Consider the following 127,345-nt stretch of genomic DNA (forward strand, 5'->3'; position numbering starts at 1 on the left):
CTCTCTCCCACTTCCCCTCACATATCTAAACCCTTCAAAATTTCTTCCCCCTTCCAAAATCTTAAACCCTAACAATTCCCCAATGGCTGGCAGAACACGCTAATTAAAATCAAAGGGTATTGGAAGTCCAACATCGACTAGAGATAAGGCCAAATCATAATATATAAGTGAGGTGCAAACCTCACATTACAAGCCGACTTTGTGGGGTTCAGTTAGGCAAAAACCCACTTTCTAATAAAGGGCTTCCTCTTCCACAGCGACACGTCGTTGTCACGACAACCCATACTTTATATTGTTTTCCCATACTTTATATTGTTTTCCTTATTCGTTTTTATTTTTGGAAGGATCAGAAGTTGTCTAACCGGCTCTGCCAGATTCAACTTCTTATTTCCTCAGACCTGTTATTATTCTTACTATTTAATTACATTGTATTCCTGGAAGGATGAGAAGTTGTCTAACCGGCTCTGCCAGATTCAACTTCTTGTTTCCCCAGAACTTTTATTGTTTTCCTTATTCGTTTTTATTTTTGGAAGGATCAGAAGTTGTCTAACCAGCTCTGCCAGATTCAACTTCTTATTTCCTCAGACCTGTTATTATTCTTACTATTTAATTACATTGTATTCCTGGAAGGATGAGAAGTTGTCTAACCGGCTCTGCCAGATTCAACTTCTTGTTTCCCCAGAACTTTTATTGTTTTCCTTATTCGTTTTTATTTTTGGAAGGATCAGAAGTTGTCTAACCGGCTCTGCCAGATTCAACTTCTTATTTCCTCAGACCTGTTATTATTCTTACTATTTAATTACATTGTATTCTTGGAAGGATGAGAAGTTGTCTAACCGGCTCTGCCAGATTCAACTTCTTGTTTCCCCAGAACTTTTATTGTTTTCCTTATTCGTTTTTATTTTTGGAAGGATCAGAAGTTGTCTAACCGGCTCTGCCAGATTCAACTTCTTATTTCCTCAGACCTGTTATTATTCTTACTATTTAATTACATTGTATTCCTGGAAGGATGAGAAGTTGTCTAACCGGCTCTGCCAGATTCAACTTCTTGTTTCCCCATAACTTTTATTGTTCTATTTAATTTTTTGCATCTTCCTGAAAGGATGAGAAGTTGTCTAACCGGCTCTGCCAGATTCAACTTCTTGTTTCCCCAAGAAATTTTATTAAGATTATTTTAATGATTTTCAAACATTTGATTCTTCTTCGGTGACCATTTATAGTAATATTTTATTATTGTTAATTTGTTTGTAATATATTTATCTTGTATGATTTCTGTGATGAATGTATTTTATGATGTTGATATGAAATTATACATCTGAACATGATATGAGTAGTATGGGAAGATTTTGTAATGGTATGGTATGAGTTGATAAATATGAACATGATATGAGTCTCGCGGAGAGATTTTGTAGTAGCATGGTATTGTGTACACGTTGATGTTGAGGGTCCTGTATAAAAGGTCATCCTGGATACTCTAATAACTCTCCAATCTCAAGTAAGAAGGATGAGTTATGTGGTGAGAGGGGCAGGAGGTCCTTGTCTATGTCCCAATTTTGGACATAGTATTAACGGACTAACCTTGTGGTTGACAAGTTGTATCTGGCCATGATTTTTAGTATGAGGAGTGGAGGTCATCACAAGTGCACGACCATCCGAGACTTCCATCAATGTTAGATCCGGATAATTGAGTCTAGCAAAAAAAATCATTTTCATAAATATGAGTTAGGTGTAGTAGTAGTATCATGCATTATTTTAATAGTTTGTTGCATGGTAGCTCACTCTTACTTATTTGTGCATATACCGCAAAAACCATATTTTTGCGATGATCGTATAATGTTTTTGTTATACGGGAGCAGATGAGGGAGTGTCGTCTAATCCAGTACAAGTGAAGATGGAGGAGGAAGGATAGTTAAGAAAAACTCAGATTATCTTTAAGTTGAAATCTGAGTTTAAAATATGTAATTAATGTGAAATATTTTATATTTCCAAATGAATGACTGTATAAATGTTATAGATTTCATATTAATTATGAAATATCAAAGTGTGAGAATTTGGGATGTTAAAAATAACATTTTAACACATATGTTCGTTGTAAAAATGTTATCAAAACTTAACCTTATATCGGCATCCTTTTGAAAATTGTGCCTATATTGAATGGAATTTCAGAAATTCTTCAAGAACTGAGTGAACTGATGTTAGTCCAATTACGCGGGGTATAATTACTCTTTTAGATGAATTTTTATCATTTAGAAAAAGAAACATAAAAGCCCCAAAATATATTACGACACCCAAATATATTTACACAAAGAATTGTCCATATAACTTTACTCTTCAAATTCTGCTTTTTGTTTGTATCTTTTGTTGGTTTTCCTTTTTTTTTAAATAATTAATCCAAAGTAATAAATGTTAAAGGAATATGAATTTGAAGGTTAAGAGACTTTCGCTTTTAATACTTTCTTTGATTTTATTATAATTTATTTTGAAATTTCAGGTAGTTTAGGTAAAGCTTAATATGCTTTAAAACTTAAATAGAGCTGCTAATTGTAGATTATCATAGGTAATAAGATTGTGACTTTTATCACAAGTATAGAATGCCAAAATCGAAGCATATAGATCTAAAGCACCAAAATGAATTATTAATTCAGATAAATTGTATGGAAGCATGGGATAAAAAAAATAGCTCACTCACTCATGAATATTTACATCTCCGTGTTGATATTTTTTTTTTCTTTTTTTGTGTTTACATACATAACTTGAAATTTTGTTTATTATGTTAGAACACTGGTATTTTGATAACATAATTTTTTTATTACTATTTGATTTTATTCCTCGCTATTGTTCAGTTTTTTTTAGTAAAATAAAAATGAATTTTCATTAAGAATTTTTATTCTTATAAAAATAGTCAAAATGATAATCAGCGTGAAATAACCTTTTTCATTCTTTTAATAAAACAATGCTTGCTTTTTTTAATAAGGGAAAAAAAATGAAAGTTTTACTCAATAAAAAAGAAAAAAGAAAATTGGACCGCTTCTAACAAGCTCCATAAAGACCTGTTCTAAAGCAAAATTCCCAAATAAATGGGAAATTCTGTTTAAAGACTCAAACCTAACAATCTTATCATGGCGGAAAAACCAGTACAAGTCGATGAAGGCGATTCAGCGTCGTCTCCTACCTCTGCTTCTGTCACGGTGTCTGCATTATTAAAGTTGTTGTTATATGTAAAAATTCATTATTAAAGTTTCCTTAATTAGTTAAATAACTATTTGTTCTTTGTGATAGGTCGCACTGACAGCTGATGGTCATCATTTCCAAACAATGTAAAATTATATGGTTTTGTTCGATGTATAGGAAGATAAAAAATGACTTGAGAACAATGCTTCAAAGGTAAGTGTTTCTCCAAAAATGACTTTGAATTTGATGTTCACCTTAAACTTTTATGATAAATATAGTTACATTAATTTTACTTTGTGTTTTCAATCTGTACAGAGTTATTGGTAAATCTCGAGGTCAACTCGTTCAATATCCAAAGGTTGTAAGTCATTTATAGTTCTAATTCATTTCCTATGTTATTGAATGATCTAAATTCTTAACTATTTAGTTTGTCATTTTAGTGTAACCAGCAGCTAGATTCATGGTAATGTGACTTCTATGTTATGTGTTGGATTAAGACCATCATTCGAGCTGTCATTATAGATGACTGGAATGAGGTAATGATGTATATCTTGAATACATTACAAATCAAATTTATCTTGAAACATATATGAAAACCATAATGAATCTTTCTTCAATTTTGCAGCGCTTCAAGAGTACATCTCCTATACCAGAGGACACAATTAGACAGATAAGGTAGGAGTAGACAACTTATCTTCTGCAAAGATGGAGTTACGAATAGTTTTATTTGTTGTTGAACATTGCTTAGTTTTAGTTTAAGTTTATATCTTGATAGTTTTGGTAGTGGATTATTTTTTACATTAATTAGAACTTTCTTTATATGAAACGCATATATATATTATACTATATTGTTCTGGGACAAATTTCTGCTTTTCAGGTGTGGTTTTATTGTAAAAATAAATTAATTTTTTTTAAAAAAATACCCAGTAGTCGTCGGTTAGTGTACTAACGGACGTCTATAGACGTCTGGCAGTGCACAAACCGACGTCCAACCCCTATCCCTAGTACAAAACCGTTCAGTCATATGGCCGTCGGGGGATACACCTCGGACGTCTGTGTAGACGTCGGGGCTGATACAGCGGACGTCTACATAGCCGTCGGGGCTGACACATCGGACGTCTATGTAGACGTCCGATGTGTACCCCTCGGACGTCCACATGGACGTCGGGGCTGACACATCGGACGTCTATATAGACGTCCGATGTGTACCCCCGACGTTTGACTAACGTCACCCACAAAGACGTCGGGGGGAAGTCGGACGTCAAAAAGCCAAAAGAACAGACATCTAAAGCCCTTTCTACACTAGTGAGTGAAATATTTTTGATTTTGAATCATAATATCTAGATCTAGTTTTCCTGGTTGAACAGGGTAATTTTTCTTAAATTTGTCAATCTAATCAGGACACAATATACTTTTACATTGTTATAGATTTTTTTGACCTAAGAAATTTTTTCAATTTAAATGTAAATTCAAAAAGTTTAAGGCGAGTCTAACAATACACAATACATGAGTTTATCCATATATTAATTAGACGAGTATAAGAAAAAACATTAGATGAATGGTTAGATGACTCTAAGCATACACGAATTCCAAGTATAAAAAAAATTAAACGAGTTTGTCAATGTACTGATTAGACAAATTTAACAATATACATTAGATGAATTTGTCCACACAATTACTAAACAAGTATATAAAAAAATGTTAGATAAATTATTCCACACATTGATTATACGGGTTGATGAGTTTGTCCATACAATAATTAAACAAGTCTAGCAAGAAACATTAGATGAGTGTCCATACATTGATAAGAAAGTTTATTTCTCCATACGCAAATTATACGATTCTATTAATACACATTAAGCAAGTTTGTTCATTCATTGGTTAAACAAGTTTTGCAATTGAATTAAATGAATTTGCATATACATTAATTGGACGACCATGTTCATACACTAATTAAACAATTTTAACAACAAATCCTAGACAAGTATGTCCATACATTGATTTCATATGTTGATTAGACAAGTAGAACACAAATTATTAGAAAAATTTGAAAATAAATTGATCAAACGAGTCTAACAATACACATTAGACGAGTCATTCATATATTTATTAAACGACCATAACAATTTATACTAGACAAGTCTTTCAACACATAAATTAGACGAGTCTATTAATAAATATTATACAAGTATGTTCATTTACTACTTAAATGAATATTGCAACACATGTTAGACAAGTCTATTAATACATTGATTAGATAAGTATAAGTATAACAAAAAATACACAGGTTTAGCAATATAAATTACACGAGTTTATCCATATACTAATTAGATGTGTATAGCAAAAAAAATACTATACATTTATTAGATGAGTATAAGAATATTCACTAGACGAGTATGTCCATATATTGATCATATGAGTCTTGTAACACACATTAGACGACTTTATTCATTCTATGATTATGCAAGTCTTGCAATATACATTATACAAGTTTATCTATATACTAATTAGACGAGTCTAATAATACACATTAGACGAATGTGTTCATATACTGATTAAACGAGTCTAAGAAGACATACTAAATGAGTTTGTATTTGATGAGTCTAACAATTCACATTATTTCAGTCTATTCATATACTAATTTATATTTTTAGTGAGTCAACTCTACATATTTTTGGATATCTTTCATACTTTTAAAGAGTCTATTATACTTTTGCATATGTTTTATTTTTTATATTTTTACAAACCCTACTATTTATATTTTTATAGATATAACATTCTAATTAAAAACATATAAATTATTTTTAAAGTTGATTATATTCAAAAACTTAATTACAAACTTAAAAATAATTATTATTATTTCCTCAATCTCTAATTTTCTTTTAATAAACACATATACCAACATCAACCCGAGTTTAAAATTAGTCATATAATAAAAAAATTACTTATAATAAAAATAAAAAAGTATTAACTTATATAATTAGTTTTTTATAATTATTTATTTTATGATTTTTTTTTATAATTCTCCTTTTTACTTTCCAAATTTGTTTTTCAATTTTACTCTCTAAATAAATTTTTAAATTAGAATAATTTTCTTATTAATTTTATCTTTTAAGTAACTGTTTTTTAAATTTAATCTTTATTTTTTTTTCAATTGACACTTTTTTTTTTAATTTGACCAGTTTTTTAAACCTAATTATTTTTTTAATTATAAACTTACCTACAAAATAAATAAAAAATGATTTACAATAAGATTATAACAATTATTTACATTTAATTTTATAATTATAATAATAATATTAATTTTATCATTTTATATGAATGTGTATTTAAATTTGGCTATTTTTCAAAACAAAAATAATTGCTTGATAAAGAAAATGTAGCAAATATAATAATAATAATAATAATAAGTAATATTCCAATTTTGAATACACTTTTAAATTAATATACGAAATTTTATAAAATATTGCATCTGTTAATATTAAAATTAATTTGAAACTCCACGTTGTTGTATTATTGTACGAGTTAAACTTTGTGTTCATCGAAGCCTTGATACTTTATAATATAAATATTTGTTCACAATTTTATTCTTACTATAATAATGTTTTATTTAACTATTTTTATTGTTACTGTTTTATGGTAACTAATGGGAAGTAAAGTGCTTTCAGCCATCTATCACTTTTTTTTCTTTTTAAAACTTAAACAATACAATTTTAAACTATTTTACATCATTATAATATGAGAAACACCATTTAATAATTTTGCTTGGTATAATTTTACTCAACACAATATACTGAGTCGTTTCCTCTGCATTCTTATGGCGCCAAAAAGACGGCAACAACACGGCAAAAGAAAAGGAAAACCGTCTACGGCCTCAGCGTCAGCTTCGGCACCGGCACAAGCACCGGTAACAGCACCGGCATCAGCACCGGCACCGGCACAAGCACTGGTATCAGCACCGGCACCCGAACCAACATTTACTCCTGCACCGGCACCAGTGTCGGCACAGACATCTTCCCCGCCGTGGCCAGTGTTACTCCTAAATTTGTTTCCGACTAAACTGAAGGGAGTGGTAAATTATCGTTTGTGGAAAGAACTAGTTCGGAGTACCATCATCTCGTACAATTTGGAGCGGTTCGTTGTAAAGTTTCTGATTCCTGACGAATACGCGAGCGAAAGCGATCGGAAAAATGATATCTTAAGCAAAGAGTATCAAGAATGGCTTATTCAAGATCAGATACTGTACAGTTGGCTTTTATCGTCTCTATCCGAAGACCTTTTTCCCATAATAACGCGATGCATACACTCATGGGAGGTTTGGAACACAGTCAACGAATACATGGGTTCTGAACTGCAATCGAGGGTTAAAGAACTCAGAGCAGAGCTCAATACGGTAAAGAAAACTGGCTTTCTTGGAGATTATCTTGAGAGAATCCAAGTCATTGTTAACTCTTTAGCTGAAGCTGGTGATCCGGTCTCTGAAAAAGAACACATTCAAGCCATCTTGGAAGGATTGCCGGAGCAGTATAACGATTGTGCCACCGTCATAAGAGGACGTTGCAACCCTCCACCGCTTATTAATGTTGTGTCCTTGTTGTCCATTCAAGAAGCGCAAATTGAACAGTTCAACATTCTTGTTCCTGTTGAATGTCTAATGCCCTTTAAATCTCCAACTGCTGCTGATTCTACCGATCATGATAGTGAGAGACCTCCTGGCCCTCCAGCTGATGACAACGCTCCATCTTCTTCCCCTAATTGTCCCAGTGACCCCCGTCGCCGTAGTGGCCGTCGTTGATATGTGGATTAGGTATTTTTCATTCAAGCTCTATGCGAGTTTCAACCTCGATTACTGTTAAAGGCTGAGGTTAAAGAAATGAGTGTTTTAGATTCTGTTTAACAAATGCTGTGATGTGCCATTCAAATTTGGTGGTATCAATTTTTAGGTTATGCAGAATAAATGGTTTTGTTGATCAGTGCTGTTGAATGCTATGGAGTTTTATTGAATTTTTAGGTGTTGTTGTATGCAGAATAAATGGTTTTGTTGAATGTCTAAATTGCCTGGGTGGTTGATGTGTGGGAGTTATGCTATACGTTAATTGATAGATTAATCTTCATTCACCAAACTTTTCCAATTAAATTGGAAGTCATTCTACGCGTTTTTCAATTAATCAGCTTTTTCATTCAATTTCTACAAGCAAGTCGTTCTAACCCTTGTCGTTTTTCAATTGCATACAACATCTACCATTGAACTCCAACAACAAGTTCAAAAATCCTGAGTTGGTCATTAACATGATGCTAAATTTACTAACCTTTTTTTAACAAATATTGTCAATTTTTTTAACTTTATCTTATTTAATTTATTATATTGTGACTTCAGATCAGGTGAAACAACCTATTTTGCACAAAGAAAACTATTCATAATGAGAGTTCAATTTATTACATTGTCAAAATGGGTGAGGTGAATGGAATGAATTTAGTGTTAAAGAAAAACACATTCTTTACTCATCTGTTCTATATTAAGACAACCTTTGATAGGACAAAATCATGATTTCTTGAATGGGACTTCTAGGCAAACCATCCGTATCCAAAACATATAATTGTAATCTTTTCAAAATAATCAACAACAAATAATCAGTATTTTGTCATGTGCATTCGTAATATTGTAAAATTTTAGAATTTGAGGTTCAAGAGATATCATTCCTCTACCATCATGGCAAACCAATGTCATACAATGTTAGATTAAATAATTAGTGGTGTGATTGCGATCATTTTCAAACACTTTGACTCTCTTCTAATCACATGATAGCAGCCAGTAGGGCTGGGCAAAAATAACTGATCTTAATAACATGGTTTAGTTTTTAAAAACTGAACTTATAACAGTTTCGGTTCAGTTAACTGTGAGAACTGTATCTACCCTCTTCTCTTCTCTAGTTCCGTTCAATTGCTCCAACTTGCTAAAAAAACGTTAATATTAATAAAAGAAACCGTTCAAATAAAAAATTAATAATGAATTTTTTAAGACAAAATTTTTTTACCACAAATTTTTATATTCTTTTATCAATAAACATATATTATTTTTTAAATAATATTATTTTAAGTAATAAAAGTAAAATATATTTTTTTAAATTTAATTTTATTAAATGATTAAGTAATAAAAATCATAAAAAAAAGACTATATAAAAAAAATAATACTTTAAATATATTATATTCTTTAACATATTATTAAATATGTAAAAATATGTTAAAAAAACTTTTAATGATATTAAAATGTGTGTAAGCGCACACACTAAAATAACTATTTATTTTAAAAATCAACTTACTTTAAAATAAATATCAATATTATTATTTTTAAATGATAGTATTTTACATACTAAAACTAAAATATATTTTTTAACGTTAAATTTTATTAAATGAATATATAATAAAATATCATAAAAAAATAGTAATGTAGCAAAAATAATTAATATTATAGAAATATCAAATGACAAAAAAATAACAAAGAGTAATTTTTCTAGTATCATCTTTTATCATATTATAATAATTAATAAATATTAGTTTAATTTTTACATAATAAAATATAAATAATAAATAATTGATTAATAAAAAAATTTTACGAGGGAACAAAATAAATATAAATAAAAAATTATTTTAAAATAAAATAAGTAGATAAAAAGATAAAATAAATTATATACACATATAAAACAAAAAAAATATAAATAAAAAATTAAAAAATAAATATAAAATTAAAATAATATTCATGACAAAATAAATATAAGTAAAAAAATACAAAAAAAAAATAAATAAATAATAAAATAATTTTCATACACATATAATAATAAAAGAAATATAAATAAAATAGAAAATAATAATATCAAATAATTAAAAAGTTAATTTGTAAGATAACTTATGAATAAAATAAAATAAATATTAAAATAAATTTCAATTAAAAAGAACAAGTATTGTTATACTATTCAGTTTAAAAATTAGTACAATTCAGTTTATAAAGTAGTACAATTCAGTTTAAAATTAGTATAGTTAGTAGTTCAGTTTAGTTTAGATGTAGTTTAGTATAATTTAGTATAGTTCAGTTCAGTCTAGTTTGATAAAACAAAAAACAGTTCAGTTCAGTTATTTTTACCCAGCTCTTCTTAAGATATAATTCAGAAACTTTCAAAAGTCCAATATTAAACTTTTATCGTTATATTTTTTTAAGTATATCTTATTTCATTTTTTGTTAATCAGGTAATGTGATGTGTCTATTGATTATTTATGTTTTTAAGTATAATTTTATGATTTTATATTTTATTTTATAATTTAAAATAAAAATAACTTTTTCTTGATACTTGGTATGTGGGTGTTTGAGTATCATCATCTTAAGAAGTAATGTAACTTTAATATAGTTTTATAAAAATAGGTAAAATTTAAAAAATCATGAACATAGATAAATTATAATTTTTTTTAATAAAAAGCTTGGTTTTTTAAACAAGAGGTGGAAAATGAAAGCATATGACTTTAATAAAAAAAATATTAGAAAGAAACCTGGCTTAAAAATAAATGCCCGTGCAAAATAACTTTTCCGTTGAATAACATAACAGTTAATAGTTTTCTTGATAACAGATATATATCATTTGGCTTGTCCAATCTATATATCAATTCAAAATAGAACCTTTCTCTGTATTTTCATGGCAGACAAACCAGTCCAAGTCGACGAAGGAGCATCGACATCAGCGTTGAGTTGATATCGGGATTAGCATCGTGGAATCCAGGCACAGTGAGAGACGAGATGTTGCCGATAAAACTGGAAGGAGTGAGCAATATATTTCCATGGAGAGAACAAATCAAGGGTGAGTTGATCTCAGAAAATTTAATAAGCTTCGTTACAAACTCCGAACCCCCTAAAAAATATGCAAACGATCTCTGTCGTTCTGCTAATGTCACAACGGAGGAGTATAAGCGGTGGTTATCTAAAGATCAAATGGTGCGCATGTGGCTGTTAACATCTTTATCTGATTTCATGCGTTCTTTTGTCGTTGGATGGGATCACTCATGGGAGATTTGGAGTGGGGTGCACGAAATCTGTCGTACTGAGTTGGTAAGCAAGATCAAAATTGCCCTTTGGAATGAGATGAAGAACACAAAGAAAGGAAATCGTAATGTCATAGATTATCTTAGCAGCATCGGTTATTTCGTTGATATGTTGGTTGAAATGGGAGATGATGTGACTGAACGAGAACATATTGACGCCATCTTGGAAGGGTTGCCGGAGGAAGGGTATGAATCTGTGCGAACGATCATTCGTTCACGTGTAGATGCTACTTCTTCTGATCTTGAAAGGTTGATGATAATTCAAGAAATGGTAGTTAGTGGGGCTCAACCTCCCATTGATGATCTTCATCGTACCAACGACAATGTTGATGCAGCGGGAAGAGGCGGAGACGGTGGTGAACGTGGTGCCAGAGGCGGTGATGAACGTGGTGGCAGAGGTCGCCGGCGCAGCGGTCGTCTCGGTCGTCAAGGAAGTGGTGGCCGTAGCGGTAGCGGCTAGGTCTTGCTTCTTCTTTTTTTGTGTACTTTGACTCATTGTTACTGTGTTGACTCATGAATTCAGTCATGCAGTTTGATAAACAGCTTGTTTTGAATTACAAATTATGCTTGTTTTGAATTACAAATTATGCTTGTTTTTCCTTTTTTTATTTTGAAAATTGTCTTTCCTTATTCTATTCAAATATTTTATTTGTAAAAAGAATTTGAAGTTTTATGTTATTTCTAGTTTGAATCGATGGATTGACTTAAACATAAGAAATCAAATGTTCATTTCTTATTTGAATCATATAGAAATATTGTATCTAAGTTTTAGAATCCAAAAACATATGATGGAAAAGCAGAAAATATATGATATAATTAAACTCACTTAAATTAAAATAATAAGATAATATGAACACTTGCATGCATTACTCACATCATAATGAATTAAATAATAGTGACACGTAAATTATAAACAGCATTCAATAAGTATTAGAAACTAGATAAATGATAATAAAAAACTATTTGCTTAAGATATAGTTTTTATAAGTCTATTGCTTCCACTCCCCTGAAGAAAATATTACTAAAATTTAAAATAATGTAATTTTTACACAATTTTATAAAAATGGGTAAAAATTATGAACATAGATAAATATGTATGGAAGGATGATTTCTAATACCAAAGATGAACTCGAGGTGTTAATCTTTTCTTTTACGCACATCATTATAATTTTTTTATTCTTTTAAAGGGATTTTTTTTTCAATAAAGGGAGAAAGCATGCCTTTTATTAGAACAAAGTTAGAAAGAAACCTGCCTGAAAAAATAAATGTTGGTGTCAAAATAACTTTTCCAATAATATAAAAAATAATAAAATGATTCCTATCTTATTTAATCGTATGATCTATTAAATAAAATATTAAAAATTATGACAATGCATAGGACATAGATAAGAATCATACTGATTATAATGATCCAAGGAAAAAATTTTGATGGTTGTTTCAAGTAGCTTATTATTTTAGGAGCTTAGTCTTAGGGATTATCTTGACACTCTAATGGTCATTTTTCTCAAGTAGAGAGGGGTGAGGCATGTGGTGAGAGTAATAAGAAGTCCTAGTCTAGGGGCTTTATCTTGGGCTAAGGCGTTGTTTAACGGACCATTACAAGTGTACAACCTGTCATAACTCGAAAATAACGCATGTATCCAAGTGTTTGAGTCTAGACATTATAATATGTTTAGGTGTTGTGCTTAAGTTTGAAAGTGAAATATAATATATAATAGTTTGTGAATTCCATGTTTATTCCTTTGATAGCTTACATTTTTTTCTTTGTTTGTTTGTGTGTGCTTGTTTTCTCTTTTGCAAATCACCTTAAATAGTGTGAGTTTAAGGGATGTCCTTCCGGTTGATCTAATGCGGGATAAGGGTGAAGCAACAACATAATTAGGTTTTCGTTAATCAGATGTAAATATTCTTAAAAGATCTTTAGGTTTTTTTGTTAGTTATTATCATTGTAACATTTTATTTAATATTTTTACACTATTAAAATGAGATGTTAATACAAATTATATTATAATATTAAAAATAAGAAATATTGTTATAATATTATTTCTTGATTTTTTATTTTAATAAAAATTACTTTTCGTTAAAACATTATAAAAATATCTTAAGGGTCGCGTTTTGTATATATATTATCACGCTCTTGTCTTCCTTGCATACGTGGATTGTTTAAATCACTAGTTCGAAAAGAACATGTGCATGCAACATTTGATCACATAGTCAACGTAAAAAATAACGGTGATAATTTTGTAAATAAAATTCAGAATGAAAGAAATTTTATTAATAATTATACTAATTTAATTAAAATATTAATACAGTCATTGTTGTGGGAAATTTTAACACATAGTCACCGTAATAATTAGATAAGAACATAAATATTGGTAATACCGTTCAATATTTTTAATTATATATATTTATTTATTCTCATTTGCACCCTTTACTGAAATTACTAACATATTTAGAAGATTATCTGAAAGACTTATATATAGGAGTATCATAGGAAACAACAATGCAATTTCTTTTTGGTACATGTGTGACATCTTAAATGGAGGCAATTGCAGAATAATATGCATTTTGTAACTCAAACTCCTCAGTCAAATAATGTTATTTTTAAGTGATGCTGGTTGTTATTGCCAAAGCTGAGGCCTTCATTGGGAACTTCTACAAACAGTTAAAGATGTAGAAATCTGATTTTAGGCTAGAACCAAGGAATGTTTGTCAATTATCATCTGATATTTCTGTTGATAGAATTTTATAGTGTAAATTTTCATGCTCCCAAAACTAAAGCAGTCCAAATCTGATTGGCAATATGATAAGTAACAACAAATATAGAACTTGTAATGGAAATGAAAATTTCCCAGTATTATTTCTGAATCAAAACAAAAGAAGGTAATGACGATCCTCTTCCCAACTCCTAGCCCAGAGTTCTAGTTGGACTTGTAACTCAAACTCCTCAGTAACATACGGTGGTAATGGTTCGACAATTTCAACTGTCATAGTAGGCTTCAATAGAGACACATGAGAGACTCCATACACCTTCCTATCCTCAGGAAATTTCAATCTATAAGCCACTTCTCCAATCTTCTCAATAATTTCATACGGACCGTAAGTTCAGGTGCAGGATTGAAGAGTAAGATGCCTCAAGCATCTGGTTCTTGTTTGGCAAAATGGGTTCCTTATTCATCAGAGACTACATTAGACCACATAGAAACAAATTCCCCCTCACAGTGAATGACGAAAATGACGGTGAGACAATGAAGGTGGAATATCTGGTTCTTCAAAAGAATGATCTCTTCTATTCATCAAATCACCAAGAAACAAACTCTTCCCAGAGAAAACGTCGATGGATAGAGACAATGAATAGTGAACAACAATGAAAGACACTGGTAAAGAATTAAAATTAGGTGAGCAAACTGATATACTTATGTGTTGAAAGACAAAATTCTTTAAATGATCAACCAAAACGATAAAAAATCGCGTTGCCACCGGTCAAAATTGAAACTCGGACTGTGACCACGGTGACGACTACGGTAGATTGCTGCGCTTGGAAAAATAATGTAATCCTTATATACAGAACTTAAAATTCCTTTTATTCTTTTAATAAAAAGTGTTGCTTTTTTTTTAATAAAGGGAAAAAAATGAAAACCTTTACTTTTAATAAAAAAAAAGAACGATAAAAAAAGGAAATTGAAGAGTACACTTCTAACAAACTCCAATAAAAACCTATTCTAAAGCAAAGAATCCCAAATAAATGGGAAATTTTATTTAAAGACAGAAACCTAACAATCTTCTCTGTATTCTCATGGCTGATAAACCGGTCCAAATCGATGAAGGTGCTTCAGCCTCGTCTTCCACCTCATCTTCAACCTCTGCTTCTGTTTCGTTACCTGCGTCGTCTTCCACTTCATCTTCCACCTCTGCTTCGGTTTCAGTTGCTGCATCAGCTTCGGCTTATGCTTCCGCTTTAGCATTGGCGTCAGCATCGACAACAGCCAAAACAGTAGTATCATCATCGGCGTTGTCTTCGCTGTCGGAATTAGCATCAGCGGCGTGGGCAACGGACTCAGCACCCAAAACATCCACATCATGGGCACCACAACCAGTATCCAACTCATCTTCGGTACCATGGAGACTCACAGACGAGTTACCCATAAAACTGGAAGGAGCGAACAATATAGTTGCATGGAAAAAACAGGTTGTGCGTGTATTGATCACAGAAAACATGCTAGGGTTGGTTACAAGCCCTGTTATCCCTAAAAAATATGCAAGTGAAATGGATCGTTCTCGTGATAACGTAAGGGAAGAGTATCGGAAATGGGTTATTCAAGATCAAAGGGTGCGCACTTGGCTGTTATCATCTTTATCTGAATCCGTATGTTCTTTTGTGAGGGGAAAGGAACACGCATGGGAGGTTTGGAGTGGAGTGCTGGAAATCTGCCGTAATGAGTTGATAAGAAATATGAAGACAGGCTTAAGGGAAGAGATTAAGAATACAAAGAAAGGAAATCAAAGTGTGAGAGATTACGTTAGCAGGATCACTGCTCTCATTGGTACGTTGGTTGCTTTGGGAGATGATGTGTCTGAACAAGATCATGTTGACGCCATTTTGGAAGGGTTGCCGGACGAGTATGAATCTCTGCGAGCGATCATTCGTGCGCGTCGTGAACGTGCCACGGTTTCTCATCTTGAATCCTTGATGACAATACAAGAAACCTTGGTTAACAATTTAGAGAGTGAAGTTCCCCTCGAAACTCTACTTCCCCTTGGATCTCTTCATGTTGTTACTCCGGGACATTCTAGCAACGACAATGTTGATGGAGCCGGAAGAGGCCGTGGCGGTGGTCAGCGTGGTGGCAGAGGTGGCCGTTACAGTGGTCGTCGCCGTTAAGGGGTGAAGGAAGTGGTGCCCGTGGAGGTAGTAACTAGGTCTTCTGCTTCTCTTTTTTTTCTTTGTTTACTTTGACTCATTGTTACTGAATTTGGTCGACTCAATAACTCAGTCATGGAGTTTGCTACTGAAAGTGTTTGTTGGAATGACAAATTATGCTTACTGTTTAAGAAATTAGATGTCAATAATATGGCCATTTCTTTTGTTACAAATACGGTGATTGTTATCATATGTAGCGCTGCGCACCACCGATTTCTCTTCCATCGAGTCGCCCTGTTACAATTATAGGTAGATTTTTTAATATTAAAAATTAAAATGTATAATAATAATTTTATAGTTGTTAGCAAAATAATTAAAAAAATTAATATATGTTTCAATTATGGACCAACTGTTTTTATAGTTTGTCAATTAATATTTTTAAATGTATAATTTTAAATGTATTTGTAAACTGTATAAATAATAATAATAATTAATAATAATAATAATAATAATAATGAAATTGGTGTATGTTTAAGATTGTAGGAAGTTATTAGCTCTAAGATCTCGAAAATTTAAACAACCTCCACCTGTTAAATCACGTCATTATTGCTCTAAAATTCTGTCCAGAAATTTTATTAAGAAACGCATCCACACCCTCTTGTTCTGAGCACCATTTAATGCACCCTCGCCACACGTGCAGTGCCATTAAAACGCACTCACACTCATTCTGCGCGCAACTGCCAAGTGTCACTTTGGAACATTCTAAAACGTTAGTGGAATCCAAGTGGCAGCGGGTGAATGGACGTTCGTCCTACGTGGGGAGAGAAAATTACTTTTCTGAAAAACCCTTTCCCATTTTTCTGCATGCTTCGTCTTCTTCCCCAAACTCTTGATTTCCAAATTCTCTGCCTTCTCTCTAGAACCTCCATCTTCTCTCTATCATAACTTACTTTCTTCTTCTCCGATCCAATTTCAGAGACCGTAGAAGCAATCCAGACGTCATAAGCTTTCCACCAAACCGAACAAGTTCAAGTTTTGAATCTGGTAAGTTTGTCCCTTAGCTGTTCATTATTAGGGTTCATGCAAAACCAAATCTGGTTACATGCATTCTCTTTATCTGAATCAAATTTTGATTCTGGAATTTGTTTTAGTTCGCAAGAGTTGAGTGGTCTGAGGATAGAAGTGATAGTTGGGTGAATTCAGGATTTCGCGTTAGGACGTTCGTTCACTACTGATCCAGGTAAGGGAAGCTTATTAAGTTTAATTCATGTGTATGTGTTGTGCTGTATGAAGTATGTGAAATTATGAAGTATGAAATCTGTATGATTAATCTTTGATGTATGATCTGGATGATGAGATGATATGTGAAATTTATGAAATGGCTATGATATGAGTAATTAAATGCATGAAGGTTTATACTGAAAAATGAGTTTATTGTAAGTGAAATTTGAAATATGAAATGCTATGAAAATGAACGTCCGTTATTGAACGGTCTTTGACCGTTCGGTATTTTGTATTTTCCTTGAAAACAGGATTCTTTCATTTGGAAAGAATACTGAGTTAGGACGAACGATCTCTTATATTAGTCTTACGTTTGAGCGTTCGGCCAAACGTAGGTGCTCTGAGTGTTATGCGAGAAAGTGAGAAGCTTAGAAAAATACAACCCTATATACTTAGTCATTCCTAAATAATTCTCTTCACTATGATTACCTTATAAAATTTCTCTTTCTATTAATATCCCGCCTCAGCGATGGGTCTCGACCCAAAGCGTTCGTCATGAGTAGCGCTCGGTCTTATACCGAACGCTCGTCCTTACACTTGCTTACCAAACGTATGAAAATAGCGTTCGTCCAAACAGTAAATAAATATCTGTTACCGCGTTCGGTCATTGCCTGGCGGTTAACATCTTTTATAAATTCGTATCCGTTATCAATATCTAAACGCCTTGCGATGTCTTTACTCATTTGGATTCGATCTAAAGTCCTTGAATTTAAATTCTTCTAAGTATCAGTTGAATCGTTCTAGAATCAGTTCATTTAACTGATTCAAATGGTCATGATGTCCGTCCTTGGAAAGACGTTCGTTTTTCTTTCTTTCAGAAACGAGTATCTCTCGGTATCATGATAACGTTCGTCCTCATTATGAAGGGGGCTGAACGCTCGTCTTTTTATGAAAGTGGAACTAAGAATGAAAATGTGATTTAGAGGAAATGATATAATGTGCGAACAGTATAAGAGATGAATCTATGATTATGGAATTTGAACGAGCGTTCCAAGGAGGAACGTCTCTATGTTTGGAATATGAGAAGTTGTGTAGTATGACCATGGTAAATCTGCTGATGGCAGTTCATCCTGATGTTCCGTGAGTGCTCGTCCTCAAGTAGAGGGGAGTAGGTCATGTGTGGGAACGGCAGGAGGTCCTAGTCCTAATGAGTACTTTGGACTGATAGGGCTAACCTCGGGTGGCAGCTGTTGAGTGTTTTCAGTTATCACATCACCCGGGTGCACGAACGCCTGTAGATACATGGATCCATACAGTCCAGACGGTCTGTCTTATGAGAGTTCGAACTGATTATATGTGTTGTGATATTTTATGAATGTTAATATGCTATTTGTATGAATTACTTGTGAATTAAATTCAATAAGCTTACCCTGTGTTATTTCCTTGTGTTGTCGTTCGTCCGTGTACGTCCGTCTTGTCTATGCAATGATCATCCGTGTGGATGTGAGCAGAAGGAGAGGCGTTGCTTGAAGAAACTCTGGAAGAAGAAAATTTGGAGGACGCCAATCTGGTCGAAGTAGAGGTTAAAGCCGAGCCCTAGAGCGTTCGTTTAGTTGTAGTCTTTAGTGTTTCTGTTTAGCTGTTTGGACGTTCGGTTAAAGTTTGTAAAACCGTTCGTCTTTAGAATTTGAAATACTGCTGTATGATATTTTATCTTTGTACTTAAGCGTTCGTTTTGGAAATTTTTATTATTAGTGTAAGACTGTATGTTTTAACCGTTAATTGTAATTAATTCTAAATTATGGTGATTACTGTATTTTGGGATGTTACATTAACTAACATAGAAATAAATAGTTAAATGAAATTGTTATTAATTATAATTATTCATTATATATTATTAATATTTAATTAGTTGTTACTAATGCTTTGGATTTGAGGATACATTTGAGAAAGATAAAACAATTAGTTTAATAGATGAAACTGTAAGATGACTAAATTATCCATGTAATAAAAGCTACTATTATAATAATAATAATAATTATTATTATTATTATTATTATTATTATTATTATTATTATTATTATTATTGTTATTATTATTATTATTGTTGTTAATATTATAAACTAATGTATTTAGTATAAATGTATTTATATTATTATTATATTTTATTATTATTATTATTATTATTTATTATTATTATTATTATTATTATTATTATTATTATTATTATTATGTAAATTTATTTTTTATTATTATCAGCGGTAGTTTTTTTTATTAATATGTTGTAAATTAATTTAAATGTATATTTCTCAAATTCTTTTTTATACTTAATTTTAGTTAATATACTATTTTTATATATTTATTTAAAACATCAAGTTACAATTTGCATGTAATATAACTCTTCTAAATAACTTTATGTAATTAAAGTATAAATAAAACACAATTTACAAGAAATTATGTCGGACCTCACTAAAAACGCACCCAAAACCCTCCTCATTAAAAACACACCCAAAACCCTCTGCGCGGCCGCCAGGTGTCAAGCAGCAAGGATCCGAAAATCAGATAGTGGAATGCAGGTGTCAGCAGAGGAGCGGACGTTCGGTTTTAACAAAACTAAATTTTCTGAAAAACCGCGTCACACTCTCTGCATGCATCTTCCTCTCCAAAATCTGATTTTTCTCAAATTCTCCTCCTTCTCTCTAAAAACCCTCCCTTCTCTCTACTAAAACTCACCATTTCTCTTCTCCGATCACCGTTCAGGCACCAGTTCTACTCTTCCAGCGTAGAGGACGATCGTTTGAACTTATCAGTTTCGGATTCTGGACTGGTAAGTTCATCCCTCCTCCATTCGCGTGTTTTCTGTAACATGCAAACCCAGATTCTTGGTTGCCTGAGTTGATCTTATCATTCTAAGTATTTTTCTGGTCTTGTGTTTGTTATAGTTCGTAAAAACATACCGTAGAACGTTAAGGCCTCTGTTAGAGAAGAACCCTAGTCCGTATCTGTGAACATTCGACTACCTTTAAAGGTAAGGGAAGCTTATTTAATTTGATTGTATGTTCGTTGTACGTTCGTTGGTAATTAATGAATGTTGTTGAGTGGTTGAATGTATATAAAGTATGAATATGATTAATTACTGAGTTATGGATTGTATGAAGTATGCAAATTAATTTTTATATGAATGTATAAAGTTATGAAACTATATGTTAAGAAATGAGTTGGAAAATAAATGATCCTGGTATGAAATTCCCCTAAGAAAGTGTACGTACGTTACCAAACGGTCCTTGACCGTTCGGTTTTCTAGTGAATTTGGTTAGTAGTGGATTCTTTCATTTGGGAAGAATCCTAGTTGAGGACGAGCGTCTGCACCTCAAAATATTGTGCTTGAGTGTTCGGCCAAGCATAGTTCTGTCTTGATATCCTGTTATAAACTTAAGTATGTATGTGTATATATATATATATATATATATATATATATATATATATATATATATATATATATATATATATATATATATAATTGTATATTTTAGTTATTCTTAAATACTACTCCAATAGTATCTTAGTATAATTATCAATCCTCTTTTCTTTAAGTTTAGTAGCACCTGGTCTTATACCAAGTGTTCGTCCTAAGCAAGTGTTTGGTCTTACACCAGGCACTCGTTCTATCTCCTTAAGCTAAATTTTTTAATACGAGCGTTCGTTCAAGCCCTCTAGGGTTCGCTCACTATAGTGTTCAGTCTTTGACTGACAATTGGATTTCTTGATACTAAACTCAATTAAACTAAGTATTCACAAGTGTTCGGTTTCTTCATGTGAATTATTCTAAGGATTAATTTTGAATGCCTTGAAATATTCTTATTCATTGGTTTCACTCTGGAGTCCTTGTTCTTGGTCTGGTCTTTTTGATGTTCAGATGGAGTTCTTAAGAGTCAGTTCATCTAATTGGTTTAGCATTGTAATTGACATTCGTTCCATTCGTTTCTTGGAATATATGATTGTGCTCGTTATCTTTCTCAACCCGATATCAACCCCTTGTTCTTAATCTATCCCAAAGTTTGAGATCTCGCGATTTCGCTCTACGTGTTTGGTCTCGTTTTGAGTTCGGGTTGAACGTTCGTTATTTGGAATTCGTATGAATCATTGTACGAGGTGGTTAAATGAGATACTTATTAATGAAAGATGAAAAAAATGTGATATGGAAATGTTGTGGATTATGGACGAGCATTCCGGGGAGGAACAACTCATGTATGAATATTGGAATTTGTAAGGTATGACTGTGGGCATGCTAAGCTGGTTGTTCATCCTGATGTTCCGTGAGTATTCATCTTCACGTAGAGGAGGGTAGGTCATGTGTGGGAACGGCAGGAGGTCCTAGTCCTTAGGGGTACTTTGGACAGATAGGACTAACCTCGGGTGGCAGCTGTTGAGGGCATCCCAGTTACTACATCACCCGGGTGCACGAACGCCTGTAGCTACACAGATTTCATACAGTCCGGACAGTCAGTCTAGTAATAGGTTTTGTATGATACGTATGATGAAATTTATCTTGTGTGTTGGATTGTTTGAAATGTATATTTATGCATGAATTAAATTACATAAGCTTACCCTATGTTTTCTGTCGTGTCTTGTTTTGTACGTTCGTCTTGTCGTTGCAATGATCATCTGTGTGGATGTGAGCAGAAGGGAACGAGCGGTTGGAAGATGCGCTGGAAGAAGAAAATTTGGTCGAGGTTGAAGTTAAGACCGAATAGTAGAACGTTCGGTCAGCAATTTAGTTTTGTAGTGAGGTGGTCGTTCGATCACCTTTGCCTTTTTGTTATGTATGACCGATCGATGTATATTATTTTGTAAATCGTTCGGTTAGTTTTGTACCGCTGTACAGTTTAAGTTTGTAACTCTGTTTGTAAGACCGTTCGGCCATAACCGTACGATATTTTAAATGTAAGACTGATCTGAATTATTATTAATTGTAATTATTCTATTATATAGTTTATACTGTATTTTTGGGATGTTACAAATTATTAAGACAAAAAATGTTCATTGATAATTCAAAGTATTGTTAGAAAACAAAAACTACTTATATACAAATCACATATATTAAAGGGTTTACATCATCGCTTTCATCCAAGAAATTATTACTTGGCAGTTCAACTTTTTTTCATCTCCTTGATCTTGCTGGTTCATATTCACTAGTGCAGAAACGGCTTTTTACGTCCGATATTTTGGCCTTTTGACGTCCGGCGTACGCCGGACGTCTATGCGGTAGACGTCCCTCAGACGTCCGTCGTGCCAGGACGGACGTCTATATGAACGTCCGCTGCCTGAGGACGGACGTCTATATGAACGTCCGCTCTGCCTGAGGACGGACGTTTATATAAACGTCTGCTGCATCAGGACGGACGTTTATATGAACGTCCGTTCCTGAGGACGGACGTTTATTATAAACGTCCGCTGCCTCAGGACGGACGTTTATAATAAACGTCCGCTGCCTAACCACGGACGTTTATAATAAACGTCCGCTGTCTGAGGACGGACGTCCATATAAACGTCCGCTGCTGTCTGAGGACGGACGTCTACCTTGCTGAGTTCTTTTGGTGTAGGGCTGGGGTGGGACGTCCGTATGTGCACAGACGGACGTCTATAGACGTCCGACTATACACTAACGGACGTCTAGTGGGCGTTTTTTTTTAAAAAATTTGTTTGTTTTTTCAATAGAACCACACCTGAAAAACAGAAAAATGTCCCAGAACAATTCTCCAATAACATAAATATGCGTTTTATATAAACAAATTTCTACTTAATGTTCAATCCACTACCAAACTATTAACATAAAAATAAAACTAAAACCAAACAATGTTCAATCAAGAAGAAATATAACTATTCCTAACTCCATCTTTGTAGAAGATAAGCGGTCCACTCCTGCCTTATCTGGTTAATTGTGTCCTCTGTAATAGGCGATGTAGTCTTGAAGCGCTGCAAAATTCAAGAAAGATTCATTATTGTTTCATATATAGTTGAAGATGATTTTGATTTGTAATGTATTGAAGGTATACATCATTACCTCATTCCAGTCATCTGTAATGACAGCTCGAATGATGGTCTTAATCCAACACATCACATAGAAGCCACATTCCCATGAATCTACTTGCTGGTTACACTAAAATAACAAACTAAATAGTTAAAAATTTAGATCATTCAATAACATAAATGAATTAGAAACTATAAATGACTTACAACCTTTGGATACAAAATTTGAACCAATTGACCACGAGATTTACCAATAACTCTGTACAGATTGAAAACACAAAGTATAATTAATATGACTATTTTATCATAAAAGTTGAAGGTTAACATCAAATTGAAGTCATTTTTTGGAGAAACACTTACCCTTGAAGCATGGTTCTCAACTCAGTTTTCATCCTCCTGTGCAACGAACAAAACCATATAATTTTACATTGTTTGGGAATGATGACCATCAGCTGCCAGTGAGACCTATCACGAAGGACAAATAGTTATTCAACTAATTAAGGAAACTATAATAATAAACTGACCACATATAAAAACACGTACCCGTCAATGTATGGCACAAGGTATACGTCTCTTTTGGACTCATCCATCCATGTTTGCAAATAATGTTGTCTGTTTTGAAGTGTGTTACCAGACGGTTGAATGGTCTGAGGTTCAACAAATCCGTACATGGAAGACCGACCTTGGTCTACAACGATTGTGTCCATGTACCTAAAACAACAAAGTTAAGTCGTTAGAAACTATATAAGAATGTAAATAAAAGTAATATCAAAGACCAAATTGACTAACTTACATGCACCACAGCTGAATGATGGAAATATTCAACATCCTGTCTCCCTCAATCACCTCCAATGCATCAGAAAATGTGATATAAACTGGCACATGTGAGGGAAGACCAAATACCCTCGAATCCCAGTATAGTTCTAATGATGCTTTCTTCAATCTGGGTAATTTTGTCACTAACTTTGATATAGGATCATCCTCTGCTTCATGAATGTCATCATCTTCATGTATGACTGTATCATGAATTGGCTGCTTCTGAGGACGTGTGAACTGAAGATAAGAATTTACGTCAAAGCTTTATAAACAATTATATGAAGACAATTAACATAGAAATACTAAGGAAAAAGACATTATACCTGTGGAGTCGCGATGTGGGACATGATCAATGCTCTAGGCCAGGCAATAAATGTTCCTATGGCCTCCCCCACAAAGTTAATTTCTGGAGTGGGTACAGGCACCTGAGCCTGGGGATCCCGAACCTCGTCAATGGTCACACGCACGTGCTGGGGTAATATGGCAACACCATGAATGGTCTCCCCTCCCTCAAGCACTCGTCCGACAGCCACAATGCGTGGAGGATCCCCATCAACCAACAGCTCATATTGACCGCTATACTCATTGGGTTCTACAGCAGAGCATGATCCTCTAGTGCTGACACGAGGTGCTGTGGGAGTTTCATCGGCCCCCATGTGGCCTTGCGTCATGGAATGCAGCTTTTCTTCAAGCGCTCTTTGTATTTCTTTTTGTTCTTGTAGCTAATCCATGAATCGTTGCTCCATTGATCTCATGCTTTGGTTGAGTCTTTCCTCCCACTGAAGATCCAGCTGCCTCAGTGTCTCCTGACTCATTGATTGGGGGGTTTTCTGTGTAGGGCCAAAATAGTCACGAAGACCAATCGCCCCTGGAACTCCACGTACACGTCCTGGGTGCTCGGGCCTTCCAATGGCCGTTGTCAGAATGTCGTCCCTACCTTGGCCAGCAAATGTGCCCTGAGTCTGCTGCTCAACCAACTCATCCTGCACATAAAAAAACCAAGTTACTTAGAAGACATGCTGTGATAGATACACAATCAAATAACTGCTTAAAATTTGAACTTACAATTCTCTGTGAGATCAAGGCAGCTGAGGAAGATGTCATGTTCCCATCAGATTTAGTCCGAGCAGCCTTCCACAGCTCGTACCTAGCAGGTGCAGGTGCTAGGTCAGGCGACTCAAGTCCCAAGGCATCGGCTCTAGACTTTCTCAGTTTCTTCTCGAGTTTTGCATATCCACCTCGTGATAACAAGTGGGGTGTGTCGTTTAGCCTTTGTCTTTCTTGGGCGGCTAACCTTTTATCCTGTGAAACCATGTATATAAGTAAGTCTAAAATCATAAAAACTCAATGAAAGATGATCTTAAGAAACATACCTTCCATTCTTCAGACTCTCTAGATGCACGAAACTGCATCCAATCCTCCTCTGTGAAGGTATAATGCTGAGATGGATTTTCATGTTGTCTATCTCCAAAGACATATAGTCGTGTCAGCCTTGTCTTGAAATCCCTAAATCTTATCGCTATATGCGATAACACTTTCCTTCTGATTTGCAATGTGTTTGGAATATCAAAATGTTGCTGTTTAAAACAAAAAACTTGTTACCAAGAGAAAAGTTAACAGATAAGTATATCACAAATTGCATGAAGTCTAAACATACCTGAACATCTTGCCATAAGAGGTTCTTCACATATACTGTCTTCTGACCATGCTTCAACTGAAGGTAACTAGTGTTTTCTTCACATATGGGACATGCAAAATGACCTTTAACACTATAACCGCTCAAGTTTCCATATGCTGGGAAATCATTTATAGTGCAAAACAACATTGCACGCAAACGGAACTGTTCCTGAACATGTGAATCAAACACGTCGATGCCTTCTTCCCACAACAATTTCAAATCATCAATTAAAGGTGCTAAGTAAACATCAATGTCATTTCCAGGTTGTCTAGGACCCGATATCATCATGGTCAACATCACATATTTTCTCTTCATGCACAACGAAGGAGAAAGATTGTAAATCATCAACATAACTGGCCACGAACTGTGTTTGCTACTTAAGTTTCCATAAGGATTCATACCATCAGTTGCAAGTGCAAGCCTTAAGTTTCTTGGATCTGCACCAAATTCAGGGAATTTGTCATCAATATTTTTCCATTGTGGAGAATCAGCAGGGTGTCGAAGAAGATTATCGCACTTTCTTTCGTCAGAGTGCCATTTAAGGTTCTTTGCATCTTCTTTAACAGAGAACATACGTTTGAACCTAGGTATTATAGGCAAATACCACATCACCTTAGCAGGTGCACCATCATTACCTTCATTACCAGTGACTCTGTCATATTTCTTTTTAAAACGGGATAAACCACATGTTGGACAATAGTTTAACGAAGCAAACTCCTTTGTGTACAAAACACAATCATTAGGACAAGCATGTATCTTTTGATATTCAAGACCCATTGGACATAAAAATTTTTTGGCCTCGTAATTACGAATAGGTAGAGTATTATTTTCTGGAAGCATCTCCTTCAACAACTCCAACAACTCGGTGAAACTTTTATCGGTCCATCCATTCCTTGCTTTTAAACTAAACAACTTTAAAGTTGAAGACAAGCGTGTAAAGTTTGAGCATCCTGGGAACAACGGTTGCTCTGAATCATTAATAAGAGTATCATACAAATTAGCCCTTCCAAAATTATCTTCACCGACATCACGTATCATGTCCTCTAAATGGTCACTCATCCATTCTTCCACATAATTTGTTCCTCGTGACGTGGTAGGCTGCTCAAGTACTTCTCCATGCCAAGTCCAAACGGTATAAGTCCTCATTATGCCGTACATGAATAGATGGTCACGCACATTGCCTAAGTCTTGGCGTATTTGATTAAGACAACGCACACAAGGACAAAAATATGTCCCGTTGACAGACTTAGCATTTTGTTCAACGTATTGCAAGAACTGCGAAACACCCTTGTCATATTCTTCACTCATGCGACGTTCGTTCATCCATCTTCGATCCATACTATGTTCGTAAAATCATCAGTTCAAGTGTTTTAACTCTCACAAGGTTAGGCCCTACCCATTCAAAAAAATTAATTTTCATAATTTGCTCAGCCACGTGCATTGAAGTCTACGTCATAAAATTGATACAATTTCGGCAGCATTTCGCATTGGTCTCCAAAATACACGAAATGAGAGTAGTCAACGATGACCACAATCAAATATGCATCCGGAGAACAACACAAGTACTGAACCGAAATTTCATCAATCTTATCCTTAAACTCCAATTGACATGGTATTGCAAATTATGAAAATTAATTTTCTCAAACTGTCCAATCGGACAATTCAAAATTTAACACAAACGATTAAAACATTAATCGTTTGTCTTAAATTTCAAACGGGAACTAAGTGGCACTCAATGTATGACAATAACTAATACACATTTTACACAATAACACATACATGCATACACAAAATTTAACAGTAAAAAACGTCCATACACTAATACACATTTCTTAATCGTTTAACACAATAACATAACTAATACACATTTTACAGTCAAAAACGTCCATACCACATACATGCATACACAAAATTTTCAACCAACAAGCTAACCTGAAAAGTAGATTCCAAATGAGAAGGAGGGAAGTGGAGGAGTATACGGCCCAACACGCAGTCCAAAAAGACTCAAGGAAGCCGCCCAAGAACACGCAAGAGTCTGCAAAAAAACGGACCCAAAACCATTTTTAATCGGTTCAAATCAAAGACATGTCATCACAGAGCAATGTAATCGGATTAAATGTAATTTTAAACGGTCCAAAAGTGAGAAAACCAACCTGGAAATGTCAACGGCGCAGCAGCAGCAGCTCGCGTTCGCGGGGAAGAAGACGAACAGTGAATGGTCACGGTTCGCGCTTTCCATTTTAATGAACATAGACGTCCGGGCCACGTGGGCACGGACGTCTATAATATTATAGACGTCCGGCCCGCCACTAATAGGACGTTGTAATGAATTTAAAATTGAATTTCGCGGGGCTTTAAACGTCCGTTAACATGGCTCGGACGTCTATAATGTTATCAACGTCCGTCCCAAGACGGACGTCTAAAATTCTGATGAAAACCTAAACGATTCAATTACCCATGTCAGTGCACTGAACGTCCGTTATCAGGGGCGCGGACGTCTATAATATTATAGACGTCCGCGCCCCAGAGGACGGACGTTCAGAGGAGATAAAGTAATTATTACCCCACCCACTCGTCAGTGCACTGAACGTCCGTCCTGAGGGGCACGGACGTCTATAATATTATAGACGTCCGCGCCCCCTCAGGACGGACGTTCAGCGGACTTAAGTAATTATTACCCAACCCACTCTGTCAGTGCACTGAACGTCCGTCCTGAGGGGGCGCGGACGTCTATAATATTATAGACGTCCGTGCCCATCAGGACGGACGTTCAGTGCACTGACGAGTGGGTGGGGTAATAATTACTTTATCTCCTCTGAACGTCCGTCCTGAGGGGGCGCGGACGTCTATAATATTATAGACGTCCGTCCTGAGGGGGCGCGGACGTCTATAATATTATAGACGTCCGTGCCCCTCAGGACGGACGTTCAGTGCACTTAAATCAATTAGTACCCCAGCAGCTCTGTCAGTCCTCTGAACGTCCGTTCTGAGGACGGACGTTCGGGCTCTCCCAGGACGGACGTTCCAAGACTGAAGCCAATATTATAAACGTCCAGCTCGACCCAGGACGGACGTTCAGAGGATGACCCTGTCAGTCCTCTGAACGTCCGTTCTGAGGACGGACGTTCGGGCTCTCCCAGGACGGACGTTCGAGGTTAATGAACGTATTCACCACGCGCACGGACGTCCGCTCACCTCAGAACGGACGTTCCAGGACTGAAGCCAATATTATAAACGTCCAGCTCGACCCAGGACGGACGTTCAGAGGATGACCCTGTGAGGACGGACGTCCGCTCACCTCAGGACGGACGTTCAGAGATTGAAAACGTTAGCCTATAAAACGTCCGTGCCCCTGGGACGGACGTCTATAATACTATAAACGTCCAGCTCGACCCACGACGGACGTTCAAGGATTGACAAGGCAGCCTTTAAAACGTCCGTCCGCTTGTGACGGACGTCTATAATGTTATAAACGTCCGGTTCGACCACGGACGGACGTCTAGAGGTCCACTTATTTACTATAATGCCACCGGTCACATATATACGTTGGGGATTCGTGGGACGGACGTTTATTGGGTGACGTGAAAAGCCGTTTCTGCACTAGTGATTTGTCGAGATTGCAATTCTCAAACAAAATTATTAGATAATATAATCACACAAAAATAGTTTTATGCAGGGACTACAACATATATAAACCTCATATACATATACTTTTTTTCTTGAAATCATTTGCAAATTTATATTATCTTACACTAATTATTTGAAAGTCTTACATTAATTAAATATTTTTGAAATATTTACCTTATTTTTCACAAAGAAAGTCTAAACCTGGAATCTCACAATCCTAAAATCCACTTCAAAATAACAATGACATTAAAACATTACAATAAGCAATATGAGCTAATCCACCTCAAAATAACAATCAAACTACTATAACTACAAAGTAAAAGAAATAACAGCAATTATTACAAATAAAAACAATTTCAAAACCTAAATAACATCCAAATTGAAATTGTATCCAAACACTACTGTTTAGAGAATTAGCAAAATTTATGAGTATCCGCAAATGAACATATATTTCAAATAACATATAAAATAAAACAATGTAACAGACTCGAGTACGCATAATATAACAATTAAAGTTAAGAAAATCAACACCTTAAAAGTTAATCATTACTTAAAATAATTTATAACTACAATTATTGTAATTTCTTATAAAATAATTTCATTATAATAAATAAAAATCCATAAATTTATTTTATTTCATTATAATAACTTTTTTTAAAATAAATAATTGTTTAAGTAAATTTATTATATTAAAAAAAATTAGAATGAAATATATTTTTTTTTCAATTTTTAATTACATAGTTACAATAATAATAGTTATAAATTATTTAATTAAAATCATTTTATAAAAAAAATTAATTGAATTACAAAAATAATTAAAACCATAAAATTTATTTATTTAATAATATTAAAAAAATTTAATTATTAATTATATATAATTTTAAATATTTATATACATTTAAATACATTATTTATAAATTATAAATCATTTTAAATAAAAAAAATTGAAAAAATAAAAGTGTGTGGGGGTGCACGACTTCAAGAAGTCGTCAACCCCTACAATTTTATTTATTTTGTTTTTTAATTAATTTAAATAATTTATATTTAATATTTTTATTAATTTAAATAGTTTATAATGAAAAAATTGTTATTAATTAATTATAATTTCTAAAAAAATATACTATAATAATAAAAATGCAAAAGAATAGAAATATGATTTTTTTTGAATTTTTAATTAGATAACTAACACACTACAAATATTTAGATTTTTATCAGGGGTTATTTTTTCCGTTTCCGGCGATTTTAACTCCCGAAAAATACGTTACCCGCGGTTAGAAAAACTGCTGGGAAAGACTGCGTCGCTAAGTAATTATTGACGGCTTTTGAAAAACCGTCGGAATTAGGGGGGTTTGAAAAACCACCGAAACTAGTGGGGTTTTGCTGAAACCACCGGAAATAGATGGGGTTTTGAAAAAACCGCCGAAACTAGCAGGGGTTTTGAAAAAACCGCCGGAACTAGCGGGAGATTTGGAAAAACCACCGGAAGTAGCGGGGGTTTTCCAGAAAGCCGTCGGAAATGTGTACATATTTTTTTTTTTTAGTTTTTGACTATAATAAAATGAGACTGAAATAAAATTAGTTTTATTAACCAAACATAGAATAAAATAATATGAACTAAAACTACATACTATATATAGAATAAACTATATTGTTCAAATTGTTTAACATATTAACATGTTCATACAACTAATTGTTGATATATTAAAAATAAAAATATTCAATACTAAATTAAAATATTAAAAATATGACTAAGATGTTCATTACATTACTAAAAAAGAAACAATGTCTAATTTTTTAAAGGTCTCTTAAGTCATCCACTCCCCTCAAACTCCTTTAAGCTAATTGCCTCAGTTCCATTTGGTTCGGAAGAAAACCCAGAAAGACTTCTTCCTAATTTCTCATATGTATCAGTTCATCCCGTGTTTCCCAAACCCGAGAAAATATTCATTCATGTAGAGCATCATCTTAAGGTTTTTTTGTTGCATGCAACTTTGGCCATGATGGCAAAGACAAAGGAACCTGCAATTATGACAGTGAAAACATAACTAGTTTAGACCTTGAAGCTTGAAGCTTTTACATTTGATGGAACTAAGATACGAATATTATCTTGAAAATCACCTACTTTTGACGGATAAAATCATCATATCCATCTATCCACTTTACCACCCATTTACTCTTACCACATTCCCATTTTCCACACGATTACGATATTATAATAGAATATCTTAAATGACTATTTTTTCACTCATTCATGTAGAAATATAGTGCATCTATACTATAAAGGATACAATACTCAAATGAAAAATTTGCTTACATATATAACAAATTTAGTTTAATTAAGTTAAGGTAATCAAAGCTATTTGACAAAAAAAAGTTGTAGGGTTTTAAAAATATTTAAAACATTATTCACATGATAAATTATCCAATATTTTAATCACACATGAGTGGATTTCTTTGAATTCTGTGTCTACCAGTAGTACTTTATATATTTTATTCTGACTTACTTTTGCAATTAATTATCAACTTCAAAATTTCACTATCAAATTTAACTGACCTTACATGTGATTTTCTAGTTTATTAAATGTGAAAACTTACAATAGATATTAAGCATTCAACTTTTTATTGACACGTTGTGAAAGTAGAAGAAACATAGAAGACTTGTGGATATGTTTGTGACCATAAAGCTTTAATTTAAAATACATTGTTTGGCATAATTATAGAAGTCTTCCCAGGTATTGATTTGATCCATAATACCACCCTATCATCATTTTTTGAGCTATGTATCTCCTCCATGCTACACCTTTGCCTCTCCTTTTTTTCTATTCTCTATGGATGTTGTCACTTTTTTTATTATTTCAATTAAATATTTTGTGATACGTTTAATTCTCTGGTATCATCCTTCTCGACAACAAAGACAGAGAAGTCGTCAAACTGATTGGAAGAAATTTTGGCACCTACTAAAATGAAATCAAATTCCTAGACAAATTACTTATTTATAAACCATGATTTATGATTGAAATAATCATGCAGCCAGAAAAGAAAAAACAGCACCTGATAATACACCAGTCGCTGGAATGCATTTAATATCTTGCCTGTAAAGAGCAAATGACGTTTCGAAATCAATTTGACTCATTTAAATAAATTCAGTTAAAAAATCATATGGGCAACTGCTAGAAAACTCTATCAAGAAAACAGAGCAACAAATACTATACTTAAGGAAAAATGTCATGATGCCCCCAAGCTTTACTGTGTAATCATCATTTGAGGAATTTAAATGGATGTTGTATAATAAAGTATACACTCAAATAACCTATGCAATTTGAAATATATTTCAGAAAGCAGAAGTGCCTTTTTAAAATATTTCTTGCACCAACTTTAACTTTCCATGAAAGACCAAAATGTCCATAAATCAGGATAGGCACAATATATTGGTCTACTTTCTGCTTGCAGCTGATCACCTGAAAACAAAAATTTGTGTTACCAAAGAACAGGAAACAAACTACCCTTAGCTTCTTTCAGAAAAGAAAAAAACAAGACAAAGGGAAATGCTAGATATATTATATCTTTTATCTTTTAGTTAGTTTGTTATTATTTCTCATTTGTATTTTGGGCTTAGCTCATATTTCTTCTATTATAAATAGAGAACCCTATGTGTATATTTAATACAAGGGAGATTAATCTCAAATATAGTTTTTCACTATATTCAACATGGTACTCGCTGATCTTCTTCCGCGTCTCTGCTGTCTGCCGGCGGCCGGCCGTCATGGCCGCCGGCAGCCCCTAAAATTTCAGTCAGCAGTCCATTTTCTCTTCTTCTCAGTGCAGCTAGTCGCCGACCATCGCCGCTTTTCGCTGCCGTCGCTGCTATCGTTGTCGCCGCAACTTTCCGCCGCCGTCGCCGCTGCCGCCGCCACCGTCACAGTTTCGATGGGTGACCTGCGGATCTGGACCGTCCCTTCGAGCGACGGCCAACCATGTCGGTTTCGAGAGTCACTTCTCAGTCACGCGCCGCCACTCAGCGCTTCTTTCCGGCCAGTCCCCCATCGTCGCCGGCCGCCGTCACAGTTTCGCCCGATGACCAGCAGATCTGAAGCGTCTCCTCGAGCGACAGCGAACACCGCCGGAGTGAAGACCAGACTCCTCTCCACGCGCCTCCACACGCCGCCTTCCTTCAGCCAGTCTCGGGTGCGTATCTATCACGCGCCGCCGTCTCGCCGGCGATCGTCACAGTTTCAACCGTTGTCCAGTGGATCTGGACCGTCTCTTCAAGCGCGACCTAACCCTGGTGGTCGCCGTCTAAGCCTCGTTCGCATGCACCGTCTGCAGCTGTCTGCACCGTCTACCGCTGTCCGACACTGTTTTGCCGCTGTCCGGCATCGTTTCGCCGCTGTCCGCGCCGTCTGCCGCTGTCCGACACCGTTTTGCCGCTGTCCGACACCGTTTTGCCGCTGTCCGACACCGTTTGCCGCTGTCCGGCACCGTTTGCCGCTGTCCGGCACCGTTTGCCGCTGTCCGGCACCGTTTGCCGCTGTCCGGCACCGTTTGCCGCTGTCTAGGCGCCGTTTGCCGCTGTCTAGGCGCCGTTTGCCGCTGTCTAGGCGCCGTTTGCCGCTGTCTAGGCGCCGTTTGCCGCTGTCTAGGCGCCGTTTGCCGCTGTCTAGGCGCCGTTTGCCGCTGTCTAGGCGCCGTTTGCCGCTGTCTAGGCGCCGTTTGCCGCTGCCGCTGTCCAAGCGCCGTATGCTTCCAACCACTGTAGGCCCCATCACCTCGTTAGTTAGTGATGGCAGTCCCTGTAGTTTTGTCGCTTCCAGCCACTATAGGCCCCATCAATCAGTGATGGCAATTTAGTCCCTACAGTTTTATAGTAGTCAACCGCCGTTGCAGTCGCTACCGCCTCAAATAGACGCAACTGCGTCAGTTCTTCTTTGGCTAGAGTTTAGTCTGATCTTCTTGGGATACACTACTAAGTATCACCACTTAAGAGTTGTACAGCAAAGAATTTTGGACCTCCAACATATCTTTGGATCTTTGATGCCTTTGTTTCAGCATTGTAGCTTAATATTTTGTTTTGTTTTAGTGGTCCAGCAACTGTGATATTCCACATTTCTGCCGTTCACACTAAGGGGAGTACGTTTCCAAGACACTGCAAGTCACATATATATGGGTGTAGTCCCTGCAGTTTTGTAGATTTCAACTACTACTGTTGATCCCGTCACTCAACCATCATTGATGAGGATTTAGTGTAGTCCCTACAGTTTTGTAGCTCTTAGCTTTCAGCTACCACTGTTGATCCCGTCACTCATCCATCATTGATTGGGAATCAGTCCTTGCAGATTGTCATTGTCCACCACTGCTTTCCTTCATCCACTTTTGAAGTTGAAGTAATGAAAATGAGAAATGGATTAACCTATGGAGTGAGATTTAAGATGAAAGTTTGAGATGCTACATGCATTCTTTCTTTCAATTGCAACCAATAATTTCCTAGGGTTAGTTGGTGAAAACTGCAAAAACTAATCATATATGATGTGATTAATGATCAGCCTTCAATAATTTTGTATAGGGTGTCCCAGAAAAGCAAATTCCAAACGAGAGAAAGAGTGAGAGAAGTAAACAACCTGAAAACCAGTGATCCTTTTCCCTGATGTTTTCTTCTTTCCTCGTAAACACAACTGAGCATCCAATTGCAGATGTTTATCTAGACAAGAGAATTCAACAATATGAAGATTGTTATAAGCTACTCATAATCCTTTCTGAGATCATTGGTTTAAGTGTGGACTCTGTTCTATATACTATAATATTTCCCTATATACAATATATTACATAATTACAAGATTATTATCAGTGCTTCATTTACTTTATGTAAGGAAGAAATGAAACAACAATGATCATGTAGTAATAATTCCCAAAAGTAATTTCGCTCTCAAATTCCCATGAGGTTTCCTAATAAATCATGCATCAGCTTGCAACATCAAAAGGAATAAACTGATAAACTAAAATCATGACAACATAAAACCTCACTTATAACTCCATGTGCAGCTAGTTCTCGGGGATAGTTCTTTGCCTCCATATAAATACAATGACTTAAAGCATTCTTTGTAGCATTATGGTACTTAATTGCATACTTTGGGCCAACAATGTGGATAACTTTCCTGCAGGTAATTTATCAAAGAATAAAACATGGTATACAAATAATACAAATTGTAGACAAGAGATTGCTAAGTAAGAAATTTGATTGGGTCAGTAACAAGGAGTATAAAGTAGAATGCATCCATATAATTACTAGTTAAGATGTTTACTCATTTTAACAAGTTGCCACTCGTTAACATTTATATCTTATGTTGTGTGAAAAGTTTCTATTTTACTCCTTAACTGGTGCTGGTGCCCACCGGTTAGGATTTTCCCTTTTTTCTTTAGTCATTGGTTTAGTAGAGAAATTTAATGCAACAATTAAACATTATTCCCTGACAAAGAAATACAAGAAGTTGACTTACCAAATAGTAAACCAGATTAAGAATGGGATGGTTCAAGACATCAAGATCTGTATTCTTACCAAATACAGAAAATGCAAGCTACATCAAAGGTGAAAACAAACATCATATCAAAAAACAATAACTTCAAATAAATACAGTAGCTTTAAATGGGAAGGAACTCACCAATCACATCTTATAAGAAAACAAGTGCAACAAATACTAGTAACAGACCCAACCTACCAAGGTGAAACGTTAGTCAAAAACAGCAAAAGCTTTAAAGCATATAGTTTTTATCCTTCCTGTTACATATTATTGGAAAATCAAACAGTTGATGAGAAAAAAAAAAGAAAAAAAGTAGGTTAACAGAACACACATAACACATATAATATAATTAAATCCTTAAGTCTGACAAGCACTATGCCAACTGAGCTAGAAACTCATTCTAACTTTGTCTAAACTTCAAAGTTGTGGATTCAATAACACCATAATTTGGATCTGCATAAGAAGTGTTTGTAATGGTATGCAGAGATATACACTACAAAAAATAACACATATTGCAGTACATTGAAAGGAAGATAAAAGAGTTCAAACTGTGTATTCAAAGATGAGTAAATGAAATATCTTGTCTTTATGATATATAGCACAAACAGCTGCAACCACACTATCTACTACTGAACACACAAACAACACATGCAAAAAAATAAAATGAATCCTTTTAACTAGCATAATATATGATGCTTCAAAGTCATAGAAATGACAGATTAGGTAGATGATAGATAAACTAAAAAAGAATTAGAAGTTTCAAAATGATGAGGATAAATCTTTTCATATTAGCATTATTGTGAATCATGAATACTTCTGCCGATTGAATTCCCAAGATATTAAAGGGGAATACCCTAGAATTTGCACAAACAACAACAATGAATTTTTCTGGAAATTATTAGTAACGAATTCTTATTTGCTAATGCTTCAATAGACAAATTAAAATGAACTACCATTGATGAGGCACCACTCTAGAAAACTCGCGGAGCCAAACAAGGGGTTGCTTCAACTACCGGCTGTTTCGGTTCACAATAATGCATAGAAAGAGACATGCAATGATTTATGGAAATGAAAATGGCGACTGAAATAGAAACAAATCGAAGATAGAAAATGATAGAATGGAGGAAACAAAAACGAAAAAGAAAGAGAAGCTTGTATATCAAATTAGGAATTGCAAAGTGAAACAAAGAAAACGGAAGGGAAGGTTGTGAAGATGAAAAATTCAAGACGAGAAGGTTGGATAAAGCAAGATGTGAAGCCTGTGAAGAGAAAAAGGAGAAGTCGAGGCGAACGTCCTAAAGAAGAAATGGCGAACAAAGACTTGAGGTGCGAACGAAAACTTGAGGCGCAGCAAAATGAAAATTAGGGTTGCTTTAAAAGTGTCAAAAAATTATTAAAAAATAAAATACAAAATCTAACTGCGGATTTTAACTATAACCGCGGAAAGTAGTAAGGGTTTATAAAACCCTAGAAACAAACCTCTAGTAAAATAGGTTATTTTTGTAGTGACATAATTGTAGTTATAAATTATTTAATTGAAATTATTTTATAAGAAATTTAATTTAATTACAAAAATAATTAAAATCATGAAATTTATTTATTTAATAATATTAAAAACTTTAATTATTAATTAGATATAATTTTAATTATTTTAAATACATTTAAAAACATTTTTAACAAATTATAAATGATTTTAATTAAAAAAATTAAAATTTAAAAAAATAAAGATGTGTGTCGGGTGCACAACTTCAATTTTTTTGTATTTTTTTTTTTATGAAAAAAGGTGTGGTAATCGATTACAATACTTGGTAATCGATTATCATGTCCTAAAGTCGTTTTTTGGATGCAGGACTTCATCTCTGACTACAGTATCAAAATGAAGTCGTGTAGGAAGGACACGATTTCTTCATTTAAAGTCATATGAACCTTCCCGACTTGTCTATTTTTTTAATTTAAATTTTTTTGTCTAGATCGATAATTTATACTTAAAATTTGCCAGTTTAATGAAAAAACCTCTTTCAAGCATAGGCTACACGAATTTGCGACACTCATACGTGAACTTACCCAAGCTATTCTTTACATGAGTCACCTTGAATGTAAGATCAATTGTAGAGTAGGAATAAAAAGGCTTGTACCTGGGTTCCCTCAACGGGTTGTAGGTAGATGTTAGGGGGGATGTAGAATTTTAATTGGACCCACTCAAGCCCAATTTAAAACCATGTATAGGTTGACTAATTTAAAAGATTAATTTGTTTAAATTATATTATTTTAAGGATGGAAATATACAATTTTATTGTATAACTTAAATAATTAATACTTGCAAAACAATTTTTTACTATTAACTGTAATAAAATAATTTAAGATACAAATGTAATAATTATTTTAGTTTATCCAATATATAATTAATGAATTAAAAAATTAAAATTATTTATATAATTAAATATATTTATTATATATATATATATATAACGTAAAGAGTTACAAGAAAAATAAAAAAATTGACAAATCACAAATTCAAGCTCATTTTACTATAAAAATATAAATATACAAAATAAAATTTTAAGTAGGTATTAAATAATTAATATTTATCTCGTCTATAATTTTATTTTAAAGTTAATTAGATTTTGTTAAATGTTTAAACAAAACCAATCTAAATAAAATTTAACAAATAAATTATTACGTGAATTGAATTAGGATATTTGGGCCTACTTGATAAAAAAAAAATAAGAGTTAAATATGTTTTTGATTCTTAGGTGAAAATTGGAAATAATTCTTTCTCAAAACTTTGACCAAATTTAGTTTTTCAACTTTTTAATGTATAGATTTAGTTCTTTTAACTAAATTTTGTTAGATTATTTGACGTTTTAAACACATTTATTTTAACTTTAAAATGTTAAATTATATTAATAATTTACATTGGTTCATGTAATTTAAAGTATAACTTTGATGTAAGGATTCTAATGTGATGATTATTAGAATATAAGCTATTAAAGTTATTGGGGTTATTTTAGAGTTATTAAAATTAATCCCTCTCTTCTCACTCTAAAACGGTATTTTGGTATTTTATTAAAGTTAATTAAAATATCATAAAAGAGGACACGTTAAGTTATTGAAAAGATAGAAAGAACGTAACGTTCTTTGAAAAGAAGAGAAACCTGACAGAGAAAAGAAAACCTCCTACAACTTCTATATCATCCAGAAGACATTAAAGTGGAGTCAGAGAGAGAGAACAATTGACAGGAAAAAGACAGGAAGAAGTGCACAATGGATCCAGGTTAGTTCTTCTTTACTGTATAGGAAAAAATAGTGAGTATCATGAAAATTCAACATCCTGTGTGTAATTTTCATTCAATTGAAAATTAAAGAATTGCTTACATAAAAATGATATTTGATACATTTTTTATTCAATGTTGACTAAGAAACACATTTGAAATACTAAATAAAATTAATAAAATTTAGTTAAATTATTAAATTCATGCAGTTTTAAAGATAGGAGATTAAATTAATTCAAAATTTGATACTAATTCTAATTTTCACTTAAAATTAAGAAACTAAAAATATATTTAATCTTTAAAATAATGATGTTAGCAAACTTTAAAGATATGTAAATATTTTTTCCTATCCCTAATTATCATATATATTTTCGTGTAATATTTTTGATAAAGAAAGTAAGTTAGTTTATATTGTATAAATTTTGTTTTCTTTTTTAAGATTTTCTCGCGGATAAAATTGAAATTGTGATTTATGTTATTACCATAATTACAAAGCTAATTCACATTCAAAATAGAAACTACACTTCAATATTAAATCCTCTTCTCTATACTTATATTTTTGGGATAAACTTAAATTAGGGTTTATTAATAATTTTGTTTGAATCTTTTATTAGTTTTAGATTTAATAATATTTAATTTAATATTAATAAAAATAAAAAAAAAATAAATAATTTTGATTTTTCATTTATTTAAATATAATATTATTTTATTTTATTGATATAATATAAAAATAAATTAGATAGATTTTATTTTAAATTAGTTTATATTTTGTTTTTAATTTTTATTATTTATATTTGACTCAAGATCCTAATTGTCTAGAAAGTCCCCCTCTCAATCGTCATGCCACCCCACGTCATCGTCGTCTTCCCACCACAATGCGTCCACATTGCCACCCAGTTCGTACTCCTTATCGCAACTGATAACGTTGTTGTCGTCGGCATCGGTGCATCGGTGTGGTCGCTCAATTCACCAATATTGGCGTCAACAGTCACTCTGACATCCGTGTCGATATCAAATTTGTCATCCATGTCTGTAACGACATCATCGTCCACGTCACGGGTGTCGTCCACATACACGTCGAGCGCAACCTACGCAATCACATCTCTATCAATATCCAACAATTAGGGCAAACACTAACAATTAGAGTCATGGTCTAAAGGATACAATAATATTATTCTTGACAGAGTCAACTTGAATGTAAGATCAATTGTAGAATAGGAATAGAGGGCTTCTACCTGCTAACTTTTGTGCCTTTATAAGTGTAAAGAACTTTTCTTCTCTGTTAACTCTCTATTTTGTTATCCATTCTCATCACTGTAAATTTGTTCAATGGAAAATTCTCTTATCATGTTTCAAAGTGTTGAGCAGATTTCCTCTAGAGACAATTTGGGTGCAATGCCAAAATTAGTTTTATTCAATGGAGAATTATATATATTATAGATTTAAACTTTTTTTATAAAATAATAGAATAAGATAATTGTATATGTTATATATTACTATGTATATTATACGAAGAACTGACTAAACAATCCATTAAAATGTTATAATAATAATTAAGTAATAGCTTGTTAAAAATAAAATAAAATAAAGGAAGAAAGTGAGATAAGGTTGCACATGGGAAGCTGCAGACCTTATCCCATCTGAGAATCACTTTATAGAAAAATATGGAATGAAAAGTGAGAAACTAATGTAATTGGAATATGTTTAAAGGAATTTATTGAAACTTTGACTAAATTAATTATTACAATAACTCTTATAAATAGGTAAGTGAGGTGAATGAAAAAAAACAGACGTAAGAAGAGATAGATTAAATCAGTGCAATGAGAACAGAGAGATAATCTTTAAAATGTTTAAATTCAGATTGAGTGTATCATCACTAGGAAACGAGACATTTATTATTTATTTATAATTATTTATATATATTTATATTAAGTAAGATGTCTTTAATCTCATTTTAATTTTTGTTTACTTCTAACTACATATTCGTTCTATTTTATCTATATTTATCTCCACTTGTCTTATTTATTTATTTATATTTATCTTGAATTATACATTAGTTTGATTTATTTAGTCATATTTATTTCACTAATCTTATTTATTTAATCATATTTATCTTCAGTTATGCATTGCTCTTATTTATTTATTTTTATTTATATATTATTTGTTTTGGTGTCAAATATAATAATAATAATAAATATTATTATTATTATTATTATAAAATGATGAAAGTTATAATAAATAAAGATTTAATTATTGTCGTGGGATGTAACTTGAGAATTTAAACGAGGGAGTTTTATTCAAAATAAGATGTTTTTAAGTTATGTTTGCGATAGATAAAAGAATCATACGGCATACTTTCGTGTATTAGCTAAAATATTATGTGTTGATTTTTTAATAATCATATAAACTTTAAAGGGACATATTTCTCAACACTTATGACTGCTCCAATAACAATTAAAGTAATTATGTTAAACAAAGGTAGAAGACATATTTATAAACTTATTGAATATATTTTTATTTTATCAAAACTCAAGTATAATGTAGTCATCTATCAAATAATAATTAAAGAAAATCAAATTATCAATTAATTGGTAAGGGACGTCTCAACGATGTCTGATCAAATTTGGAAAAGTTAAACGAACATGTAGCAAAAACTTTCAAAATCTTATTCTACGTAATTTCGTTGAGCGAAAATGGTTAAGCGAATTTTTCTAATAAAGGTACTTTAAAAAAGGTTTAAAAGAGATTAAGTTGGTCTTTTACCTAATACCTCTAAACAAAAATTTCAGAATGGTATCTCCTTGAAAAAGGGAGAGATATGTAAAGTAGTTAAAACATTTAATAGTATATATTAGCATATAATTTTGAAAGTAATAACATGTTGAAGGTAGCCACTTTTCATATGTGATAATAGATGAATTTGTCTAAATTATATTATTTTAAAAATACAAATATACAATATTATTGTAGTTTAAATTAACACATACAAATTAACTTTATATTTTTATTATTAGTTATAATAGAATAATTTAATATGAAAATGTAATAATTATTTTAGTTTATGCAATATGCATTAATTAATGAATTAAAATCTAAAAAATATGTATATAATTAAATATATTTGTAATATATATATATATATATATATATATATATATATATATATATATATATATATATATATATATATATATATAAAACTTAAAAGTTAAAAGAAAAATAAATAAAAAATTGACAAATCACAAATTCAAGCCCATTTTACTACAAAAATATAAATATACAAAATAAAATTTTAAGTTGGTATTAAATAATTAATATTTCTCTAGTCTATAATTCTATTTTAAAGTTAATTAGATTTTGTTAAATGTATAAATAAAAACCATCTAAATAAAATTTAATAAATAAATTATTACGTGAATTGAATTACAGCATCAAAAAGAATAATTAAAATAATGATACTTGCTGACTTTAAAGATAAGTAAATATTTTTTCTGTCCCTAATTATCTATTTTTGTGTAATACTTTTTGCGAAAAAAGTAAGTTATACTCATACGGTATAACTTCTTTTTTTTTTTTTTTTTAAGATTTTCTTGTGGATATTCGAATTAAAATTGTGATTTGTGTTATTAGCATAAATATAAAGCTGAATCACATTTAAAATAAAAAGTACATTCCAATATTGAATCCTCTTCTCTACACTTAAATGGCGCCAAAGAAACAAGGCAGTAGAAAAAAAGGCTCTGCGGCTTCCTCTAGAAAGTCCCCCTCCACATCGTCATGCCCCCCTACGTCATCTTCTGGCCACCCTACGTCATCTTCTGGCCACCCTACGTCATCTTCTCGCCACCCTACGTCATCGCCAGGCCACCCAACGTCATCGTCGTCTACCCGCAATGCGTCCGCATCAACACCATCGCCACCCAATTCGTTTTCCGTATCGCAACCGGTGCCATTCTCAACATCACCACCGGTGACGTCGCTGCCGTCGGCATCGGTGCCGTCGGACAGTTCGCCATCGGCCAGTTCGCCGTCGGCGTCAACAGTCACTACGACTACCGTGTCCACCTCGACTTCGGCATCCGCAACGACATCATTGTCCGCGGCATCGGCGGCGTCGTCCACGTTGGCTTCGGCCGCAACGTCAGCGATGTCATCTCTATCAATATCCGACGACCTAACTATTACCGACGAAATACCAATTAAGCTGAACGGCATGAATTATCTTGAATGGAATGAGAAAGTTGAAGCTGTCTTGAAAGCGCGCAATCTGCTAGAGTTCGTGGAGAAGATCTTCGATCCTGAACCGTACGCAAGCGAGAGCGATCGCACGCAGAACAACGAAAGCGAAAAGTTCCGGCGATGGTTTGTTCAAGATCAGATATTGCGCACGTGGTTGTTATCGTCTATGCGCAAAGACCTTGCTTCTTTGATGGCCGGATGCCAATACTCGTGGCAGGTTTGGGAAACGGTGAAAGAACTCTTCCATTCTCATTTGGCGGTGAGGGTTTGGCAACTTAGGTCAGAGCTGGGGACAATAAGGAAAGGAAATTTGTCTGTGTCTGAGTACGTTGGCAAGATCCAAAGCATTGTTGATTCTTTGGCTGAAACAGGTAATCCTGTGTCTGAAGAAGATCACGTTGAAGCGGTCTTGGCAGGATTGCCAAGGGAGTTTGACTCGGTCGTCAAAATGGCGCGAATGTTTGAGGGTCTCACTCCTATCGCAGTTAGTAATATTGAAACCTGGTGTTTAGTCTTAGAAGAGAAATATACAAGTGAATATCGCCATGTTGACGGTGGAGGAGGCCCTTCAACTCAAGATGACGAACCATCTTGCTCCCCTGAGTGTTCTACTGCTGAAAGAGGTCGTGGAAGTCGTAGACGAAGAGGCCATGGTCGCGGTGGCCGCCATCGAGGCAGGAACTAGGTTTTTCTTTTCTTTCTCGTTCTTCTTTTTTTTTTCTTTCAGAAAATTTAAGCCCTACAAATGTTTTAGTCCCAATGAATGAATCTCCACGTATTATCATAGGTTTCTTCCCTCGGATTAGCTTCTGCTTTATGTTGCATGGCGTTCCGTATAACGATTTGGTCATTTACGTTTTGTGGTCTCACTTTAGGTATTTTACACGCTATTCTTGAACTTTGTTTGATCAAGAACTCCATTATCAAGTTACTATTTCTTTGGTTCAGCTACTTTAGGTGTGTGTAATTTCTTTGCGGTAGTTAGTTCTACTTTAGTTATTAATTATTAGATCGTAAGTTTAAACTTCGCTAAATCAGTTTGTTAATAGTTGGTTCTATCTGTTCATCTGCATGACTGATAGTTATTGATGGAATCTTTCAGGTTAACAATCACTGGCTCGACGCAGAAGCTTGAATCCGGTCAAAAAGAATGTCATTCTGGTTGGAGGGATTATCTTGATATTAGTTACTGGGAATCTAAACATGAGATTGGAGAACTCGTCAAACAAAGGCATGCAAAACGTCATTTCTTGTGTTATCTTATGAATGTAGTTAGCAGTTGCACGCTATCATTACTAAGATAACCTTGTTTTGACAGTACATTACACAGTACTAGTATCATAACTGCCTCATGTGTAATATCATTTTCTCAACTACCTCTGTAAAATAGACAAAAACAGAATATAAGAACATCCCAATATTGCATTTTTAGAAGAGTACTTTTTTAGAAATTGGTGGGTCCTGTGTCATCTCTGCTTATAAGAACTTTAGTCAATTTTCTCCAAAAGTATAATTGAAACGTGTCCTTCAAGAATAATTACTTGATATATTGAGAATTGCAGTTAGTCATGTAACTAACTAATAACTGTCAAGGTAATAATTGTTATAATATTTTATACATAAATTTTGTTAATTCTCATATTCATATTATTATAGTTAAAATCAAGAACTACTTGTTTGAAATGTTTAAAAAAACAGAGGATGTTAAAATAACATTTTTGAATCATTTATTCCGTATACCGAAATGTTTTATCGCTAACAAAATGTAGACATTTAGTTAGAAACTCCTCGACTTTAATGTGTTTCTATTACAGAAACAAAAATCTAAAAAATCGCTGTTCTCATCTTGCCCTCTCTTCAAAAGAGGTAATAGGACCAAAGCGATAGTAAGTACACAATGTAACATAAACGGTGAACGAAAATAAAACCCACAAATACTCAAAGAACAGCAGCTACGTGTTATGATAACATCCATCACTTTACATAATACGAAGATACTTCAACAAGGTGCAAAGAGAATATGGGGGGAATTTATAATAACTTTTGAAGGAAATAGTTGATACATAAGATCAATGGTTCTGCGAATCAGATCCATGAAAATACATGTTCCAAATCAGTATGTTAATGATCCATGTTTCAACCATATAATGCACGCCATGGCTCTTTGCTTTCACCTGATTTCTTCTTAGGATTCAATACCACTCTCTCTTCTGAAAACTGCAGACCTGTAGCGCTAGCCAAAATTTCTCCTATAGCATGAATTATCTAGCAAAAACAAACATAAATTAGCTGTTGAAGAGGCGCCAGTTTATTGAATTGAATGATAAAAAATGAAGAATGCCACACAATTTCTTTTTTAGGTTATTGCAAGGAAGAAATAGAATAACTAAGCCAACAGTCCCCCTGTAACCCTGTTTACAGGACGGTAGCCACATGATATGCAATCCATTGAGACCAACCAGTCTCAAAATTAGTAGACAATTTTCTATAGAGATATAAAATAAGCATGCTTTAAAAGTGATGAAGAAAATGAATACCTCATGATGTTTGGAGGATTTAGTGTCCAAATATTGACTAGTTTGTCCAATTAGAAGAAAGGTTGGCAACTGCATTACACGAACAAAGTGAAGAAAAGATGCAAAATTTTCATGTTGAATCCATAACGAAGATGGTAGCTCCTGTGTTTTGTTGAGTAATGCCTGCATTATGTCTGTATTTTGACCAATCCGTATACCAAATATTAGAGGTTTGCTTTCATCTGATCCTAGGTATTTAACTTGCCCTTTAACCTTGGAAGATTCCACCAAAAATGGTACCAAAAGTGTTGGCAGGGATGATTTATCAGCAGTAATTTTATTGAGGACCTCATTTAGAGCACAAGCTAGTACTGGTGGCTCATAATGCTCCATAGCCACAATTGAGACCTGAATACGAAAAGTCTAGCAAAATCAGATGTATTTCTAAAGCATGCCAATAACAAATCATCTCAGAAGATAAATTTGTATGGTTTAAGTTTACCATTATTGTAATCTAATTGCTCAGAGTATTAACTCCAACTTTACAGAATCAAGCAGCAGCTCGTAAAATTTTCAGAAAGCCAACCTCAGCAGAAAAATTTATCCAATATAAAGACAATACTAGAATTCACAATTGTTTAAGTTGAAACATCACACGTAATCATAGAAACACCTTGAACAAAGATATGAAAAATCATATCCTAGCAAGGGAGTGTGAAATTAACTACAAGATACTAGACTGGAGAATAAATCAGTTATGATTGATAAATTCTGTTTTCAGAAAGGAAAAAACAAAGATGTTGATCGAGAGAATCCGCTCAATATGCTGTTTCTAAGCATTGGAATCCATTCATTAATTTCATTTAACATCGAAGTAAGAACAGTCTAGTCCACCCACCACAGAACTCATTTGCAACCTTCAACAACCAACCACCTCTATCCATACCAAAATTTCAGATCCAGCATTTGAAAATAAAAACCTACCCTCTTTGTAAGAGGCTCAAGGATTGTCAGAATGACTTAAGACCTTTTTAGGTTGCCTCACCAGGACTCAGCAGTCAAACAAAAGTTGTATTCACTCTCTTCAATGCCACTCCACTCAACAAGAAAGCCAAATTTAACATATATCTGGCAACCACTCACTATCATTTCACAATTTCATCCAAAAGGGCATCTAATTTTTGTGCTTTACAAATCAATTACCATCATATTACAATATCTGATAAAACACGAGAAAAAAGAGTTAAAGGGCGGTTGAGGAGGGTGACCATATAAGCGCCGTGCTCATCAACGAAGTGCGAAACGCTGCCAGATGCTTTGACGTGCTTGATTCCATAAGGCTCCAGGGAGTGGTCGAATGGTTCCTCTCTACAACACAAAAATTCATGAATGAATAATGATTATGAGCTTGAGTTGAGTGAAGAAAAAGAGAAGAAGAATCACCGGCGGGTGAAGGAGGATGAGGTGTTAGGGTGGAGAGCTTGTAAGATAGCGGCGGCGAAACCCTCATCGTCTTTGAACAAGAACACCACTATCGGAGCAACCTTCATTTTCACTCTCTTCTCTTCTCTGCTCTCTCCAAAACACAAGGGCAGATCACCGATTTGGTAGCTTCCGTCGATTTAATCTTTTATGTAAATATTTTGTTCAGACAAAACTTTCTCGTAAATTTAATATTTTAAATTAGGCTTTCTCATAAATTTAATATTTTAAATTAAGCTTAATTAAGTCTAAATTACTTTGATAAGATTAAGAATTTTCGATAGAGTTCCAAATGAATTTTTGTAATTTATTGAAATTTTAAAAATTTAAAATTTTTCAACCCGATTCTTTATATTAATTTATTTTGATTGGATGATGTGATTATTATCCGTCATGTTACTGAGTTTTTATCACATATAATTTTGTAATTTTGTAATTTTATGATTTTGTTATTTTACAATTCTCCAATTTTATAATTTTGTAATTTAAATAGTAAAGAAAAAATAAATAAATTTGAATGAAAAAGAGTCATTCTCAAGGGTTTTACGACATTAGTGGCATATATTTGTATATTTTATCAACTAAACAAATCAAACTAATCATAATTTGAGTTGAACCTATTATTTAACAAGTTCACTCATTTAAGGAAGTTCAATGAATTGATTATCGAATGAAACTTGAAATAAGTTTGAGTTGGTTCTATTTGTTGTCAACCCTGCTTATAACCTTCTAGAACTATGTTTCCACAAAGAAAATGACCTAACAAAGTGTCAATAATACTGAACACACCAATTTATATAAAAACCACTTCAAAACCTAAAAGTGAACAATCCTAAAGAAGAAAGTTTTGAGAGTGATTTCGATCGAGAACAAAATAAAACAAAAGACAAATCTGCGGAATGAATCAAAACAGCAAAGGCTAGATAATTTTGTAAAATTGCACATTCCAACAAGTTAATAAAAATGCCTCTAATACGTAAAAACCCGCCTTTGCCTTTACAGTTACAATAAATAAATGACAGAATGTGCATAACTATCTTCTCTTTTCATTTATGATACTATAAATACCACTTAAAAAAATTATCCAAAGCCATAAAACAGCCTAACAAATGAAAAGGAATGACCAATACACATTTATGACCCTTTTTTCAGGTGGAGCAGATCTCTGATGAGTAAAATTTTGCAATTTATAATCTTCAACTCCAAGGTAAAAGTGGAGCTTACATGACATCTAGATTATCTTAACTTATCGTGTTATGTCTTAGGTTATGTTGATTCATGTGCAATTCACACCCCTTAATGACAGAAGGATCAAAAAGTTTAAGATCATTCTCCATATCCCCTGCTTCCAACTCTAGTACATTTAAGATTGAGTATATATCCTCCCATCTTTGATGAGATTTATCTGCAACACGAAACTCGTGCACTTGTCCATTTAATTCAAGCCAGCTACAACCTGGTGTTTTCTTTAGTCCTCTATCTCTAAGAATACTCCTCATTTTAGCAACTTTGTCCCACTTTCCTGCTGCAGCATATATATTGGAGAGCAATACATAGTTTCCAGCATTTTTAGGTTCCATATTTATAAGCTTCTGAGCAGCAAGTTCTGCTAAACGAGTCTCTGAGTGCATCTTACAGGCACTCAACAAGGGGCCATAAACCCTTGCATCTGACTCCAGTGGAATAGTTTTTATTATTTCATTGGCTTCATGGATTTGGCCAGCACGTCCGAGTAGATCAACCATACAAGTATGGTGTTCCTGACAAGGTTGGCAACCATATATTTCCACCATTTCCTTGAAAATCTCTTTGCCTTTGCTAACAAGGCCTGAATTAACACAAGCTGTGAGCAGCCCAAGAAATGTTACTTGGTCCGGTACAATGTTCGATAGTTTCATTTGGCTGTACAATTGAAAACATCTAAACCACTCTCCGTGTTTAGAATACGCACTGATCATTGAGTTCCACGCAATTATATCTCTATGGATACTTTTCTCTTCATCAAAAAGCTTTCTGGCCATTTCTATGCAACCACATTTTGCATAGCTACTAAGAAAGGATGTCTTAAGGGATTTGAGTGAATCAAGACTGATTTTCAAAGAGTAACCGTGTAAATAACTTACACAATGCAATGCCCCTATCTTTGCAAAGGCTGGCAAGATGTTAATGACTATAATGAAGTCAATTCTAGTACCACTCAACTTCATTTTCAAGAATAGAGACAGAGCCTCGAGAGGCTGATCATGCATTGTATATCCTTTTATCATTGCACCCCATGAAACCACAGTCTTGTTCATTATGAAGCCAAAAATCTTCTCTGCCAAATTTAAGTCATCACATGCAGAATACATGTCGATCAGAGAATTGTGAATGGAAACCTGATAATCTGAACCATTTCTTATCACATGAGCGTGCATTTGCTTTCCCCATCCATTATACTTTAACTGTGTGATAGAAGAAATGGCAGGAATTGCCGTGAACAAGTCAGGTCTAAAACCTGATCTAACCATACAATATACAAGTCCTAAGGATTCCTTGGGGAATCCATTCCGTGCATATGCTGAAATCATTATGTTCCAGACTACAAGGTCCTTGTCAGGCATTTTCTCAAACAGCATTCTTGCATCTTCTAGACTACCCAACTTTGCATACATTGACAGCAGTGCAGTATTTACAGCTAGTTCTTCACAGAGGTTGCTCACAACAACAAAGGAGTGTAGGGCTTGTCCTGTCTTCAGAGAGTTCAACTTAACAGTGGACCTTAACAAGCCAATCACAGTACTTGAATTAGGTTGGATATTCTCCTTTCTCATCCTACATAAAAATTTAAAGCTTTCCTCCATTTTCCCATTTTCAGATGCCTCTGAAATCAAGTTATTCCAATAATTCAATTCCATTACATATTTTCCTTCAGCAGCTTCATCCACATTTAAAAAACCATTCATGTCATACAACTCTACCAAAGTTCTTCCCACCGAGTCAAATGCATCCAAACCCAGCCTTACTATCTGCCCATGAACTATCTTCCCTTGTTCATGAGACAAACAAAAGCAAGATCTCAAAACAAAAGAGCAACTTTCTTCATCTGGGTACATGGACTTCCCAACCATCGCTTTGTACAAAAAGAGGGTCTTGTCATATTCACCAGACTGATACAAGTTTCTTGAGATTGCTCTGTAGAGAACAGAATCTGGGTTTTGAATGGAGTAAAAAAGCTTCTGCATTAAGTCCAGGAGTCCAAATTTGGAGTAGCAGTCCATGAGTTTGGAGGAAAGAGATTGGTTTTGGTGGAGGCCATGGAGGAAGAACCTGGCATGGAGTTGTTGAAGGTGCTGGGGCTTGGTGCAGAGATCTAACATAGAAGATGAAGTGCTGAAAAACCTTGTACGGAAGATTCTGGGAATGCTGAAGAGATGTAACAAATGGTGGTGAACGGAGCATTTGGCTGAACCTAAAAACATAAGTTCGGCACGAAGTTCAGAGTAGCCAAATGAAAGGACTAGGATTAATTCATCAGAATACGCATAGAAATCACACAATTAGTATTTTTATACCATTATTATTTAAATAATAATTTATTATCATTACTTACTAAATTATTTATTTATTTATTAATAAGATCATAACTTAATTTAAATACAAGTAGGTTTGTGCATTCTTCATGCTTTCGATTTTGATATTTAAGTCTGTTGTATATTATAATAAGATAAATATAAAAAAAAATATTTCAAATTCATAATTTAGTTCTGATTAAAACCATCCTTTTAGAATTTATTTAATATTAAACTTATACAAAATTAATTAAAACATTTCAAATCTAAAAAGTTAGTATTATACTTTTATCTATGTTTAGCTTTGGGTAAAACATTTTTCAGAAATAAGAAAATATAATAACTTTCTTTTATAAAACAACTATATATATATATATATATATATATATATATATATATATATATATATATTATTAGGTGAAGTATAGTTGTAAATAAAATAAAAGACTTGAACGGCAAGATTACAACAGTAATAAAAACATCATTCATATGCCAGAATGCAAATGCAAAATTGAAAAAAAAAAAGTTATAAAGCTTGAACTCACTTTTTGCCACTTTAGCTAAAACTTCTCTATAACCGCTGATATCTTACAAGCCTTAATTCTTTGTATTTCCTCCCTGCATGTATTCAAAATAAACAAATTTATATGATGCATAATCAACAATATAGTCTACCTCATACAGAAGTTAGCCTCATCATCAACCTTATTTGACAGCTTCTACACTATTATGCTCGTGTATTACAATTCAGTAAATTAAATTTACAGCAGCAAGCCTCATCATATTAGTGAGAAATTGATGTTCACAATTATATGCCAAAAACAAGTAATGTAGGAGTTACCAACTAGCAACCAATGAAATATTTAAACCAAATATAGGTAATAAAATATGAAATCACATACCTCACTCTACCAAAGCTTCTTAACTTGTAATTGGACCAGCTTTCAGTCCCATATTAAACCTTCTTTTCCTGGCAGCAACGCTTTAGATATAAGAAAAAAATAAAATAAGACTTAATATCTATTTTAGTTTTTATATTTGGTTAAGATGGTCCTCAAGTTTTCCTCAATTTTCAAAGTGGTTCATTCTTCTATTAAAGTTGTTTAATTTGGTCCATAGCATTTAAATAGCCAAATGTCTATCTTAACTAATATCAATAAGCGGTCATTTTATAAAATACTAAAATATGTGACAAAATAACATTAAAAGACGTGACAATTTTTATTATTAATTTTTTTCATTTATTAAGATTTTTGTTCTTTTCTTGCTACATAAAGAGCCACCACAAGGTTAGAAAGGAGCAAACTGTGCTGCCATTAGCCACCACGAACGAACCAAAACATCTACGGACCCAAAATCACATCATGACTTGCGTCTTCTCCGTCGCACACCACCAATGTAAATCCCAAAAAATCTCTAAAATGCAAGATCAACCGTACGTAAGAACGGATTAGTTATGTGAATTAGAGTTGAACAAACGGAGTAAAGAGAACAATTGACCTCCATTCCACACTCGAAACACCTCTTAAAATTCATGAGTCAAAAGGAAAACTTTCGTCACTGATATTATACATGAATGGTTTATCATTATTAAATGCATGTATTCAAGCTACACAGGTGACAGTGTGAAAAGAAAAGAAGAGAATTTGAGGCATGCAGAATATTTCATAGCAACCCCGAATCGTCACCTGAAGCAAAGAGAGAGGGAAAAGAAAGAAAGCAATAATGTTCCAAGACTGAAGGTGTTTGACAGTGACACTAGAAATAAGAACACGGGTTGAGGGTGAGGGTTAGGACCAGTATTCCTTTACCCTAGAAATGAGTCTGGGTATGTAAATCTACCATTGCCCGTTCTGAAAAGGCAAAGAATATGACTTACCTAAAGGCAAAGAATATGACTTGCCTGGGAAAAGGAACAACTAGCCCCTTCAACAAGGTACCAATACTAAAAATAAACTAAAATATGAAGCAAGTAAGAATCAGGATGAGGCATATTTGGTCTTGCCTTGAATTTGAAGCATGAGGCATTATCTTTACAACCTGCATGGCCCTTTTGAAGTAGCAGCCTTAGCAAGTAAAGAACCTAACCTTTCATCTACTTCTCCCATATATAACACCTCCTTCACTTCCACATAACACATCCTTCTTCTCATTTTCAGCCTTTCACAACCTTTTAGCCTTTCTCTTTGTTCCTTCCAACCAGCTTTTTTCCTTGTCTACTTATATGGCTAACGACCAGATGAAGCCCATTGCCACCCTTCTTTTGGGGCTCAACTTCTGCATGTATGTCATAGTTTTAGGCATTGGTGGATGGGCCATGAACAGAGCCATTGATCATGGCTTTGTCATAGGTAAATAAATTATCCTATCTTTCCTTAGTACAAGCCCCTCTCATTTTTATACTCTTTGCATCGAATAAATAACTTCTATTTTAAGTAAACAGCATCGAATCATAAATTGCTATGTATGATTTTTTATAACATTTTCCTTATAACTCTTATCTGTCATGGTTTCTGACTAGTTGACAGTACAAACTTTTCACACTGATAATACATAATTTGTCTCATACAAATATTTAAAAACAGAATATGCACAGTAATAACTAGAATTTCTGTAGTGATGAGTGAATTAAAAAATTATTTTGTGAATGCAGGCCCAGGATTTGATCTACCTGCTCATTTTTCACCCATATACTTCCCAATGGGAAATGCTGCCACTGGATTCTTTGTAACGTTTGCTTTGATTGCTGGAGTTGCTGGCGTTGGATCATTAATTACAGGAGTCAATCATGTCCGTTCATGGACTTCCGAGAGCTTACCATCTGCAGCTTCAGTGGCTTCCATTGCATGGGCTCTCACTGTTCTTGCCATGGGGTAATCTCTTCCTCCAACTTCATACTCTAACCAAAAACGACACCATATCCCAAGAACATCATTCGAATTTTGCAGTTAATACATTTGTCTGTTTGTTTAATTTTTTATTAATAGACAAAGAATTTATTAATACTGGTAAATTTGAAGACTAATTTATGTCTATTATTCTCTCAGTGATGATATAGCCATCATCAAAGTAATTTTGCTTTGCATTGATAAAACAAGTTTTGTTGTATCATGTTACTTACTGATATCACTAACATATAATTATGCAGTTTCGCCTGCAAAGAGATCCAGCTTAACGTCAGAAATTCTCGCCTGGTAAGAATAAAAAATTCCATTACTTACTGTCATTTCGTTATGCTTTAGTTCAGATTTTAAATTTTATCATCTGCCAAAAAGTAACTAAGTAATTTTATAATTTTTTATATTATATATACTGATTAATCTCTTTAGTCAATTATTCTAATTGTGATAAATATTTCATAGTCTTACTCATAATTTTATATATAAATGGATTTTGAATGAAATATAATTAGAGAATAATTTCCTTCACTTAAAAGACTTGGAATGTGGAACTTTTGCAGAAAACAATGGAGGCTTTTATGATTATCCTTTCTGCTACACAGCTTTTTTACATAGCTGCTATCCATGGTGCTGCTTCAATCAGGAGATAAATTTGAAAGTATTGACGTGAAGTTGTGGTTTTCATTGTTTATTTATTATTTTTCTCCCCTCTGCTTTTCTTAATTACCTCTTATTTATTTATTTTTTTCTTTTCAAACTGGTGTGATTATTAATTACATGAATGGATTTGTATTGAGAAAGAATAAGTTGTGTACAAAAGTAAAGAACATCTTCTATACCATTTTCTTTCTTCTTGAATATTTCTAGAAGTACGTTATGTCGATTACAGAGTGAGAAAGCTAAATTCATTTTAGCTTTTAATTTTCTTGTCTTTCACTATTTATTGAAAGGATTATCCAAACAAAAAATGTGATGCCTTTTAGAAACACCGACGAACTATAGAATACAAATATGTTGCCTTTACAAATTAAATCTCCTTTTAAACCTACAAATTATGCAGAAAGTTATACAGAAGCTTCTCATGTTATAGTATGATGAATTCAAAAGTATGGAGTTAAGAGTCATATATTGAATTAAGATGAGCGACATAAGTAATACATAAAGAAAAAGGTGTATATACTTCTAAGTTGTTGAGTTGGTAGGAATATGAAATGTTTATTTTATGTTTTAGAACTCATCAACACAAAATTTTAACGAATAAAATTGAAAAATTGTAGAGAGTGAAAAATTAGACAAAGCCAAATTTTTGTAACACCGAAATGAGATGAGAATTTTCATAATTCTGTGTACCAATCTCTTTAATCAACTCATTACACCAAAATGAGCTTCCTTAGTTAAGTTTTTCTGAATAGTTTCTCCTTTCCTTTGTCTTTCTTAAAACCTTCAAGAAAGTCACTCAAGAGACTTAAGGACCATTCTAATCACTCAAGATACTTAAGGTATTTCCTCATGAAGAAAATTCCCACATGTTTCCATCATAAAATAATGATAAATGATGAACCAAAAAGGGTTAAAATAACATCATTTCAATTAGTGTTATTTCGTATTCCTTTGTCCAATTTTGTAATGGAACTAATAATCCAAGAATGCGAAATTTCTTAATTCGCTAAGTTTTAGGAGAACCAATTGTAGAACATATGACTAGGTACCCAATTGAGTGTGTGCGGACGACTTTGAATGAGAGAATATGAAGATGAAATATTTTCATAGTTCATTTGACCAAAAATATATTTACTTGGTAGCATTTTCTTCCACCATCTCTACATTTTTTTTCTCCCAACCCAATAAATGTAGTTACTAAAATACCTTTATCCATCAGCTGATACGGATTTGTTGTTTTTGTAAGATTACTATTTTTTTTAATAATAAATTACAAATTAAGTAATCCAAGACAATTTTTCAAAACAAGGTTATGAATTAGAGATTTTAAAACTATAATTTGAATTTAGAAATATACAATTACACAATCTTAAAATATATTCCATACTCTGGGATTATAGAATCCATAATTATATTGTAGATAATTGGTTATTAAATGAATCATAACATAAAATAATTTGGATAGGTATAATAGGACTAGAATTTTCTATTCAAAAGCTAGTACCCACCACTCACTCAGATATATGGTATAATTCACTGATAAAGTTGGCAGATAAATAAAATTTACAAACAAAAAAAGGTATTCATTTTAGGAACACTAAAGGAAGTCATATAGGAGACTCATCTTGCATGAGAAAACCAGCTAGGGTTGCAAATTATGCATTATTTTTATCCTATGTTTATATGATGATAAAATTAAACAGGTTACATAGTACATAAATAATCTGATCAACATTAAATCTTCACATAAAAGTTTCAAGGTTACATGGTAGAAATGAGGGAGATAAGTCTAAGAGAACGATAATATAATTGCATAGTTACAAAAATGTAGTTTAAAAAGTTTCAAGCACTTGAGTATATTGAGTTGAAACTGTTGCTAACACAATTACTTACGACAACAAACTTTTGATGATAAACCTCATGAATTATGTAGTTGGGTTTCTGCCCATTATTGTTTGGAAAATCTTAACAACACATCTACATTAAAATATCACAAAATTTTATCAATGAAGTCCTAAGTTTTCACTAAGTCTGATCCATCAGATGAGATCCCCGTGCTTGTATTTCTGCAACAGAAGCAAGTGGCCAATGTTGTCAACAAAAACTGTACATGGTGGTTTCAAAATGTATGCTGATAAAAGACCTCCAAAATCAGAATTGTAGAGAGAATATAGAGACGACTCTCTAAAACAGAACATGCAAACAATTCTTCTAAGTGAGGAGGCACTCTTGATTCTTGAAACCTACAGAATCTGCAGTCTTAGTTCTTTAAATTCACTTTACCAAGATGAATTGAAAAAAAGCAACAGAAGGTTAAAACAATAAATAAATTAATAATCTTTTTCCCAGTACAAGACTCCAAATTCAGGTACTCGATCATCATGCTACAAATGCACACAAATAAGAGTATTCCTCACCTCAGTTGAAATCATTATCAAGACTCAGGCTTCAGAATATTAAGAAACTTTATTTTTTTTAGGAAAAATCATATAATTCCTGTGCTACATTCTTATAGTAATCCAAATGACAACAAGGATTCTAGAATCAAAATAATCTGTCAAACCTTCATAATGTAGTTTTGTCCTAGTCCGTCCGGGATAGTATAAAATTCAATCTTTACTAACCCAATCTTGAAATTACAAGACTGTTTTGAGTCTTGAGCAGATAGCTAGAGCCTTGACATAACTTCAATTTAAGCCAATAATTTTGTCACACTTCATGCACAATAGGCCTTTCTGGGAGATAGTAAATTAGAAAATCTATTCTAGAGCTTATATATAACAACTCATAATTTCAGGTCAAGTATTTAAACAGTTATTTCTTCTTCGTAGCCCCAAAACATAGATGTTATGGACACAATTAACTTATGACTGTGGGAACAAATTTGTGGGTCTCAATGTACTCTCTATTTCCAAACCAACAGCCACAAATTTTAAATCATCCATACTTGCTTCCTGATTACATTATGATTCACTCCACATTTCTTATATTGAATTTCAGTTGACACAACTATGTCATCTCCTAATCTTGCGTTGCATACTCCATTAATAAAAATAAATAATAGAAGTCATAAATTTAAATAATAAAAAATAAAAAGATGCCAAAAAAGAAGGGCAAAGTTATCTGAGCAATAATTGGAGAATACAACATAACCAGCAAACTAAGCATTGAAAACATAAAAATAGAAAATGGAAGAAAATTGGACCATTTAAGAACAATGTAATAGGGTAAGCAACTTAACAATTGCAAACAAGCACAAGGAAGCACACACACATATATATATGACAAGATAATCTTATGCAAGCTTCAAAAATATAATTTTCCAAGACAGAATAGTTCCCAACCTCAACTTATCTGTTGGAGCCAGACACAACATCAAACAGTCCACAGCAACTCAACCAGGAAGTCTTCTGCATCACAGGCGGGACTGATGATACAAGAGGCTGCATATTGATTGATTCAGCAAACAAAAAGATTTAATGTAATTGTCCAACAAACAAAAGATTATCACTGCCAAAAGTGTCTAAACTGATACAGACACACACACACACATAAATATATAATGAAAGCACTGAGAAAGATGTAAGAACCTGGTTTTCAGAGCTTTCTGGAGCATCAGAATCTTTAACATGTTCTGCAGCAAGAGTAGATTCAGGGATAGGACTATGAAACACTGTTGCTGATACTTCATTGACAAATTCCCTTGCCTTAGGTTCCTCCAAACTTGGTGTTCTGACATTCTGATCAGTGATTGAATGCTCTTCATCCTCATTTTTCTTCACAGCAAGATCAGTTGCTTCTACTTGAGATCCAGTTGGTTTCTCTAATGAAGCATTATCATTATGAATGGTTTGCCCCTCAGGTACGGATGCCACTGGTTTAACTGGTTCATTAGAAGGTTCTGCAACCGAATCAGCAGTCTTCTCAACCAGAACGTTTTGAGTAACTGGCGTCACTTTTGCATACAACGAATCCTTCGATTTAACCAACTCATCAACTGCAACGGTCTCATTTATCGAATCATGTGACTCATACTTTGAGTTTTTCACAATTCCGGTTTCATCACTTGAACTATCAGATTTTCCATTCCCATGATGGGATCCCTTGGCAGACTCAACATGCCCAGCTCTCACATCTTTGCTCTCAGAACTCTCCTCGGATTTCACATCCCACTCTATAATAACAACACCTTCTTTTCCCTCCTCAGTTTCACCGATCTTAGCCTCCAAATCCTTAGAAGCACCAGCATCAGATGGTTGAGCAGCTGAAGGCTCTCTCTCCTCCTCCTCTTCATTGAAAGCAAGATCATGGTCTCCATGTGAAGGTGAACCACCCTCGCCGCCATCACTTCCTTTCTCATCCTGTGACTTCCCCTCATCATTCCCTAACATTGGTCATTGAATCAATCAGTTTTAATACCACCATCAATCAAACAACCCCAATTACCCCCAAACACCAACAATCATAAAATCCTTCCGTTACAAAGCAAAATCTAATCTTTAACAAAAAAGGAGTCAATTTAGCCCAAAATTACCAAAAAACACCCAAAAAGATAAAAAATCGAAAAGGGTATGCTTTGCATGAATAAAGTTGAGCAGTGTACGGTGAAAGACGGTACCTTGAAGGTTGGTAGTTGAAGGGTTGGTGTTAATTTCCGTTTCCTTTTCCTTCTTTTTCTTGGCAGCTTTCCTCTTCTTAGCACCTGATGGCATGATTGAGGGTAGCGACTAAAATAGGGGCAGCCTCAAATGGTGGGATGTTGTCCCCTCACACTCACTCTCTCTCTCTCTCTCTTACTTTTTATGTGTGGGCAATACAGAGATATAGAGGAGCTCTTGTAGAGACAAGTTGCACAAAAGAAGTAGGTAGGTTGAGGAAGGGGAAGAAGAGAGAGACCTTGTTTTTTTTTTTAAATTACAAAAATTGAGATCTTGTGTTAGAAAATTGGTAATAGGAAAACGATGGGTTCTGAGAAGGGATATATCCTTCACTCCGTGCTGACACTTGGATTCTGTGACTCACAAACAAATGCAGATTCTAATATTTTTCATTCAGATAATAAAATATGCAGATTATGTATTAGACATAATTCTTGTTGGTTATTATTATAATAATCATTTTAAAATTCATATTAAGAATTAAGAATGTATATAAGTTAAACTCTTAAATTTTTAAGTTTTGAATTATGAATGAGTTTATTTAAAAAAAAACTTAATTAAATGTGTTTTTCAAATTAAGTGGATTTAGTTTTATCATCTATTTTTATTGGTATTATTTTTTATTCAAATAATTTTCGGTTGATGAAAATTTTGACATGAAATAATTTTGAAATTTTAGTAGCAAATATTTAAATAAAATAGAATTTCAAGAGCGAAAATACGAGATTTATAATTTTGGGTAAAATTTGATAAGATTCAAACACAATTTCGTTGATACAATTTGCAAAGAATTTAAATAAAAAGGAAAATTTTAAAAAAATTAAGTAAAATTGATTAAAATACAATGTTTATTTAATTTTAGATAGTTAGATATAATTTAAAACATAAAAAATCAAGTGAATTCAAACTATAATCTAAGTTAACTTAAATAAAATAAACATAAATGACTAATTTGGTCTTGTGCGAGACGTTCTCAATTTAATTATTTAAGGAATGAAAATCTGATTTAGTTTTTAATTATATAAAATTTAAGTTCATTCTTGATATTACTATAATAAATAATGTAAAAGTTCTTAATTTACAGTTAAATTGGTCTTTAAAAGTATTTACTATAATAAAATAGCCCTGTACAAATTTAAAACTAAACATATTTAGGAACTAAAACAAATTTCCCAAAGCAAAATTATGTAATCCATGAATAAATTTGTGATATATGGTAGAAAATGTCAGTTTATCATATAGGATGAATTGAGTTTTAATTTTTTTTATTAAAAGTGTTCATTATGAAGGGAAAAAATGCAATATAATTTAGTGTGACTAAATTCTATTAAGTAATATCAATAAGAATTTATTTAAATTTAATTAAGAAGGAAAGGACATTTATGATCTTTGAAGAGGTAACTGGGGCAGGTCATGGACCGACATATAAATAAGGGTCCATAGCTATTTATACTGAATTTTTCTAATTAAAAATAAATATTTTAATATTTTAATATATAACTATATGGATATCTCTCATTTTACAATTTTTAGGATAGAGTTTAGACAAAAAAGATAATTCTTTAATATGATATTATATTTTAAGAAAAATTAATTCTACTGAAATTTATTATTTATCAAATTTATAATTCAAATAATTATCGAAATTAATACCGTAAAAAAGTGGATTGAAAGTCCTATCCAACTAAAAATGTCAATTCCTAATATATAAATTTTACCTTATAATTTATTTTGTAACTAGATTTTGTTATTGATTTTTTAAAGGTTGAGAATGAGATTGTGGGTTTATGAGATTTGCAGCCAGATTCAAAATTTGGAATCTTTTTGGGAATGAATGGGTAACGGGACGTGAAAAATGAACCACACAATACTTTCATTTTGTTTATAAACTTTTTTTATTTTGTGTATATATGTATATATATTCTTTTTTTTTTCTTTTGTGAATGCGTGATTTAAGGAGATTGAGAGGTCTGTGATCTGCCAAATAAGTTGATGTATGATTTATGAGACACTGACATATAACTTTTCCTTGTTTTCATTTCAATAAAAAGTATATATATATTAATTAGCTTATTTGTTTTTTTGTAATAATTTTAGTTTTGTTCATATTTGTATAGTAGCTATGTACATTAATTAAGAAATGAAAAAGTGAAAAACGGATAACAGTTAAAAAAGAGTGTAAGATAAATAAAACGATAAGTCGTGTTTAAAAGATTTGTAAAATCGTACATGATAAATTTTTTTAAAGGTTTATAAGATTAATTTGCGTATTGGATTTACTACTTGTCATTTTCCTTATATTTGGTTGGCTTGGACTTCAACAATTCGACCTGGGTTTTCAACCAAAAAGTTAATTCTGCTTGTTATACCCGCCCAAACGTTTTATAATAAATTAGAGTATGCAACTATCTAAAAGAAAACTTGTTCACCAAATAATTTCGAACCTTTAATATCCATGTTTACCATTAGTTTTAAATGAATAAAACATCAGTTTACCTATTGTGGGAAAGCGCAATCCACTGTTAATATGGCAGAGTAAATGCAATCGCAAAGAATAATTTGGCTTTAACTAGACCGTAATATTAACTCAAAATTGGGTAAAAATAATTTGTAACAGTAAACATTTGGCGACATAATAAACGTATGACATTGCAAAATGGTTTTGACAACGAAAATAGCAAAAAGCAATCAAAATCTACTAAGTGTGTCAATTGAAGCTCACTACAAAACATAAAATCGTCTCCCAGACATTGGGATCTATTCATCTTCCTGGCTGCGCAGTCTGGCAGTTTTGTTTGTCACAACTACATCAAGCTGAGCAGCTCTCTCAACAATGTCCTTCCTCTTCCTTGTGGACACATTGTGAGCAATCTCAGCACAGTACGTCCTGAAGTGATGTTAACATAAGAAACAGAAAACTCAGCAAACGTGTACGTTGTGCACCTTAAAAAAAACATGCATGCAATGAAATTAGTAAAATTAAATTACTCACCGATTATGCATCATGAGAAGTTCAAGGTCCTTCACATTGTGCACAACAAATTTCTTAAAACCATTTGGAAGATAATGGCGAGTTCTCTTGTCTGAAGCATAACCAATGTTGGGCATCAAAGTGCATCCTTTGAACTTTCTCCTGACACGAGAGTCAATACCCTTGGGTCTGCGCCAGCTTGGCTGTCAAAACACAAATTGTAAAACATGACTACTCGCATTAGAACATAACCAACTAGTTTCAAACCTTTTTGACATCTTTATTTTAAAAATTTACCTAAACCGACACAATAATTCCACAAAAAATGCTAGCACCAAAAAGATAAAAAAAAAAAGGAAAAGTATAATCCTACATTAACATGTCAGGAAATTTTCACTCAGTCCTAGCTAGCATGATTTAAAAAATTACAAGAAAATAAAAGTGAAGTATCATGTTAAGTAAAGGCTAGCCATGCCCATGAATGAAATTTATACAAATTCATGCACTAGAATACCATTCTGCAATCTCAGCCGAAAGATGGTGATTTGGTAAAATAATCACTGATTAATCAGAGTACTTCTAAAAATCATCACAGATTGCAGAGCAATATTAGACTCTAGCTTAAAACCACAACAGTATTTAGGGAAAACAAGTTATCAGGATTAGGCCACCGTGGCCTGAAAATACATAAAAGCATCCTTAATGAATAATGTGAAAAATAATATTAGCTATAAAGTAAAAAAAAACTGCAGAGAGATCAGATGGCAGTGCATAATTAAGAATCATCATTCATGTTGCAGAATTGATGTATAAATAACATCATATATCACTGCATTTAAAAATAAACTTATTAAACTTAAATAATAAACAATGGCATAGAGAAAGTGCTTCAGAAAAAACAAAAACATATCACTTTATCAACATGCACAAAGTAAGGCCAGTCTGCAAAACACACTCAAATCCCCATCAGATGTAAACGAAGAGATTCGCAAACATGGAAGAAAGGAAGAATCTAAACCTAAAACTAATATACTAAAATTGAAAAACAGGGATCAGATAATAATGTCATTCACCATCTTACACCGTCTGGTGCAAATTAAGACTGGGGCGACAATAACAATCATCATGTCAACCTAAACAAAGCTAAAAAAATCACAACCGTAATCAACCGTAATGAACTTCACCCACACCGTTGACTGACCTTGACGGAGATCTTGCGATCGCTTTGGGGGCGCTTGAACTTCTTCACTCGCTTCTTCACGATCTTCTTCGAGATCAAGGGTACCGCCATTTTTACTAACCTCAATTAGGGTTTCCCTACAGGAGAAATTTGCTTCTCAACATTTATAAAACATGAAAATTAACATGGGCTAGGTTTTTGCAGAACCGGGTCCAAACCCGACCCGCTTCTTTGCTTTTTGTTTAGAGCCATGAACTTGAAAGTTTATCTCTGCACCATCCCAATTTCTTTCTGCACCTCCCCTTTGGTAAATTTTACTTTTAACTTTTTTTTTTTTTAAATCCTAAACCCTTTCTTTCTCCTTTAATTTCAGTCGCCCTAGCACCCCACCCTCACCCCCACATCCACACATCTTTCTCTTCTTCTTTTTTCTTTTTTTCTCTCTTTTTTTAGTACAATTTTATTTTTAAGGTTAATATTTTTTAACTTCTACCCACTCTAATCTCATTAATGTAATGGTTTGGTTTATGTTTAATTAACAAGCATTTGTTATTGATAATTATACTGATTCTTTCTTTTTTCGATCTCATCACCCAAACAACACAATCATTTTAATGGTGGATCCATGTTCTATGTTTCATTTTCTTCTAACTCTTTCTCTGTTTTTTATGTTTCTTAATATTGTGGAAGATAGTTAATTTTATAAAAAGGTTGAAACATTTTATATAATCATTTAAATAAAAAATTAAAATATTGAAATTTTAAAACTTTAAAAGAGGAATTTGTTCACTTAAATTTAGAAATAATAGTACCATTCTTTCTAAAGTGTATTTCTAAAGTATATAATTATAATATAAAAGAAAAAAAATTCCTTAATAAAAAAGTAATATGTACAACAAACTAGTATTTGTACGGGTTAATTAAATTTTAGTTTTAAGTAACATGTACAACAAATTTATCTTACCAACGTTTCATTCTAAGAATCTTAATAACATTTTAATATAATAAATTTTGAAACTCATCTTTATTTTGAAAAAGATTTAATTACTTGGATATAAGTCTACTTTATTTCCGTTTTAATAAAGAAATATCAATTTCGTATTTATTAGGGATTTTTAATGTAGAAATATATAAAATCATCATCTAATTTATGGAAATTTATATTTAATTTAAATTACTGTATTAAAAATATTATCGTATAATAATTTTAATTTTGTTTGTTATCATTATTTTTATAATTTTTATTATTTGTTACTTTAATTAATAAAACTGTTATTCTAATTTTAAATAAAATATATAAAATTAATCAATTCTATAAAATTTATTTTTATTATTAAATATTAAATACTAGTATCATTTACCTTTTTATAAGATTACTTTTTTAACTGTTTTATAATTGAATTAAAAAATATAGATATTCATATATTTCTCGTAAAACTACTTTTGGTTTTTGTATCTTAAAATTAATGAATTTAGTTTTTAAATTTTGAAAATATTAAGTGATTTATCTTTATTTATTATTATAGAGTATCTTTTACTAAATAAGATAAATATATATTATTTTATTTTATTATCTTATCATATTAATTTATTCTATCCCAAGCTTTAAATAAACGTATATATATATATATAGAAGACGTTCAGCCTCAGAAACTATATAAATTTATAAAATCATCATCTAATTTATGGAAATTTATATTTAATTTAAATTACTGTATTAAAAATATTATCGTATAATAATTTTAATTTTGTTTGTTATCATTATTTTTATAATTTTTATTATTTGTTACTTTAATTAATAAAACTGTTATTCTAATTTTAAATAAAATATATAAAATTAATCAATTCTATAAAATTTATTTTTATTATTAAATATTAAATACTAGTATCATTTACCTTTTTATAAGATTACTTTTTTAACTGTTTTATAATTGAATTAAAAAATATAGATATTCATATATTTCTCGTAAAACTACTTTTGGTTTTTGTATCTTAAAATTAATGAATTTAGTTTTTAAATTTTGAAAATATTAAGTGATTTATCTTTATTTATTATTATAGAGTATCTTTTACTAAATAAGATAAATATATATTATTTTATTTTATTATCTTATCATATTAATTTATTCTATCCCAAGCTTTAAATAAACGTATATATATATATATAGAAGACGTTCAGCCTCAGAAACTATATAAATTTATAAAATCATCATCTAATTTATGGAAATTTATATTTAATTTAAATTACTGTATTAAAAATATTATCGTATAATAATTTTAATTTTGTTTGTTATCATTATTTTTATAATTTTTATTATTTGTTACTTTAATTAATAAAACTGTTATTCTAATTTTAAATAAAATATATAAAATTAATCAATTCTATAAAATTTATTTTTATTATTAAATATTAAATACTAGTATCATTTACCTTTTTATAAGATTACTTTTTTAACTGTTTTATAATTGAATTAAAAAATATAGATATTCATATATTTCTCGTAAAACTACTTTTGGTTTTTGTATCTTAAAATTAATGAATTTAGTTTTTAAATTTTGAAAATATTAAGTGATTTATCTTTATTTATTATTATAGAATATCTTTTACTAAATAAGATAAATATATATTATTTTATTTTATTATCTTATCATATTAATTTATTCTATCCCAAGCTTTAAATAAACGTGTATATATATATATATAGAAGACGTTCAGCCTCAGAAAACACAGTGGAGAGATTTTGTTGCAGTGGTGTCATCCCAGAGAGAAGATAAAAGTTCATCAAAAACTTCATCAGATTGCAGGATTCAAAAGTTTTCTGAATCACGTTTTGGAAGAAGAAAAATAAGGTTTTGAGAATGAAGAGAAAGAGAACGACTGAAAGTGGTGAAAGAAGGGAAAAAGATAGACTCAGTGATTTACCAGACGAAGTTATTCAACATATAATGGAGTTTTTGCCCACAAGACAAGCTATTCAGACTTGCGTGTTATCAAAAAGATGGAAGAATGTTTGGAAAGGCATGACCACTTTGCATTTCAGATGGTCGAATGGAATTCGAAAATACAACAAACATGTGATTCATGTTCTCTCTAATCGAGATGATTCTATTTCCATTCGCAAGATGAATTTGACAGTGTTTAATTCCACTGCACCAAAAGTGATGAACAAAGCCATTGAATACGCTTCGTTGCACCATCTCCAGGAGTTGACACTCATCATGGATATCAAGTCCAAACAAATGTTGGTACCAAATATACTTTTATTGAAAATAAAAGCTTTCAGAAATACAACAATCACTCTTTACTCTCACAGTGGTGCACACAATCATCACAACTCACAATAACTTAACACAATAACATACAATCCCACTCTTTACCTCTCTGGAATTTCACCCTACACACACCACACTCCTCTTTCTCTTTTTTTTTCACACACTCACAAACCTTTCTTTCTCTACTGCACCTTTGCTTATTTCTTTCTCGGTGGTGGTAGTTTTCTTTGCACACCTTACTCTCTTTTATAACCAATAAAGGAGCTAAACTCCAAAAAAAACATTGGTGCAGAGTTTCGGTACTTCAGCAGACAAGGAAAAACACTTTCCCCAAAATCCTCAACTTTACAAAGTAGGGAACATTAGCTTCCTTATTCAACAAGTGGGCCCTTTTAAAGTTTACCTAACAAAACTCCCCCGTAAACTTTAAATTGGTCTTCTTGCATTGTATCTCATTATCTCATTCCAATAAGCCTTTTGCAATTCTCTAGCAATGTGGTTGGTAGTGGCTTGGTGAATATGTCTGCGGCTTGAGCTCGGCTTTCAACATGTTCCAGCTTGACCTTTCCTTCTTTGACTTGTTCTCGGATGAAATGAAAACGGACGTCGATGTGCTTGCTCCTTCCGTGATTAACTGGGTTCTTTGCCAACTCGATTGCCGACTTGTTATCAACTCGGATCACAATCCCTTCATCTTGGATCACTCCCAAATGCTTTAATAGATTTAAAAGCCAGACTGCATGACACACGCTCCAAGAGGCCGCCACATACTCTGCCTCGCAGGTAGATAGGGTTACAATGGGTTGCTTCTTAGACAGCCAAGTAAAAGCTGTATTTCCAATTAGGAATACGTAACCTGAAGTACTTTTCCGGTCATTAATATCACCACACCAATCACTATCTGAGTAACCCACTAGTCGATAGTCATCTGATTTTGAATAGAAAAGACCAAGTGATAGGGTTCCTCGAATATATCTCAAAATTCTCTTCAGTGCCTTCCAATGTGTATAGCTTGGATCCTCCATGAATCTGCTCATTATCCCAACACTCAACATTAAGTCGGGTCTCGTGCTTGTAAGATACCTCAGACTTCCGATTAAACTTCGATATCTCCCAGAATCAGCTCGTTCTCCTCCATCAAACTTCAATAGTTTAGTACCAGGTTCCATTGGAGTAGAAACCGGGTTGCAGTCCTCCATTTTATACTTCTTTAAAATTTCAAGTGCGTACCTCTCTTGGGATATAAAAATCCCTTCATCCGATTGCTTCACTTCCAGGCCAAGAAAATATTTCATCAAGCCTAAGTCTGTCATCTCAAACTCTTTTTCCATTGCCTCCTTAAACTCCTTAATCAGCTTCGTGTTGCTTCCGATGAATATGAGGTCGTCGACATAGAGAGCAACTATCATCATATCCTTTTCTGATTTCTTTGTGTACAAGGCATGTTCGTACGGACATTGCTCATACCCAGTTTTCTTGAAGTACCCATCAATTCTCTCATTCCAGGCACGGGGAGCCTGCTTCAGTCCATAGAGGGCTTTTCTCAATCTCAACACTTTCTTCTCATCCCCTCTCTTCATGTACCCGAGTGGTTGCTCAACATACACCTCCTCTTTCAGTACGCCATTTAGAAATGCCGACTTCACATCCATCTGTTGAATTGGCCATTGGTTTTGAGCAGCTAACGAGATCAAGAGTCGGATTGACTCCATTCTCGTGATAGGAGCAAATACTTCATCATAGTCTATCCCCTCCTTTTGTCTATATCCCTTTACCACAAGTCGAGCCTTATAACGCTCAACCTCTCCCTCAACATTCATCTTCTTTTTGTACACCCATTTTACTCCAATGGGTCGAGCTCCTTCAGGAAGGTTAGTCAGTTCCCAAGTTTTGTTGCGTTCAATCGTTCCGATTTCCTCATCCATGGCTGTTCTCCACTTCTCATCTTGGACAGCTTTCTCAAAACTCAAGTCATCAGAGTCGGCCAGAAGACATACAACATGAACTTCATTTGTAGTGTCGTATATGTCCTGTAGACTTCTCATCCTAGGATGTTGTGGCTCGGTTTCTTCATCTGAGGACTCAGTGGTTGTTGTTGCTGAAGGTACAACAATCTCCGAGCTAGTTTCTTTTTCGACCAGGTTACTCCAACACCACTCCTTTGTTTCCTCCACGTGAACATCTCGGCTCACCACTACTTTGTTGTTAACAGGATCAAATAATTTATATGCTTTAGAATTTTTATCATACCCGATAAATATGTACTTCTTGCTCCGATCTTCTAATTTTGTCCTGTGCTGACTTGGTACTTGCCCATAGGCTATACTGCCAAACACCTTTAGATGAGAGACATTCGGCTTCACACCACTCCAAATCTCCTGAGGTGTCTTCTCACCCAACTTTGCATGTGGACATCTGTTTTGCACATAAACTGCGCATTGCACCGCTTCTGCCCAGAACTTCTTTGGCATATTCTTCCCTTTAAGCATGGTTCGAACCATATCAAGAATGGTCCGATTCTTCCTCTCAGCAACACCATTTTGTTGTGGGGAGTATGGAGCCGTCAAGAAACGCTTGATTCCATGTTCCTTGCAGTATTCATTGAACTTGGCAGAAATAAACTCACCTCCTCTGTCAGATCGGACTGTTTTGATGACTTTGTTTGTTTCTTTTTCTACCATCACTTTGAATTTCTTGAAAGTTTCAAACACTTCTGACTTCTCCTTCAGAAAGTGAACCCACGTTTTCCTTGAGAAATCATCAATGAAGGAGACAAAGTATCTTTTACCACTAAATGATTCTGGAGTTATTGGCCCACACAAGTCGGTATGGATTAATTCAAGTTGCTCCTTTGCTCGGTATTCAGAGATCCGAGGGAACGAAGTCCTTGCTTGCTTTCCGATCACACATTCTTCACAGAACTTCTTTTCAAATTCCATTTTAGGCAGTCCGAGGACCATCTCCTTTTTCACCAACTCGGTCAACCCTCCAAAGTGAAGATGACCGAACCGCAAATGCCACTTCATGGCCTCATCCTCCATATCAAGTTGCATGTTTTTATCTTGAACTATTTTCAACTCAAGTTTGTACATGCGATTTTCCTTCATTTCTACTTGGGTGATGAGCCTCCCGAATTTATCCCTCAGTTGTAATTCTCGGTCCTTCATCAAAACTGAGTACCCCTTCTCCATTATCTGTCCCATGCTCAGTATGTTGCTTTTGAGATCAGGTATATAGTATACATCTCTGATCTCTCCGATTTGCCCATTTTTCTGTTCATACCAGATCGTTCCTCGACCTTTGACGGTTACTTTTGAAGCATCGCCGAAAGAAACAGATCCGGATTCCACCTTTGAAAGTACTTTGAATAAACTCTCGTCGCCACACATATGGTTACTTGCGCCGGTGTCCAAGTACCAAACCGAATTGTTTGAACAGTTTGGCACAAGCTCAGCTTCTGGATCTTTTGACATCAATAAGATCCCACTCTCTTCATTGGTTTCCTCAGTAAGAAAATTTGTTTCCTTTTTCTTTTCAGCCTCACAATATTTTGCTATGTGGCCTGGCTTCCCACAATTATAGCAATTACCTGATCTGCACTCGTTTGCGTAGTGGCCAATTTTGCCACACTTGAAGCATTCAATTCCTGACTTAGATCGACCTCCTCGACCTCTTCCTTGACCACGACCACGCCAATTCTGTTGTCTGGTCTGGTTTGTGTCGGCTTCAAATTCACCTCTGCCACGTCCACCTCTGCCACGTCCACCGCGTCCTCGGCCACCTCTTCCTCTTCCTCTAGGATCTTGGCCCTGAGTGTTCCGAGTTCCTCTTAAGTCAAGTTGCACTTGTAGTGCTTGGTCAAGAGGTTCTTTCATTTTTCTTCTTCTTTGTTCATGGGCCTCAAGTGACCCAGTAAGCTCTTCAACTGAGAGTGTTGACAGGTCCTTCGATTCCTCGATAGCGCAAACTATGCTTTCGAAATCATCTGTTAGTGATCTCAAAATTTTCTCTACCACCCTGCTGGCTGGCAATTCCTCTCCATTTTTACATATTTGATTTGCCACTGCTTCCAACCGAGATATATACTCGGTTACTTTTTCTTTTTCCTTCATTCTCAAACTTTCAAACTCGCCTCTGAGAGTTTGGAGCCTGACTTGCTTCACTCGGTTGTCACCTTTGTATACTTTCTCCAGAATCTGCCACGCTTCTTTTGAAGATTTTGCATTTACTATCTTCTCAAAGCCAGATTCATCCACAGCTCGGTACAAAATGTATAGAGCTGATTTATCCTTCACACGCGTTTTCTTCAACGCTGCAAGTTGGGCAGCCGTCTGTCCTTCGTCGTCGGTGGGTTCTTCGTACCCACTCTCCACTACATCCCACACATCTTGGGATCCAAGAAGAGCTCTCATCTGCACACTCCAATTATCAAAGTTGACTTTCTTTGTCAATTGAGGAAGGGACACACTGTTTGCAAGGTTTGCCATTTCTCACTCTCTTTTTATTTCTCGGACACTCAAGTTCTCACAGCTCTGATACCAATTTGTTGGTACCAAATATACTTTTATTGAAAATAAAAGCTTTCAGAAATACAACAATCACTCTTTACTCTCACAGTGGTGCACACAATCATCACAACTCACAATAACTTAACACAATAACATACAATCCCACTCTTTACCTCTCTGGAATTTCACCCTACACACACCACACTCCTCTTTCTCTTTTTTTTTCACACACTCACAAACCTTTCTTTCTCTACTGCACCTTTGCTTATTTCTTTCTCGGTGGTGGTAGTTTTCTTTGCACACCTTACTCTCTTTTATAACCAATAAAGGAGCTAAACTCCAAAAAAAACATTGGTGCAGAGTTTCGGTACTTCAGCAGACAAGGAAAAACACTTTCCCCAAAATCCTCAACTTTACAAAGTAGGGAACATTAGCTTCCTTATTCAACAAGTGGGCCCTTTTAAAGTTTACCTAACAACAAATACCCACTTCTTTCCTTCCCCTTGTTTTCAATTGCAAATCTTTAACCTTTCTTAGCCTTTACGCCAATTTCTCTTCCTCACCCTTGATACTTCCATCATCTCTTCCGCTACCATCTTTGAAAACCTTGCATCTCTCCAATGTCACATTCATACCGAAAGATGACAATAACGTCGAACCCTTCTCAGGATGTACTTCGTTGACCACTTTGGTCCTTCAACATTCCATGCGTGGCCCTTCAACACAGACTCTTTGCATATCAAACCCTACTGTTTCCATTTTGAGAATGGAAAACATAGTCTATTGGCATACTTTTCAACCCAAAATTGTTCTTTCTCTTCCTAAACTCACTTCGATCACACTCGAGAATAATCACTTTCCCATCTGTTATAAACTCACATGCACTTGTGATCTTCCTCTCCTTAAAGAAGTCAAAATCGATAATCGTACTCATGTACATTCTTCCATCGTTGTGCATTGGTTGCAAATGTTCTCTAACGTAAGAACGTTGATAATTTCATCTCGTACCTTAGTGGTAACATACTTTTCTTCCTTTCATGGTTATCTTTCTCAATGTTAATCTTACATTTTAAAGATTCCGACTAAAAAAATTCTAATTTTCTGTATAATCATGCAGGAATTATATATTGATCTACTGGAATTTCAACCTCCCTACTTTGCCAGATTGGAATTATTCAAAATCGAAACGGATTCTAGAACTATGATGTTTAAAGCTGAAGTAAAAAAAGTAGTGGATTACTTCCTCCGAAATTGTCAAAGAAGAAATGTTAATGTGATAGAGTGCTCAAGGCCATGTTTGTAGTTTTATGTTGTAATTGTCTTGTCTAAGTGGTGTTTTGTTGCTTGCCTTTCACAGATGATAGATTTGAACATATCATTAGTGCGAAGAATGTATTTGAAACTGATTCATTTTTAAATTTTTGGTGCAATTTTTTTATCATTTAATTAAGTTTCATCTTCTTACTAAATTTAGGTATGTTAGGTCTTTCTTAAATTATTTTTTTATATTAGTATATAATTTTTTTTCTAATTTCTTAATTAAATCATGACCTTGACACAATGAAAATAATAACATTCATTCATTAAATACATTATTATTTTTATATTAATTACAAGATAATATTATATCTCTTAAATATATATATATATATATATATATATATATATATATATATATATATAAACAAATAAATAATGAAAAATATAAACAAGAAATATTTAATTGAAAATTTTAAAAATTGACAACTGTACCAAAAAAGTTTAGTAAAAAACTCAATTACAACTATTCAAGTTTTCCAAAAATTAATTAAACCTGTTGTCAGTTATCTGTTTCTTGGAGCCTTTATTGTATAGCGGTGTGAAAATTTTAAATACATGAAATATGTTATATTCTTGAAAGATGCAGAAACAGAAAGTGAATCTAATATTTTTAACAACTAAAAAATATAGAAACAGGTAACTTAGGAAATAATATAATTAGAGATACGACTGTGTATTTGAAATCTGAATTTCTGAAATAAATCCGTTTTCTAGTGCTAATTTTTTAATCATTTGTCAATTAACCAACTATATAATATTCGGAATCTAAATTTCTAAAATTAATTAAAAATTATTGTACGGTCCATTTTCAATTAAGGCAGTTGCTACATTGTATTTTTCATAATTTTCCATATTTCTAAGTAGAGTTTGATTTTTGGTTACTATATGAAATTTAATTATTTTGAATATAGTATTTTTTTTAATAATGACATTACATTTTGTGGTCCTTCTAATTTCGGATGATTCTGATTTTTGTTTTTCAAAATTTAGAATATTTTTACTCTTATTATTACTCTATGAAATTTAATATTTTTACTCTTATTTTACTCTATGAAATTTAATATTTTTAACATTACATATAATTTAGAATATTTTTAAATTTTTAATATATATAGTATCTCCAAAATATTTATACATTTATACATAAAATTTGACAGGTTAAATATATATATATATATATATATATATACATACATACATATATATATATATATATATATATATATATTGTATTTTTTAAACATAAAAGCAAACTGCAATAACTATAAAAAATAATATTATACCTGCCCCTTATGCTAAGATTCATAAACCTAAGCCACGACAAAATATGAAAATTTCGAGAACAAACAATTTAAAACTTATTATCTATTATAATATATCTATTATCTATTATAATATAATATAAATAATATTAAGAAATTTTTTTAATTACTCATATTTATTTTCTTAGCAAATATTTTAAAAATTAATTTTTTATTATTTTATATTAATAATTTATTTTTATTTTATTATCATATCATATAAAAAAATATTAGAACTTTTACTTTATTATTTATATTTATTTTGTTGAGAAATATAAAAAAATTGTTTTTCTAAACATTTTCTTTATTTATATTTATTTTGATGTCGTAGGCATAGAAATTATGTTTTCCTTTTACTTATTTTTTAAACTTATTTGACCTGTTATTTTCAAAATAAAGTATATTTCTATATTATAATTTTATTCTTAATTTTATCTTTTTATAGTTTTTAATTGATTAAAATATAAAAAAAATACTAAATTTTTTTTTTATTATTTATATTTATTTTGTTTACAAATGTTTCAAAAATTACTTATTAAAATATTTATTTTGTAGAAGTCCTTTTGGCAAGGCTTATGAGCTTTCAATGTTATGTTCTTTTTTTTTTTTAATCTTGTTGAAGTTTTTTTTTATGAACTTTCAAGATTCCAACAAGCACTTCTAAGTTCATCTCATCAATATTCTTTGAGATTCTTAGAGCGGTAACTTGTAGTCTTCATTTTCTGAGAAGACTGCGAAGAATTTTTTAATATTATCAAAATTGTCATAGGTTTTACCTGACGATCTTAACTCATTTAGGATCGTTTGAAACTAGTTGAACATGACTTGAATGTTCTCGTTGTCTAGCATGGTGAATAACTCGTACTTTCGAGTTAATAAGCTCAACTTTTTTCTTTTGACTTCATTTGAGCCTTTGTATGTGACAACTAAGGTATCCTACATTTCCTTTGCTCCCCTGAATGCATGTACTTTCCTACATTCTTCCTTAGACAAAGCACACATTAGTGAATTTTGAACCTTAGAGTTAAGAAGGTATCTATATTTTTGCTCATCGGACCACGAGGTTTTCTGTAAGGGCTCTCCCTTATTATCAAGGTATACAATTACCATTCTTAACCACATCTCACATATCGATGTGACAGGATTCAAAGAATGTAATCATTCTTTGTTTCCAATAGTCAAACTTTTCCCCCTTAAACAGATGAGGCATGTTGACAACATATCCTTCGTGTTCCATTGTCCGCTAGGATCTTTTCCTCAAGTTTTGTTAGGAACTCACCCTTAAGGTAAGCTTTGATGCCAACTGAAAACACTAAAAGGATGAATAATGTTTCCGAAATCTTTTCGCAAAGCAACATTTAATAAGTTGTTAAAGAGATGTATGATTTGTAAAATGTTTTTATAAGATGAGTAAGTGGAAAATGTTTTAGGTAGCAAAACAATAAACCATAGATTTTGTACTGGTTCACTCAACCTGAATTACGTCCAGTTCTCCCTTAAGCATTATTAAAGGGTTTCACTAATCTTTTACAAAGATTACAACGAGTTTAACCTTTTCAGGTTTACAATAAGTGTTCTTACCACTTCTGGTTCACCTAGTCAACATAACTAATTTGAGTTTAACCACTCCTGGTTTACAAGTATTTTAACCACTTCTGGTCTTAAGTATTTTAACCAATTCTAGTCTCAAATCTAGACAACATGTCTAGACAAGTGTTTTAATTCTCTTCAGAATTTACAAGACAAACAGTGTTTAAGAGCAAAGGTATAGATGATAACTCTCAAAGAGATTATATAAACAATACAAAGAGTTATGTGATTTGCTAAGGTTTTTCTCTCAAAAGAAATATATCTTTACATGATATATGAGTGCAGTAAGCTTGAGTTCACTATTTTATTCTTCTTTTCTCATCCTTCTTGTGTTATCATTACTATCTTCTTTTTAAACTTTTGTCTATGTACTTTTTCTTGAAAGGTGACCGTCAAACAAGGAAGTTTACTTCAGGAGAACAGATAACCTTGAAGTAGAAAATCAGACTTTAGTCTTTTTTGTAAGGGTCAGAGCTTTATCATTGCCTTAAGCAAACTGAGCTTATACGATGTGACAGAATATAAGGCTTCATGGGAAACATTTCTAGAATGCTCTTCTTCTCACATTACGTCTTTTTCTTAGGTGCAATTATTTTGATCATATCTTTCTACTTTAGTAATCTACACAAATATGAAGAATAAAGTATACAAACATCGAAACACTTTATCATACATGCATTACATGTTTTGAACGTTGATAAGCGTTAGACTCTATTACGTGTTCAAGATATCTTATCATTTGTTATTTCATTCATAAATACATTATTTGGTAAAACATACAATATACATAATCATCATATGGTATAAAAATTAGATATTTCTTTAAAGGATATAGCATTTAAGGATCTTCATTAGACTACGTTTTCTTTAAAACACTTTGTTTGATATAACACTTGTATTAAATAAAAATTTCTTTTTAGTCATAATATTAGATAAATTTTCTTTATCATAAGACATTTTGCTATTCATATAGTTTATTAGATTATTTCAAAAGAAAGACATTTTCTTTTTCTTAGTCGCGGTTTATGATTTTTAATTTATTAAACAATTTAGAAAACATTATTCATAAGTTTAATTCTATCTAAAACAAACATTATAAAATATTTTTTCTATAAACGCTATTTTTTTTAAACATCATTTCATACACAACAATATTTTATTTACTATTTATTATTAAAACCTGAGTTGTTTAATATAGAAAAATGATTGGAGAATAAGATGAGGATGGGTGCAAGTGTGACTGGTGCAGCAGTAAAATGGGGAATAAAAATTTTTGTCGGGGTGGAGGAAGAAAATATTTCTTGTGGAATTTTCTCTTGTTGAGAGACTTAAAGATTATTTTTCTTAGAGTTGGTAATATTGTTTTACATTTATTTGCTTTTCTCTTCTAAAATACTGATTGTTCTGACTTCTACTATTCTCCTTTTCAGCCCATATTTTTCCACGACATGAAAGGCCTTAAGCAAATTATTTTCTGCACCTCAACTTTTCATCCTAAAACACAATTTTTTAAAATATTTCCCTTTATAGATTATCCTGCACAAGGAACATTTCCTCATTACTCTAACTTATATCATCCAACAGAAACAACAAAGCCGTAATTGGAAATCTTCTTTTATGGGTTCCATGCTATAAAGGAGTTGAGTAGATTGAAGATGTGAAAGGAAGAGTAAATCATAAATTTGAATTTCATAATGATTTTGTTTTATAGAGAAACCAGATCAAAATTTGTTAACAAAGAAGCTGAACTAAATAAAAATTATATAATCTCACATCTGAGGAGACAATTTTATCCACCAAAGAGTAAAACATGGCAGCTAGGCCAACCTTGGTAACAAAATATGGCAGATAAGTAATAACTACAGCAAAAATGTGGTAAAAGGAGCTAGCCAACCTGTAAACCTTTTTTTCCACTTTCATAATCCAATTAACGAGAAGAAATTCAATGATGCCTGTCTGTGTCCTCGTGGAAAACTGAAAACCATGCTCCCTTGCAGCTATGACAAAAGCTGTTTCATGTAGTGACTCAGATGCATATGATGGCAGATGAACCTCAGTACCCATTTCAGGCAAACATATCTCAATCATAGATCTAAAACATAACCCATCATCTTAGATATAATGTATGAAGAGATTATGAATTTGAACAAAAGAACAAGCTTATATGGAATCACAAAAATCTGTGGATGTTACAGGACACCACATCAGAAACAAATACCAATAAACTATTAACTAATTATGAAAATCAATAAAATAGGGATTAGACCTAGTTACTCAAGGCTTGTCCTTCTAACAAACCAAACTTCATGAAGAACTTCTTCTTGTTGCAATCCAACATTTCACTCAAGCTACAATTTAAATTCTTCTCCTTTAGAAGTTTGTACCGCGGTTCTATTCTTCTCTTGAGGCCATGGTGAAAGAAACAAGGATAATCAACAACTTCATCAACTTGTCTTCCCATCACATCCACTAAAAATTTGAACCTTGGTTCTAATGAATTCTGAATGCTCTTGATCAATATAGGAGGAAAACCAACCACCAAAGCAACTACCTGTCTTTCTTGAAATCCTCGTCTCTTTAGATACGCATAATTGGGTACCAAAAGCTTGTTCACATCTCTACTCAAGATTGCTGGGAACTTCACAGCCACTGCTTGAAGATCCTGCTCACTCAGACCTATTGATTTGAGGAACTGTGAAGTAGGGCGGAGTCTTTTCTCAACACTATAACCCATAATATAGGGGTCCTTGACTATAACTTTTCCAATCATTCCATCTTTATTGAGACCAAGGCTAGCAAGAAAGTTCACAATTTCAGTCAACTTTGTTTCAATGCTGTAACTTATAAGCCTAGGATTGAGCAGTATCATTTTGCCAATATGCTTTTCAGGAATACCCAAAGCCTGAAAGAAGGCCAAAAGGGGACAAAGCTTCTCTTCCACACTGTTTGAGAGTATGTGAGGGAACTTGGCTATGGCAGTAGCAACCTCACGTGGTTTTGTTCCCAGGGTCCTGAGACATTCAACCGTGGGCATAATCTTGTCATAAAGATCCAGCGCAAGAATTTTGGGGCATTTTGAAACAATTGAGGGCAACTTTCTTTCTTCAATGCCAATGCTTCTCAAATACTCCCAATTCTCACTGGCTCTTTCCTGATGCACATCCTCAAGGCGCCTACACCGTCGGAAAATTCCTTGCACACTGTTGTCATCAAACCCTTTATCTTTGAAAAACCACATCATACTGCTCGTGATCTCCATTTTACTCTAAAAATAATTTATTTTGAGAATGAAGAAATAAATATTAGCTTACATACGCAAACACCAATAGAACTAGAAGAGTAACTGAAGCTCAAAACTTAGCACAATTCAAATTCAAAGGTTACATAACACTTTGTTCAGCACAAACAGGCATGTAAACCCGATTATTCGCACTCACAATTTTGCAAGGGAAACAACAAAGGGTTTGGAAATTTTCTTCATTGAAAGATTAAAAATTTTTGGAAAACGAAAAAGAGAATTGAAATGTTATAACTGAGAAATGGATATGGTGTTAGGAAGAGTGAGTTACCGAAGGGTTCTGCCGAATGCATGCGTGGGAGGAGAGGAGGGTTCAACACTAACAGTGAGGACGAGCTTCGCAGAAAAATTAAAATGGCCGATTGAAAGATAAGGTGTGTAGTGTTCCCCCATTTGATTTTTTTTTTTTACTTTATTATCATATAATATAAATAAATATTAGAACATTTACTTTATTATTTATATTTATTTTGTTGACAAATATAAAAGAAAATTGTTTTTCTAAACATTTTCTTTATTTATATATATTTTTATGTCGTAGGAATAGAAATTATGTTTTCCTTTTACTTATTTTTTATTTTTAAACTGATTTGCCCTTTTATTTTAAAAATAAAAATATATTTCTATATTATAATTTCATTCTTAATTTTATCTTTTTATAATTTTTAGTTGATTATAATACAAGAAAAAAAATACTAAAATTTTTATTTTATTATTTATATTTATTTCGTTCACAAGTGTTTCAAAAATTATTTTTTAAAATATTTATTTTGTTTTATTATATTTATTATGTTGAAAATTATTTCAAAAGTTATTATTTTAGTAATTTTTTTATTTATATTTATTTTGTTATTACATGTGCATGGTAGAAATGACAATCGGAATTAGTTTCATTATTTTATACTCTTAAAAAAAATTATCTTCATATATTTGTATATGTACTCATATTTGCACATGTTTAAATGTTTGAAAAATGTTTATACGTGAAAAAAATTCTTATAAAGAAAACATATTTTATATTTTGAAAGACTTAAATTTTGTAATAGGACTATAATATACTTATTATATGATTGTATATATTTCTTTTATTCACACGTTTGCTTAATACCTAAGTAATATGTAGGAAAAACTAATTTATTTTTTTGAGTTGTTACAACTTTGTTATTTATTAAATAAAAATTTAGAAAAATATAATTTGTTTTTCTTAAATTAATTAGATAAGTATCGATTAAACAAACTTAATAATATATATTGAATAAGTTTGTTCATATACATTAAATAATTCAATTCATTCTCTAGTTAAACAGGTCTTATAATATCTATTAGACAAGTTTATTCACATAATAATTAGACGAGTCTATCAATACATATTATACATTAGACTAATATATTCATATACTGATTAAACGAATTTAACAAATATTAGACGAGTTTAGTTTGCCAATGCATTGATTAAACGAGTCTATCAATAGAAATTAGACTCGTTTATTCATGCATTGATGTGTATTTTTAGCTAATCTACTTTACACATTTATACGTATCATTTATACTTTTAGAGAACCTACTAGAATTTTTTCTCATGTTTTATCCATTATATTTTTGCAAAATCTATTATATTTTTAAATTCTATTTCTATATTTTTTCTAAATAAAACTTTTTTCTAAACAAAATTTTTATATTTCTATAATTTTAAATATTGTTTATATATTTTTTCCAAATAGAAATTTATATTTTTTTCAGAAAAATAGTATTTAAACTGCATCTACTGTCAAATTGTTTAGTTGAGAAAATAAAATACATGTAAATATAGTGGTGGTAATAAAAATGTGAAAGGATGTATTACAGGAAAAAATATATTCAATTTTAAGAGAATAATTCATTTATATGAAAATTTTGAAATGCTTTATAAGAAAATATGATGTTCAATTTCAAAAGAAATTAAAATTTTAGAATTTTATTAGAATAATTTAATTACTTAAAATAAAGAATTTTGAATTTCACTTAAAAACTTGAAATTATTCATATTTTTAAACTCGTATTTTTTTCTTTATATTCTCTACTGAGTTGGGAGTTGTCGACATGTTTAATACTAAAATATTGTTATTGATGTCGATTAAGGATTTCTTTTTATTGATATTGATAGCAATTAAATTGTTAAGATTAATTTTTTTATTTTTATTTTGTAAATCACTATTATTTCTTGTTTAATAATGTCAAGATATTATCTTTCTGATAAATGTAAATTAGATTTCTTCAGTTAATATTTGTCATGATTTGTTTTTGTCAATATTTATAGTGATTATCTCTTAAATATCTCTCGGTAGTGTGTTTAGATTTTCTTTAACATATTTACAGAAAAAAGTTTCAGTCAAATCATTTTCTCCATTTAGTTATATTTGAAAGGAAGGCCTCACACCAGAATATCTATTCCGATTTCTTACAATATTAGAAATATCAGTACAAAAAACAAAGTATGGATTTTGTTTCTTAAATTATTAGATTTGATGCATCATATTTGTGCTATAATTTGAAATTGTATATTTATAAGATAAGATAATTGCTAATATATAATCATATTTATGTCATAATTATACGTGATTAGAATCATACAACACATATAATTATGTCTATAATAATTATTTGAGATTTAATGATGATTTAACACTGCTTTATAAGATGAATAAAAGTTTCCTACATATTGAATCCCTACCTTTGCTCTCTTTTTTTCATTCGTGAATTCTCATAGTTGGAAGTTTCCAAAAGGAACTTTTTTCTCTTTTTATCATCGAAAGCAGTTTGCTTTTTCTTCAAGAAAATTCTTGGTGAGATTTTCTATACTGTCCATCATGATTTTCTTTATCATTTATAATAATAATTTTCACGAACTTTTCTTTATAATTTGTGGTAAAATCCAATTCATGAATTAGTTGTTGTTTGATCTCTGTTCTTTGATCTTAACCTTTGTTGATCAATTTGTATATGTGCGTGTTTCAGAATATGGGTCGTCCAAAATTGATTTTGAAACCCATCACAAATGGGAGAGATCGTGATTTGGCTTTGATGAAGAGAAAGAAGGCATTATTGAAGACAATGTCTGAATTTTGTAGTGTGTGTGGAGTGAAAGCTTGTTTGATTATGTATGATGGCAAAGGTGATTCTCCACCATTGACTTGGCCCCAAGACCCCATTGAGATGCACTCCATCATTCAAAGGTATGAGCGTATGGTGTATGAGAAAATTCCTAAGAACTTTGATCTCAATAACTTTTTTGAGACGAGGAAGAACATGGTTGACAGTGAGATTGCCAAAGTTCAGAAAGAGATCCTTGAGACCAAATATCCCACTTGGCATCCATGCTTCAACAACCTTGGTGCTGAAGAATTGAAGAATTTCATAGCTAGATTGGACAGTAAGCTTGAAGCATGTAATCAACGAACAGTAATGTTCAAATGCAAGAAACAAGATGAAGCCCAATTCAATTTCAAGCAATGCCTGATTCAACCAGAATGTGTTGCTCCAAATCCAACCCAACTGGTTGTCATGAAGGATATTCTCCAAAACCAACTTCCTTTTGCTCCAATGAACCCACTTAATGGTAACCTTGCACCATCTTTCCAACACAATTCTGAAAAAGGCTCTAGTTCTCAATCCCAAAAGCTTAACTTTGATCCAAATCTCATGCAATTGAAGGAAGAGAACAAAGGAGTGGTGGATACATCCAATGCATGCCAAACTGATGTGCTTAAAAATCCTTCAAATAAATTTGATGTGCCTTATGATTTTCTTGATGAGTCCTTTAATCTTTTTGACCAACTTGGTGAAATACAAAGCTTGAATCAACATTGGGGGAATAATCAACAGGATGCACTTGTGGTTGGAGGAAGTATCACAACAATGAATGGTGGTGTTACCGATGATACAAATTTTCATGGAAATCAATACAATACAGAGACCTCTCTTTGCAATTACAATGGAGTTATGCAATCCTATAACTATGACGCATCATGGCAGGATATTGGTTTTCAGCAACAGAATCTGCAGCAAATGGTAACTTTACCTTCATTTCAACCATCAGTAGATAAATTCAAGCAGATCACCACAACAGAGAGCTTAAAAATCTGTTATCCTAACATATGACTTAAATAATATTTGTGGTTCTTTTTTACTCTGTCTTTATATTATGTTAAATACTCATGGTTGGTAACTTGTGTAATTTATACTTATTTTATATAGAGTTTAGTTGTATAAAATAGTACTTGTTCAATATCCATTATTTTTTGTTGAATAATAGTATGTTATTCATTTGACATATATTGAAAACTTACAATAATTACTAAAAAATAAATTTTTATATTTATAAAAGAAAAGAAAAAAATAATAAAGAATAGTGTTAAATAAATATAAAAATTTTGTATGTGTCAAAATATTATTGTTAAAAAAATGTATTTATATTAAAATTATAATAAGTGATTATTAAAAAAATCTGAAAATAATTTAAATAAGCATATCCAAGATAGGTGATCAAATTGTATGATATAAAGTCAATGATGCAATCCTTTTTTTTGCTTGACAAATTAATGTAAGATATTTTGGTAATCATGAATTAATGTAAAATATTTTGGTAATCATGAATTAATATAAGATTTTTGACAAATTCAAGTTAAGAGTTTTATTCGGATGAGGAGAATAAATTATTTGCAAGTTGATATGCAAATATTTTAGGACGTATTTGTTTCTGCAAATGGAAACTCACCAAGCGAAAAGCGATGATTGTGCAAATATCAATGCATAAAAACACAGATAACGATAAAAAACTATGCTTCAGATTTTCTTCGCTCGAATGCAAAGAAAGTAGATGGAAGTATATTTTTATAAATTTTACATTAACTTTTTCTTATAAATTAAACTAAGAATCTATTAAAAAATTAATTGAAAAGAAATAAAAATATTATTTAATTTCACTAATTTAAATTATAATATTTTATTGTTTTGATATATTTTTATTTTGAAATATAATTTCCATTTTTTAATTTAAAATTTATTTTAACTTTAGTTTATATTTTTTATTTTATAATTTCATATATTAAAACATTTTTTAATCTATCAAATTCATTAACATTATTTATAAATTTTTCATAAACTTTCATCTGAAGCCCTTTCATTTTCAAATCACACAAAATTCTATAACATAAAAAATTGAAATGTAAATGATTACATGATGAAATAGTTTCACTTAAAAAGATTTAAGAATTTGTCCTCACCACAATACCTATTCCCACTTCTTACAATAGAAATATCGGTGAAAATTAACTATTGATTTTGTTTCTTAAATTATTTGATTTGATATTGTATGTGTATGTTATAATTCCAAAGTATGTATTTATGTTATAATAGTTAATATATAACTATATGTGTTATAATAACCTGATTAGAATTACATATGTAATCATTAACTCTAAAAGATTGTTTGAGATTTAATGATGATTTAATAGAAGAACACTAAAATATATTCAACCTTTACTTTATATGATTTACTGATTTATTATTTTTTTTGTTATTTTTATTGTAAAATCAAGAATAATGATTTGAATAGTTTTGTTATTCATGAAGAATATTCTGGAGAGTCCTAAGCATTGGATTATCAGTGTTACTTTTACTATGAATTACTACTATAAATAGGTAGTTGAAATAAATTTATTATTGAAAGATTTTGTTTGGACAAATTAATGTAAGATCTCATGGTAACAATGAATAATATGGATCTTTTATTTTGGTCAAAATCAAGGAAATACATTTTCTGCAATGACTTATATAGATATTCAAGATAGTATATCTTTATTTTAAAATTGAGTAATAATTTAATTTAGTCTTAATTATGTTTTAAATTTGGTTATTAAATTTTAATTACTTTTTTTCTGATTGGTTAAATATTTAAAAGTTTTTTATTTTCTAATTTAACTTTTAGAACTTCATTTTTCTGTTTTGAATAACATGACTATTATCTTGTTTCCTTACCATCATATTTAATTATCTTTACATAGTATTTTATTAAAAAAAACTACTGATTAATATTTTTTTCTAACATTTAATATATTAAGAGTTATTTAGAATTATAAAAATATAACATTACAAATTAAAACATTATAATTTAATAAAAACTGATACAAAAACAATGACTGAAATGAATGAGTACTTACTCATTTCCTCTCCATACTAAACCTAAACCTAAACCTTTAAATTATATCCAAACATATCCATGCAAAATCAATCCAACACTCTCAAAAATAAAATAATGCTACAACACAAAAACCAAGCCAATCATAGCAATAAAATTCAAAAAATTCTTACCACCTCATATGTAAATGCAACATTGATACCCTTCACCTATGATATTTAGTACTTCAAATACCAATCTTTTGAACCATTTTTCAGTGAAATTCAATGTTTGGTCTAAGACTTATTTTGTGTTATAGCTACACCCTATATCCTGCGTACTTTATTTAATTTTTTTATCTCTTGTGATTGCTACATCATCCAAATTTGATATATAAAAAAAGTGTTGATAATTCTTGAACAACATAATCATCATATAGTTTTTCTAAGATGATAATTAAATGACTAAAAAATTGACTGAAACCTTTTCTCATTGAAAAGTAATTTTATATAAACACGCACTGTCAAACTGCAGTTTGGTAAAAGTAACCTCACAACACAATTACATGGCATGAGCTTAAATACCTGGTTTCAATGTATTTTGTTTAAATTGTTAGGATGTTCCTTTATAGAGTTCAAAAATTTCAACAAAGGCCCAAATATGTTTTACTAAATAAAAAGGAAGTTGTGGCTGAATTTTTTGGAATAGAGTAAAGTTCGAATTCTGTAAATGTTTAAAACATAATAAACCATATCAGGTACCCATGAAATAAATAAACCAAACATTTTAACTTAGTATGCTAAATATCGCATTAAATGACCATATTCTAAGTCAACTAAAGATCAAAAGAGCTACAACAAAACTTTAACAACCTTCTTCCTAGTATTTACATAGGTTTACAGCCAATTGTAAAGACAAGAATGAAAAATGGCCAGGGAAAGAAAAAGAAAATAACAATGTCTTAAAATTTCCCAGTTAGATTTTACAACTTTACACAGCGCCTTGCTTCAGGTAAGGAAGGTGAAACATGGTTAAAATATTATGGCAATATAATTAACATATCTTCTGGATTCCTGTGTAATCAAAATTTACATACCTATCAAACAGCCATTAGAGGGATAATCTAATAAAATTTTCTTCACAGACCTGCAGGCAATGGATGCAAAATCATGAAAGCATATGAAGATAGGAAGGAATAGCAGACAATCATTAAAGCAGTGATAGTCAGCTATTTAATACAGGCCAAGTCTATGAACTTATAATCCAAACCTAAAGGACTGTCGGGCAGATTAAAAAAGGTCCAAAAACCACCTCTCTTCTAGAATAAACCACATAAACATACATATCATATCATATGCACAAACACAGATACTTAACTTCCAATATTTCCATTCGATCACATATAGTTAAATTGTTCACTGTAGCATACTGATGATATAATGACAATAATATATTACTCCTTTTAAAATATATCACCTCCTGTTGTAGTTGTTATATTAGATTACCTCAAACAAGTCCACTGCACTAAGGTTGACTTATAAGTCGATACTCTGGAGAGGGTTACACTGATACGGCTGCGTAAAACATTTAAGTTTAATAAACTATATCGAAAGATACAACACTACAGGCAACACTCAACATCCTCCGGCTGTCAGCCATAGCATTAGGGATATCCTATCCATTTGTAAACCATTGAAGCAAAATCATTGTCACACAGGTAATTCAATCTTAACTTATGTTTTCTAATATACACCAATGGCAATCCTAATAAATGACACTTCTTATATCACCCGCGTACCATTATAGAGGATGATAATAGTAAATTTATTACTAGTAAAGTATATAGCAGTACAGCCAAGTATGTGATACTCAAGAATATTTACAAAATTATATTATTCTCCTTCCACCTGTGCCAACTGTTTTCCACAATGACAATAAAAGTCTAGATACATATGAAGGAAATGGTCAAGTTATCAAGATAAGCATTACAACTGATCACTTGGAAGCTTAGAAAACAATTTAGTTGATATATAAAATGATTGCTTGAACCAGAACTCAGTACAGGATAATCTTGAATGGAAATTTATATCAAGTTAGTTTGAAGTTTAAAGAAATAATGGAAAACGCGGGAAAGCTAGTTTGTTACCTCTCAAATCTTGACAACTCAATTGAAATTATCAAGGATGATGGCTTCCAATTCAGACCTGATAGTGGCCAAAATACTTTATGTCTACAATGATGATGCACATTTAAAATTAAAGACAGTATAAGCATCCCTCATTCACAATTTTGATATACCATTCTTGACAATTAATCTTTCAATAAGTTTCAGAAACCAAAGGAATAATTTTTATTAACCACTTAATAGTTTATTGCAAGTGTGTTAAGATTATCAGGTTAAGAGCAATTCTCTATCTTTCTTCCATCTGATTACCAAAAAAATTTCAAGCATTGAACTCCAAAAAAGTATATTCAGCCATTTCTTGCATAGTCAACCTTTTTATTTAGTGAATGATCTTGGTCTTGAGTCCTGGTATCTTTTATGGAAAGAGTAAGGAAGAACTCCCCACTCCCCAATTAATAGAATAAAAGACAAACTATTGAACTTGCGTCAGCACCTCCCAGTGACAAAGGCCCTAATTTCCTCTCATATATGACAAGATGATCTATGTCTAACTTCCCATCATATATAGGTAACACGCCTTATTCAGACCATGTAACTAACTCAATCTTAAAATTAACTAATGGGTAACTAACCTATTGTAACTAACTGCAAATTGGGGTCACCTAACAATACTCCCGTCCAAAAATAAAAAGCATTCACATTGTCTTCAAGATGAAATCGCTTACAGCTGCAAGTTCAACCAGAGTTCCAATTATTTGAAGTATGACAACCAAGCCAAATCCCACCCCCACAGCAGCTCCAAAGATATCATCAAGCCATTCTTGGTCAAATGCAACTAGTTGAATACCTCTATTCTTTTCCAATGACATATTTTTGTAATATTATTGGCTGTGAAACTAAGTATCAATTGGCCCAGCACAGGACTGAGATTCTGACTCCCTTCCGAATTGCACCAAGGTAAGTGGCACAAGATGATAACTATAGCAACGCTTCACTTTCTTTTGTTGGATCTGACCCAATAAATTAGAAAAGAAGCTCAGCCTACAAGCTCCATTTGCACACAACCAAAAAGAAACTAATGCCACAGTACTGGGCTTAGAACAACAGAACAAATATATCATATATGGGCTTGACTAATTAGGCTAATGAATTGGGGTTGGCTCCTTCTCCCTTCCTGTCTGTTCTACTGGTATGAGGTGGGACAGCAACCACCCCATCTTTTGACCCCACTATTATCATTGCATCGGTTACCACACACATCTTGATCTGTTAGTAATGGTAGTACAACTTGGTCAATGAGCTAGACATTGCCTAAGACTTTAACTCTTGTTAGCTCGTGAATGGAATTAATGTTTGGGCCAGCAGAACCACTTCCTTCTCGACCCTCTTCATTTTCAAGGTAACATAGACCATATCCCCACATATCAATGCTTTGGATAACTAAGACAAATCCAATCTTTCTGTCTCTGTTTCATGCGCCATACGTGTCCTTTGCCATTCTGATGATGGAATCTGGGTTGGTGTACACATGTGACAGAATGACTACCCATTCTCCTAAATGGAAGCATTTGAGTCTGGTGGTTGAAGCAGTGGTTTACACACTAGTGCCTGAGCTCCTACACAGCTGATGGTAGGTTGACTAGAACTCATCGGGTTTTACTATCTCTCACATCTTCGTCCATGCACATACTAAGGTTTCTCTTATTCTCAATCAACTGATTTGCTAAATTATCACTCTTGTTCTTTGTTTCTTTTGCTTCCTCCCCATTGATGTTCTATCCACAACCTTGATTACGGTTTTGGAACTCTAATTTTGCTGCTGGTTCCAATTAACAACAGTTTGTTTTATCTCGAATGTGAAGGTTCTTGCTTTTCACCCTTGTATCTACATTCTTGAGTCTGTTTCTCGGCTCCCATGGGTTCTCCTCATCCCAAACTCAATCCTCTTAATCAAAAGTACTCTCTGGATGAAGTCTTTTGACTGCTTCCTTCACATAGGTAAACCAAATTTCCCTTTTAATTACTCTGTTTCTACTGATTGAGAACAACAATGCCATTACAGCCTAAGATAACTCCTTTTCTAACACCATGGCCTCAAAATATTCTCTACACGTTTATTGGCCACCAATAGGCCTCTTTTCCATCAAAAGTTCGAATTATTTTCAAAATCTTCATCATACCCACAGCTACAATACAATATTCTGATACCAGTCAATAGAAATCAGATATCTTTACTGGAAAGAACAGGAAAGAACTACATCAAATTTCCCAACGCCAATAGGCCCCCAATTTCCTCCCCCATACAACAAGATGATCTATTTCTCTCCCTCCCTTCTTATTTATGGGCAACATGACTTATTCAAACTATTGAACCTAACTAACTAATTAGTAGCTAACCTATCATACTGCTAATGTGGTAACCTAACAAAGAACCATTTGATAAAAAGTTTTAGAGAATATACTTAATAGTCCCAACTTGTATCCTTGTGAAAGCCCAGACACAGGATTTTCTCTTTCCTCATCCTTATCTATTTTATTATTATTTTCACAACCCAGCCAGATGGCATTATGAAATTGAACAGAAACAATAAAGGGATGGGCCCGACACATTTAACAAATACACATCTATGCATATCATAATACGGATATTTAACCCAGGACATAACTGAAAAATCCAGAAACATGAGCCATCACTTGATTTTGAATATATTCAGCACAGTAACTCAGGTCATATGAATATCTAGATGACATAAATAGACCAGAGGAAAGGACTAAAGAATATGTAGATTTCTGATTTATTAAACAACACAAGATACATGATATATATAGATACATGGAGAATTCAAAATAAGAAAAAATTGAAGCTGGATCTACAGAAATGGTCCGGATTACATTATGTACAGGAAATCTCTTAAAAGAAAGCTATTTATTTACATAAAATCAAATTAAATATGTTATAAATTGAAACAAAGTCAACTAAGACTATGTTTGGACCAACATTCTTCTTTATATTATATCTTAAGAACTACTTTAAAGTTAAAGCTCAAAATAAGAGCTCTAAAAATAAATTAGTTGTTTGGTAATTTTCAATTTTTTTAAAGTTTAAAAGAGGACTCGAGAGTGATGGCAGAAGAGCAGAGGAAGAGAGAGAGAAAGAGGGGAGTACAAAAGACAGAAAGTGGGTACAGAGAAATTGAGAGGACAGGGAGAGAGATAGAGAAAGAGAGTAAATGACAACTTGTTTTGAAAACACCACCTAGCATTTTAAAAATAAAATAACTATTGAGAGCTCTTTAAAGAAAATGTTCCAAACTTATTTTAAGGAGAAGAGAAAATAAAAGAGTTGGCTAAATACTACCTCAATCAAATATGTATATATCATCCTGGGCTGGCATTGCAATCTACTTAATATTTCAACAGCAAGGAAAAGCGGATGCAGGAACAATTTTTCATTGAATCATAAACAGCAGGATGATGAACTAAACACTTATTTATCTGGATGTTTAGATAATGAAAGGGATTAATTTGGCATCCGTATGCTGCAATTAGTTTCAAAATGCAACCGAAACCTTAAATGAAACAAGGTTATCATCATACATAGCTATCCTCAAAACTAAAGTATCCAAGTAACTGGAACCTTAAATGAAACAAGATTATCATCATACATAATTATCCTCAAAACTATACTATTCAATTATTTTCACGAACTTGATGTTTCATGTCTATGATCATATATTTGTATGTTTCAAATTGAAAGATTAATAAATAAATAGTATTCAATCTCATCCATAGAACTGTTAACTTGATTGTCACAAATTCAGCTCTAAAAAATTTACCCCTTTTCAATTTGTACTTTCTCAGTTTTTCCTACTATTTTTTACTGTTCCTGGACAAATAGTTCAGTATTTCTTAATATATCAAACTAAAATTGCCTCTTTAGACGACAAATTACACACTTCATCAATCAATGTCCATAAGAAAATATTTGAATCATAACATTAAAGGAGTATATGTCAATAAAAAGATTAATAAAAGGTTCCATTTCTATCAGCACGCATGAAAATTGATTGGCCTTTAATATGAAACACAAATGAAATATGTAACTTTCAGAACTATATTCCTTAATATGATAAATTTCATGTACACCCCCACGGAATATTCAAACTTTTACTGTACAAGGACTAACACGAGGAAGTGAAGACAAAGAGATGGTGGCTACAACTACCTTTTGAGAGAAACACAGAACTCCACATTTGTCAACTGAGAAGAAAGGGGAACCAATTCTGGACTCAACAATAAGATAACCAATAGTTTATTTTATAGGTTAATTCATCTCAAACTCAAATAGAAAGGAGGCTTTAGCATCTAATTAGAGGCCAATTTTTTTCTTAATCCTAGAAGAAAGAAGATCAGCTAAATTTGGTCTAATGAGAAACCTTATTCTTTGTTACCATATCTCTTTGCTATGATAGGGCGGACATCATCAGCATCAGCCAAGGTCTCAAGAAAAGGAAGTAGTGACATCAGTGCGCAATCTAATGGATCATCAAACCAACTCTTTATAGGAATACCATTATTCACTTGCAACCGGAAAACCTGAAATGCATTATATAAGAATAGAAGGATTAAATACCCAAGAATATTCATTAAAGAAAATAATATCTCCCCACCCCTATCCAGGGTGATGGGAGCCTCTATGTGTTTATAAGTAGGGAAAGGGATGAAGAGTTGAGAGAAGGGGATGGAAGAGAGTTATCTCCTCTTGTATGGATGTTTAAGGATGTGAAGGAGAGAATGAGGACTATTTTCCTCTTTAAAATAAAGCCTTCAACCCCAGCCCAATCATGCGGGGAAAAGAAGAAAACTTCCTCCACCCTTCCCTTATTTAAAAACTTTCAGACAAGGTCCGACTAAATTTCCCTTCCTTTACCTTACATCCAAACACCAAAGACAAGGTTATTAAGTTATTATTAACTCATTGTAAGCAATCTCAAATTTCTTCTATTGTATTATTGTCTTGGCAAATGTTAAAGCCCAATGCTCATCTAATGCTTGCTGAAGGAGTCCAATTGATAACTTGCGAAGCTTTTACCATAATAAGTTTATATGTGCCTTAAACCTTCTAATATTTACAACAATTAGAAAAGCGAAATATTTTTAATTACCCTCAGACACAAAATAGCACTATGGTCAGAGTTGAATACTAAACAGATATTATAAACTACTTAAAACTTGGGAACTGAAGACAATAGTTGAACCAACAAAAGTGAGCAACGGGTTACATACCTGAGGTGAATTATCAATTATAGCAACTTTTGCAAGATCAACACCTAATATAGTAAGATCTTTTGTGTAATTTCCATCTGAGAAAAGGCATGATTCTCTATACATGCGACGAGAGATAAATCTTCCATCAGGATCCAATATATCAAGTAGTTGCTTTGCATATATGCTCTGGCTGGCAGTAAAAATAACTACTTCAAACATCTCTGATACTCTCTCCAAGAATGCATGGAGATACGGCCTTTGTTTCACATATACCGTGTATTCTTTCATATTGAAGAAAACACTAAAAGTGAAATCCGCATCATCACAGTGTTCCAGTGTAGAATGAACAAGCGTTTCTGGATACAAGAAAACATGACAGGTGGCTAGGTAAAAAGTCTTTTCAAACAGTAAATATTTCAAGAAATTCAGAAAAATGATAAATCTGCTTTGTATGAATGAAATAGACAAATATCATCCAGTAGAGATGCGTAAACAAATCAGTCAAACTATGCCACTGTTCGGTAGAGAGGAAAGGGAAGGACATGGGAGGGTAAAAATGATATGGTGTGTTTGGTGGAAGAGAAGAGAAGAAATACTTGAAGAGACATTATACTATTTGCCACCTATTTTTATTCATCTCGCTATCTCTCTCCTCAGCTCATCTCTATTCTTCTTTAATCAAACACCTTTTAATTTCTACATTATTTCTACTCTACCAACTTATTTCTACTCTACAGTTTCAAAAAAGTATGTTTAATAGTCAGTTAATTGAGAAATTAAAGAAAAAAATTCCAACTTATTCCTAATTCTTATTCAATTAGAATTAAACGTCTTATTATATAATTGTATTAGAGTAGGCTTGGGCTATAGTACTTATCCTAAATATGTTTTGAGCTGCTAGTATTTTGTATTTTACAACAAACCATAGCACACAATATCAATTTGAGATTATATTTTTCTATTTTTTTATTCTCTTTTACTTATTACCTATATCCTGTGACTATGATTTCAACAATACGAATGTTTGTTCCTTGCCAATAAATGTATAGCATATATCCATGTTTAAATATGCATCTGATATTTACAAATTGTTTCTCTGGGCAAAATTAATATTATTTTTGACAATTTAGGTGAAAATAATAAGCTTTGCCATGTCATGGACAAAAAATATATTCACATGGATACCTTTTTTGAGCTAAAGCATTAAAAAGTCCGAAGATAAATAATCCAAATTTTATTCTTAAGCAAAAGTAAAGTCACATATTTTCATGGTAGAGACCAATCTGTATAAATAACAATTATAAAGTGAAAAAAGGTTGTCATGCATCAAAAGCAACTTATAATCATAATAAATAAGGAATGGTGAATTGATATTATAAAGATAATTTAAGTTAATGGTGTCAATTTATCTCAATGCTATATTAATAACTATTGATTATTAATATTCTGTGGGAGAAATGCTAAATTATTTTCTTACCATCTAAATCAAGCACTAGAGTTATTGATTTTCTTCTTGGAGATTGCTTAGGAATTAGGGTTGGCTGCCCATTCCCTTCTATTTCTGATAGATCGGGTAGATTCTTGATAAATGATTGTGGATCAAAGCACTCTGATTTATCCAAGTCACTTTTAACATCTAACTCCTGGTTGCAGGATCTTATCTGACCCATTGCCGAATACAAACTGGCACTTTCTCGAACCATCACAGTTTCTTCAAATGATATGAGATCAGAAGTACAGCCAACTTTAATATCATCTTCGAGAGCAGGCAGGATCATGTACTGTTCAGATGCAGTAAACATGGAAGGCTCAGCAGATGCATAATCAGATAGACAGTTGGTTTCACTGATATCATCATCAAAGGAATTTCCACCAAAGGGTAAGCTTGTAATGATCATGTCAGAAATGTAAAAGTCAGACACATCACATGTCTCATAACCACATATGGTTCTTCCCTCATCAGCTCCCAGTCCTTCCAAGTTTGCATCACCAATGCTCCCTAAAATAGAATCCAAGTATAAATGATGACAATCAAATAATCAGGAGGTAAGAGGCATACATTGTGATGCAGGCAGTTCAATATAAAAAAGAAACTTAAGAATCAAACACCTCTAACTAATCTGGTCCACTGGGAAATAGTGTTCGACTGTAAATCTCACAAATTTACAGTGTAGAAATTTTAAGCCAAAATATTACATGTTCAATCATAGGGGTATTTCACCACTTTCGTTTTAGGGCCTTAAATTCTTGTTTTAGTCAGGTGCACAGACTTTGGTTTTGTGGGCATTCTTTAACGGGTACCAGTCATGTCTTTGCAAGACCTTCTGTTTGTTTTCTGATGTATCTTATTTTAAGTTTTGTAACTGGCGTACAGGTCCCTAACCAGTACGCTATGACTATCATGCATGTCTTCTTTTGATACTTGACTACTTCAAGATTTAAAACTATGTCCAACAAACACCGGTAATTCCTATATTCAATAATCCCGATCTTGAAATGTTGAATTCAAAACCTTCCAACATCCTGTCATAGTTGCATGGTATGTAAGCAAATTATAGGGTTAGTATATGGATGCAACAGAAATTGTTGGCATAGCAGAGGGAAAATTTCATATGGAATGATTTAATAATTTCAATTATATGGTATTTTGTGACTGGAGTCCCAGGTAACAGACTTTTGAATTATGGCAAACTGTTTGTTGATTTTGTCTGAAATTTTAAAACGTCATTCCTATTTATTATTGTCTATACATGTCCCTGAAACTAAATAACAAAATGACTGGTAGACAGTAAATAAATAAGATTTCATAGAACCAATAAGATAGATAATGTTATGTTATTCAATGCAGAAAATAGCTACAGATTTGGTGGCCAAATGAAAAAATGATAATTTAATAGTAATCAATCCTAACTATTTATGAGTTTACTGGACCAAAGAGAAATTGTAAAAACTGGATTTTGTATAACCAGTCAATCTTAAATAATAAAACCTGTAAGAATATGAAGGCCTTCTCTCACAGTTACATATATTCTTAAGCAGCATCAAATACAGAATTGGATCATATATAGGATATTAACTCAAAAAAACGCAAGAGTAAGATCATATGAAAAGCAACAGGAAACAAAAAACCAAGGAGTAATATAAGAAGAGTTAGTCAGGAAACAGTACAAAATGTGGCATCTGTTCATGAATAGCAGAAGACATTCTTTATACACACACACACACACACACATATATATATATATATAAATACGGTAGAACAATATTACTAAAATTTTCAAGGTAGAATTGGTACTTACGAAAAAATATACACAATTTCCATAATACAATAGAGTTTAGATTCAATGATACCATTTCTTTGGGGGGTATGAAGACAAGAAGACAGATGTATCACTTCATTATTAAACATAAAAGAATTAAAAGGAGTGCTTTTTAGCATTATCACTTTATGCACACACAAACAGAACCACCAAACTTTGAAGTTTCCTTAATAAAAATAATCAAACCAAATAATCTTGATAATTCTATGTTTAAACATGCGTCTAGAAAATTCATCAATGAAGGTAACAAAATACTTATGCCCTAAAACAAAAGTGACATGACTTGGAACCCATATATTAGGAAGAAAAACATCCAAAGGAGCATGAGCTTGTGACTTTGACACCGTAACAAAGCATACATGTTTCGAAGCTAACAAGCTCAACACTCCAAGTACTATACTATACATGAGGACCGATAAGGAACCATTTTCTTTGACTTCTTTTATACCCAAATGACCCAGCTAATAGTGAGGAAGGTGGCAGATTCTATAATGGTAAAATCAATTGAGGATGAAGATTAAGGGTTCCTACCCCATAAACATATATATAAATAAACACTCCGAGATAAAACAAAAGCAGTTCTTATTACAAGAATGTAAAAACTATAAAATATGGGCAAATGAAGTGTAAAACATGCAAGGTTGGTCGAGACTAAAAATTCATTAGTGGTCACATGACAACTTAAAGTATTGTGGATTTATTTTGAATCTTGACTATTTAATATGAGCCAATGATCTTTATTTAATTTATCAATGTTTTTTTAAGAAAAAAAAAGTGGAAATTGTTCTAATTGAAACAGTCTAGAATGGGCTGAAAAAAAAAAATTGAAGCATCCCAAAACCAGAAAATAACCGGTCAAACTGGTCCAAAAACAGCTTAAACCAGTTTTTATTTTTTTTTTCAATTTTTTAAATTTTAATCTGTAACATTTTTAAGATAAATAAAAAGATATATTTTAAGATTTCACATGAGTATAAATTATTTTCAATTATTTTAAAATGTAACGTAGTCATTCATATAACTTAAAATTGAAGATCCTGATTTCTTATAACTTTTATGTTATTTTATTACACAAAATATCACAGATAAAAATCTTATTATTACCAGTTCAAACATTGAATCTTGAAATCAATGTTTTAACCGGGTCAATAACCAGTCCTCTTTAAGAACACTGAAATATATTTTTCTGGTTTATCATTCTTGAGTAACTCGCATTCATATATAAATATGTGTGTATACCGAAGATTGTTTCAAGGTTTAAATATGTTTTTATTCTCTTAAAATAATGCAATGGTTTCTTTAGTCCCTACAAAAGTTTCATTCATTTTGAACAACTGTATTTACCAAAAATGATGGGATTTTCATGTTATTACTATCCTGTGAGGGACTAAGACTAAATATGTCAAGTGTAGGAACTAAAAATTAATTTAAAATGGACTAAAAGTATGTGATATTTTCAAGAATAAAAAAAAACATTGAACACATCTTTGTTTTATTTTTAACCATTTATTTTACATATATAGTTGAGATTCAGTCCCTCTACGCTTTCATCCCTTTTCTCCTATTAAAATATGTATAAGAGCATAAACAACAAGTACATTTGTCATTTTGAAAATGTGAGAACTATAAATTTAGATCATATAATGATACACGGATGGTCAAGATCAAAAATTAGTCAGCGACCACATAAGAAAGTCATATATATGATAAAGGATATTTCATTATTCTCATGTCTCATACCTGCATCTTTTTCAGTATAATGTTGTGAATGATCTTCAATGGGCTCAAAAGCAGGAGAAAATATTGTTTCTAAGCTTGCTGTACAGGGGTTGGTTAGTTCCTAGAAAAAAGAGAACGAATTGTCAGTTGTGCATGATAAAAAAGTTCAAATCTCACGGATACAGGTATAGAGTAATGATTGACAAGATATGAACATTAGCATAAAAATCTACTATTATTTTTAAAATGCCAAGGAAAAAATATTTAGCTTCCATATTAAATTGAAGCATCACATCCCGGACCAATCATCCTTTATTCTTCTCTCAATGTGTTCAGATATCATATGGCATAACATAACTTTTAAACAGGAAAGCTATGTTACGCTCAAAACTTCTAGAAGTAGTTCCTCAATGCTCTCACTATAACCAAAACTAAAGCTTCTAGAAATATGCTTTAATTAGGAAAAGACATAATTTATTTATCTGGGAGAGAATGATATATATAATATAGCACGGATATATCAGTATAGTTACAGTACATACCCAAATTAAGTTGACTACGGGGTGCTTGCCAACCATCAAAAGTCAGATAACATTTCTAAAATCCTAGACGTGTTTGGTATTCCACAATAATTCAATAAACTTATTCTTGATTAACTAATTTTTTTAAGTCTAAACTAGTTCGAACAAATCCAGGATGTGGTTATTTTATTTGTAAAAAATTATCTATAAATACTTTTAGGAGAGTAAAATAATAATAAAATATTAATGAAACAAGGTTTACCACAAGTAAAAATTACTTTACACACAAATTAAAAATATGAATTTATAGAAGCTATATGAGAGAGTTTCTACAAATTACTTATGCATATGCTAATTTTAGCTTATAGAAAAACACATTTCATTTTTCCTTCTTATTTTTTTCCTAAAAGTGTTTATGGAGAAGTTTGTCTAAATAGATCAAAAGTAAGTTGTTTTTAAAATAACCAGTGTATGGTTTTAATTTATTCCTCTCCCTGTTTCTCATTTGTCTACTAAACTAGTATGTAAAAGAAAGATACACAAAGCATTGACAAAAAAGAAAGTATTAAACAAGAAGTGAACTTCCAAAAAACAATTGTCTAAAGCCAATAAATCAAACTCTACCATTTTTCCCAGGACAGAAGAACAAACAGAAAATTGGTGCTCTGATTCAGACTTCTCTTTATCCAGAAATTCTTTGCTGTCAACAGATTGATCGCATGCTATGTCTTTCGGCTGTGTCCTTGAGGAAACTACAGAGAAAGAGCAAGAACTATCAAATGTGAAGAATTGAAATGAAATAATTTAAGCACAATCCCATGAATCAGGAGATTGTTAGTCAGAGAGTAAAATGCCCATTATTGCAGCAGAGTAACAGATTGTGTAGAAAACAACAGCAAGAAATGAATACAAAGTTCTATAGTTGGCCCACTCTACTCAGTCAAAAGATCAAGAACTAGTTCTGTTATACCAAATGAATCTTACCATAACAATTTTATCTGTTCCATAATCTAACACTAAAACTTTTAGAAAACCCCAAATAATGGTTTAATAGCTGTACATTAATGATGCAGTACAGCTGCACTTTGGAAAACTATGATCAAAGATTCCAAAAACATTACAAATAGAACAAATTTATGACAATGAAGAGTCCTGAAGATTACAGTTCAGAAATTCATAAAGGGCTTACCAGAAACGAAAATTTTAAATCTCAGATTAAAAATCTAGATTGGTATCACAGACAACAATCTTTCGTACATCCTCATTTGTGTGGCTCAGAAGCATCAACTTAGATGACCATGGAAAAGACTGGTAATCCACATTATCTAGGTAAAGACTACCCTTACGGAAGTAAAGTAGCTTCATTTTTGGATCTCTTTGCTTTTGTCATGTCTTTCTTTTTCTCATTTTTTATTTATAGCAAGGATTTAGATCTTCTCACCTGAATTTTCCATATGACTATGCCATGTGATGGTTAACATTACATAGGACAATTTATTAGTCCCTATGTAGGGGTGTAGCTTCCATTGCAGGAGTTCCTTAATTTCTTCACTTTCTCACATGACATGGTCAATTGAAAAACTAACATGAGAGAATCTACATCCAAAGGAAATTTTGAGATGTTCTTAAATTTGTCTTTTCTAGTATAATGCCAAAAGTAATGTATTTCACACATCACTTGTTTTCTTAATTAACAAACAAGTGAAGATAATAATTGATCAGGTGGATCAGCATGAACTGTTTTGTAACTTGCAAATTTTCATAAATTATGAACAATGAAAAGTCACTACTTATTCATAATAAAGAAAATCTCAATATCATGAATTAATGTGATCTCTTGTCCACACATGAAAGATTAAATCAGTAGCATATTATATAATATATGTTAAAAATAGCAAAAAGGTAAGATGAAGAAGAACAACAAAGTTAAATGCGAAAATCATTGATAAAGACACTGATTAGCAAAATAAAAAGGAAATCAAATAGATACTAAGAAAAAAGTCTCAAACAGATTGGAAACTGGCTCCTACCATCTAGGTAAGTAGTGTCTATTTCAGCCTTCTGTGTAGAGATCATGATTTTAGAACATGGGCTTTTGGCGATAACTTTTGATTTCGAACACACATGAAGGTCCTTTGTTTCTGTTAAACAGCTCACGCTTACTTTGCTCTTCATTTTTAGGGATGGCATTTGATTTGTGCTTACAGTAGGTGCAACAATCTTGCACTGGGCACATCTGTTGGGAACCAAAGTCCCTCTAGACAGTCAAAGCAGCAGAGGCTGTTGCATAAAAAGAGAATAAAAATCTAAATTTCCAATTATATAATAGACAGTAGGAAAATAAATAAAGAATTTTTAATAAAAAGAAGTCACACAAAAAGCAAGCAGCTTTTTATATCAGAATTTAGAAGCATGCATTTGCCAATCAGAAACTAAAAGCCCAAGTATATAAGACTTTCAAAACATAGAGTCCACAAAAAATAAAATACCTCACTAAACAATTATTTCCCAAAATACAAGCAAGCCTAAAGGAGATCACAGTAGTAGTTTACAATTGCTTACACAATGTGAAAATCAACTTACAAAACATTAGATTCAAGTTTGAATTAATTAATCTAACCTATATTCATAATTTTCCAGGCTCCACCCTTGAGGCGATCATATTAAGGAAGTTCAAATTTAAGTTCAAATTTCTTTCATATCCATCTTTTCGTTCTTAGGATAATAATTACTCACCACAATAGCCTAATTTATAAGAACTAAAATTACTTAAATCAAAGAAATCAAAAACATAATCTCTTCCTGAGTTCTAAAACCTGACTAGTAAATCCCTATTTTACATTCTAAAGAAAAATCTCTATGACCATTTTCTATGGTTGCATGTTTCCAGTTATAGTTATTTTCTAATCGCCAAAAGAATTTAACCTGAACTCCATGACCTCCAAAACCAAAAGCCTTTAAAAAGTCAAAACCCAAAACCCCAAGTCTCAAAATACACACGAAACTCATGAATTGACGCCTCAAATCGGAAGTCAACCCGAAAATATTCCCAGCAAAAACCAAGCAAATCACAATTGCCACACATGCAGACCCAAAAACCGAACCACAGAAAGATTCTCACCACAAATTGAAAACATAACAACCAAGTCTCAGCTTCCACTTACACACCAGCATAACTAACAAACAACTGCATGACCAAGAAACAGTTTCTGAAAAAAAAAATTATGAACAGAAAAGGACAAAAATAATTTACCTGAAAAAAAAAATGTGAAAGGGTGATTGAGAGTGAAATTGGAGAGGCGATTATTACCTGTGTGGTGGTGGCAACCGAACCAACCCTTAGTTTCTCTCTCTAAAATTCCATTTGGGTTAGGGTGAGAAAAGAGAGAGAAAGAGAATGGACAGTGTGAACCTTCAAGTAGTATATGTGTTGTTGGATGATGGTTCTGACGGCTGGGATGGGATCTGTGCATTCAACCGCTAGGAGAATGACGCGTGGCATAGTGGAACCAGCTCAATGTGACGCGTTGACACGTGCTATTTCGCGGAAAGAGAGGACCTTCATGGCGGGAGGGTAAAAAATTCCCCACTCACTCTATAAAAAGTGTCAGCCACGCGCCTCCTATTTGTTTGGTCCTTTTTCGTCACTTGTGCATAGTTGTTCAAGTTTGAAGTCAACTTTATCAGTTACAAATGAGTTATATATATATATATAGAGAGAGAGATTGAAAGTATGTATATAAACTTGTAGGTGAAAATTGGAGGTGGATATCAATTATTTGAATTTGAATAGTATTACACTTTTTATTATAATTAGTAATATTTGTTTATTACACTTTAAGAAAAAATGACATAAACTTTAATTATATAACCTTACAAAAGTGCGATTTAAAAGAAAACATTATTAAAAACAACTCTTATAATATGACTCTTCATATCATTTTGAAGTGTTGGTGATTGACTCATAAGAACTGTTTTAGATGAAGGAATAACATTTGGTATACAATGATTTGATTATGAGTTCTATTGTATTAAATTAAAGAAGGGTGAAATTCAATAACATATTAAGGCACACTCCTGGAGTAGGTTAGTCAAACAGCACTTTTGAAGTAGGTTTAGTCAAACAAAATCTATATTTTCTTTCTTGAATAATATAGTTTTAACTAAATATATAAATGTGTATTTTCATTTAAGGGGTTATTTTCTTAAATTTATGGAAAAAATAAGATGTTTAAAATTATAATTAGTATCCAAATGTGTATTTTTAAAGAATTTGAATAATAATTTTTTTAATTTGATATTTTAATTAATGGACTATGTTATATAAATTAATATATTACTTTATATCATATTTATCATATATACAATTGTATAAAATAAAATATTGAAGTTATTTTATTACACACATGTCGTAATTATGGTTTTGTAATGTTCTCATATAATATTAAATAAATAAAATTTATATTTGATTGCGTACAACTTTCAATGAAATAGGAGATGAAATAGGAGAATAGTTCCACTTAACTAGAATTATCCATTTTATTTATAATCTGTCTATTGTGTAGCAATGACACAAATAGAGTTACAGTTCTGAATTATTTTATGAAAGCATACATGAATGAATATTCAAAAAGTTCCTTGTCATTTTAGAATATGTATTAGTCAGAAGAAGATTCTTTTTCTCTTTTTTTTTTCTAAGAATTTTTATAAATTACAATCTAAATCTTTATAAAAAGACGAAAATTTATGTCTCTTTTCAACCATTCAAAGAGACAAGGTTAGTTTAACCCCTTTTCCTACAACAGATATATATGTTTTATTCTCTTGAGTTCCACAACCCAAAGAAGGATAAGTTAATATTTACTTAATAGAAGATGTTGAATAAAAAAAAATAGGTTTGAAATTTAAATTAAGAAAAACTATAATCAATTGTTTTATGCATTTCATGAATTACATAAAGAAGAAAAAGTATTTCTTATTCAGACAATAGACTTAAAAGAGAGAATATATTAACTCAATTACAAGAGAGGAAAATGACAATTTGAAAATTGATATTGATGTTTTATAAATGATTTATGAAAATTTATTAGACAACAATAAATCAAAGTCTCAATAAAAAACTTATAATTGTGAGGATTATAAAAAACATGTAACAAATGTATCCTATCGACTGAAAAGCTAAAATTCACATTAGGGAGATCAAATTTATATGTACTCCTAACTTTACAAAAATATGTTATGGCCAAAGCTAGAATTGGTTTTTCATTTCAAAAGAAAAAAAAATAGATTTTTTTTTAACTTCGTAAAATCATTTATACCAGTGACTTGTTTTTATTATTAGAAAAAAGGATAATCCATAATTTTTTTTATAATAACTTTTTTTTATATTAGAAATTATTGTATATTTAATGAGAAGTATGTTTTGATCCCAAAGAAAATATCAAGAACCCGATATAATTTGGGTAACTAAAACTTTTGTTCAATTTGTTTTGTAAACATGTCTTGTAACAACAAGTTAATGTTGTATCTTAATAGTGATTACTCAATACGTATAACACACATGACTTACTTGATAGTGATTACTTTGACAAATTCAATAAAATTTTCCTAGAGAGAAATGGTTACGTTGACAATAATAAAGGGAAAATACTCAGAATATGTTGGAAATTTCTCATTTATTATCACTTGAAAATGCATTGTTAGTAAAAGGCTTCGTACAATTTACTTAGTATTAGCGAACTCTATGATAAAGTTCTAGAGATACATTAGACTCTAAACATAAAGATTAAATATTCAAATCTTATAGATCAACTCTTAATATTGTTTTTAAATTTTAGGATACAAAGGCACAAAACAAAAGACCTTTGTCGAATGTTATGTGAATCAAAAGTGCCAAGAATCATGAATCTTTGCCAACATATAATATTGATTGTTTTCCTCTTTAGTTTAGAAAAATAATTCCAACATTGTAACTTGTCTTGATATTGTTTTTCTTCATTGAATTTGACAAGAAACTTTACCATTTCCTTGTTCAGTAGTCTTTTTAATTTCTTTGGTGTTTTTTTTTTGTCTTACTTATTTATTTTGTTACATTGTGTTACTCTTTTACTATATTTATTCCTATTTTAGTCTTTTTAGTTTATGTTCCTTAAACCATAATTGTTTTGTTTGAAGTTGTCATAATATTCTTGAACTTCTATTTAGATTTGGAAAATCATTTCATCTTTCACTTAAATTTTGGTTACAAAGATTGATAATTCTTTAAAATGCTAACAAACTTTAAGAATTTGAGTGAAAATTTAATTGACCTTTTATTTCTTTTGCATTGTTGAGTAGTTGAAAGAATTCTTTTTGACATTTTTGAGATCTTAAACACCATTGTCAAGAATTATAAGAATTGTTTAATTGAAGTTTTGCTTTGATCTAACCATTCTTTTTGTTTAGTTGTTGTTTTTGTTAACCTTTTTATGAAGAAAAAAGGTTTAGCCAAGATAATTTATCTTGGTTTGTATCTAAGATACGTTCAAATTTTCAAAGGCTTAATATTGCTGAATTTTGTCAATTAAGTCCCTTCTTTTAAAAGTGTGTCAATTTGATCATCACTTGATAAATTTTGCGTCAATGTCATCCCTTCCGTTAAATACGCAAAAATGGCGTTAATTAGTTTTTCTCTCCTATGGTCTTCTGTAACACAACATATCTTTCTCTTTCTTTTGTTAGTGTTATCCTTTCATACTTTTGCAATACCAAAAAAAGTTGTCGTTCAAGACACTCATGCTAAATCATGGAGAGAAACATTCCTTCACATTTTTATCAATTTTCAACCTACCTTCATACTAGTACAAAAATCGCGTACAACTTCAAATATTTTGGGCTTTTAACGACAAAATCGCGAACGACGTCATACAACGTTGACGTCGAATTTTGTCGATATTTGATGTTAATCAATTTTTTTTATTAAATGTGATCCTTTTTTACAACTCTACGAAACTTGAAAAGCAGAAAACAATAAATTTCAGTTTTTGGTATTTTATAAAGCATGAATATGAACGTGTAGTGTATTATCAACAACAACAAACAATAATAACTAACAACAAACAAGTTCAATCAAACAACAACAAACAAGTTCAACCAAACAACAACAAACAAGTTCAACAAAAAAAACAAACAAGTTCAACACATAAGTTCTTCAAAAGGAAAACGAAAACTAACCTTCAAAAGGTGGGTTCATCAGAATAAAGTTTCGTCACCAGTGAGTGAGAGAAAGCAAAGTGCGTATATGAAGGACAAGAGCACGAAAATAATTGGTTAAAACAAACAAAAATCATACATAAAGTAGTTAATTAACATGCATTTGTATCAAATCAAAGAAATATTACATATGATGCTCGTCAAACTTCGTTCGAGAAAAGTTTGAGAAGAGAATAGGGTATCGGACACGCTAAAATAAACTGAATGAATTTTCAATCTCCCGCTCAAATCTTTATTGAATTCACTAACCTTTTGATGTCGAATTTAAAGGGCATTGGACGTTTTATATCCTTTTCTTTTATCAGTGGTGACGTTGAACATTATATGCTATTTTTGTACTAAATTAAATGAACAATTAAAATTGTTCAACTAAAATTAAAAACTTTTAAATATTATACCTGGGTTTGCTCTTTCATTATTCCACTTAGTTATTAAATAAAAATAACAATATTTATTATTATTATAAATTTTAAAAAATATGAAAAAGTATAGCTAAAAATAACATTTATCTTAACGAAATAATACTATACTGGTCAAATGTCGGTTTAATTTGAGATAATATAATTAAATAAAAAAAATGAATTTAGGATAATATAATTAAAAGGTAGAAAAAGATAACAAATTATAATTATAATATTGATATAGATTATGTAGTATGATTACATTTTTAGTTAAGAATATATTTTTCATATTTATATTATTTATGAAAACTATATTTCGTTTTTAATTAAATTAATTATACATTTCTTTGTTTTTATATGTAAATATTATTGTTGATATATGAAGAAGTTTTATATTATTTTATAAAATTAACTTTGTATTTGGATTATAGATATGAATTTGGAAAGACTCAAAATGAGAGAAAAATTACAGAACGAAAAGTGAGAGTGAAGGTGTTTGACTAAAAAAATACAAGAATTATTGAGAAAAAAAATGTATAAAAATTTGTAAACAATTTGATAACAAAAAAATTATAAAAATTTGTAAACAATTTTTATATAAAAAAATCCTACATTAAATATTTAATACTAGGTGATCAAATAATAATATAATAACAAGTAAAAATAAACTTAGTTAATGAGCAATTTCATTATAGTAAACTTTAATATCATTAATTTCACTATGATAAATACTCGTGTAATAGTATGTTAAAAGATATTTAAACTTAATTCAATATTATATAAATAACTTATAAAATAAAATTTGTAATTATTTATATTATCAAATAATTTTATTCTTAATCGATATAAAATTTTCAACCATATTTACTATCTTTAATAGAAAAATTGTATTACAAGAATATTTATAAGGACTGATTAAAAAGAAAATTGAGGGATAAGAGATGAGAAGTTTTGAAAAGTGGAAAGAAAAAAAATTGGGAAGTGCAATGATAAGTAATAGTGGTGCAATGAGAAGGTTTTTGTAAAAGTATGAAAAAATAGCATTGACAAAAGAAGAAAAAAAAAGCAAAAGAGAAAAAAAAAGTTAACGCAGTTTGTTAGTATTTAATGCAAGGGATAACGTTGAGGCTTAAGTGATGATCAATTTGACACACTTTTAAAAGAAGAGACTTAATTGACAAAATTAAACAAAACTGATAACAAAATAAGCTATTAAGTCATCTTCAAATTTATCCAAAAGTGGAAGAATTTACATGGAAAATTTTCAAAACACAAACTACCTTATAAATGTATGAAGGAAGACAATACAAAAGAAGAAGGTGACTATAAAAACATAGAAGAAAAAAGACCTTATATAAAGAAACTATAAATTTCAAAAGAGACATATTTATATATACTAGAAGAAGAGAAAGAAATATGTAAAAAAAAAAGAGATATTACTCATGTAGAAAAAATCGTAAAAAAATAAAATCATAAAATCTTCAACTTCATTTACTATTTTAAAATTATTCTTTAAATATCTAAAATCATCTTATGCATTTGTATCAAATATTAAAGTTTTATATTTATAATTAAGAACAACATGGTTGGATATCAACCAATCCATTTTCAATAACACATTCAAATAAGATAATAGTAAACACAAAATGTTATCATATAATAAACATGCATAAGAAATAACAATTGATTTTTAAATAAAGCATACACTATATTTTATGAAATATTGAGTAGAAATGTCATTTGAACTTCTAGCCTATAGGCTCACCCTAACTCCCACTAAAGCAAGTCTTGTTTTTTTGAACCATAGGAGATTTTTTAAAAGTCCAAACCCCAAAAGTCACATAAAGTGGATTGGCCTAGGGTTGACCTCCAAAATTAAATTAGTTTCATTTTTAATGTATTTTCAATTTTTTCTTTCATATTTTTTTGCAATATCTATTTAGTAGTTTCAAAGTTTCACATGATATTTTATTAATATCTTTTTTTTCTTTATATATAAATATTGGTTTTATAAAAAATTATTCAAAATAATTTTTTAATTGTAATCATATTTTAGATACATAATTCCATTATTTTGAAAAGTTGAAAATATAATACGTTGAATTTGTTTAAGCTTAAAAATAAGATAATTTTGAAAGAAAAAAAATATTCAAAATAAATCATTTTTATAAGTCCATAAATTAATTATATTTGGATACACTTATAAAAACACATTTTCTTTTAATTCTTTCATGTTTTGAAAGCTTTTATGAATTTATTTTGATAGACTATTTAAAAAATATTATATATCAATAAGCTTTTAAGTTAATTTTGACAGTGAATTTCAGTTTAAAAAGAAATGGTTTTTTCTCAAAAGAATCTTCCATAAAAAATGTCAAATAAGTTATTGTTTTTATAAAACAGTGCTAATATAACTTAAACATTTTTATATAAAAAATAAATAAAATTACACACAATTTTATAGAATTTGAAACACAATAAAATATTAGAAAATGGAAGTTTGAATAATGATTTAAAAAAAAATTATGCAAATAGTGTTTAATATTACTTGTAGGGGTTAAACAGTCAGTAACAATAGTTAAACACTTAGGTTTAAAGAAAGTGTTGAATGGAAAACTTGTTTAAACATAAAGGCAACAAAACACACTTTGATTTTATTGGTTTACTCAAACTAAGATACGTCTAGTTTTTTGTTAAAAACATTTTAAGAGGTTCCACTAAAAATCAAGTTTAATCGCTCCTGGTTTATAAACTAACTATACTAGTTAGACGAGTTTCATTACTCATGATATCAACGTTAGACCAATTGTCTAGAATGTTTAACTCCACTAAGTTAAACTTTACAAGTGTTTGAATTTACGTCTAAAACAATAAAGGCGTTTTTGAAATCTTACAAGACAAAAGATAATTCTTTTGGAGAGGATATACAATCAATATAATGAAATTCTAAAAACTTGTAAAAGATATTCTCAAAGATAGACTAAGGAGCATAGAAAGAGAGTAGAGGACATAGCAATATTCTTGATAGCAAAAGTTCTCTTTTTCTTCATGCAAACTCCTTTAAATAGACTTCTTTGAAAAAAATTTGTTACTTAGAACTTTTGACTTTCTTCTAAGGGTGTAATCTTTAGGATAAAGTCAGAAGTTATGTTACGTTCTAGCAGAGCAATTGTGCTGAGAGTACGAAGAAAGTAAGCATAAAACATGTAAGAGATGTTCTTGAATATCCTCCTATATCTTAACGTCATTCTAATTTTGAGTAGGTTTTTGATAAAGTTGATAATCTGCACAAAAAAAAAAGAGCACAACATAAACAAAAGAGCACATGCATTAAAACATTAGACGACCTAAGAATTTGGGCATGACATTTGTACTAACATTTAAAGCTTTTTTGTTTCAAGTAAATTCTAAAGCGTTTAGCGAGATTATATGTATCCTAGATAGTCTAACTTTCTTTTAGACGTTATTACAATTAAACGTTCTATTATAAACTCTCTAACATTTAGCGCTTATCAGACGTTAGACGCTCTTAGATATTAAACACTCTAANTTAGATATACGCAAGGGCAATGTTAATTATGGGAATAAAAAAACTGGGTTACTTTAATAATATTAAATAATAGTTAATTTAATTAACTGGATCTCATCCCGTGAATCGGGATCATGGAATTCAAAAGTTCTTGAACGAACATTAAATAATATTATCTTGAAAAAAAACCCTTAATTCGTGCTAAGTTAAGATTTATCTTTAAAGATAATAAGAAAAATATATCACTGAGAAACCAAGTCATGGTTTTCACACTCCCAGTAAATTATGAATAAAATATGAAAAATAGAAAAAATAAATAAAACTTTACTACCAAATACTGGATCGATTTTCTGTGTTAACTCTGGTGGCAAAAATATTTACTTTTTAATAAAATTTCAATTTAAATACGGCAAAACGAAAACTTACCTCAAAATTAGTAAAAACGACAAGTGATTATCAAATACAAACTTTCATCTTCTTCCTAAACTAGTTAGTGTTTTAATCTCTTTAATCTGCCCAAAAATAAATGACGAAATACTTTTTTTTTCTTAATTACGACCATCATAATTATTTTATTTAAAATTGAGAATATTTCTTGAAAAGAGGAAGCTATTTTAATAAAAATTATATGTAAAAAGATATATTTATTATTTCTCATGTGTGTAAAAATATGGAATATGTGGATTATAATAGTATGAGTGTTTGAAACATAGAAAAAGATGAGTTTGTTTTTTGTGCAAGTTGGTGGCTGAGAACAGAGAAGATGTAAGAAAGGGCATTAAAGTCCATGAAAGTAGGTTTGGAGTCACAAGAATTTTGAATTCATTGAAAGACTGAAACTGCATCAAAGATTAATATTACCTGAAGCCAAGTTTTTCTATCCACTTCTTTGAATTCATCTCTGATATACAACAGAGCCCCAGATATAACTCCTGCACTTACAATCATCAACCCAATTACAAACAAACCATTATAACAACACTAATCATATTATTATCTGCTTATGTAAATATATTAATCATATCATAAAAATAAACTCATGCACCCTTTTGAAATATACTAATCTATCATAATTAATATGATCCAGAAGCAATATACAGCAGTTTCCAACATAATAAATGAGTGATTTTGTGGTTAGAACTCAGAAAAGCTTGCAGATGAAAGTGGGAATGGTGAGAAACAGAGGAAAGGGTTGTTTCATTACACGAAACTGGAAAAACAAAACAAGATTTTTTATGTTTTTTTTTTTGGAGAGAGAGAGGAGAAAATGGTTAAAAATGGAGTATGGTAAGTTGGATTTTTTTTTTTCCTTTTTCTGTTATTTACCAGTGTCATAACCAAAGAGAAGACCACCGATTCCAGCAGAGAAAGCAAGGCGAAGAACGTAAGGGTTTTTCCATGAAAGAGATAAACATTCTCTGAAAGCTGAGATATCAGCCTCAGGCACACCTCCTTCCATGGGAAGAGAAAAGAAGAAGCGAAAGAGGAAGAACAACGTTGGTGTTTTTTGTTTGAGCAAAGGTTGTGTGTGTTGAGTTTGAGATACGGAGAGAAGAGACTGCAATGGGTAGTGTATTTATAATGGAACAAAAATGTTATGATGACGAGTTTGGACACTAATAATGGAGTCAAAATGCTTTTCTTTTTCTTTTCACTTCTCTCTTTTCTAATATTAAAGATCAATTCTTTTTCTCACCACAGAAAAAATAAATAAATATGAAGGATAAAGACAATAATCAATCTGGCATGCAAGATACGTTAACAAAAATGGACTTGCCAAAATGGTAAAAAGTTTAAATAAATTCTTCTCTTAAATACAAACCATAAAAAAAGTGTCTTTTATAATGTTCTTAATTGTTAAAAACTTTGTTGAATGATTTGCAATGATGTTTTAATTTTTTTTAACCATATGTTATATCAGTAAATTTTCACAGTAAATATAATTTATTTTTTATTTTAACCTTTTTAATCCATGCCTTTAAATTTGATATATGAGATAATAAAACCAAAACAGAAAATTACCATTACGTAGGCTTGTTAAAAGGTGAATTATGAGTGTTTCATTTTCATGAACTATTTCTAAACATGGCCCTAGTCTCTCACAATGACAGCTTCATTTCAATTTTCTTTTAAAACTTAGATATATTGTGAGTGATGCATCTCTCTCATTCCCATTTAAAAATAATAATAATAATATAAATATATAATGAAGTTTTCATCAGGTTGTATGCTTAAATAAAATTATCAATATATTATAATTTTTTTTCAATTTTTATCTAGTTTTAATTTCAAAGAAATATAAAATATTATTTAAAAATATATATATATATATATATATATATATATATATATATAAATAGACCGTGGTAATTTTAAAAGAAAGTGTTAAAAAAAAGTACTGGATTTAATTCTATAGGGGTCCACAAAGTTTATTAGAACAGTGCAAAAGTCGACAAGTCAACTTGGTCGGCTTATAGAGCACATTAAGTCTATTTTTGTTTCAGTGAAATAAAACTGCATTTGAAAATGTACAAGTTTTATTCATATAAACTTTTTATATAACATACTTTAAAAATAAAAAAAGTGATAAAAATAGAAGAGAAGAGTGTGAACTAGAATGAGTAACGTAATTGAGAGAGACACAAAAGAAAAAAGTATGATATATTTTTTATGGATAATAGTTCTGGATATTGATTCCTGTACAGAGATAGAAGGTTGGTTTTTTCTTTCTCATGTATAAGTTTTATCTCTTCAAATTCTCATATAAAAGAGCTTTTTTTCTCTCTCTTAGGAAAACCATTTTTATTAAAGAAATATGTCAATTCACTGATACTATTTGAATGGATTTTATTACTTATTTAATTTTATACCAAATTTAAAGTATGCGTAATATTTTGTTCAGCTCATGTAAAAATTACTTTTTTTACGTCACTTGTAAAAGCAAATGAATGATGTAAGAAGTTGCCCATTTGATACTGCACCGTGGAAGGCGGCATCAGATGCGCAACCACCGCCACTGGCGGTGGAGAAGTAAGCAACAGGCAACACTTTCTCCGCCTGTCGCCACCGCTCATGGTGGTTCTGCCGCTATAGAGGTCTCTTGTCACGGTGGTTTACGGAACGCAGTTAAATTTTTTTGTTAATTTTAAATTTTATAAATTTTATTTCATTTATTCCTCATAGTTTTAATTTGTTGTATTAATACTATTTAGATTCAACTTTTGGTTTGGATGAAAAAATTGAACTAGCAGATAACGTTATTGATTGATATGTTGGAATGGTCAATAATTTTGAAAAATCTTTACACTTTAGCTAAACAATAACTCATTACTAGCAATAAATAAACATTAATTAATGTAATCGGATTCATTTTGTGTATTTTTTTTTAATTATGTGAAAAATTTACATTTATTAGTTAAGACAATACATACATTTATATCTGCTAAAATAATAGATGTAGACTTACGTTTCTCAAATCTATGTCTGATCTATTAATATACATAAAAGGGCAAAAATAACAATAAAACCTCATTTTTTTGAAGTCTTGATATATCTTTGTGGTACTTGGATAAATACTTAAAGTACTCTTATGAGTTTCCTTAAACATTAATTTTTTCATATATTGTCCTGTAGTATGCAAACTTTATCTCTAAAATTGACTATTTTACTACAATCCTTGCAGAATTTATATTCCTTTCCTTTTATCTTGTTTTCGACTTTTCTTGCAAAAATTGGCCTCTTTCTTTAACTTCCTTTGTTTCTTCCAAAAATTCACTTGAGAATTTTATGATTCCTAGGCATATAATATAAGATCTTAATTCTACAATTAAGTTCAAGTCTCTTTGAATGATTCTATGAAATCTTATTCCTTCATTATAATCATAAATAATGCATGGAGAGATTTTTGTCTCAAAGCATTTGTCACAATGCTTTCCCAAAGTAATACTGCAACTTATAGTCATGTTCCTCAAGAAATTTCATCCATTTATGTTGTCTCATGCTTAGTTCTTTGTGATAAGAAAAATACTTCAAACTTTTATGATAAGTGAAAACTTCAATCCATTCCAATATAAGTATTGTTTGTTTACTTCTTTTTAATTCACATCATTGCTACAAACAAATTTTAAATCATGTATCAAATAATGAACTTCATGTTATTTGAGTTATTATGAAACATTTGACATATGTATGCATCTTAAGTCTTATTATTTTATTGTGGGACTTAGGATTGGTAATTGAGCTGAAGCGGAAAACATTTCCTCTTTATAACTTAGAATAGGTTTTGAGAGAAAAAAAGTATAAAATAATAAAATAATTCAATATTTTAACGTAGAAAACCTACTAATGTGAGAAAGAAAAATTACGAGAATAAACCAACATAAGATCTTCACTATAAAAATAGGATTACAAATCAAGAGGATAACACACAAAATCACTGTTTAGATGACTTACCAAGAAATGATGGAAACTCTTTTTTCTCTCAAATGATATTCAATTTACTACTAGTTTTTAATTTACTAATTAAATTACTCAACTACTCTTTAAATGTTTCCAATTCTCTCAATACCTCTGTTTATTACGAATACTTGATAAATATACATCTCTTCAAGATTAAAAAGAATACTCCAAGAATTTGGAATAAACTATTTATTAATTTCAATGCATAAAAATTACATCTCTTATTTAAAGAGGGATGTATTTCCAACACTTAAAACATTTTTTCATGATCAAAGGGTTTACTTTAGAGTCAATTTTAGTTTTTAAGGTGTACAAATATATTTTATTTATTTTTTACCAACCTTTTGAACCATTTAAACGACATACAAGTATACGGAAAGATACCCATTAGGCCTTTCTAAAACTCAATACCATATTTAATCATTTTTTTTAAGTATTTCAATTATGCTTACTTCATTTTAGGATACAAAAGCTAATCTTAAATTTACAAAAAAACAATTTCGCTTTAAATGATTAATTAATTCAATTAATTTTGAAAACCTTGTTTACTTAATTAATATCACTTAATTTCTAAGTTGACTTGACACAATAACTCTAAGGCTCTAAACCAATCAATAAATTTCATGAAATTGCCAAAGCCAGAAGAATAGACCAAAATTGTTAATTGGTACTTGTTCAAACATTTTAGTCTTCTTTTCTAAACAATATCTTTTTTTTATCTACTCATTGAATGAAAATGCAATATTGATATTTATTTGAAATAATAAAATTTCTATGCTAGGGACCATTGCTAAAAGTAACTTTTGGTTCCACAATGGCTCCAAAAATACCTTTTAGTGGCAAGGATAATTTCTCCTATCACATTTTTCATGCTTCACAAAATATGACAAACAACTTTTTCAAAGGATCAGACTCCATTATTCCCATGCTAAACCAAGACAACAATGCTAAGGAAAATCAACTTTAATTTGCGATTCTAATTTCAAAATTTTTCTAACTTTATCTTCTTTTTTCTTATCAATGCAATGATGTAAATCTTGCAAAATATACCTCTCTACAAATACCATTAATATTGTTGTCAAATAATAATTCTAAGATTTGAACTTTAGGATAGGCTCTTAATCTTTTTAACTCTTAGCTTATATTTGTTTCCACGTGCCACATTGTTGCAGTGAAAGTGTGAGAATGAATTTGTCATCCGTCCTCACGTTTGTTTTCATGGTTTTGTGTGAATTTGAGAGCGAATATTTGCATGAGAGAGGGAGAGATTAATTTGGATTTACTTTGAAATAAGGTTCTTTCCAGAATATACTCAAAATTCTTACATGGGTACAATGAGATTCCCAACACACATAGTTCAAATTCTTCTAATATTTCTGAGTCTTTGACCATAGAGGGAGAAAGACAGGTTGGTGGTTCTATTAAAATGCCATGAATGTGAAGGTTTGATGTATTTATTTGGCATAGTAAAGTCCCATATCTAAGTTAGCTACGTTGAGAAGTGAAGTCGAAGAGAAGTGTTGGATTCCAGTGAGGTGAGAATTGGTGTTGTTGTGTGTTTTAGTGTTGTAGGTCTTACTGCTCAACCATAGTGGGAATGCATTTCCTATTGGGAATAGGAATGTTGGGTTTCGTGTTTGGGTGAATGCAAGTGGGTTGGAATTAATTATTGGGAGAGAGAATCAATTCTTCGCTATGTAAGAGGGAGATGGAATGGATTTTGTGTGTAGTGGTGTAAGCATAAAATCAATTCTTGGTGTGTAAAATAAGAGCTAGACTCGATTCTTGACATGTTAAAATGGCAAGAGAATCGATTATGGGAGTGATGAAATTGATTGTATTAGTGTTCGAATCAATTATTGACTTGGCTGAATCAATTCTTGAGGTGTTAGAATTTGTTTATGAGATGTTGGAATTGATTATGTGATTTTTGTCGTTGCAAGGAGGGTATAATCGATTCCCTTCATATTTGTTGATAATGAAATTGATTCCACTATAATGAAATGTATCCTCAAATTGGTTATTTCCTTTGTGGGTTCATCAAAATGTTTGTGGAATAATGTTTTTAATGTGTGTGGAATAATGTTTTTAATGTGTGATATATTTGTTTTTGGTGTTTTTTTTAAGGTTTGTTGTTGGTGTTGCTTCAGTGTCCAGGTTCTTGGTCATGGTTAGTGTTCGTGAGTGGTTGGTGCTCCTCGTTCACAACAAAGTCGCATCTAGGTTGATGGTTATTTGGTTAGGGGAGTTCCTACTAGTGTGTTTTTGCTGTGGAAGGAAAATGTTTGCACTTGTGGCTCTTTTTTGAGCAAACAATATAGTCAAATGGAGTCTCGAATGAATATGTCAAGATTACACAAATTATGAGCATAATTAATATCTAGGATAGTCTTCCCAATTTGACATTTTTTTGTGAAACAATATTCGACAAAACTTGAAAAATTTGAAAGATGGAATTGATACATTTACATTGCATTAAATAACTTTCCAAAATTGTTAAATTTAATTTATTGGGTTCATATTAGTAAATTGTACTTTGAAAACTTATTTCAATTTACTATTAATAATGTGGACAATTTTTATTATTACTATGTCAAATTTAATATATTTTTATTACCGATAATATAAAATAATAATATACAAATTATTATTTAAAATAATATATTTGAAATTTATTCTTATAAATTCCTTTTATAATTTATAATTTTATTTTTTTAATTTTAATTTTCTTTATCAATAACCATTTTAATATATTTTAATATAATTTTCACTACTTAAATTTAAATTTATATCAAATTCTACAGTAAAATAATAATCATTTTCTTTTATCAATTAAAATATTTCTTTAAGTATATCAATACAAAATTTTTCCTCAAATCTCTTAACTCCTCTCTTCAAATCCCTTAATTCTTGCCTCAACCAAATAACATTATAATCTGCTTTTCATTTTCTCATATTCATCCAATTACTCTTTTTCACGTGTACCTTCTAATCCAAACAACACTTTTCAACTTCATTAATATCTCATACTTTTTAATTATGCTTTAATTACAGCTAAGCATGTAATTTATTTAAGTAGATATGTATAGTCAACTTTATATATATATAATTCTGTGTTCAGTGTACTCATTATTAATAATCTGTAATAGGAGTTCCAACAAAGATAAAGTTTAGTTTTAGATGCTTATTTATTACTATTAATTTACAATACAGGTGTCAAGTGATATTACCGCATATTAGTTATCCTGAAACCAAAGAGTTTGACAAAAGTAGTTAATATATTAAAGTAAGGATTAAAGAATTGGGACAATCTTTGATGAAAAAAACCTTTTTGGTCATACCTTTTTGTTTTATATATCTTCCACAAATCAGATTAATTTAAAACATATAATACCTATTTACTATGTTTGTGGAAACGAAATATTAATTATCATAGTATTTCTCTAGCTTTATATTTACGAGGTATTTTCAATATCATTGCCAAAATAAAATTAAACTAAATATTTCGTAAGTTGAAAATTAAACCAAAATTATAAATACTAGATTATCGATCAAATAATGATAAATTAATAAAGTAAAGGGTTAAATATTAATTTCGTTTCTATTTTCGCTTATTTATTTACTTTAGTATTAATATTTTCTTTTTCAGTTTGGCCATCGTTAATTTATTTAATTTGATCTTTTAACGTAATTTAATAATTAATGAACATTAAATAGTATAGGTGGATCGTGTTTTTTATGTTACTTTTTTATTTTTTTTTTTAAATAATTTTTATATTTTAAAAGAATATATTCAATTTGATGTCTATATTTGTTATTTTATTTAATTTAATCTTAGTTTAAATAGAGAAATTTTGTCATATTTTGAGACCAAATTTAATTTTTATATAAATATTATATTAATATATTTATTAAAATTCATATTTTATTAAATATTTTATTTATGATTACAAATGGTTTAAAATTATAATAAAAATTTTAAGAATTAGAACTGACACTGTTGATTTAAAATTTTAAGAGCTTAAAAATAAGATAAAGTAATGATGTTACTCTAAACTTTTTAATCTCTTTAAAATTTTAACTAATAGTGTTACTGTCCACTTTTAAAATTTTTCATTATATTTAAACCAACTCTAACCCTAAATTAAAAGTATTTAATAAAAATGTGATTTTTAATAAAAAGATCATTTAAGGGTTCTTTATTTATAAGATAACTTTGTCCTCTTTGTACTTTGGAGATGTATATCGTTATGTATTGTATTCAGGGTGGATAATGGGTTTAAATTTGTTTTGGAAGTTGTGATATTAACAAAAAATTATTGAATAGGACAAAAAATTATAAGACAATAATTTTTTGTTGAGGCTCGTAATTTAGCCTTCTTGAATCCCTTATATCGTCTTTTTTGTAAAAGGGTTAGAACACCTCTCAAATACTCTACTATATTTTTTATTGATTAATTCTTTACTAAAAAAAAGAAGAAGCTTGCATGCATTTATTAAAGCATTTCTCACATTGTCTAGGTATTTAGATGTCTAATGTTTGACTACATACTAATTTTAAAAGTTGGTTCATACGAATATGAAAGATATTTAAATTATTCAAAATCAGCCAAATTTACTCAATGAAACGAACAAATTTGTTTTTACATGCATGAAAACTTATATAAGTTATTTATGTTTCATACCATATGATAGCTTTAAAGGTAACCAAGTACTCCAAAATCACATGAATCACTTGAGACAACAAAGAATAATATGTGACACTATTTTGAATAATTAAACAAACAAATACGACACTCTGGAGGCAAAAATGGACAAGAAATTCAAAGTGATTTGATAAAGTACTGTTAATTCAAGTTGTGATTTCAATTATAAGTTATTAATAAAAATTAAAAAAAAATACCACATGATTAAGTGGGTACGTTTACATATCATGGCAGTGAATAACAACGAAGGTACAACCAGAATGTTTTGTTGTTTAGTTGTTGCAACTTGCAATGCCCACTATGGTACTTCACATGCAAAGAATCATGGAAATCCTTATTTTTTTTATGATGTTTTTCTTCTAAGAATCACATGCAATGCCGTTTGCCTTTGAGAAAAGAGGGAACAAAGATAAAGAGAGAGGATGATTCTTATTGGTGCCATTACTGCTTAACTATGTATTGAAATTGATCTTTTTTCTCAATCACATTTGGAAGTAATTGATTGAAAGATGGAAAATCTTTCTAGTTATAACCTGCTAAATTTTATAATTTATTAGATAAAATTTAATGTCACTTTTAAGGTTAATTAATATTCCCTTTTAGTCCTTTTGAAGAATTCATTTTGATCTTTTTGCTTCTAGAAGTGTTATGTTGACCTTTTAAAGTTATAAAGAAAAGTCAATTTAATTATTTCGTAAGTTGAAAACTAAAACCCTTTTTTTTATTATTGAATTTCAAAGAAGATTGTGAATTAAATCAGCCTTTAAAATATAATTCGAAACGCAGTAAAAAGGGTGCAACTTAGAAGTTGTTACCGATTGATTTATAAAATTAAGATTTTTTTTATGTTCATTATGTCTTCTCCTGATGTGAGATGTCTTTTTATAATGTTCCTCTTTAGGTGAGATGTCTTTTTATAATGTTCTTGAAAGGACTAGTAGACGAAGTATAACTCACATGATAAATTAATAATGCTTACTTTAGAATTTTTACTTATTTTATAATCATTTCTTTTAGCTTATACTAATATGGAAATTGGTTTAGTGCCTAATGCGGTTTAATAATATATATTCAGTTCAAATGATCTTTCGTACTTAATGAGTGTGTATATCTTGATATCATTATTGTTGAAAAGTCTTACAAAATTGTTAATTTTTGTTTCGGTTTATAAGGTGAATGTTAATAGTTTTTTAAATTTTGTTTGTCTAACTTCTTTTTGTATAGATCATGGTTCATTCTTTATTTCGTTTGGTTATATTAAGACGTTACCTAAAGAAGATATTTCAATCCTAAATTAGAAAAGATTCAACAGTTATGAATAAATGTATATTAAATATTACAAACATAATGCAATACAACAAACTTTAAATTAGTGTTGGCCTAATTTCAACCTAACAGATAATAAGTGTGTTTTAACTTAAATTAATCATTATTAATCTTAATTATGATTTAAGAATAACAGTTCGATTGATATTGTTTGACCGACCAATTCATTAGATATTCTTTATTAACAGGACCGTTCGCTCATACAGTACAATTTCTATCATGATCTATAGACTTTTTTTTAAATGTATGTGAGCCTAATAACAAAAAATTATTCTATTCATTTCTTTTTGATGAATTTACAATGAACATTTTTTGTGTTAAATATAGTGTCCATCGACACAATTTCATCGTAAGATAATTTTTTTACTTATTATTCATTACTCGTTAAATACATCTTACATAGTCTTATGTGTTGCTAAATAAGCAAGGTTTTAGAGTATTTTTTCTAAAGATAAAATTGAACTTATTGATATATAATTAATACATGAAATTATATGGTATTTAATAATTCATTTTTTCTTTTGAAAAATTTGTGTATGTTAGCTCAATATATATAAAAGAATGTAAATATTACTTTATAAAGTGATTTTATACAATTCAATTAGATTTAAAATTTAGTTCTTAAATATTATTTACCATAATTTTGAAGAAACTCACATGGACATGGAATTCATTTTCCTTTTGACTTGTTGAAGTTGTACCCTCTTCAACAACCTTTGCAAACGATTTCTTGCCATTCTCCAAGCAAATAATGAAGGGTTGATGGTGAAGAGGCCATTCAATGAAGATAATGACATTGGTGGCACTGCATGCTTTAAGGAAGCTCGTCGTTCATGTGACTTGGTGAGAGTTGTGGACATACACCATAATTTTGGATCTCAGTATCAGACTTCAAAGTTTTAAATTTCTTAGCTTCTCTTTCTCAAATTGCTATTTTGACTTGTATATGCAGTCGGTTGCATATACAAATACAAATGTTTTTATGATAAAATCTTATGATTATATTAATTTATATTCTCTTCAACAATATATTGGATTTTTTTCTATAATAAAAATGATTTTTTAAAAAGCCAAATATTCTGAGATGTCATATTTATAAGGTTTAATAATTCTGATATTCTGAAAGTATTATAACATGATAGTTTTATAACATAAGAAAGTATTATAACATGATAGTTTTATAACATGACAGTGAAAAATATAATTTTTAACTAAATAAAATTAGAAACTACTAAATAATTAGCTTTTTCTCAAAAAATAAATAAATTACTTTTTATATTCTTTTATAATATAAAAGCAGACTGGATTCAAGGAGAAGGTTCTGATCACGTTTTAACTTAATTTTTTTTCCAATTACTTAAAAAAACAAAATTCATTAATCTTAAAAATAATTCCATGAATTACAGTGTCAAAATATTAGTCTATATATATAAAGGAAATATATGTATATTATTTTTCGATAAAAAAAAAATAGAATTTTCACATTTATTTTCTAAATTTATCCTTTAAATAAATTTTTAAATTAAAATGATTATTTTTATTTTTTTTCTATGATTATTCTTTTAAATTTAACCGAATTTTTTATTTAATTATCTTTTTAATCTTAACCATTTTCTTAATTTTTATTATTATAAAAAAAGTAAATATAAAAGTTTTGCTAACAAACATCACGCCATAATAATTAAAATAGAGAATAATATTTTTAATATTTGAATGAGAAAAAATAAGTATCTTTTTTATAAAATGGAAAAATAATCTCCCATCTTACATAGAATAAAAATATATATAATCTTAATTTTATTCTATAATCTATTTTTGATCACGTGCGATGGTAAAATAATTACGAATATAATTACAATTTATAATAAATAAATTTATTAAAATATTTAAATTGTTGTAGCCAAAAGTATAAGAAATAAATGTTTTTAAAAATATAGATTGTATTTTCAGTTTTATGATTTATGATTTATCTTTTGATAAAATTGCTTTTAACGGCTTTATATCCTTAAAAACATTACATTAAAATAAAATAAAATATTTATTATGTTTGACTAAACTAGTTAAATGAAATTAAAGTATTTTTTACATGTAATCTCTCAAATAGATCAAATAGTTGACAAACAATAACAAAAGACAAACATTAAAACTACTAAATTTGAAAAAATATAATTTCAAACCACAACCGAAACAATTAATATTAAAGAAATCTTATTAAATAAATTTTGGTCATATAAAAATAAATATTTGTGAATCCTCTTTCCTTTCTGTGATAACCAAGTCGGCATGATGTTTGTATATATGTAGTCAACAAAAGTAGGCAGAATTTAATTCCATCATCATTTTATGATGATTTGACAACATTGAATTAATCTAAGTGCGGTAGAGACCACACCATACATTTTATCCAAAACATTTAGGGTTGACATGTAAGTCATTACTTTAGGTAAAATAAGTACTTACTCGAATCAGAACATGAAACATTTGACTCTGCTACCACTTATTTTATAGGCTATTTATTTCAAATTTCGAACATGTTTTTTTTTTTTTATCAAAGAATAAGGTGGAGGATTAATGTAATGTGTGATGATTGCCACGTTCATTGATAAAATATAGTTATTGTTGTGCAATGGTGTAAAGAAGAAAAATATGTGCAATTAAATAAGAAATGCTTAACATAAGAAGCCGGAGATATTATCCAAATGTACAATTTGACTTTTAAAATTTTGAAATCTCTCAAAACATTTGAACCCTAGTACGTAAGAACATTTTGTACTTATTAAATTCACCAATCAACGAGATAAATAAATCTTCAGTTATAAAATAAAAAGAACTATCACATGTAAGCACATGTGGGAGATGCAACTTTATAATATCATGAAAGTGCAAAAGCCATGGGCAAAACGAAGGTTTAGTTATTTCGAGAAAAATCCTCTAGTAGCAACAAGTTTGACATTCAAATCCCAAGCAATGTTGAAAAATCAATAAATTTAATGAAAAAAAAAACACAAACTTTAATACATTCAAATTTACTTAGTCTACCTACTAACATATGATGAATTCGTCATAAAACTTATATTTAAAAAGTTAGTTGTAAAAAAATTTTGATACATATTAAATACAGAATGCACTATACACGTATGATATTAGTGTATCATAATCTCTATCCTATCCAATTACATATTAAATACATTCATACATTATTTAATGGTTAAAAGACATAAAAATATAATTATTGTGATCCTATCCACAGTAGTGTGCTTGTCTCACCTAACTTTTAAATATGGAACCTACTTTCAGAAAAAAAAAAAAAAAAAAAAAAAAAAAAAAAAAAAAAATATATATATATATATATATATATATATATATATATATATATATATATATATATATATATATATATATATATATATATATTACAGTCTACATTTATGTGTCATATGAGTCTAAATTCAACGTGGGTAACCTTAAAATAAGGATCGCATTTGTGTTTGTTTATGTTATGCAACAACCTCTTCAAAAAAAAAAGTCCTCTTCACAAGTGTTTTCCTTCTATCGGATTCTATATGTTGATGATAATATTATAAATGGAACACAAACCTATAAAGATATAATGCTTTGCTAAACGTTTCAATTTGTTGACTTTAAAAGTCTAAAAAATCAATCATTTTTTGTAGTCTCACTATTTTAACTCTTAGTACTATCTTCGATGTTGGAACTCAAAACTTGTTTCTTTAAACATCTATTTGTAGGACGAATTTTTTTAATAAATATTTGTTATCTTCCAATCATTTTTTATTGAATTTGTTTGGTTTGTTTTACCTATTTTAAGGAAAAACTAAGAAAATAAATTGAAATAATGTTTTCTATTTTTAAATTACATTTAGGTTAATTTGTATAAATTCTTTTACATTTTTTTTAATTTATGCATAAACTAAAATGAACTTCTAAAGAAATTTATTCCATTTTTTATTCTGTTTTTTATTTAATTTCTCTATACAATCAGTTTTATATCATTTTAATTATAAAGTTACTTGATATAAAATAAGCTATTTTTTTTCTAAAAAATAATATATTATCTTTAGCATAATTTTGATTTATGTTAAATATTAGACATGATGTAATGGATATAATTATTGGCATACAAGTAAAACATCGTGCATTGAATATAATATTGTATATATTAGGGTCCACTAAGAAGCAAGAAAGAACAATTGATATTGCTAAAAGTCTAAACCAAAAGGGAAAATTGAAATATAAAATTTCGTAAGATTTGAGTTTGGATTTATCGGAGGAAAAATGATTTTGCTCTTTTTTGTTGCCACATAAAGGTGCTGTGTTTGAACCGTGGGACACTGTTCTACAACAGTTCTAATGTTGTTGTTTGGTTCCTTTCAGCACGTTTGTTGTCCAGGAAATTCAATTCAATGCACACAAACTGAAAACCTGCACATGCATTAACTTACAAAAGTTCCCTCAACAACTTGCAAAATTTCTCTTTGGATGTGTCTAGATTTTAGCTGTGTCTGATAGAGAAGAAAACAGAAAGAGAAATGAGAAAAAAATATTCAAGACACATTTTTCTTAATTCTATTTCAATCTTTATTTTGAATTTTAGCTTCTAGTTCTTAAAGGCATTAGGGTTATTGAATTTAATATTATCATAATGCAGATTAGTTTCTAACTTATGACCAGTTGACTTCTGATTGATAGGCTTAAGTTTTAACCAGCTTAAAAATACATAAAACATTGGTTAAGTTCAAGATTTTACTATGACCATATAATTAATTTATATCTCATTATCGTAGAATGTGAACAATTTTCGCAACAGTTACTATGACAATGAATGTAAAAAGTTGCAATTTAAAAAAGTATGCATCTAAATAATTACATTTGAAAGAAACGAACACAATGGAAGATTAAGTCGTTGAATATTCCATTCATTTAATATTGTTAATGTATATTCAAGGCATGAATTTTGATGTTGTCATTAAAATATTTAAATCACTCTTAGTAAATTAAAGGAATATCTCTATTAATAATTACACTGAAAATCTAGAAAATAAACAAAAAAATATTTATATACACATAATTTCTAAATATTAGATTAAATAAGAGGAACAATGAGAAAAGGAAGACACTGATACTTTAGTTTAAGGGTCTTCATACTTTTTGCTAAAAACAATCTTAATCACCATGAAATATCATAACTATTCATAGACATGAGGACCATGCAAACTCAAAACATGTGTATAAAAATCAAAATCAGCTTATACATTTTTATTGTTGATAATAAAAAAAATTACACTAATTCTTTCGCTCACACGATGCAAACTCAATCAACTTATACCTAACATTTTCTTAAGAATAATTTTTAAAAAAATAGCAAAGATATTTTTCAAACTTAAAAGTTGGATTTGAAAGAAAATCACGTTAAAAGTATTATTGAAAGTTACAAATTCAGAGCTTTTTTTGTCAAGTAAAAAATAATTTTAAAACATTGCGAACAGAAAATAAAATTAAATTAGAAACTTCATACATAAATGATAAAGAACGGTAGAGTGAGAATGAAAATAGTTGGCCATAGGAATGTAAAAAAGAATGCATTCTTTTTTAATGATGTTCTTGTTTTGGTGGATTACATTAAATTTAAAAAACTAGAAAAATAATTATAAGAGAATATGAAAGAAATTGTTAAGAAAGAAAGTATTATTAACATTCGTGTGATCTTTATTTCGAATTTCATGTTAGCTTATAGCTGATTTAAATAAAATCAAACTAAAATATTAAATAATATCTCTCAAAGTGATGCCAAAAACACATATTGAAATATTTGTAGACTGTTATTAACACAGCATCAAAATTATTGTTTTCACAATAACTTCTTTTTTTTATATGTATATATATATATATTATATATATATAATATATATATATATATATAATGATTAAAAATAATAAAGTATATTTAAGATTGAATATGTTTTTAATATATGAACAAAATTGAAATTAGTTTATATTTAAAATTATTATATATTTTTATTATCAAAATTTAAAATGAATTAATATAGTTTATTTTATCCAAAGTACATTAATTTCTTTTTAACATTTTAAACAGGTTTCATACAAAAATATATTACACAATTTAATATATGTTAAAAACGTGTTTTATGTTGGGTACAAACAAAGTCCCACATCAGATAAAATAAGAGATGGACATGAGTTTATATATAGATAAGATATCTACATTGGTAAAAAGTCTTTTGGAGTGGTACCAAATTCTTTTATGATGCCTAAATGTCCTTGATAGTCTTCTGAGGAAGGTTCTAGAAGTTCTAGTCGATTCTATTTTTTGTGTAGTAGCTATATTTATAATTTTCTCTTCCTTTTATAAAGGTGGATGATTCTTTTTTATTTCCACCAAATTTTATATTTGGATTATATTTCCTTTTGGAACATAATTACGCACCAAAACTGTCTCCAACAATTTTTTCTTAGATTCTTTTGTGTATTCATCAAACCTCTTCGAACTTCTTTTATTCGCACCTATCCAATTATTAATCCTATACTAAAAAATATAATTGGTGAAAAATGTATTCAAAATAATTAATAAAAGATTTCCATGATATCCTTACATACTAGTACAAAGAAAGAAAGATATGCACATGTAAGCTATTAACAAATATATGAAGGACAAGAAATTAATATTTGCAGTTAATAAAGAAATGTAGTTTTTCATGGTAATTAAAAATATTTAAGTTTACAATGGTTGAAAGAAGAAAGAGATGGTAACTTTTGATTACGTACATTGTTTCATAATATAAATTAATTTTTTATATGGGAAAAAATATTTAGTGGTTGTAGAAGGAGCAAAATTAAAATATTTTCTTAAACTTGGGTGGAAAGCTGTGGATGGTCTTTAAGAATTTTAGGTCGCAATGAAAGTTCTAAGCCTCCGTATGCCTTTAGTAAAGATATATTCAGAGAATATCTTTCAGAAAAAGAGAGAAAAGAAAGAGGGGATCTTTCACTTTGTTATGGCCTATTTAATTATACCAATTTATGTATTTTTTATTCATTTTAAACTATAATTCTATATTATTTTGGTCCTTTGTCAACATGTTATAGTTTAAAGTTTTAACTAAAAAAGTATTATATCAGTTCTTTTGTTTTTTAGAACTCTCGTTACATAATCGATCCTAAGTCGTTGAAGAGATAAAAGTCAAAATTTTCAACTGACTTTTAAAAGATTGTAGCTAAGTATATATTAATATATAATAGGAATTTCATTATATATATATATATTATTAGATTGATCTTGATAATTGTTATAAGTTTTGTATTATATATTGTTTGAATATGTTTTATATATAAATTTGGAATGGTATATCAGATTTTGGTGAATATTTGTAGGATTTTAATAAGATTAAATATATTTTTTTTCTTAATTTGCATACAAAATTGAAATTTATCCATATATCAAATTTTGATATATTTTAATTCTCAATTTTAAAAATGAATAAATAATTATTTTAAAATACAATTTAAAATAATTATATTTATTTATTTTTAAAATTTATAAATTAAACGGTATTAAAATTTTTAAAATATATTTAATCCATATTTTAATACCGCCTAACTAACTTATTGCAAGTTATCAAAGTAATTTGAAATTTGTCATTCTAAAAGTCAGAGTGTATTATATCAAAACATTTGAAATTTGTCGTTCTAAAGGTTGGAGCATAATATGGGATTGGAATGTGATTTTAAGCTTGTGGTATAAGCTATACTTAACCTAGATTTGATACCACGAGAATTTCGGCTAGGATGAAATAATTGTTTGTATATGA

The 127,345-nt window shown here is 30.9% G+C and overlaps 11 protein-coding genes and 2 non-coding genes across 19 annotated transcripts; 3 read left to right on the top strand and 10 right to left on the bottom strand.

The window, feature by feature from the left end:
• Positions 1-25,703: 25,703 nt before the first annotated feature.
• LOC148203312 (uncharacterized) lies at positions 25,704-28,033 on the bottom strand. The gene has a single exon (XM_088107583.1). The coding sequence runs from the start codon at positions 27,198-27,200 to the stop codon at positions 25,704-25,706; it is 1,497 nt and encodes a 498-aa protein (XP_087963709.1). The 5' UTR covers positions 27,201-28,033.
• A 3,066-nt stretch (positions 28,034-31,099) lies between these two features.
• Positions 31,100-37,364, bottom strand: LOC148203313 (uncharacterized). Of its 4 annotated transcripts, XM_088106363.1 has the most exons (8): positions 36,955-37,364; positions 36,143-36,195; positions 35,981-36,058; positions 35,508-35,638; positions 35,105-35,184; positions 32,800-32,947; positions 32,541-32,581; positions 31,100-31,508 (listed from the first exon to the last, which is right to left on the bottom strand). In XM_088106363.1, the coding sequence occupies exons 4-8, from the start codon at positions 35,554-35,556 to the stop codon at positions 31,455-31,457; spliced, it is 372 nt and encodes a 123-aa protein (XP_087962489.1). In that variant the 5' UTR covers positions 35,557-35,638; positions 35,981-36,058; positions 36,143-36,195; positions 36,955-37,364; the 3' UTR covers positions 31,100-31,454. The 4 variants fall into 4 exon arrangements, 3 of the variants coding, with proteins under 3 accessions (XP_087962489.1, XP_087962491.1, XP_087962490.1); XR_015784189.1 differs by having other exon boundaries at positions 32,838-32,947; positions 35,503-35,638; positions 36,143-37,364; XM_088106365.1 differs by having other exon boundaries at positions 32,838-32,947; positions 36,143-37,364.
• Positions 37,365-42,932: 5,568 nt separating this feature from the next.
• Positions 42,933-44,382, top strand: LOC124828764 (uncharacterized). Its single transcript, XM_088105667.1, has one exon. The coding sequence runs from the start codon at positions 42,977-42,979 to the stop codon at positions 44,195-44,197; it is 1,221 nt and encodes a 406-aa protein (XP_087961793.1). The 5' UTR covers positions 42,933-42,976; the 3' UTR covers positions 44,198-44,382.
• Positions 44,383-45,447: 1,065 nt separating this feature from the next.
• Positions 45,448-47,643, bottom strand: LOC148203314 (uncharacterized). Its single transcript, XM_088106493.1, has 4 exons — positions 47,472-47,643; positions 47,297-47,396; positions 46,050-46,436; positions 45,448-45,777 (listed from the first exon to the last, which is right to left on the bottom strand). Exons 1-4 carry the CDS (start codon positions 47,576-47,578, stop codon positions 45,649-45,651), a joined length of 723 nt encoding a protein of 240 aa, XP_087962619.1. The 5' UTR covers positions 47,579-47,643; the 3' UTR covers positions 45,448-45,648.
• An 893-nt stretch (positions 47,644-48,536) lies between these two features.
• On the bottom strand, positions 48,537-51,010 carry LOC148203315 (pentatricopeptide repeat-containing protein At1g11290, chloroplastic-like). Its single transcript, XM_088106511.1, has one exon. It carries the CDS (start codon positions 50,969-50,971, stop codon positions 48,752-48,754), a length of 2,220 nt encoding a protein of 739 aa, XP_087962637.1. The 5' UTR covers positions 50,972-51,010; the 3' UTR covers positions 48,537-48,751.
• A 2,183-nt stretch (positions 51,011-53,193) lies between these two features.
• On the top strand, positions 53,194-54,844 carry LOC124828765 (membrane protein PM19L-like). Its single transcript, XM_047302141.2, has 4 exons — positions 53,194-53,412; positions 53,715-53,934; positions 54,210-54,255; positions 54,522-54,844. Exons 1-4 carry the CDS (start codon positions 53,286-53,288, stop codon positions 54,609-54,611), a joined length of 483 nt encoding a protein of 160 aa, XP_047158097.1. The 5' UTR covers positions 53,194-53,285; the 3' UTR covers positions 54,612-54,844.
• A 1,567-nt stretch (positions 54,845-56,411) lies between these two features.
• Positions 56,412-59,561, bottom strand: LOC148203316 (uncharacterized). The gene is made up of 4 exons (XM_088105963.1): positions 59,240-59,561; positions 58,212-59,005; positions 57,966-58,064; positions 56,412-56,687 (listed from the first exon to the last, which is right to left on the bottom strand). Exons 1-3 carry the CDS (start codon positions 59,331-59,333, stop codon positions 57,972-57,974), a joined length of 981 nt encoding a protein of 326 aa, XP_087962089.1. The 5' UTR covers positions 59,334-59,561; the 3' UTR covers positions 56,412-56,687; positions 57,966-57,971.
• A 2,276-nt stretch (positions 59,562-61,837) lies between these two features.
• On the bottom strand, positions 61,838-63,609 carry LOC148203317 (large ribosomal subunit protein eL32z-like). Its single transcript, XM_088106107.1, has 3 exons — positions 63,452-63,609; positions 62,272-62,453; positions 61,838-62,166 (listed from the first exon to the last, which is right to left on the bottom strand). The coding sequence occupies exons 1-3, from the start codon at positions 63,539-63,541 to the stop codon at positions 62,037-62,039; spliced, it is 402 nt and encodes a 133-aa protein (XP_087962233.1). The 5' UTR covers positions 63,542-63,609; the 3' UTR covers positions 61,838-62,036.
• LOC148203318 (small nucleolar RNA Z196/R39/R59 family) lies at positions 62,770-62,851 on the bottom strand. The gene has a single exon (XR_015784566.1). It is a non-coding gene; the product is annotated as a small nucleolar RNA Z196/R39/R59 family (small nucleolar RNA).
• On the bottom strand, positions 63,300-63,381 carry LOC148203319 (small nucleolar RNA U31b). The gene has a single exon (XR_015784568.1). It is a non-coding gene; the product is annotated as a small nucleolar RNA U31b (small nucleolar RNA).
• Positions 63,610-77,166: 13,557 nt separating the features above from the next.
• LOC148203320 (transcription termination factor MTERF6, chloroplastic/mitochondrial-like) lies at positions 77,167-79,130 on the bottom strand. Its single transcript, XM_088105992.1, has 2 exons — positions 78,992-79,130; positions 77,167-78,687 (listed from the first exon to the last, which is right to left on the bottom strand). The coding sequence occupies exon 2, from the start codon at positions 78,679-78,681 to the stop codon at positions 77,689-77,691; it is 993 nt and encodes a 330-aa protein (XP_087962118.1). The 5' UTR covers positions 78,682-78,687; positions 78,992-79,130; the 3' UTR covers positions 77,167-77,688.
• A 2,308-nt stretch (positions 79,131-81,438) lies between these two features.
• On the top strand, positions 81,439-82,984 carry LOC148203321 (uncharacterized). The gene is made up of 2 exons (XM_088108090.1): positions 81,439-81,542; positions 81,715-82,984. The coding sequence occupies exon 2, from the start codon at positions 81,718-81,720 to the stop codon at positions 82,855-82,857; it is 1,140 nt and encodes a 379-aa protein (XP_087964216.1). The 5' UTR covers positions 81,439-81,542; positions 81,715-81,717; the 3' UTR covers positions 82,858-82,984.
• Positions 82,985-85,643: 2,659 nt separating this feature from the next.
• LOC148203322 (uncharacterized) lies at positions 85,644-101,220 on the bottom strand. Of its 4 annotated transcripts, none has more exons than XM_088105966.1 (8): positions 101,138-101,213; positions 100,949-101,014; positions 99,858-100,107; positions 98,452-98,579; positions 97,328-97,427; positions 93,745-94,266; positions 92,286-92,623; positions 85,644-91,595 (listed from the first exon to the last, which is right to left on the bottom strand). In XM_088105966.1, the coding sequence occupies exons 3-8, from the start codon at positions 100,015-100,017 to the stop codon at positions 91,437-91,439; spliced, it is 1,407 nt and encodes a 468-aa protein (XP_087962092.1). In that variant the 5' UTR covers positions 100,018-100,107; positions 100,949-101,014; positions 101,138-101,213; the 3' UTR covers positions 85,644-91,436. The 4 variants fall into 4 exon arrangements, with proteins under 4 accessions (XP_087962092.1, XP_087962093.1, XP_087962090.1 ...); XM_088105967.1 differs by having other exon boundaries at positions 100,949-101,036; positions 101,138-101,194; XM_088105964.1 differs by lacking the exon at positions 100,949-101,014 and having other exon boundaries at positions 101,138-101,220.
• Positions 101,221-127,345: the final 26,125 nt, after the last annotated feature.

This window comes from Vigna umbellata, chromosome 2 (genome assembly GCF_029865625.1).
Source record: "Vigna umbellata cultivar VRB3 chromosome 2, Vumbellata_1.0, whole genome shotgun sequence".
Taxonomy (NCBI): Eukaryota; Viridiplantae; Streptophyta; class Magnoliopsida; order Fabales; family Fabaceae; genus Vigna; species Vigna umbellata.

Coding starts and splice junctions, on each gene's coding strand:
- LOC148203313 (XM_088106363.1), bottom strand. CDS start 35,556: ATGGAGGCAAAGAACTATCCCCGAGAACTAGCTGCACATGGAGTTATA. Junction 35,185..35,507: donor AGCTGCACATGGAGTTATAA/GTGAGGTTTTAT, acceptor TCTCTTGTCTAG/ATAAACATCTGCAATTGGAT. Junction 32,582..32,799: donor ATATATTTCAAATTGCATAG/GTTATTTGAGTG, acceptor TGCTCTTTACAG/GCAAGATATTAAATGCATTC.
- LOC148203320 (XM_088105992.1), bottom strand. CDS start 78,681: ATGGAGATCACGAGCAGTATGATGTGGTTTTTCAAAGATAAAGGGTTT.
- LOC148203321 (XM_088108090.1), top strand. CDS start 81,718: ATGGGTCGTCCAAAATTGATTTTGAAACCCATCACAAATGGGAGAGAT.
- LOC124828765 (XM_047302141.2), top strand. CDS start 53,286: ATGGCTAACGACCAGATGAAGCCCATTGCCACCCTTCTTTTGGGGCTC. Junction 53,413..53,714: donor TGATCATGGCTTTGTCATAG/GTAAATAAATTA, acceptor TTGTGAATGCAG/GCCCAGGATTTGATCTACCT. Junction 54,256..54,521: donor ACGTCAGAAATTCTCGCCTG/GTAAGAATAAAA, acceptor GAACTTTTGCAG/AAAACAATGGAGGCTTTTAT.
- LOC124828764 (XM_088105667.1), top strand. CDS start 42,977: ATGGCGCCAAAGAAACAAGGCAGTAGAAAAAAAGGCTCTGCGGCTTCC.
- LOC148203315 (XM_088106511.1), bottom strand. CDS start 50,971: ATGTTTTTAGGTTCAGCCAAATGCTCCGTTCACCACCATTTGTTACAT.
- LOC148203317 (XM_088106107.1), bottom strand. CDS start 63,541: ATGGCGGTACCCTTGATCTCGAAGAAGATCGTGAAGAAGCGAGTGAAG. Junction 62,454..63,451: donor ATCGCAAGATCTCCGTCAAG/GTCAGTCAACGG, acceptor GTGTTTTGACAG/CCAAGCTGGCGCAGACCCAA. Junction 62,167..62,271: donor CTTCTCATGATGCATAATCG/GTGAGTAATTTA, acceptor ACATCACTTCAG/GACGTACTGTGCTGAGATTG.
- LOC148203314 (XM_088106493.1), bottom strand. CDS start 47,578: ATGAAGGTTGCTCCGATAGTGGTGTTCTTGTTCAAAGACGATGAGGGT. Junction 46,437..47,296: donor ATGAGCACGGCGCTTATATG/GTCACCCTCCTC, acceptor TTTCGTATTCAG/GTCTCAATTGTGGCTATGGA. Junction 45,778..46,049: donor AATCCTCCAAACATCATGAG/GTATTCATTTTC, acceptor TGTTTTTGCTAG/ATAATTCATGCTATAGGAGA.
- LOC148203312 (XM_088107583.1), bottom strand. CDS start 27,200: ATGGATCGAAGATGGATGAACGAACGTCGCATGAGTGAAGAATATGAC.
- LOC148203322 (XM_088105964.1), bottom strand. CDS start 100,017: ATGCCATCCCTAAAAATGAAGAGCAAAGTAAGCGTGAGCTGTTTAACA. Junction 97,428..98,451: donor CTTCTGTCCTGGGAAAAATG/GTAGAGTTTGAT, acceptor TCTTTTTTCTAG/GAACTAACCAACCCCTGTAC. Junction 92,624..93,744: donor TCTAGTGCTTGATTTAGATG/GTAAGAAAATAA, acceptor TCTTGTATCCAG/AAACGCTTGTTCATTCTACA.
- LOC148203316 (XM_088105963.1), bottom strand. CDS start 59,333: ATGCCATCAGGTGCTAAGAAGAGGAAAGCTGCCAAGAAAAAGAAGGAA. Junction 59,006..59,239: donor TTCAACTACCAACCTTCAAG/GTACCGTCTTTC, acceptor GACCAATGTTAG/GGAATGATGAGGGGAAGTCA. Junction 58,065..58,211: donor CAGAAAGCTCTGAAAACCAG/GTTCTTACATCT, acceptor ATCAATATGCAG/CCTCTTGTATCATCAGTCCC.